At 36.0% G+C, this 144179-nt stretch overlaps 1 pseudogene; it reads right to left on the bottom strand.

Moving 5' to 3' along the window:
* Positions 1 to 37822: 37822 nt before the first annotated feature.
* Positions 37823 to 115022, bottom strand: LOC131810540 (bifunctional 3'-phosphoadenosine 5'-phosphosulfate synthase 1-like; annotated as a pseudogene).
* Positions 115023 to 144179: the final 29157 nt, after the last annotated feature.

The raw sequence follows: 144179 nt of genomic DNA, 5'->3' as shown, positions 1-144179 counted from the left end.
GCCTAGCCTAGTGACAAGTGTACAGTAACCTTCCATAAAGGTTGGTTCAATGCAACAAAGAGTGTTAACAATTGGGAGTATACATTGGTGTTAAATACATGTACAGAAGTCTAACAAATCCACTTGTATATTTGTGTGTGCTCAGTGCAATTTAAATGCTCTCTATCTAGAACTTAAATGCTATTTGGCTTTTAGACAGGCATTATCATCAATCCCCAAAACTCAAAGTGGAAGGGTAGTATTGTCTATTATTATTAATATTATTCTAATACCTCTTTAGTATTATGGCCTTTTGATATTTATAGGGTACTTTTTATAACATACTTTAGGATCATGGTTACAACTAATTTAATTGGATGAGAGATTTAGGTTAGGAAAACCCCATTTCTGATATAAATCCTGGTATTGAATTTTTGTAGAGTAACTTAGAAGTTAATTTTTCTCCATTTTTAAAGATTTCCACCATCAAAAGCACATTGGAAATGCTGGGTAAATATTTGGTCCTTATTGTGCTGCTTACGAAGTTTTAAATGGTTTGGATTTTTTTTTTAAGAGTGAGAGATATGGGGCGGGGAGGGGCAGAAGGAGAGTGAGAGAGAGAATCTTCAGCCGGTTCTGACTTCAGGCTCGGTGTCACAACCCTGAGATCATGACCTGAGCCAAAATCAAGGGTTTGATACTTAGTTGACTAAGCCACCCAGGCACTCCTAAATGGTTTGCATTTTTATTTTATTTTATCATTTTTTAAAGATTTTATTTATTTATTTGACAGAGAGAGACACAGCAAGAGAGGGAACAAAGCAGGGGTAGTAGGAAAGGGTGGAGCTGACTTCCCACTGAGCAGGGAGCCCAATGCAGGGCTTGATCCCAGGACGCTGATGACTCGAGCAGAAGGCATATGCTCAACAACTGAGCCACACAGGTGCCCCTGGTGTGGATTATTAAGTGTTAAAATTCAAAGGAGCATTTGTTAAGGGTGTGTTTGTAGCATCTCAGGTAAAAAAAAATACATATATGGATTTTTTATAATTATCTCTCTTCCAGGTATTCTCCCCTTTTTTCAAAGAGAAAAATCAGTAAAAGAACACATCTAACAGCTAACTAATCCTCAGTTGTGTGCACTTACAAGGGCCTATACTTATAATAGATCATCTTGTCATAAAATGGCTCCTCCAAAACATACTGCAAAAACATTAAGCCCCTTTATTGGATTACATAGATCCAAACTGTGTGGAAAGCTCGGCTTTAACATATTTCTTCTCTGCTTAAATTCCACCTTCCTGGGGTACCTGGGTGGGTCAGTGGGTTAAGCCTCTGTGTTCGGCTCAGGTCATGATCTCAGGGTCCTGGGATGGAGACCCAGGGTGGGTTCTCTGCTCAGTGGGGAGCCTGCTTCCCCCATCTCTCTGCCTGCCTCTCTGCTACTTGTGATGTCTCTCCTTCTCTCTGTCAAATAAATAAAATCTTTAAAAAAAAAGAAATCCCACCTTCTTCTTTTAGTAGTAGAAATTGTGCTTATGACATTGGTCAAAACATTTGATTTTCTTTGGGAAACTTTCCCCTCAATTATAATTTCTCATCATCAAGGTTGGCTCTGATGAGGCCTTTGCTACTCTGCTGCAGCCTTAAAGTCACTGGAAAGTCTTATCCATACCTGACAGACACAGGCCTGAAATGTTCCAAGTCTGTACCCTGACCCTGTCCCACCCCCTGCTACCAGACATCATCCACCTCAGCTCACCTCAGGAAGATGGTCATGGCCTGTCATGGCCACAACAGAACATAGGACTCCACACCATGATTGTGACCTTCTCATGTACAACTTGACTCATCTGATATTTTTTTCTCAATGACTTTAAATTGGCACACAAAGCTTCATAAATTCAACCCATCTAAAATAGTAATAGCAATATTTATTGAGTGCTGACTATATACCAGACATCATATCTAGCACTTTACATAGATAATCACATTTGGTCTTCCCAATATTTTTAATACCAACTTTTTAAAAATTGAGTTTTAATTAACATACATTATATTAGTTGCAGGTATACAACAGAATGACTTGATACATGTATATATCATGAAAAGATCACCTCAATCAGTTTAATGAATAGCTAGCACCACACAATACAATTTTTTCTTCCGATGAGAACTTTTAAGATCAACTCTCTCAGTAACAACATTTTTAAGTAACAGCTTTATTATTATATTATTATTTCTAATTCACACATGACAAAATTCACCCTTTTAAACATAGAGGGATGCCTGGGTGGTACAGATGGTTAAGTGTCTGAGTCCTTTTCTCGGTTTAGGACTTGATCTTAGAATTGAGAGATCAATCTCATGTTTGAGATTGGGCCCTATTGGGCCCTATTTTCAGTGTGGAGTCCGCTTGAGATTCTCTCCTTTTCCTTTCCCTCCACTTCTGCTTCTCTCCCCAATCATGCTCTCTCTCTCTAAAATAAACAAATAAAATCTTAAAAAAAAAAAAAAAAGACACCCCAAAACCCAGCACCTTTAACTCCTTAGTTCCAGTTCCATAAACGAGTGGCCACATGTCACTTTCCTGGTCAGAAATAAATGAAGGTTGGATATTGTTAGATGGAGCTTTGAGTAAAGTTTCCTAAAATGTAGACAGTTTAGTTAAGATATGCCATTTTGCATCCACTATGACTTTCCTGGAATGTGATATAATAGCTGGAGCTGCAGCTACCATCTTTTTACCATGAAGGAAAGTCCAAGAGAATTGCTATTTTAAGGCTCTTAATCCTTGAACCACTCAACTCCAATGCCAGAAACTGTCTACTTGCAAACTTAATAGGAAGCATCTATCTTTATTTAGGTAAGTAATTTTTTTTTTAATTTTTTTATTTATTTATTTTTTTTACATGCAGCTGAATGAAAAAATCCTAATTTGGGTTATATGATGGTTTGGCTCAGTGCTATCCCTTATTTGTCATTACATGAATTTCCATAGTCAAAAATCATACTCATGTTGTAAGGTCCAACTCAAGTGATCTTTTTTAGAGAATTTCTCAGAATCCCAACTGAGAATGACCTCTTCTTACCATATTTGCTCTAATACCCAATTAGCATCTCTTACTCAGAATTCATATGTATCTTTATACAATTCTTTTTTTTCCATTTTGACTATAATAGCTTGAGTTCTCTAGAAAAGAGAATTTGGGGAATTTTTTAAGGTGTTGATAATTTATCTGGGTGGTACAGGCCTAAGGCAGTAAAAAATGAGGAAAAAGAAAAGAGAAGCAAGGAAAGATATGTTAATGTGAATCTACAACTTCATAATGAGAGACGGCAGATTTCTCAGCTCACATGTGTACTTGGCATTTGAGACTTCACCAGACAGATTTCAAAGAGGAATCAAGCCTCAGAGTGATGTATGGATGGGAGGAAGAAAAGAGAATTAATTTGTCAGACTTTCTCTCATCTCTTATTTATTATTGGGCAAAGCCAATGGGCCCATATCCTGTGAGAAATAACTAATTCTTCATTTGGATCCTCAGTAGCTTCTGAGGAAGCTAAATCTCACGTTCCACTATATGGCGTTTCATTCAAATGTAAAAGTGGAGGGAAATTTGATGAAGGTGGGTAGTCAACTGAGAGAGAAAAAGGCAGTCAGTGGAATCTGAGAAAACATATAAGGTTTGGGTCCGAACCTTAGATAGATAAAAGTTTATTTAAAAATTAATTTTTAGGGATGCCTGGGTGGCTCAGTTGGTTAAGCAGCTGCCTTCGGCTCAGGTGATGATCCCAGCGTCCTGGGATGGAGTCCCACATCGGGCTCCTTGCTCGGCTGGGAGCCTGCTTCTCCCTCTGTCTCTGCCTGCCATTTTGCCTGCCTGTGCTCGCTCTCTCCCCCTCTCTCTCTCTGATAAATAAATAAAATCTTAAAAAAAAATTAATTTTTAACAGAAGAAGATTATGTGTTCAGTATAAAAAATCAGTACCTTCAAAGAAACAAAAACAAGAAAATAAAAATTGCTATAATCATTTTTCATGTTAAAACTAATCTTTTTGGTGTGTATCCCACCACTTGTGTCTATGTCTTTTTAAAATATATACATATTCATTATGTGCAATGGCGTCATGCCATATCCAGATTTTGTGTTGAGCACAAGCCGGAGGGGTGAGGGAGAGGGAGAGAGAAAATCATAAGCAGGTTCCAAGCTAAGTGTGGAGCCCGACATGGCGCTCAGTCTTGCAACCCTGAGATCATGACCTGAGCCAAAACCAAGAACTGGACGCTTAACAGTCTCTACCACCCAGGTGCCCCTGTTTAATTTTTAATATCAGTATAGTATTATATGATGAGAAGGTGCCCTATTTTTTGACAAATCTTCCATTTCATGGTATATTGACTGTTAATGTTTTTTGGGGGGAGGTGTTTGTTTTTGTTTTAGCTATCAAAAGCTAGTAAGAATTGTATGATAAACATTCTCATTTCCATTTATGAAAACTTCAGTAATCCTTTCTCTCAGTTGAAATTCCTGGCTGTATTTGTCATACAATATGAATACTTTTAATTCTTTCAATACATGATGCCAGATTATATTCCAGAAAGAGTTTCAAATCTACAGTCAACTATTAATTAATTAGCAGGCCTATTTTTATGCACTGATATTGTGTATTATTGTTAGAAAGTCTTTTCTAAGTTGGTTGATGAAAAACAGAATTTCATTTTTATTTTAAAGTTGCATTTCTTGATTACTAGTGGAGATGAATATTTTATATATGTTTCTAGACAATTAGTTTTTCTTCTTTTGTGAATTGCCTATTCATGCCCTTTTCATGATTTTAATTTGTGAAGATTATAAGGTTCTTTGAGGGAAGAGACTAAATTTTATTCCTCCTGGAGTCCATTTCCATCACTACTGTGCCTTGGGTCTAGCCCAGGCTTGGATTTGTAAGATTTACAGAATGAATGAATGATAACCCACTATTATGTTTTTACTTAGTTACCAATAAAAGAGAATCAAATTAATTTTGCACATTTGTATGTAGTGAGCTACAAATGCCATTTTTCTCCACAAAAAGTTTTTTTCTCCGAAGAAAATTTCTTAACTTCTTTTCAACAATAACACCATTTTTAGCCTGAATGGATAAATACAAGATTGGACAGATTCAGCTATTTTCATGTTTTTTTTTCTTTTTTCTCAGCAACTGTCAGATTTTTTCTATTCTTACAAGCTATTTTGGAATACTCAGACACAAATAGGGATTTATTATCTCATTTCATTATAGAAAATGAAAGCACTAAAATAAAACATCTCAAAATCTCATCTTTGAGAATAATCTACAAACTTGTGCTTTTTCTCAACAACTGAGCCCACCAAGAAGATAATACTCAAACTTTTTTTGAGCCTAATTGTTCTTAAGCTGACCTGCTTCTTCTTTTTCAGAACATTTTATTTTCAGCAGGACTTCTATTTTCATTGAATCTGGGAATTTGAAAGTGACATGTAATAGATGTGAAGATTTTTTTTTTTTTTTTACATTCTTATAGATGCTGGCACTTGAATATGCACACATAAATGTATGTTTATAGGGACCCACAAACATACATAAATTCTTCTCAGGAAAATTATTTTTCTCATTAACTTTTCTCAAAGGTTTCATATTATGCAGAGGAAATGGAAGCTGCCATTTTCTGAGGGAGTGACTGGGTCTCATGTGTATGTACTCACAACGATATATAAAACCGTAAGATTTTATGGAATCACAATTGTTTTAGTCCTTTGTTTTCTAAATAAAGTTACAAATATGAAAGCCACATATTAATTGTGTAATTTGAAAAATAAGAAAATTATAGAGGAAGAAAATATAGTTCCATCATTTAGAAACAAGAGTTATAACATTGTATTACAGTTTTACTATTTATTTTTTTATAGAATTCCACTATTTTCTATACATAACATGTACTTATAAGCCTGTAATAATAGTTGAAAATAATATGTATTGACATTTTTAATTATAAAAATAATAAATTCTCACTATGGAAAGTTTGTCAACAAATATTTGTATGCAATTTTTAGTCATTTAATATTTAGGGTTTTTTTCCTTTTTCCTTTTTTACTATTATTACAAGCAACTCTTCAAGGTCATTGTTTAAATTCAAGAGAACAGGCAATTCTGTCTGTAAATATTTAACCTTAGTATTTCCTCCAATTATATTGGATCCATCATTTATTCATTGACTTGAAATACCACCTTTATCATGTGCTAAATTCATATTTGTGTCTGGGGTTTTTATCATATTAGTGTTGCCATAAATTCATAGTCACTGACTTCAGCCAGGTTCTTATTACTCATTTTTATATCTTTATGCTTGGCTTCCATTTCTATTCCCTTCAGGTATTAGAACTTCACTACAGCTCAATGCCCTCTTCGAAACCTTCATGCTACTCTCTTAACTCCATCTTTATCAATTAGATGAGGCCACAGCGGAATTTCTTCCCAGCATCCCTGTATTAATTTTGTATGGCTACTGAAATAAAGTACCACAAACTTGGTGGCTTATGACAATAGAAATTTATTGTCTCACAGTTCTGGAGACTAGAACTCTGCAATCAAGTCACCAGCAGGGCCATGCTCCCTCTGAAACCTAAAGACAAGAATCCTTCATTGCCTCTTCCTAGCTTTTGGAAGTTCTTGGCAATCCCTGGTGCTCCTTGATTTATAGATGCATTACACCAATCTCTGTCTTGGTCGTCAGGTGGCGATCTTCCTTCTGTGTGTATGTTTGTCTCCTAATTTCCCTATTTCCCTCCTTAAGGACTCCAATTATAATTGAATTAGCGGCCCATCCTACTTCAGTGTGGTCTCATCTTAACCAATTATATCTTCCAATGGCCCTATTTCTAGATAAGGTCACATTCTCATATAGTAGGTAGGTAAGGACTTTAACACATATTTGGGGGGAACACAGCTCAACTTATAACAATCCCTCTTTTTCTATAAACTTAACTATATTCACTCTCATCATACTCCCCTCTTTTTGTATCACAGGATAAGATTTTCTTTCTGTTCGAGTTAATACAATGTTCTTTATTCCAAACCCTCCTATCTCCTGTGAAACTCTGCTTCATTAACGAACCCCTCTTTATGGCTCCTTCCTCTGCTTTTCCAATAAAAATTCCCCTGCATTCTCAAAAAACATGCTTATATTTCTCATCCTACTAGTGATCTATCCCTTCAACCTAAACACCTCCTTTTAGTTATAATCACATCCTTCTCCTCTTCTTACCGTATCAGGTATTTGGACTTCTATCAGTGGCATTAACTGTTAGTTTACAGACTTCACAAAGAATTGACATTTTAGTCTTTTGACATGAATCATTGTGTGTCTGAGAACAATTAAAGAAAATCAAAGTTGAGTCAAAATGTCAGTGCTGTATAGTTGGTTCAGGTCCCTTCCTAATAAAGGAACTCAGTTTTCCCATCAGCCTGACAACATGTGAGTCAATACTCATGATTCAAAAGAATTATGACTATGTGTTCTGGATGTTTGCAATTGTCCATAAATTGTATTAACAGAATGTTATATATGTTACACTATAATTTTCTTGGTCACATTTATTAAATTTTAAGCTAACTAAGACTTAGGAACAAGATTAAATTATCTTTGTCTCTGCAGAACCTAGCAGAGATCTTGGAACCCATGAGGTGACCAGTAAATATTTTGGTGATGAATGGACTCATAGGTGAGCCAATAGCATTTTTTCTAAGAAGGCTAGTGTTACAAGGTGAAACTAGTTTGTCCATTAAAAGACCAGTTAGTTGTATGCCTTGACCCTATTAATTCAGTACTCTAAGCAATGAAACAGACGGATTATTATAAAAATATGTTTAAAATAGAACATGAAACTGTATTTCCCAAACAAGTATTCTATGGAACACTGTGTTGTGGAACGTTATATGAAATAAAAACATTTAAAAAAGGTGTTGTGTGGAAATAAGTTTGAGAAAGGTTGACACATGTATTTAAATGCATTCTCTCTCTCTCTCTCAAATAATTAAATAAATAAATAAGCAGGGTTTATTCTTCTCATGCAAGAAAAATAAATGCAGAGATAGGCATCCAGAATGGGATTGTAGTTTGGGCTGCCACTAGCAGTCAGACTTCTTCCCTCATTCTCCTCCATCCTTCATAGCACAGTGTGGGGCTTCCTTCCTCACACACGTTTGCATGGTGGCTCCTGTACTTCTAGGCATCTTATTTGCTTTCCCTGTAGGTAGAATAGGAACTAGTCAAGGGACAAAGTTGGATGAGAACAAAATATTTCCCTTTATTTCAGAGAAGAATGCTTTTTTTAGTTGTCCACCTAATTAACTCATGCTTATATCTCAGTGGCAGTCAGTAGGTCTTGGGGCTATACATATCTATACAGGAGGCTAGAATAATGAGTGTTTTTAACTGATGCATTGCTATTCCAAGCACCATCAGGAATTTATTAGTAAGAAAAAGAAGAGGGAATGGATGCTGAGTTGGCAACCACTGTCTAAAACTAATGTACATTGTGACTTCCCAAGAGAGGAATATGGTCATATGCAGGTTTTCACACCATCTTTTTCCACAGTTCTTTGGTTTGTCCTTCCTTGATGGTGGAGAGTCAATCGTCTGTCTACACATAGGGATAGGAAACATGGCGGGGAGAAAACGCTCTTATAAGCAGTTCCTTTGAAAAGGCTTTACAGGCATTCTGGCAAGATATAATGGTCATCATGGCCTGAAGGTGGCTTTTCACAAACTTTAATCTCTTTTGCATATCATTCTGTTCTTTCTTTGGCAGGTAATCAAAGATGTTAGCCGTATTTTTTCAGACTATTTCTGAAAAATCCGAGCCTTATGTTGTTTTAGGTTACAATACTCTGGGAAGGTATAGGCCAGCTGGCGAAGATATTGACATGTTAAGGTATAATCTCAAGCAGGAACACATAAGGACACATTTAAAAAAATAAAACAAAACAAAAAGCCTCACCAGAGCTAATCCCCACTCTGTCTAGCAACTCCTAAATTCTCATAGTGAATGAAGTCAACTGGAGAAACTATACATAGGATAGTTCTTAGTTAAGCATGGTAGAATGATCATAGTAGTGGACTTGATTTAAAAAATTTTTTTTTTACTCCTTCCATCAAAAAGGCTGAGTCTATACTTGCATTGGCAAATATAATGTGGGGGCTGAGGGTGCCAGTTCTCAGCCTAGGTGGTCTTAAGAGGCCTTGTGTGCTTCCTCTTCCTCTCTCTTGCTCCTCTATTCCCTCCTAAGAATAAGGTTGGGCCAGCTTGCTGGAGAAAAGCCATGAGCAACAGAGCTGAGATGGTATAGACATGTGAGAGAACACAGTCACCGTCCGCATTTAATTGACCTACAATTAGCCATAGAAACGTTAGTAAGTCTTGCTAAGCCCACCTCAGACCAACACAACTTGTAAGCAATAAGTGTTTATTGCTAAGCCATTGAGGTTTGTGTTTTCTGTTGTTGGTACGTATATTACTGTGGTGATAAATAGCTGATATCTTAACTCTGCTGAGAAGGGATGCTGAACAAGCCATGAATAAATAAGTCGAAGTGTCTGGCACACCATTACTTACCTAAAGACAACTGTCCATGTGTCCCTTCTCTGAATTTTTTGTCTTGTTTTATATATTCCATCCCAATTTGTGTACAAGCTTTCTGACTACTACCTTCGCTCCTTATTTAGTGTAATTTTAACAACTTTTTGCACGTTATATATAATTTTAATTTTTTAGAAGTAATTTTTATTTTCCAAAGCTCTAAAAATAAGAAAAATGATTTTAAAAAATCGTATAATAAACCACATAGGAGGGTTAGTTTTAAACATTTTGCTCTATTTGCTTCAAGTCTCTTAGTTTATGAAAGTGTGCTCTTCTTGTGAAGTTACGAACCTCTGATAACCCAACTCCCCCATCTCATTCTCTTCCTCAATTCCCAGAGGCAAAAAAATCATTTGATGGATTTAGTGTATATACTACCAAGATTGTAAAAAAAAATACTTCAACATACACATATATCCATACAAATTTTTAAAAAGTAGGTTTTATTATTACTCAGATGTGGTGAAGCCAACAGAGTAGGCAACAATGCCACTGAGAAGACAGTTCGTCAGAGTTCCCGAGAGGAAGAGGCACATCATCACACCACACAGGGCCACACAGGGAAGCACCCACTTTGGTCAGGAGTCGGAGGGAATGACGGGAAAACGTGGACAAGCACCTTTATTTTGATGGGAAAGGCAGGGTAAACAGGTTAAGATTGGCTACTTTGAATGCTTTCACCAGGCTTAAGAGTATAGAGATAGTCCTTAGTTCTCTCGTACCTGGCCCTGGGCCGATTAGAGCAGGGGAATAGTGGCTCTGGGTGTGAAAGCCCAAGAAAGGGGATAATTGAGATTTGGGTTCAGAATTGGTTGGTTTGCAATGAAAGGCAGCTCCTAGTCATCTACTATCCTTAGGAATTGCCTAACCCTGGGTGGAGCAGTGTCTCCAGAGTCAGGAAGGTCTCTGATATCACAGCATTAGAAATAGAGGAATAATAAAGCCTAATGTGTATCTATAAATGAGATAAAATATGTGTATTTTAAAACTTACAGATTAACTTTATTTTTCTACCCACCATCATATTCAGTGAAAGAAAGAACATACAGGTTAAGATGCATGTATTTTATTACCTACCTATTCATTTTTTATTGCTGAACTTTTATTACAATTTAATAGCATTCCTCACTTTATCTATACATTGTCTATTTTGGACATTTGGGTGATAGACAATAACTTCCCATGTTACCAACAATGCTGTGATGAGCAACCCCGTACTTGCACCTGTCTTTGGGTATGCTGGGTAATGTGGTAGACAGAATCCTAAGATGACTTCCAAGTCCCTTGTCCCCTAGGGTGCACAGCCTGTATAATCCTTTTCCTTGGGGTATAGACAACATTATAAATAGGATAGATTTCATTCTCATAATTAGGATACATCATATGACAAAGATGAAATAATTTTTCAAATGTAGTTAAATTCAGTTGAATTTGAGTTAATAAAAAGTAGACTATCTTGGGTGGACCTAACTTCATCACGTGAGTACTTAAAAGGGACTGGGCCCTCCTTGAAAAGAGATATGAAGTGTGAAGATATTCATTCCTTCTGGCTTTGAAGAAAAAATGCCCATGTGATGAAGTGCTTATGGATGAGGTTATGTAGAAAGGGCTTGCCCTCAGAAACTGATTGTAGTACTTGGCCAACAATCAGCCAACAATCAATCAGTAGTACAACCAGAAGTAGTTTGCTGCTTTCAACAACCAGTGATCCTGGAAGAGGATCCTGAACTGCAGCCCTGAACTGTAGTCCTGATTTCAACCAGTGAGACCTTGAGCAGGGGCCCAGGTAATCATACACACACTTCTGCTCCATAGAAACAGGAGATCGTACATTTCTGTTGTAAGGTGGTGGTAAATTGGTGGTAACTTGTTACATGAGAGTAGAAAAATTAATACATAAGGTATGCACATTTTTTATAACTCTTACAAGATAATTTTAAGAATGCTTATTCCAGGACACCTGGGTGGCTCAGCCAGTTAAGCAGCTGCTTTAGGTTCAAATCATGATCCTAAGGTCCTGGGATCAAGTCCCATATCAGGCTCCTTGCTCATCAGGGAGCCTGGTTCTCCCTCTGCCTGCCACTCCCCTGCTTGTGCTCAATCTCTCACTCTGATTAAAAAAAAAAAAAAAAAAGTTAAAAAAGATTATTTACTCTAACCAGAAGAAAATAAGAGAAATGAGAGTTCTTACTTCTCACACACTGTTATTAGCAACTATATTGTCTGACTTTTTATTTTTAAAATTTTTGTCATTTTATTTAAATTTCCCTAATGACTATATAGAAATAATACATTCACATTATTAAGTCCCAAAACTGTGAAAGAACAACTGTAATATGCTATTCTACTTGCAAGCTAAGAATTTAGCTTTTAAGAGGTGGCCTACCATAGTTTGATTTATATGTTGCATATGTATACCCATATTTCTCTATGTGTGTGCTCTCTGGTCCAGGATATATATTCATTCACAAAGGATATCATCCATGATTAAGTTGGTTATCCATGCCGCAATGTAACATAAGGCAAGTCAATGAAGTCCAGATGTTTGCTGGCATACTGACATGTATAGAGTTTTTGAACCATAGGAAAGGAACTCCCAAATTAGGAGACTTGAAAATTATATTGGGCAGATGCATACCTACTTTTCCTCTCCTGACAGAAAGACAGAACCTTATGCTTAATGTAAACAAATCCTCTCAGAGGAGAGGAGAAGAATATCCTTTATTGTAAGCAAATATCTTTGGATGACAGGGGAAAGTTGTCTCTGGGTTTTATCACTCTTAGAATATAAGCAAATGGCTCTAGGGAAGATAAATCTCTAAATCTTATCCAGAGCAATTTACTTTCTCTAACTTTCAAGGCATGTTTGCCATTCAACTATAAAGTCTAGGCTGTGCAGAAATATGAAAATATTCATGGAACATTGCCTGCCAACAATTGTTTAAGTCAAATGGTAAAATGGCACCATAAGTTATACATGTGTGTATAAAACCAGCAGTCTTCTGTTTTACCTTTTCCTATCCCCCAGTACTACTCCTAAGAAGTAAATTTTTTTTTTAATCTTCTAGTTGTTTTTTTCTTTTTTTTTCTTAGTCGTTTTTTTCCCCTGATATTTATCTCCATATCTCTGTATAATCTGCATATCCCACATTTCTTGATGTAATAGCTTTATCCATGACCTCTTGACTTCTTATTATAGCAGATCAAGACAATCAACACTCTTATATATTCCTCTACCCTGCCACTCACTTTGTATTTCCTTTTTCTTCTGGATAAAGTTACATCATAATTTGGGTAAAATAAATATTCCACGTTTTCATATCCATACTCTAGGAAAATTATTCACTGGTCAGTCAAATACAGATCGTCCCCAACTTAAAATAATTCTACTTATGATTTTTCAACTCTATGATGATGTGAAAGTGGTACACATTCAGTAGAAGCTGTACTTTGAATTTTGATTTCTTCAGCTAGCAATATGCAGTACAGTGCTCTCTTAGGAAGCTCGGCAGCTGGTTAGCCATGTGACCATGTAAAGGTACACAACTGATAACTGACAACTATCTGTATTTATACAACTGCTCTGTTTTTCATTTTTAGTACAGTATTCAATGAATTACATGAGATCTTCAACACTTTATTATAAAATAGGCTTCATGTCAAGTGATTTTGTCCAACTCTAGGCTAATGTATGTGTTCTCTGAGCACAGTTAAGGTAGACTAGACTAAGCTATGATGTTTGGTAAGTTGGGTGTATTAGATGCATTTTCAACTCATAATATTTTTGACTTATGATGGGTTTATCAGGATGCAACTCCACCACAAATTGAGGAAGATCTGCAGTGTACAGTGATTGTATTTTCTTTCTTGCATTATTTTTGAATTTTTTGAAGATTACTATTTCCTTAATTACTCCTTTTCCTGATCTTTCTAAATATTTACCTTTCACTTTTTAAAGTCTTACTAAGATATAATTGGTGTGCAGTAATTTGCACATTAAGTGTATAATTTGATGAGCATTGACATATATACCACAGACCTATGAAATGAGGTCACAAAAAAGATAATGAACATATCCATCAACTCCTTAGTATCGTTTACTACCCCCCCTTTAATCCTTCCTCCCTCCCATCATTCCCTTCCCTACTTCTCAAGAAATTACTAATCTACTTTCTGTCACTATAGATTGAATTTCATTTTCTAGAATTTATATAAATGGAATTTTACAATCTGTACTTTTTTTTGGTCCATTTTTTGTCAGTGTAATTGTGTTATGACTTATCTATGTTGCATGTACTAACACTTCATTCCTTTTAATGTGGAGTAGTATTCCAGTTTCTCCATAACCTCAAGAATATTTGATTTTTTCAGTAACCATTCCAGTAGGTATACTGTGGTTTCTTTATGATTAATAAAGGGCTTATTTGCTATCCATTTATATTTGCTGGTAAACTATCTATTTAAACCTTTTATCCATTTGAACATTTTAAAAAAATTATTCAGTTTTTGAAGTTATTTATATATTGTGGATACAAATTCCTTATCAGATTAGTAATTTGCAAATATCATTTGTTTTGATTTGGAAGTATTATCTTATGGCCTGAGGTTCATCTTTTCACTTTCTTAAAATATTTTTCAAAGAAGAGAATATCTTAGTTTTGGTAAAATCGATTGTACCAACTTTCACTTTTTGGATTGTGGTTTGGTTTTGCATCTAAGAATTCTTTGCTTAACACAAAATCACAAAGATTTTCTTCTATCATTTTTTCTAAAGTTTCTATAGCTTTCAGTTAACACTTAAGTTTATTATCCATCTCGAGTTTTTTAACCTGGTAGACAGAAGTACATTTTTTATATAAAGTTATCCAATTATTTAAGCACCATTTGTTGAAAAGATGTTCATCAATGAGTTCATTTCACTGTTGTTGAAAATCAGTTGCCTATATGTGTATGGATCTATTTCTTTACTCCATTTTTTTCCATTGATCTAGTAATGTATCTTTGTGAAAATGCCATGCTTTCTTGTTACTGTATCTATATAGTAAGTCTTAAAGTTAGACATTGTAATGCCCATTTGCACTTGGCAAGTCTTTGGAATTTTCTTATTTGGGTGTTGCTTGCTTCCATTTGACCCTGGTCCCAAAGGTAGGATGGTTGCAAGTCACAATTTTTGAAGATTCTGATATCAGAGTGACAGACCAGAGGATCTGCTGCCTGTATGTAGCAGTTCTCCTCCAAGTGTGTTGTGGACCACTCATATCAAAAACAAACTTGAAGTGTGATTGTGTGTGTGTATGTGAATTACTATTTATATTCCTATGCTCATGCCTGATCTATTGACTCAGAATTTCTAGTTGTGAGGAACTAAGAATCTGCATATTTGGTAAGTTTTCTGAGTGATACTCAAGGACATTAAAATTTGATAATAATTTAGAGAGTGGTGCCTGAAAAAAAAAAAAGGCTTTTCTTAGCTATTTTTCATATTTATTACACAGATGAGTGAAACAGATATAATTATTCAGGTGGAAAGGAAGAAACCACTTTAATTTACCTGGTCATTCATTCATTTATTTACTACAAACAGGTGGCAAAGACTAAAACATAATGAAACAGCTTGAAGAATTTGTGGAATCTATTTTCACAGACAGGATGGATATGTTCTTAGGTATTATTTGTGGCTGTCAGATGATGAATCCGCTGCTGATGCTTTCAGCAGTCAAGGAACAGAGAAACAATGGTCTGGCAGGGATGCCTCTAGGCATCTCTACCCCCAGGCTTTTTGCAGATTTCTTTTAAATAATCCCAGGCTAAAAGAAAGCTAACTTATTCTTAAACCTATTTAGGACAAGAGGTTTCATAGCCTCCTTAATATATTAGATCTAGTGCTTAGTGCTACTTTTTCTACTACAAGTTCCTGAGTGTCAACAATAGATACAGATTCTTATCATGGAAAAAGCTGGGCTAGCCTGGGGCAAATCTATGGTGCCCCCTTGAGAAATATTAAGAAGTTGATGATGCTGGTATCCCTGTTCTTACTCTAGTTCCTATCACTGCTATTTCCAAACCAACAGCATAATGTGTTTTCGTTTTTGTTTTGTTTGTTTCTTTGCCCCACCTCCACCCCAAGTCTGGGTTAAGGAAATGGTTTTGGAAACTCATTCATGTCAATGACAGATGATACACAGATGCATGGAGCCTTATACTATAGAAATGAAGTGTAGAATTTCAGACATTAGAGCTGATTAAGGTAGGTACTTTGGCAGATGCTCTCTGGTGTTCCTGAAATCACTTGATAGAGGCAGTTTGTTATTTGCCTTCTCACTGAGCAGTTTTGGAGACTGTATGATGAAAACTTCCAAGAGAGGGAGAGGCCATGATTGGGAGTACTCATACACACACATAAATGACTGTGTGTTGCAGAATAGACATCACATCTATTTGGTTTGTAAGACAGAGGACTTAGGGATCAAAAGAAACTTTATTTGCATGGAACAGACTATGTTCGAGTTGACAGGGGTCTTAATACATTGGCCTCATTTTACAGGCAGGGAGGCTGAGGTCCAGGGTAGTGAAATGACATGTGCTAAGTCACATAGATAACTAGTAAGTATCTGTAATGTGGAAATCAGGTATAGCAACCTCTGCATTATTCGGCTCAAATAATTATCATGGGCTTCCTAATAACCCAGAGCAAGTAAGGAGCATGCTAAGTACCTTCTTGTCTCATAATTATGGCAAGAGCTCTGCAGTACAAATGCAAACTAATGTCCTCTGAGCCCAGTTCTTTGCGGGAAGAGGCAGAGTATAAATAAGCAAGTAAGCAAGTAACCTCCAACTTACAGTGCTAATAATGAAGAGTTTTAATTTTTTTTTTAAATGAGTGCATCCCTAGGGGTATATATATATATAACCTTATACTGTATACTGACTGGAAAATGATCCATGGTCCCTCAGAAGAAGCATTTCCTTGATTAGTGGTAAGTTAGATTAGTTAATTAAGGTTACTTTAATACTAATTAGTCAAGGCTTTAATTATGCTTTCAGGGCAAGAACATAGGAATGCTGTATTCTTACTGACCCAGTTAACCAAAGTGATAGGATTTCTCATCTTCCATCTAACAGTGATTTGTGATAAAGAAAAGAGGGAGTAGAGGTGATCCTAATGGGATTATAGGAGCATTCTTAAACCAGAGTTAACCAGAGAACAGCAGTGGACCTAAGACAAAGAAGTATCTTCTATAGCTTCTGGAATAGCCCTGTGGGGAGAAAGGCCAATAGGCTGAGGCATGACTGACTTTGTCACTGAATGCTCCAAAGAAATTGCCCCACCAGATCAGTAGGTAAGTGGATCATAGAATCTAAGAAATAAGTGAGGGCCTTAAGATACAGGAGGGGATGTCATGAGAAATAAATAGGAAACTAAGTGGGAAAAGCCTTTTCCCAGTCATGTCAATGTATTTCACTTACTAAGTGTCACCTGTATGCCTGGCTGTTAGTCTCAGTTTACAGGAAGTTGTATTATAATCTGGTGGGACAGACAGGTTTGCAGACAGATCAAATATATGGCAACATACTACATGTCCTATCTGTAAATCTGTCTGTCCCACCAGACTGCATGCAGACTGGAATACATTCTGTTTTTCACCAAATTCAGCATGAAAATGGGCTTATTTCTGGCCAGCACCAGTTCTGAAGCCCCTCGTTTCCAGGGTAATATAGTGAGAACAAAGTCATTCTAACTTGCCTAGGCTTAGAAGAATTTTTGACTTGGGTGGTACTCTTTAGGAGTGGGGATAGGAAATTTGCCAATTCAAGCCTTACTCAAAGGACTAAATTTGCAGAAAGCTGTTGGATTTGTAAAGTTTGTAGTTTTAATAGATTATATCCATTGTCATTCTTTATAAAATACTTTGCAATCCCCATTTAGTAAAGCTGTTTCCCTCTACCATAAACATGGTAGTAGGATCATTTATGAATTTTCCTTCCTACATATCAAGGCTTTGTAATTCCCCGTCAGAGGTTGTTTTGTATTGTGGACACAAGAAAAGTTTCTTTGTTTTTTAAAAAATCCAACCTAAATGAAGACACTTTGCTAGGTCTTCCCTGGAGGGGACAGTAATATAGATGGAGTTGAGAGTGGAGCTTAAAAGTAGAAGCACCCCCAGGCACCTGGGTGACTCATTTGGTTGTGTCTGCCTTTGGCTCAGGTCATGATCTCAGGGACCTGGGACTGAATCCCACATTGTGCCGGCTCCCTGCTCAGTGGGGGGCCTGCGTCTCCCTCTCCCTCTGCAGCTCCCCCTGCTTGTGTGTGTTCCCTCTCTTTCTCTCAAATAAATAAATAAAATCTTAAAAAAAAAAAAAAAGTAGAGGTACCACTCCGGAGTAGGGAGGGGCTCAGGGGAGGTTAATCAGGTCTGGACTTTGCACTTTCTAGAATTGTACACAGTACCTGCCTAGGATGGTAGTAGAGAATGTGAGGAGAGTCATTGACTGGCACATTCAGGAACATGGATGCTTTGTGCTTGACAGACATGTATCGGAGCCCCAACTCTGAAGAGATTCTGCTCTCTTAAACAATAAACAAATGGGCAGCAAACCTTCTGAGCAGGAAACCAGAAGGTCCTCAGAGAGTTTAGCCACACAGAATCCCAGTCTTTGCATAGCACCCTCAGTGATAAGGAAGATCAAGTTTTTCTGCCGGTGGGAACTCAAAGTATAAAATTTGTTTTAGAAAATTATGAGCCAGCGTGACATGACTACTGTGTGTGGCTTACACATTCTCACACCTTACCACATCTGTGTTCCGTCTTAAGCAAGTTCAATCTTTGGTCCTGAGTCAGAGACAGGTTCTCAGCAGACTCATTTCTGGGTGCTCAGCACTCTTGACACTTTAGTGCATAAAGCTCCCCTCCATTATTACTGGAAATATCTCCTTTATAATTTGGATATCTGGCAATGGAGATGCTTAGACCAGTATTAGATATAACATGGAGACATTTCATATATCTTTTGAACATTCACAAATTCATCTCTACCTGCTACTATTTTTTGGTACAAACTATGCTTCATCTAGTTAGCACTCAACCTCAGAAGTAGCAGTCTCTTAAAACTAGAAGAAAAGCAGAGTGACTTCCTGAGGGATTTGTGTCTGTATAGGTTTGCATTATATATTTTTGCATTATATGGGCAATTTAAAAGATTTTCAAGAATAATTGAAATTTTGCCCTTATTTGACTGTAGAAACTAGTCTTTCAGGAAGACGTTTTGCCATTTTATATAGACAGATACATATCTTTCTCAATGACATAAATATTGTTCATTAAATTAAAAAACGTGAATTTTTCCATCTCTACCCAGATATTACTATAGTCACAAAAGAAGATGCCACAGGAGTTCAAAGACCAAAGGATGTTATGCATCTTCAAGGAAAGGCATGCAGGATATTTAGGAGCCATTTAAATGATAGGTTAGGGAAGCAAAAGAAAGAAAAAAGATCAATGCAGATTTGACAAGTGTTTTTCTGGCTTCAGACCTCTGTCTTTTTGGCTTGGTACCTCCTACAGTTCATTCCATTCTTTTTTTTTTTTTTTTTTTTAAATTTTATTTATTTATTTGACAGACAGATCACAAGTAGGCAGAGAGGCAGGCAGAGAGAGAGGAGGAAGCAGGGTCCCTGCTGAGCAGAGAGCCCAATGCGATGCGGGGCCTGATCCCAGGATCCCCGGGTCACAAGAGCTGAACGCAGAGGCTTTAACCCACTGAGCCACCCAGGCGCCCCAGTTCATTCCATTCTTGAGGAACATTCCCCTCTAAGGAGAACATTAATATTACCTAACAAATAAACACTTTCATAAGATTGTGGGACCTCAGTTTGCTTCCTCAAGTTTCCCCTACTGTTTTCCAGAGCTGCTCTCACTACTTTAAATACACACACTTTTCTGATGTCTCCTCAATTTAATTCTGTAACCATGACCTCTCCCCTGACCTCTAGAATTTTCATCCAATTGCCTGCCTGACAAATCCACTAGAATTTTAATAGGGCATGAAATTAATAGCCCATTGCTTCTCTGACCCCAACATACACCTGTTCTTAGTTCTCCCCTTTTCAACAGTCATTTCCCTAAAAGTTTTTCTAGCCAGAGACCACGCACTGTTTTCTAATTCTGCTCTCTTCTTCACCTTAATAACGTGTCAGAAAATCCTGTCCATTATACCTGCAAAAATACATTTCCAGTCAGCCACATTTTCCCTTTTCCACCGCTACTTTCCTTGTCTGAGCACCTACTATTACTTGCCTGAAATACTGCAATAGCCTCTACACCTGTCTTTCTGTTGCCCCTTCCCTCTACCTTCCACTCTCTGCAGAGCAGCTATGGGGAAACTTTAAAAACAAAATTCAGATCATGTCAATTCCTAGCTAAAATCTCCAGTAGCTTCCCATTACACACAGAATACGGTCCAAACTGTTGAGCAGATTCTAAAACTTCCTCTAGGACTCAATGCCTGTTTATCTCCATGAAATTATCTCCTACTGCTCTCACTGCTCACTGCAGTTTCCACAAAGACATTCTTTCAGGTCTTTGTAATGCCAAGTTTATTACTCTCTTAAGGCCTCTGCACCAGCTATTTGCTTTACCTGCAGTGTTCTCCTGGGATCTCACATGGCTGATTCTTTTATGTGTTTCAGGTCTCAGTGAAAGTGATATCTCCTCAACAAGACCTAACCTTATCCCCAACTTGATTACATCAGCTCATTTTTTTTTTTCATTATGGACTTGTTTTTATCTATCTTCACCTTCCTGTGCCTATCTTATTCTCTTCCATGTCTTCAGCATCTGGTTCCACGAGTGGACACAGTAGACTCTCATGAATAAAGGTTAAATTAATGCATGAAAGTCCCCACAGTGTATCTTATCTGGGTTCATTAACACATTTTAAAAAATTATCTTGTGACAATCATCACCTTTCTCTTGCTTCAATCACCCTCAGGGACTTGGCTGAAAACCCTTCTTGTCCTATAACTACATGGAGTGGGTTTTTGTGGCCCATCTCTTCTCTCCCTCTACCCTCTACTCCTTACCACAGGGAGGCAGGCAAAGGACACTTCCAACATTGTCATTTTCAAAGCTGCTTCTACCTTTCTAGAGTTAGGTCAACAGATCCATATAGGCCATGGAGCTATTTCCATACAACCTTAAGGAAAATTCCTTTGGTTTTTTTCATGGATATAATCAAACAATCTGCGAGTCATAATTTTAGTACTCCACAGAACTATCAATGAAATAAATTTTTGTATTTTTTCAATCTTCATTCCCAAGGATTTAGATAGGGCTTTAGGGTAGTAATTAACCGGCCAGGTGGGGTGTGTGTGTGTGTGTGTGTGTGTGTGGTAGGCGGAGGGGGTAATCTGAGAAATAGACCCAGTGCTCTGTATATACCATCACCTCCCACAAAAATTAATCTGGTCAGTGTTTGGGTCTGACACTTAGAAGGTACCTGGCTCCTCAAAGGGGAGCAAAGGGGTTCCACAGAGCTTTTCCCTCCAAGCTGCCAGCCTTGTCTGGATAAAGCTGGATCCCACCATAAACTACTTAAGCTCCAGCTGTAACCCCTAGTCCCATGCCAAAGTACTATTATAATACTGACACAGGACTGATTAACCATGCTTAAGGAGTTAGATGAGATTTCATGAGGGAGATGATACTTCAGCTTGTTTCAAAGGATAAGTTGAAGAATGTGAGGTAGGGAACTGAAGAATTTAAGAGAGGGAAGTAAAGGCAGAGGGAATGTCATATGCAAAGGCAGAGAATGATATAATTAGGACTTAAGGGAAATTTAGTAGGATGAAAATATAAACAGAAGAGGTAGAATGGGAAGAGAGGGGGCTGGTTAGGGAAGTTGACATCAGATTTTGAAGGTCTTGTGGGCCATTCTGAGGAACTTAGGTTTTAACACACAAGTGTTAATTTCTTAAGCAGGGGACTGAAGTGATTAAAAAAAAAGGTTTATTTGCTTTTAATGAAAACAACTTTAATAAAGTGGAGTGGGAGAAGGTATAAGACTGGACTAAGAGGGTGGTGGTGGGGAAAGAGTAAGACTTAACAGGCATTTCAGAAATAGAATAGAGTTTACAATGGCTCTGAAGAATCATGAAAAATAGTTTCAAGAATGATTACTTAAATTTGTTCTTGGGAAGCTGAGGGGATTATGATGGCTTCAATCAAGATCAATCAATTCAAGAAGAACAGAGATGGAGAGAAGGAATGATTTCTTGGGCTGAAATAATATGGCCCAGAAGAAAAATTTTATAACATAGATACAGTATTTAATGTTGGAGTTGTAGTCCTAGCAGGATTGGGAGACCTGCCTCCTGTTGATATTGTTGATGGAAGTGAGGAGTAATATGACAGATGTGGCATATTAACAGTTTGTACTAAGGATTTTGATCCATATTGAAAAGGTAAGTGATCCTCAAAGAGTCACTGATCCTTGTCTGACATTTACCTATGCTCTGCAACTTCCATTAGCAGTCTGTTGGCATTCCCACGCTGATACATACAGACCTCTTTGCCTTTTTGGTCTCGTTGCACAAACACTAAATCACTGTCTGTATTCTGGGAAGGAGAAACTAATGCTTTGTTTTTTGATTTTTATAATTTGTTGTATTTGAAGCAGAGAAGGGTTAGAATACAGAATCAAGAGTCCAAGAGTTTTGGTTCTTTTCCTGGTTCCTCAAAATAGGTAGCTTTTCTTCCTCCCTTCCTTCTTCCCTTCCTTTTTTTAAAACTTTGGTTTCCTCACCTATAAAATGGGGATGGGTGGTGGTGGCAGCAGTAACATTTCAGCTGCCTTGCAGGAACAAAATGTAATGATCAAGAGGGATGGTGGTTATAAAGATTCAGTGAAACTCTCTTGGATTGCTAGGTACTTAAAGCACAGTAGCAGTGACTATTTAACCAATGGAATTATCCGGTGTGTTGCGAAGAATGCTTCATGGTGCCTGGACAAGAGGGCCATGTTTCCATCCCAGTCAATCTGGTTTCAATCCCAGTGAAATAGGAGAGTCACTGACAGCAGAGACAGTAGAGAACATTGACCCAAGTACAAGCCCTAGGACAGTTACTTATTGGTGGTATGATCCTAGACAAGTTATTGGAACTCTTTAAACCTATTATCAATAAAAGGGAGATAGTTGTGCTTCCTTGCCAAAGTTGGTAAGATTTGAGGATATTGATTTACTCCACCATACTTGTATATAAGAAATGCTTTTAAAATGAAAATTAAATCTCTGAGTAGCCATTCACTAGGATGTTGAGGCAGTCATCATTCATATTTGTTCTTCCCTGCTTCTAGTCACAGATAAAGATTGCCTAAGAGTCTTAGTTGTATTTTGTGGAAAGAATAAAAGTCTTAACTCCTCAACCCATTGTAGTTGCTATTTGGGTGCTCCCTGTCCAGGTCCATATGATCCACACAAACATGAAAGGTTCTGCTATCTCTATTGGGTGTGGGGATTTTGCTAGGGCTAGGAGCTTAGGCTTTCAGTGCTCCTAGATAGAGGATAAACCATTCTTTTCCAGAGTTCTGAGAGAAAACTCATAAGTATATAATACATTTTCAGAGAAAGCTAAAACAGTTGGGTGAACCCGACATTTACTATTTGCAAAATCAGGTGAAACATCCATATCCTTCCCAGACTTAGGGGATCTCCCCCTTACCAGTTTTATAATTTTTTTTTAAAGATTTTATTTATTTATCTGACAGACAGAGATCACAGGTAGGCAGAGAAGCAGGCTCCCTGTTGACCAGAGAGCCCGATGTGGGACTTGATCCCAGGACCCTGAGATCATGACCTGAGCTGAAGGCAGAGGCTTTAACCCACTGAGCCACCCAGGTGCTCCGGGTTCACAATTTTTAACCTCTATTGCTCCATGCTTCTTCCACTCAACCTTCGGCGTTTGTCACATAATCTTCCCTCAGGGGGTCTTTATAAACAATGCTGCTATTTCTTTCCTGGGTGTATGGTAAAGAGGGTGTTTATTGAAGTTAATGTTGTCATACTGAATCCCTGTTTTATACATATAAATCATTTATCCTACTGCTTGGCACAGGATAAGTGCTTCATTAATGACAGGTATGATAGATATCTTCTGTCTCTCCTGAGCCATACTTTAGACCTCTTGCTCTACCATGCTGCTCTGTGTCCCAGGGGGCTGACACATGCACAAGTCATTGCTTCCCATACTCTCTGGCTACTGGGTAGGTTCTGTCAATAAAAGAGACTAAAGAAGGAGAAAAGAGTTAGATTGAGGTATTTATTCCCCTGCTTCTCCCAACAGGATTGCAGTGACCTGGATGCCTCGCCCTCTGGAAGGCCACAGCTCCTGCCAGGTGGCCTGTGCTTCATAGTCCTTTCTCTCCTGTCCTTGCTTCTTCATGCCTTGGGTGTGGTAAGAGCTTCAGAGTACAGCCCCATTACTTGATGCTTTTCCTCAACCATACCCTCTCCTTTAATAACTCCCATCCTCATTCTTCCTAACAGCATCCTGATTTTATTCAAGCACTGGGATCTCAACTTCCTCATGGGTCAGTTCCCAAACCTAGAGGGGTGAATGCTGAGGTCGGTCATAATTTCATTCTTATGTTGGCAAAAACAGACATATAAGGATGCACTGGTCAATGAAATAGAAGAGGAAGTCCCTTGGAGGCACCATGAAAAGTTTTTCTTGCCCATAAACAGGAATGTCTAATAAAAGCTTGTGTTTTTATTTTTAAATCTTGTGTAAGGATGTGATACTTGAAGCCATTGAAGCCATTTAGTGACCATGAGCAAAATTTAAGAGAATCACAGAGAAACCTGAGATTGTGGAGTCTAGAATTCTAGTCTAGACTAGAATTAAGTCTAGAAAAGTCTACTGCCAAACTTTTGTTTTGTGATATAATTACTTTTCAGTGGTTTAGTGATTTCAGTTGGAGTTTTATGTTATTTGTAGCCAGAAAATCTTGACTGGTTAGTCTCAATCACTACTCATACTTGCTTACTTTTAGTGCAGAGTATTGCTGATAGAAAAATAATTTTTCAAATGCTTAAGTAGCTGCTCTTTTCCCCCTATTTTGCTAAATATATTTTAAAGCTAAGAACACAAAATAATAAAAGAACACTTAAATCTGCTTAAGGTAAAGCAGTAGACATTTCTGTCTCATCTGGGAATGGCACACTTTTGAAATGAGCATTATTGAAAGCAGGAAAATCTACAATTTCAACATATATCAAGAACAACAAAATAACATCTATAAAACTAAAGAAAAAACATCACCATGCTTTTAAATTTTGTGTGGAAATTATGGAGTCTGAAAAGAAAAAGTATTTTCTTATAGGTTAAATGAAGAATGGACAACTTTGAAGACGCAGGAAATACTTAGTAAAGGTCCTTTCATCAACGACTAATTTATAATTTTCCATGTGCTTGGGAAAGTGGCTAGCCTATTGTTAGCATGACATAATTATTTAACATATCTGCTGCATGAAAAGAGAGGCAGAAGCCAGGATTAGTAAGTTTTCATTCTCAAATATAGGTAAGAGGTAAGGAAGTCACACAGTGGTATTTGCCTGCAAAGACTCTATTTCTAGTATGGATTGATTCATTCAGTTAACCTTAGTGATTCAAGTATCATAGAGTATAAAGACCGTATGTCACATGACTCATCCCATCCATGGTTTATTGCCAGAAACTCTATCAGCTTCCCAGAAATAACTACAGTTTTGTAAATCCCTCACCTTCTTTATGATTTCCTTCTTTCCAGTGCATTTTCCCTACGGAGAGAGAAAGCAAGGGACAGAGAACTGGGGATGGGGAAATTGTGCTATAGACATTTAAGTCCTGCTTTTTGTTTCCTTCCTCCTCACCTCTTTTTTCAATTTAGGTGTCAATTCAGGTGTTGTCCTCCCACAAATCTAGGCTGGGGTGGAGAGCTGGGTAGGAACAGATGTTGGGTCTAAGAAATAGCCACCCCCTTTTTTTATACCTCTGATAGAAGATACTTATTGATACCAAAGTAAAAGCAAAGTACTATACATCTTATCCAATTTTTCTGTGTAAATTCAAAAAGACATTATTATTGACTTGGTTCTATATCAAGTCAGGCAAGTTATCCACAAATAGGGTGAAGATAATAAGCTCTTTGGGGCATCCCTATACTGTACAACAATCATGCCATTCCCTAGAGCCATGGAGGAATTCATTTACCTCACATAGGTGAGGCTTTCTCTTCCCCAGAGAGCATTTTGTTCATCTTAGCTCAGTATAAGATCAGAGCCATTGTCAGCAGTAACAATTTGTACCATGCTTTTTTCCACTGGGCTCAGACTTAAAGCATCTCTGAGTGGAAAATAAATGGCAATAGCTGTATCTCAATTTTTACAAGGGAGCAGGTGGAGAGGAAAAGAGAGGGAGAAGCTGAGAAAGATTAAGACCTTTACCTGAAGTCATGGGTCCATCCATTCAGTGATAACACAAGAGACTGAAACCAGGACTTGGAAAAACGAGTCCACTGATTTCCTAAAATCTTCTGTTTTCTTATTTGTTGCAGGTAAATGACAATCCTTGCCTTACTATAACTCACACAAAGACAGTGAAGAGTCCCTTGGCATTTGAAAAGAATTTTGTTTTTGCTGAATTTGGGAGACTGGCCTTGGCTGGCTCTCTATTAATGTTAGAGAAAAAGTCAAAGAACATTATTTTTCTATTAAAGTAAAGGTTTCTACATTAACTTTGAACTTTAGGACACCACATAGATCTGAAGATAGAAGTTGGAGTGACAGTGACACAGAAATGAATTGAAATTGCCACTGACAATAAAGCGGGAAGCAGTGGTAGGCAGTAAAGTCTTGTCCCTGAAATTTTTACAGCATTGCCGATGCTGGAGGGGACAGTAATTTAAGACAGTTATGGACTTAAAAAAAAAAAAAAGGCAAAAAGAAAGCAATAATGTTGAAGTCAGACACAGTCTGTATGGGATGGTTATTATTTGGTTTAAAGCTGTGCAGGATGCATTTACGACTTTGGTAAAAGAGGAAGGCTGACCTTGATGCAGTGAAAATTTGAAATGGGATTGGAGGTCCTTGTTCTTGGATTGCTACTAAAGACAGGGGATCCACATTAAAAGAATGTCCTGGCACTAAGCAGACTTATGTGTATGCAATTCCATCCACTCAGGGTTTAGAACCAGCATTTTAGGGATAGGTTTAAAAAAGCTCTAAGAAGGCAGACGTGGTACTCTAAGGGCACATATGCATACATTACTAGTCCACCAGGGAAGCAGGCATTACACAGGAAGTTGGTTGTAGAATAAAGAATCAGGATATCAAAACACCACATGTATATCCAGGTTCTGGCTCTCTCTCTTATTATCTGTGTTATCCTGGGCAAGTTATAGTCCTGTGATTCTCAATTGTGCCATCTATAATATGGGATTTTAATTATATTTGGTTTATAATATTAGGGTGTAAATTAAACAAAGTGAGGTTGCACTATGTATCAAGCACTATATAAATGTTAAAAATTGCTCCCACTAGATTGGACTTATTTAAGAAAGAGAATGTAGGTTTTCCCTCTTCTAAATATAATTGGCTATTTGTATGTAGGCATTTATTTATTTAAAAGATTTTATTTATTTATTTGATAGACGGAGATCACAAGCAGGCAGAGAAGCAGGCAGAGAGAAAGGAGGAAGCAGGCTCCCTGCTGAGCAGAGAGCCCAGTTAGGGCCCTGATCCCAGAACCCTGGGATCATGACCTGAGCTGAAGGCAGAGGCTTTAACCCACTGAGCCACCCAGGTGCCTCTGTATGTAGGCGTTTGATATCAGTTTCTATCAGGGACTTGGACAAAATTGCAAAGGAGGCAAAATTTGAATATCACTAATTTCTCTGTGAGTACCTTGTCTCCTCAGATCTTCTTTCTCATGTTGTCCAGAGAGCCAGGTCAGAATAGGACTGAGAGGATGATAAAGTGAGTAAGGCAAGGATAATGACATGTAGACTCAGTGTCTCGGGTGTGCAAAAATCCAAGAACTATTATAGAGTTCAAGACTTGAAAAAATAATTTTGACTCCAACTGAAGCTCATCCCAATTTATGTAGAGTAACTATATTATACATTTATTGTGTGATGTGGCGTATTTTAATATGTGCCTAGAATCTTACAAGATCTTAAAAGGGCCTGATGGAGATAGTAAGGAAAGGCTTCTTCACTCCAACGAAACCAGCATTTGGGAGCTGAGTTAGCAGAGAATGGGAGAAAATATTCAGCTGGATCAATAATCTCTGATGGTGTGTGTGTGTGTGTGTGTGATAAGGGATAAAGTGAGCAGGCATCACTCAACAGTAACTAGGGGACATATTAAAAAATTCACATAATTCTGTCTTTTATTATAGGACATAAGGTAAGATATGTTAAGTGACATGTCAGGCTGTGACAATTTTTGTTCCTCAGTGTATCCTCAGTTCTAGCAAAGGTACTAGCACATATTAGGCACTCAATAAATACTGGGTGAATAAATGAATGAGTGGTCTGAGTCAGGGAGTATCCAGTGGTGCCAGAACAGGCAGGGGGATAATGGTTTTAAGAGTGTCTTAAAGCAGGTAGTATGTAGTGACTGGCTTGGAAGTCCCCCTGATTGAGATAAGGCAGCAGGAGAAACTGAGTTTTTGAAGGAGTCCCTAAATAATAATAATAATAATCACCAATGATGATATTATTGTTTGCCAGGTGTTACAGCAGAACATCTTACTACATTTGTTATTACATTTCATTATCATATTAGCTCTGTAATGTAGGCACTTTTACCATAGGCATTTTATGGACAAAAACTTAAAGAAGTCAAGTTAGTTGCCTAGGGTCATGGCATGCAATAGAACTGAGACTTAAGCTCAGGTTAGTATGACTTCAGAACTGAGAGCTCTTAACACCTACAAAGTAGGAACCTTCAAGGGATTCAGCAAGAGGAAAAGAGCCCCTGTTGGAGAGAGCTAGGATGGAATTGTGGTTATTAAGGTAGGAAACTGATCTGAAGGGCTGGTAACAGCAATCTATTTCCTTGAATAGGAGGTTAAAGTGGAGATTGAGTTGTAGGAGCAAGAAAGGAGCTGGTTTCTTGAACGGGGACACAGGACCTAGGTCGTGCTTGCTTCCAAAGCTCAGACTGGTGGTGCTAGGTTGAAAACAGAGCCACCAGCTGTAGAGATAGAGGAGCACTGGATCTCACAGTCAACAGGAGCATGCTCATTCACACTGTAAACATTCTCCACTGTACTTGAATCTGTCCTTTCCAAGTCTAGTCCCCTCTCTCTCCTTACAGAGAAGTCTTTCTCTAAACAGGTCTAGATCAGTGGTTCTCAGCTGTAACTGCTTAGAAGTGCCTGAGGAGCACATGACGCTATCCATGTGTGGACTTTACCTCACACCAATGAAATCACCCCCTGGAGATGAAATCCTGACATCACCGTTTCTTAAAACTTCCCCCAGTAGATTCTAATTTGCAGCTAAGGCTGAAAACCACTGATATAGATTAACATTTCAGAGTAAATGAACCATTATTATGTAAATTGGCTTAAAGTTCTTAGGTGACATATATGTATGTTATTTGTACATTTATTTATACTTTTAAATATTTTTGAATTATAGATAAAGATATATTCTTCTTTAAAGAAATTTTATTTATTTATTTGAGAGAAAGAGAGAGTGAGAGAGAGAGGGAGCACAGCAGGCAGAGATGTAGAGGGAGAGGGAAAAGCAGGGAGCAGAATGCAGGGCTCAGTCCCAGGACCCCGGGATCATGACCTGAACTGAAGGCAGATGCTTAACCAACTGAGCCACCCAGGTGCCCTGGTAAGAATATATTCATAATAGGAAATTTCAAAGTGTAAAAATATGAGAAAATTAGAATAATCAATGATAATGTTCATTTTAATAACATGTAATGAACTGAATTTTAATTCAGTTTAACAGAAGGAAAACAAGTGAAGCCCAAAGATTTGCTGAACTGCAAACAAATGTTTCTTCAAAAGAAAAATACTTATCATTTCTCAGCAGTCTGATGGAAATCTGAAAGATCAAGTACAACAGCTAGAAGCACAAGCTAAAAGCTCTTTGGAATGCATAGAAGAGTGTCCAAAAAAGTGACAGAAATTGCCAGGAATAAAAAATTGGAGGGAGCTGAAAGACACTTTTTAGGCTAGTGTTAATTCTAAGGCTGTAGCTGGGCCAGGGTTGGGTGGTAATGGCCCAACTTCTCATGGAGAAAAGGTGCCAGATCTGTGCAAGATGAAGTCTTGGAACTGAGACCCCTAATAAAGAAAGGTACAAGAAAGCACTTACCATCAATGAAAAAGGTAAGTTAGGAAGGAAAAAAAAAATAAGTTGTCTATACTAGCCTGGGCTCAAGGTAAAAGAAAGTTTTTTTTCTGTCAATTTATACCACAGACCCAGTGCATTAAACACAGTTTATATGCCTTTTCAAATTTGGTTGGCCTCTCACATCTTTGGAGCCCTCAGCTGCTTCATCATGGAGACCCTCAGCTGTGGCATTTGTTGGATCAGCTGCAATTGCCACTAATCTTATCTGTTAGCATCTGTAATAGTTTCTTGCTTTCCATGAAAGGTGTAGAAGTTCTGCAGACCAGGCCAAACTCCACTGTACTCAAGAAGACACTATCTCCTCCAACCACTTATGGATTCAAATAAAGTACCATGCTGCATTGTTTGGGAAATTCCAGTTTAAAAATGATCATAATTTGAGTATTGGTTTTGAACACTCTGGCAATGCTAGTAAAGGCAAGAACAAATCTCTTAAAAGAAGAGACCATGACTCAAATCTTACAAGATTCCCACAGATAAACCATGCAAGATATAAGTTCACAATTCAAAAAATAACAAGCAACACACACACAAATAACCATAATAGGAAAATTTTTGTATAGTTTTTTTGCATAATTCATTTTTTTCTCATGAGTCATGAGAAAAAGAATGGAAAAGAAAACCCAGCAGATGTATCCTTTAAGAGCTCCACATAATGAGAATATCAAGTGGTAAATATAAATTTTTGAGACCCCTCCACCTCCACCCAAAGCAGATACTACAGGAAGAATTCAAATGCAGTGGTTTATGTAGTAGATGGTCCCAGGATATACCAGTAGGAGATTGGGAAAATGAGATAGAAAAGGGAAAAAAGTTGGTAGATAAAATGTTACTAAACTAGTCCTTATCTTGGGCAACAGGATCCCAGTGTCACTAGGAACTTTGCTAGAAAGGATAAACCATACCTCACTGTTATCCCAAATGGGAGACAAGGAAGGTGATTTAGACATTGACTTCTCATCCATCATTGGATGAAGGATGCTTCTGGGAACATTAACTCTCCCAGCCTTTGGATTTGCCTTGTGCCATGGGGCTGAGTATGCTCATAGGGTCAGGAAAAATTAATCAGACAGAGAGCTGCAGGCATCCAGTAATAGACTTTGGCTTATAGAGGTGAATGTCAAAGAATTATGAACAGGAATATCAAAATTTGACTGCTCAGAATATTTAAAAAAATATTTTTAAAAAAGCATGGTACTATTAGGAAAATAGATGACCAACAGAATTTTATAATAAGCTAAATAGAAATTTGAGGGAAAAAAAATCCAGATATCAAAGTTTGAGTGGATGAGTTAAATTAGAGACAGCTAAAAAGAGATTGAGTGAAATCAAATAAATATAAAAAAATCCAAAATAAATGAACAGAGAAAATGGAATAGAGGAAACATTCTAAGAGATAATGGTTGAGAATTTTCCAGAATTATTAAAAGATATATAACTGCAGAGTTGAGAATCTTCCCCAAATCTCACACAGAAATAACCAAAAAGTCTGCTGAACACACAATTAGGCATATTCTAGAAAATGCATAACACTGGAGACAAACAGGAATTGTTAAAAGTAATTGGAGAAAAAACTAGAACGGATTTTCAAGAACGAAAAAGGACAGATGTATACTACCTTTAAGATGTTTGGAGAACTTGCTGTTTACCTAAAACAAAATTTCCTGCTAAACTGTTATTCAAAAAAAGAATAAAATCAAGATGTTTTCACACAAATGAAAATGAGATTTTACCACCAATGGAGTTTGTCCTATCTCACAAGAGACTTTTCTAAAAGACTCCAAGAAGATGGGGATAGATTCCAGAAAGAAGATTTTTTAGATGAAAGTTAAAGAGACTAGTGCTTACAGGCCAAATCTGGCCTTCAGCCAGAATTTGTAAGACCTGAGAGCTAAGAGCATTGATTTTTTAAAATAGACTTTATATTTTATAAGTTTTAGATTTATAGAAAAATTGAGCAATAGTACAAAGAGTTCCCATATATACTCTTTCTCACTCTAGTTTCCCCTATAATTAACATCTTACATTAGTATGTTACATTTAAGACTGATAAATCAAATTTGATACACTATGTACACACACACATATAAATGAACATGCACATAACCATGTGAGTATATGTATGTACACATACACATTAGTAGATGCACACATACACATATATGTGTGTGTGTGTGTATACCCATATGTGTATAAATGCACACACACATTGTATTGGTAGGTCTTCTCGGAAAACTGACCCCTTTATCATTTTATTATATCCCTGTTTATGCTTGCTATAGGCTTTTTTATGAAGAACAGAATGATCTGGGTACATTTCAAAAGGGTTACTTTTCCCTTTTGCCTTTCCAAAATAGGAGAGGGGTTTTCTCTTATCGGGGCTACTGGAAGTAGAACTCATGGAAGTGTAGGGGGCTGACTTAAGACTGGCCTTCTAGGAGTTTTAACTAGTCCATACTCAGTCTTCTGCAACTTAACAATTACCATCTCTGTTCTCACCAGTTATTTGCTCCAGCTCTGGATAAGCTATTCAATATTGTACAAAGCCACTAATACATGGGATTTATTACAAAAGCTAGTTTTACCCTACATAGTACATATATAAGTTTCTAGCCATTGGTAGAGGGAAAATTAATGTAAAAAAACCTGATCAATTCAAATGCAAGCAGGAAAGGAGAAAAGAAAAAGAAGCAAAAAAAAAAAGCAGAATAAATATAAAATAAAGTTGTAGAACTAACTCAAAATGTACTAGTAAGCACAACAAACATCAACAGAGTAAACAAACAAGTCAAAATACGCATATTCTCAAGTTTGCATAAATAACAAAACACACCTTAAATAGTTATCACATAAAAATGTAAAATTAAAGGATAAATACCTCAGGCAAACACTAAAAAATAATTTGGTAATATATCTCCGTAAATATGTAAATATAACTTTGTAAGTTAATCTCTCTTTATTGGACAAAATTGACTTTAAAGTAAAAATATTTTTGGGGGGGTGAAAAATATTCAATTTAATTAAATATTATAATATTCAATGATAGAAGATCCAATTCTCACAGAAGACTAAAAAAAAAAAATCTAAATTTATAAGCACCAAATCATAGTCTTTATATATTTATATATGTAATATATTTTTAATACATATATAGCAAAACTGACAGAATTGTAAAGTAAAATTATAAATTAGCATGCATAATAGGCAATTTTTAACTCATTCATAGTGCTTGATAAAGCAAGCAGACAAAACACTAGTAAAGATATGGAGAATTTAAACAACAAAATTAGCAAGTCTGATGTAATGGGCCATATACAGCTCTATATCCAACAATTAGAGAGTGTATACATGGAAATTTATTAGAACTCACCACATTTTATACTATTAAGCAGCTATTAAAGTCAAAGAACTGTTGTTAAGCAAGTGATTTTTTTTTTTCTGTTAAAATGTACCTAGTTTAGAAATCATTAAAAACACTAATTTAAAAGTTGATTTGGAAATTGTAATAAAAGACACTTCCAAATAATCTTTGGGTCTACATACAAATAGCTGTGGACACCAGAAAATGTTTAGGACCGAACATTGATGAAAACATTACATTTTAAAATTTAGGGGATGTAGGTAGAGCATTACTTAAAATAATTTTTTAACATCCTGTGATTTACAAAGTTTGAAAACTGATAATCTAAGTTTCCAAATTAAAGGAGTCATAAAAAGAACAACAGAATAAACTCAAAGTAAATTTAAATAGTGAAAACAGTAAGAGGAGAAATTAATTAGAAAACAATATAAAAGAGATGATCCACAAAGCCAAACACTTTTAAAAAGTCTAACAAAATAGAAACCTCCTGGCAAGATTGAGCAGGAAAAAGATACAGAGAGAGAGAGAGAAAACGAGAGAAAGAATCTGTTAAAGAAAAATATTGGCAGTGAAAAGAGTCATGTCATAACCCCAGAAACATACTTTATTTTTTAAAGAAGATATTATAAACAATTTTAAGTCATTAAATTTGAAAACTTAAGACGAATGTTCAATTTTTTAGAGAAATTAACTAGCCAGTAGTAATTCCAGAAGAAAGTAAAAACCTCAATAGTTCTTAATTATTAAAGAAAATGAATTTATGGTTAACATCTAAGCCTCACTCTCCCAGCCCCATCAAACCTGGCTATGTGAGCCCTTGAAATAAGACAAAATTCCAAACAAAATCTCAAAAGGTTTTTCTTTCTTTTTTTGTTTTACCTCTACAGAACTTGACAAGACAATTACATAATATATGGAAGTGCAAAGAGCTTAAATAGCCAAGATAATTTTGAACAAATATAATATAATGACATCTCTTTACCATATACAAATACTTATTATAAACTATAGATAATATAAAGCTATGAACAACAAAAGCACTGTGCATTGTTCTAGGAAAGATGAATAGTCCAATGGAACTGAACAAAGAATTGAAATAGATCAATGCACAGATGGAAGCCTGATATATGGCAGAGGCAGCACTGCCTACCAGTGAAGGATGGGCTATTGATTAGTGTTCAGACCTTTGGTTATCAATATGGAGAAAAAAAATTGAGAAGCTCTGTCTCTAACCAAACACCATAAGTAATTCTGTGTGGATTAAAGATCTAATTGTGATAGCAATAACTTAAAATGTTTTAGAGGAAATTATGAGACTAGATTTACAACTTCAGAGTAAGGAAAGGTGTAAATTTTAGTCAATTGTTTGTTTACTTGGTAATATGAACTCAAAAATTAGGATTGTCTAATAATTTTTATTAACGTAATAATTTTGTTATCAGTTTTTTCCTGAACTGGTTTTTCTATGTTCTGTATGCAGAGCCTTGGTGGATCACATTTATTCTTCCCTTGAGTAAAATACTATTGTTCAAAGAATCAATAACATTTCATAGCTCAAGCCAAGTAATTTTAAAACTGAATTTAAATAGGCAGAATTCTTCAAACCTCAGGTTATTATATTTTTTTCCTCTAAAGCATGGGGAAAATGAGTTTGAAATGTGCATTCAACTCATAGGGGAAGGAGGATTGTAGCATTTAGTTTTACCTTTTAAAAGAGTAATAAAATTTGTGTTTTAAATGAGCCTATTTTTAAAAATAAAACTCGTTGAAAAACTCATATAAATGATGAATTAAAATATACTTACATCAATTCTAGATTTGAAAGAAAATATTATAGAATATTTATAGCAATGTATATTACTCTTAATCCTCTTGATTTAGGACCTCACTTATAAATACAAGATTGAAGACTAGCATATAATGTTTTTCATATCATACTTTAGTCAACAAAAATGCCATGATTGTATATTTTAATGTAATTGTTAATGACAAACTTGACTATAATATGATTGAAAAGTCAAACCTATTTTTATATAGTCTGTGGTTTTACAAACATGGGATTTTCTGCTCATTTGATTGCATACTGGAGGCAAGTATAAATACTTTGTGTATTTGAAGAGAGAAAATGAAGATAAGGGTGTAATTCATAATTGTATTCCTTTTCCCTTTGAAGTAACAAAGCAATTTCATTAATGTACTTGTTTGGAGGTAGCTTTAAATATTCTACTAATTTGAAAATGCAAAAACTATCTTTTCATAGACTAATAAGATACATCACCATATTTTCATTAATATTTTTCTGTAGCTGTTTTAGGAACACTATTTCCTTAAAATACCTGCAGGATATTGGCTATATAAAGGAAGGCAAGCAACTTTAAGTTTTATTTATTCATCCAGGAATAGAGGCTGTTTGCAGCATGCAACACCAGTTTTTCTTTTTTGATTAACGTAGGTGCTTCTGAGTGACCCTTACTATATATGCAAGGAATTTGAATGAAAGATGGGAATAGACGATATATTCAGTGCACTGACTTTGCATGGTAACATTCATCACCACAATTTCAAGACTTTGCTCCATCATGCAATATAGGAAAATATAAAATACTATTTTTCTTTCTTTCTTTTTTGTTTTAGCCTGGAAGACTTTATTCTGATAATAACTTTTTTATTGATTCAAAGGTGAAAAGTAATTGGAAATAATTTTTGAAATTTCTGGTCTGCATAGATTTTGATACCATTTTGAAGAGTATTTTTTATTGTCTTTCTGGCTTCTATTTTCTCTCTCTCCCATTTGGGTTTTTTGTTTGTTTAATGCAACCAAGAATATTTTTATACTTAAGGAAGAAATTTGCTCCCTCCATTTTCTCAGCCTTGCAATTTGGGGAGAATGAATGCAAGCCCTGCTTTGTTGTGGATCTTTCCTATCTAAAATCAGTGATCCAGTGACTGGATCAGGGAAGGACATGAGTTCCAATTATCAGTGAAAGGAACTGATTGCCAGGACATGGACAGCAGCTACCGTAAGAAACTCTTACTTTTCTGAGTGTTTTCCTTTTTTAAAAGATTTTTATTTATTTGTTTATTTGAGAGAGAGACAGTGAGAGAGAACATGAGCGAGGAGGTCAGAGAGAGAAGCAGACTCCCTGTGGAGTTGGGAGCCCGATGCGGGACTTGATCCCGGGAGTCCGGGATCATGACCTGAGCCGAAGGCAGTCGTCCAACCAACTGAGCCACCCAGGTGTCCCACCTGAGTGTTTTCCTATGAGGATACGACATCTGGAATTGCTGCAAACATTTTGCTGAAATTCCCATAAGAACCTGGAGCTCAGAGGGCCACTGGGGCAGGATGGGGGAAATAGCAAACAGAGGAGCAGAATAGAGAGAATATAAGAAGGTCCTTGGAGATCTCATCTGAGGTCCAAGCCTCATTAGGACTTTGCTATTACATAAGTCAATATTCCCTTTATTGTTTAAGTTACTTTGCATTTAGAGCTTTGTATTTTATTTCATTTTTTGTCACTTGTTACTGAAACATTTCTATCACAGGGATATTTTGAGTTTGAGTGACTAAAGAGGGACAAATATCTTGATTCTTATTCAAAGATTCTTTGGTTTCAAGGAACAGAAAGATACAAATTAGAGAATGGGAATTATTGGAAAGATTTGTGGAGATGGAATCAAATAGGAAAAGGAAAACCTTTTCAACATAATGGGACCTCAACTCTCAGTCTTTATGATATTAATGTGATGGATTACATTAATTGATGCTTTTCATTCTTAGGATACATTCTACTTGGTAATGGTATATAATTCTTCTCATTTATTGCTGTATTTAGTTTGCTAGTATTTTGTGGAGGATTTGCATCTATATTCATAGGGGATATTGATCTTTCTTTTCTTCCTTCTTCCTTCCCTCCCTTCTGTCTTTTCTTTTTTAAGAAGCCAAAAGTTTAAGAAGCCAAAAAGTTTAATTTTATTGACTAAAAAATTTCATTTGGGGCTTACCTCAGATCATATGAATACTTTAGATTATAACAGCTGAAGATCAATAGTTGATTAGAAAGAAGGAAGAAAAAAAACCATTTTATTTTTAATGTAGAAAAATAATCTAATTGTTAGAGGTGTCTTATAAAATTCAATGGACAAAGTTCTAGCCAAATTTACTGTTTAGTGGACTTTTCTTTCTGTTTTCAGGGGATGAAAAGTGAGATTCAATATATTTATAATTGGTTATAACTAATATAACAGCTTGAAAAAAATCACAAGATAGAAGCATAATATAAAAAGATAGGATTTTAAAATTTTGTTATAGAAATGTTACCTATAAGCAGTGTTGAAGATACTTGTAATCCCCTCTTGTTATTCAGTGAAGTGTCAAAGGTGATTTGACTGGGCTAACAGCTTAAGTTTTCTCTAAGGATTTGTAGTATTACTTCATCACAGTCCAGGTCTTGGGAGGCATGAAACCTTCAGGAGGTTTTTGGCCTTCTTCGGCAAGTTTGCACATTCAAGTTCCTGAAATAAATTCAAAGTCTTATTGGTGTTCAGGGTCATAGTAGTCTGTACACTTCTTTTTCTTATAACCTGCAACTCAGAAGGGTACTATTTTCAAGAAGATTAGGTCAGAGGCCACTGTCAGCACGTTGGCGCCATAAGTTGGCTCATAAAGATCTGTCCCTGTTTCTGAATAAGGCATGCCAGTAGGCTCTTGTCCAGCAATGTTAACATTGTCTCCTGCAATCATCCATGGTCTCTAATACCACTGGACTCCAGTTGGTCCTACATACATAGTGGGAGGTGGGAAGTTGGCCACTACTATTGTGTTAGGATATAGAACTCCTTCTTCTAGTGCTGAAGAATCCCGCTCATACACCCCATCAAAGTAACACCACTGTTCTTTGTCTAGGTACCAAGAGGGGGAAGAAGAAGGACAGGATGCCTATAACCACCCTCCAGAAGTTGCTTATAGGTATCCTGCATTAATAGAGCCTGTCTAGAACATAGGTTGCACCCAACCTAGCACGCACTGGGTTGCATAATTGAAATGCAATGACAGCCTCAGCATTCATATTTTCATATTTTAGCTGTAGCTCAATAGGAGTAAAACGATGCTCATCAAAACCATGATTCCAATAAATTCAGTTCAAGGCTTAAAGATCTCCAGTCAGCCAATCTCCTTGTTCCATAACCATCTTAATGTAAGAGTGGTTCTTGCATGTTGTTCCCACTGTCTGGCACCACAACCCTCTTTTCTGTGCTCAACAAACTTTAGCTTGTGAAGAATAGCTATACAGTGGCCCTCCTACATCAGAACAAATACAGACCAGTCATCCAGCCTCTTACCTTCCTGACTAGTCAGAACCATAGGCAATGCCCAGTTAATGATACCTCCATCCATAAGACAAAGAAAATGAAGGCACTGCAAGGACCCCCATTACAAGGACCCCCTCTCTCTCATAAAGCCATTCAGTGGGGTTTCCCAGCCTTCTGCTAAAACTTGCACCCACTGTATTTCCATTTTATTAATTTTCAATATTGGTAATATTTCTGCATCTGTTTTTGCCAGTTTAAGGTTTCTTTTCTAGCATCTACAGTTCTTTTGCTTAATAAGTGGCATCCACAGGTACAATATCCCATTCCTGTAGAAGTTCCATAACTTGTTGGACACAGTCATTTACATCACAGGAGTCTGTTTTCAGCAACAATTAAGGGGCCTCTGTTTCTTTCTTTCTTTCTTTTCTTCCTTCCTCCTTCCTTCCTTCCTTTCTTTCTTTTATTCAGAATCAATTCCAGTGAAACCTTTAATTTCCCCTGCCCTGTGCTTTTTTTGTTGCGCCCTTTGACGTCTCTGCATAACAAACATGCAGAGGAGCATGAATGAATACTTCAAAAAAATAAAAACAAAAACAAAACGTAAACCACGAAATTCTACTCCTGAAACCAATATTGCACATGTAAACTAACTAGAATTTAAATAAAAAGTTTTAAAAAAGGTAACATGTGTTATTGCACACAAGCCTGTAGTTGTATTGATTTATACATAGGAATGACCTGCCAGGATATAGGGTTTGTGTCTGCTCAGCTTTTGTTAGTAAAGCTGAAGAATATTCAGTGTGGTTAAGTCAGCTGAGACTCCCATTAGCAGAATTTTCCATTGCCCTCTCCTTGTCAAAACTTAGTATTGTCATTAAAAAAAAAATCTTTAGTCATACTAGTTTGAGTACAGTGGTATCACTTAATGATTTTAATTTGCATTTATCACAGCAAAGTTGAGCTCCTTTTTATATCATTTGTCATTTAGATTGCTGCTTTTGAAAAGTGCCTCCTTGGCCCTCCTTCTTATTTTCCTATTGGGTTATCTATTTGTTTCTTGGATTTGTAGGAGTTTTAATATGTTCCAGATAAGAGTTAAAAACATAAAATACAACATATGTCACAACACAAAACATAGTTGCTATCGACTCTACTTCTGTAGATAATCATGGAGCTTAAGTTGGGTTGCTGCCTTCCACAATGCATTTTTTGTTCCCATTATTATCCATGTTGGTGGATAGTGTTTTTTATTTGGTGGGGTGACCCAAACCTTTATTCCTGTAGGATTTGAGTCCTTAATGATCCCATTTTTATTGGATTATCATAGTTTTCTGTAGTTCAGAATTACTGAGCTCACAGAATACTAAAATGCCATAGTGAATTTTCTGCCTCCAGTAAGTTTGTACCAATTGGATAGCAGCAACCCAATTTCCACTTGTAATCATGATCTGTCATCAGACTATTCAGTGATGTCTTTTTTGTCTGTTACATGGTGCAAGGATCCAAAAATTTCAGAAGGCAATCTCAGCTTTTAATTTAAGATGACTATGACTTTGTATCCTAGTGGATACAGTTTCATTATTGGATACCAGCATTCCTCTGTTGGACACTAACATTCCCCAAAGCAAATTTGAAGGGAAGAAAAACCTCCTCTGGTAGGTTATTGGCATAATATTGAGAAGGACCATCCTCACCTGTATAATTTGATCCCTGGATCTGTTAGTTCTGGCCATAGGAGAGAAGTGCTAAATATTGGCTTCTGTTTTAAGAATATACTTCATGTTCTATGCCAGAACCCTATCCTCTCATGGTGTTTACTAGCTAACTCTATAACCATGCTAAAAGGCCATCAATCACACTGTTTTGTTTAGCTACCTGCTCTGGATGGGAGGGTGGGGGAACATGGTAAGGCCAGTGAATTATGTGGGCATAAATCCATTGCCACACATCTTTTGCTATAAATGTGTCACTCATTGTAAGGTTATATTGCATTGAATGCCTGGCTGTGATAAGGTATTTGGAAGGATAGTATTAGCAAAAGTACTGTGGAAGTTTCTGTATTTGAAATATGTCTGTGAGGACAATCACTGTCTCTTCTATGATAGAAATGTTTATTGCAATCAACTGCCACCAGGAAGTAGACCAGTCTCCTAGGGAATGGGTGTCATATCAACCTGCTTTTGGCAGATTGGCCACTTGGTGTGGTGGTAGCAAGACCAGCCTTTATGAGGAGAAATTCATGTTACTGAACACATGAATAGCTGTCAGGATCCTGGCCTTCACAAATACTGTAGATATGGCTCATTTGAGCAAGCACTGACATGGCTGGATAAAGAGGCTGACTGATAGCCACTGGAAAGGACAGCTTATTGAAAGGACACCTGATTATTGAAAGCATTCTCCACAGAGGATTTATTCTGGTGGAATAAAAATTTACATTTTGTACTCTTTCTAAGAAGTTCTATATAAACCTCCCTCATAAACCATCACTCATATAGCTTTATTCTTTCCATGTCCCTAACCACTTAGATAATCTATTGGCCACTGCTCATGAATCAATATAGATCTGCACTTAAGGCTAGCTTTCCTTCCATGCAAAATAGATAGTCAGATGTACTATCTTGATTTCTGCCCACAGGAAATATTTACCTTTTCTACTTACTTTATTATTTATATATGAATTAGTGGCTCTGTAGGTTAATTTACACAATGGCACACTTTTTCTTATTTCATTTTTTCACATTTGTATTGCAGAGGCTACCTGTTGCCTTACACACATTCTTTCAGGGGTTACCCCTGAGTTGGACTATACTAAAGTGATGATCAACTCTAGCTTAAATGACCATACTAAGCAGTTCTATCTGTAAACCATGGTCTTGATTTTTCTTCACCCACTGATTGATCATAAGAAAGTCCTATCTGATTCCATGTGTGGGTTATAACATAGTCAGTGAAACTGTATCAGCAAATTCTTGGAACTCTGAACCACCAGCCAATGAAGTTAACTTGTGCCTTACAAATCTGTTTGGGCACCAAGCTGAGTATATCATTTCTTTTTTACAATGTAATATTATAGTGTACATCTAATTGATAGTTTAGTGAATCAGATAACTTCTGATTTATTAGATTACAAATCACTTGGGTTTCATAGATAAAAGTTCAGGAACATCAAGGCCAATAAGCTAGTCAAGAACTCTTTTTCAAAACAACTATAGCTAGCTAAGGTCATTGCTTCCTTCCCAACTCTTAGTGGTCTTAGTTATAATCCATCTGTTGGGATTGGTCAAAGTTTCATATGGTATCGCTGTTTGCCTCAGACACTTTCAAAGCCTTTGGGCCCAGAAGATTACAATGCCAATAAAAAGGGTCACTTTGCACAGAAAAACCTGGGAAGTCTAAGGTTACCAAGCCTTTGGGAGGGAACATAAATCATGTCCCCTCCCAAAGAACATGGTTTATGTTCCCTCCCAAACACAAAGAAAATCAGCAAGTTATACTTCTTCATGGTGGTCAATAAAATTTACAACGTTTTTTTTTTTTTTTTAATTAGGGAGAGGATATGCTGACAGCCCCCAGATGATTGGACTCCTAGAATATGGTATATTCCTGAAGTGTTGTAGGCCTTATTTCCTAGTCTCTGGCATGCATATGTCTTACTAAGGCATCTGAAGTGCTTGCTGCTTCCTGTTCATTAGATCCAGTTAGCATAATGTCATAAATGTAATGAACCAGTGTCATGTTCTATGGGATATCAGATCAGGGGCTCAAGACTATATTATGACAGCACAGGAGTTGACATAACCCTGAGGCAAGACCATAAAAGTATATTGTTGTACCTGTGAAGGCAAACTATGTCTGATTATCTTTGCTGAAGGGTATAAGAAAAAAAAAAAAAAGCCAGGTCAATCAGGTCAATTGCTGCATGCTAGCTGCCAGGGGCTGGGTTGATTTGCTCCATTTAAGATATCACATCTAGAAATGCACCTGTGATTGGTATCTCCACCTGATTAAGTCTGTGATAATCTACTTTCATTTTCTACGACCCATTTGGTTTGTGAACTACACATACAGCTGTAAGAAATTGGGATATTATAGGAATATTTAAAGTCTTTGATGGTTTTACTAACCTCTAATGACTCTGAGAATGCAGAATTGCTTTTGGTTTACTTTTCTTGACTGATGTGGAGGAAGGCGGGGAGTTCCATGGGTTTTCATTTGTCATTTTCTACCATAATAGATTACACTCAAAATTTCTACTCCTTCCCACTAGGACCCTGATTTTAGCACAGGACATTTAAGCACTCAATCTGTACTGCCATTCCACAACCTTTATAACCGGGCTTTGGGTTTAGTTTATATCTATTCTCCCCTGAGACTACGGAAGATGAAAGATCCTTCAGAGCTATCATTAGGGCTTTATGATTTTCAGTCCTGATTCTGAATTAGAAATTCATGACCGTCAATTTTTTTTTTTTCCTGGGGTAATCTCTATGGGGTCATCTGAAGCATCCAGCTGATCTCATAATCATTATAATCATTATTGATGTCACAGCAATCAACCAACACAGCCATTTGTTCTCCCAATGTCTAATCTCCTTTTGTATTTCCTCCCATGCCACCATATTAAGTAAGCACCTGGAGGCTACTAAAAGTGGAAGGCTATTAGTACTGCTAAGCCTGAAAAGGTAAAGGAAGGGAATGGTTACTAGAACTAGAAAGGACTATATAGAGAAGGATAACTGGCAAGAGCTGTAGTCTTTGGCAGGGGGACACAGTCACCCACTGTAATACAACAGAGGAAAAAAGTAAGAAAATAAATACCTAAACTCATTCTCTCCCATTTTATAATATCCTTTCTCCCAATGCCCAAACCAAACCAGAAGCCAGTGGTTAAGGGAGCCCACTAATGCAGTCCAATGGCTCAGCCTTCTGCCCAGAATGGAGAGGAGAAGGGTGGAGGGGGCCAGCAAAAGTATCTCACACCACCTAACTCTTCAATTGGGAACTCATCTTTTGTTTCATGACTCCCAATGTTATTTCCCCAAAGAAGTTTTCCTAAAGCTCTAAATGCAAAATTATAAAAAGCCTCAACTATCTTCACTCTTAGTATACTGTTGTATTTTCTCAATTGGATTTGTTACAGTATGTATTTATATATTAATTAGTGGCTCTGTAGGTTAATTTACATGATGGCACACTTTTTCTTATTTCATTTTTTTCACATTTGTATTGCAGAGGCTACCTGTTGCCTTACACATAGTAGGTACTTATTAAATATTTGTTGAAAAAATGGATGAAATAATTAGGGCCATGCAAATTGGTGTGTGGCCTTAACTGCCATACATAATATTTCTTTTAGAAAATGTGTTCTCAAATATAAATCATTGATATTGCCATGAAATTTATGAAACACAGAATGCTTGTAAATCATGACCAATCTGTGTGCATAGTTTATACCCAATCTCACGTGGTAGCTAAAAATATTTTTTATCAACTTCTATGTCTTCTAAGTTCTTATAAAAATTATAATGTTTCACTTACTGTTGAATCTAGACAAGTATTGGTATAGTGGTTTCATCCTTGGAGAACTAATGGACATTTCTGGAGGAATGAATAAATGTTTTTGGAATTTTGAAAGACTTTACACCACTAATTGCCTGCTTATGGGGAACCCAGAGATAAATGCAGAATAGGAAGGAAACTAACAAACACTACAGTATGTGCCAGAGAGGATGCTAGATGCTTTATATACATTACTTGATTAAATTTAGGATCGTAACACAGTAAATAGATACTTTCATTTTACATATTAGAAAATGGAGGCTCAGAGAGGTTAAATGGTGGAAAAACTTCAGAGGACTGTTTCTGTAGGAACAATTTTTTTTTTCCTGTCTCGGAGCATGGATTCACAGAGGTATATGCCAACCATCAATATACATTTGTATGCCAAGTATAGACACTGGCATATTTCCTTAATAAATATCTTTAAGTTTTTATATTTTATTTAACAGCACATGGAGAAAATTGCATCTTTTAGGCGATGCTTTATTTTATCAATCAGTAAAATATATTTTTAAGAAGAATGATTCACAAGAATTTGCTCATTAGTATCAAACTTCCAAGTCAAATAATTTAGCAGGTATGAAATCCAAAACTTTCCTGGTAGATTTTATTAATTTTTTATTTTTGTAGCATGTCAGCATTAATTGATACCAGGACTGAATGCTGTTTCTCTGATGGCAGTTATCCATTGTGTGAGGCTGTATTATGGAATGATGTCAGTATTTTTTGTCCTATCAGTTTCATGAGGAACTAACTTGAAATGGTTTTCTTTGGTGGTTCTAACATATTTCAAAAAGATTAACAGTTTGTTATTGTCCTGCTATGGAACCATGGGAAATTATCTAGTCAGCCTTTGGCAATGTTGAAACATTTCACATGGGTAATTTAATGGTGACTCAACTCCATATATACGATTAGTATCTGCAGACAACATCCAGTGTATTATAATTCAATAAGGGAATTAGATCTAGCAATAAAAGTGCTTTGTGCACAATGCAACAATTAAGCATTATTTTAATGGTTCAAAACATTGAAAAGATGAGTTCTAGCTAAATTTGTTGATTGAATTAGTTAATTCTGAGTCTTACTTTTTTTATGCTACAGGGTACTTTTACTTGTAGAAAAATTTGCATAAAGCTATGATATCTGTGTTCTTTAACTTATAACAGTATTGTGAATTATGTGGGCAAGATCTTATTTATTTTTCGTGACTGTGGAAGCTGATACTCAAATAAATTGAGTGCTGTGGCCAAGGTCAACAATTATCTACTAGTAGAGCTCAGAGCAGAGCTCTGATCTCCTGATCATTGTTCACTTTTAATTGTTTCAAATTTTGTGCTAAGCTAGTTGGGTACAAACCATAAAGATAAAATGAGCATGATCTGCATTCAATATTAACAGTAAACTAAATGTCTAATAAAATTAATCTGACATGCTTAAAGATATGCATAAATGTTATTGTCTTGCATAGTGATTAGGTATAGATTCTAAGACATTTGGATAAATTACAATAATTAGTATTACTTTTCCTAAGATACAATTGTCTCCTGGGACACTTGGGTATTCCATCAAATACATAAATGTAGTCAAGTGACCAGACCTGCTATCTAAGACTCCTCAGGAGACAAAGATTAACAGATAGCTTCCCTTTAATAAGACAAGTGACAAGATGAAAATATCTGTAGGTGGGGCTTTTAACTTAGAAGCTACTGGAACATTTAAGAGGAGTGAAGACAGGGATGGATTATGTGAGAGATTTGTAATAGAAGGGGCATAAAGAAGGGCAGTGTTTGGATAGAGAGGTTTGAGTCTATGGTTGAAATGTGTGGATGCTTAGGAATTACTAGCTTTCTCATTTGAACAGGTCATGTCTTTGGGGCGAAGGACAATTTAAGATATTCAATTGCAAGGACAGACTATTCCCCACCAAATGAGCCTAATTAGATGACCTAAAATTCTAAAATCTAAGGTTTAGTGAAAACTATGCTTATGGTTGCTTGTTCTTTACTGTTTAGTATTTAACATGCATTATTTTATGATTTTGATTCACATAATAAGTAGTTACAAGATGTATCAATCATTTTAGCATTTCCTTCTCCCTTTTTTCTTTTTTACTACAATAAAAATGCAGTGTGATTATTACCTGTCACATATGTTCCAATGTATGACTTTAGGAATTCAGAGTGCGAAATAAGAGATATTGATCTAATAAAAATAAGTAAAAGGCATATGGTCACTTACTAAGAACTAACCCAAGAACAACAACGGAGCTAAGATACACATAATGTATACACAATGTAGAAAACCCACTATCTCTATCCTCTGTGTCAAGAAATTTACAACTTTTCGTAGTAAAACATTGGCACCTGAATGCTAAGTTTCATTTTTCTGGATTTCTCTGTACAACAGATAAAATTAGTAGAATATATGAGGGAAATTACTGCTCCTTTCATTTTTCTACTTATTGCCCAGTGATAATGTGTATATATGTCAGTGTCCTTTAGCATTTTTTTTTTTTTTTAAAGATTTTATTTATTTATTTGACAGAGAGAAATCACAAGTAGGCAGAGAGGCAGGCAGAGAGAGAGAGAGGAGGAAGCAGGCTCCCTGCAGAGCAGAGAGCCCGATGCGGGACTCGATCCCAGGACCCTGAGATCATGACCTGAGCCGAAGGCAGCGGCTTAACCACTGAGCCACCCAGGCACCCTGTCCTTTAGCATTTTTAACAAGTATTTGGATGAAGCTAGAGTCAATGAGAAAATAAACAAATTCAAAATATTATTTTTAATATTATTGCAAATATATATGTATGTATATATATTATGTATACATGTTTTAGATTTTTTACCTAACATAAATATTTTAAAAATTAATTATTAAAAATTGTTATAAAGTGCTCTAAAATGTCAACAAAATATTAATGAAGTAAATACAGATAATATCAAAATGAAGTAAAATTCAGCTACAAATAAATCTTAATCCCAAAGGCTAGTTTCATACTGTCTCAAGATTCAGTACTTAGTTTTTAGTAGTTGCACGTTTCTGAGCCCTAAGTGGTAATACTTAGACATGATTATAATTTCATTTATAGATGTGAACTGGATCACTCACTTATCCATCATTGAGTTACTCAGCTTTAACACAGCATGACAACATATTAGATATTTAATCAGGAAAGTCAGGAATTGAGTTTACAAAAAAAGACAGAAAGTCTTATTTTTTGAGAAATTTTTACAAGTTGGACATTCATTAAACATCACAGACAGTTACAAGGTAATATAAGAAGTAATAAAACACACACACATGTGCTAACCCATAACAACAATAGCCATTGAATAAAGACTAGTTATATCCCAGGAAATTTGTGAAATGCTTTACATGCATCTAATCTTCAGAGACACCCTGTGAGGTAAGTGTTAATCCCATTTTAGTTATAGGGAAACCAAGGCACTAAGAGATGAAGTACCTAGCTCAAGGTTATACAGGTTTGCTAATCCTGGATCCAGTCTTAAATCTTCCAGTGTTCAAAGACCTTATAGGTCCTCATTGGGTCATGCTGTCTTCCCAAAGCAATGCAGCCTATCAGATTAAAACTTGAGAATGGAGCACCGTCCAGATGACAATTTAGGATTAAATTTCTCCTTGTTTCTAAGATCAGAATACCCTTTCTGGAAAAGGAGTTATTTGAACAACACTTTGAGGAAAGTTATGGGTGTGGAATGGAGTTGATGGTGAAGAAACACATTTCCAGAGAGGACTATGATGTTAGATAAGGCACTAAGCAGTGTGAAAAATGGAAGTTAAAGCCAGGACCTGGAGTTAATGTCAGTACCCAGAGGGTTAGGTCAATACTGTAGAGGAGTGTGGGGCAAGTGATAATAGAGTGGTGTAAGAACTCCAGGAGTGAGTGGTTCAGGAAATGAGCCACCTGATGGTGGGGGCTTGGGGCAGTGGATCATGTGTGTACAGGAAGTATGTGAGACAACCAGATTAGTCAGGGCCAGGAGTCAGAAACCAAGAATTAGTAACAGAGAACTGTCTTGGGCCAGAATCAGAAGAGAACTATTAATGAAAGTTTCTGAGTTTTCAGAGGAAATTAATAATTGAGTATAAAAAGGAATCATAAAGGGGGAAAAAGTAGAACTAAAGTTTATTCAGCATAATGAATCTTAAATATTCTGCCAAGAGATGCTAAGGCATATCACAATTGTTATATTATTTGCTGCTTATGACAGACTTTCAATGTATATATTGTTATTTGGAAATGAAATAAATTGACCTCAGAATGCTGAAGGAACTTGCTAATACTCACATGACTAGTGTTTAGTGAGGTCAAGATAGACACTGTTCAAGTTTGTATGCTTAAAATGCATACATTTTTCCAAATAACAAACATTTATTAAGCATGGAATATTAGCAAGGAACTTTCTGAGCACTTCAGAGTTGCAAGAATGAGTTAGTTTCTGCCCTCAGAGGATATACAACTCAACAGAAAGATGCCAGAAGTTCAGTTTTATATCTGTAATTGCATTCAGCTTTGTATTTGTGTCTTTACCAAGCATTTGGTTACAGTCTTTATCCTTGAGTAGGAGGCTATTGACAAATCTTTCTTTGATCCAGTCATTCAAATATTCCTACATAAAATGTTTTATTTTACACACACATTCTGTAAGATATAGATACATCGATTTTGGTAGTTTCCTTTAATTTATTTGCAACTTCTTCAGTGTGATCTCATTTGGGGAGAAAATCAGCTTCTACTCTGTGAAACTGTTTCAGAGGCTTCCCACTGTGCTGATTCTTGGCATATAATAATAGGATTGATACCCATATCATTTCATTACTCCTCCTTTAGGCAGTACCTTTTTCACTGGAGATAATTCATAGTTGTTCATCTATAAAGAGATTGTGAGTGCTTTTTAAATTTATTCAAGAAACACTTAAGTAATTGGGGTCTATTAATATTGTGATAATAAAGCTTTGTAAGATGGTGAGTGAAACAGTATGTTTGCCTCACAGTTAAAACTTTCCCTTAAAGAAATAGTCCAAATATCAAATCCAACATCACCTCTTTTCAATTAAAATGATTCACAGAACTCAAAGGAAATACAATGATTCTAATATGTCGTAAAATAGAATCAATCTCCATATTGAGTTCTGTTTCCACAGAGGTATGTCTTATAGAAAATTTTTTTTAAAGATTTTATTTATTTATGACAGAGAGAGATAGCGAGAGGAGGAACATAAACATGGAGGGGAGAGGCTGGAGAAGGAGAAGCAGGCTCCCTGCTCAGCAATATAGGGCTCGATCTCAGGATACTGGGATCATGTCTCAGGTTGAACACAGACACTTAACGACTGAGCCACCCAGGCACCCCGAGATATGTTTCTAAAATTAAAAAGATTATATGTAAAAGGAATTGTTTTCATGTGATACTTTGATACTACCTTTAAGAATAAGGAATCTGGGATCTTCATGTGTCTTTGAAGTGTGGTATATGATCTTTAACACTTTATAAATATTCTTCAAACACTAATTTTTTTTCTTTCACTTCCATGCATTCATTTTGAAAAAAAAGGATTATTCACTATCTGTTTAGAAATGTGAATGTTTGGCATATTAATATATAATTATCAAATTTTTAAAACTATCTCCAAAACACCATGATGAAGGAAAGGTACTTGAAGATATTGTAAGACGATAGCAATTTCTTGCCAAAATTTGTTTGATCCTAGTCTGTTGGGAATTAAATAAAAAGGAAAACTTCAGTTTTCTCTGATGCACAGTTAGCTTTAAAATGAAAATATAAATTTCCTTTGTTTTTACTTGGTAATATTTGTCATATCTTAAGTATTTTCCAACTCCGTTTTGACTTGTATGAGTCATTTGACTTGAATAATTTTATGACCCAAGAGATTAAGTTTTATAAGCCCATTGAACAAAGTCCTCAAAATATATATACCTCAGACATGTATGTGGATGTACACACACATGCACATATGGCATACTTATTCAGAAGTGGTTCAATTCAAAATAAGTGGCCAGGGAAAATTAAGGTCATTAAGGCCCATATCCATTACCTTTATTTTCCATTGAAAACCCTCTACCTTTATGTTCTTCCCTGTATATAATTTTCTTTCTTTCCCTTAATCACCAGATTTTTAAAGGTGTGTACATACTTGCTATATCCACTTACCGATTCTAATGAAACTGTTGTGCCTTAGGTCCCTTTCCCAAGCCATATGACACCTTTTTTCCTCGAACTGTCAGGTTATTTAACACTTTTAACCAACACTTCCTTTCTGAAACTCTTTCTCTCTAAGTGTTAACACTTTCTGAGGTTTACTATTGCCTCTGGCTTCTTAGTCTTCCTTTAATCTCAACATGACTACTTGTCCTATAAAATGTTAGAGTTCTCAAGGGTTATGCCCTGAACCTTCTGCTATTCTTTATATATTATTCCTGCCTGGGCTCATTCCTGCTCATGGATTTGATCACAATTTATATATAAAAGATCTCTAATGAATATTCTTGTGCCATGACCACTCTGTTGAGACCTAAAGCCATGTTACACAATTAACTTACTACTACGTATCTCCACCTAGCTGCTGTTATGACCATTTGAAAGTCACCATGACCAGAACTATCCCCAGTAATTTTTTATTCTATATTTTTAATTATTGCTAAACATACCATATTTTAGCTTGGTGGCAACTATATGACCTTGAGAAAGTAATTATTATTATTTTTTTATCTCTAAGTCGTAGTTTCCCTATATGTAAAGTGAAAATAATATAATTTCAATCTTTTTAAAAAAGATTTATTTATTTATTCATTTATTTATTAGAGACACAGAGTGTGCAGGGTGGGGAGGGGAGAGGAAGAAGGAGAAGTTCAAGCTCAGCTTGGAATCTGACATGGGGTTCAATCCCACAACCGTGAGATCACGACCTGAGCCAAAAACAAGAGTTGGATGCTTAAGTGACTGTGCCATTAGGGTGCCCGTCCATAGGTTTTTATAAGGATTTAAAATCAGTTATTATGTAATCCACAATAATGAATGCTAACTACACAGAAGGTACAATCGAATGAAGCAAGTACTAATACTGTCCTCATTTCATAGCAGAAGAACGGCACAATGAGGTTAAGTAAATTGCCGAAAGTTATCTAGTCAATTTGTGATTAAGCAGGATTTGAATGAAATCTTGGTCTACAGTCTGGCTGCTTAATTGCTGAACTACCCTGTCTGATGATATATATGAAGTATATAATGCAGTCCTTAGCACATACTTACTAGATATATCAAAATCAAAGGTTTGTGGAGGAGGGCTTTGAATGTTCTGGAAATCTGCATTAAAAAAAAAAACTCCTTGGTGAAGCTAATATTCAATCCAGGTTAAGAACCAAAATAGTAGACTCTCAAAAATGTTTGTTCCTTTCATTCAAATGAAAATAATTGAATCAGTTTGACCCCGTGAACAGTTTCACAAATGCTATAGCCATTAAGCCTAAAGTAGCTTTTAGGAAGGCTCTATCAGAAATCCTCTTTTGGAAGAGCAATAATAAAGACACACATATATTAAAAAGTCCTCAGTTATTCATATAGCCAGAAGCATTTAATTCATGCATTGTGTTTTCATTTATATTGCATGATTTTATCCTTAGGAACAAGAGTCTTAAAAATACTAGGCTTGTGTATAACCTAGAGAAATCACTTTCTTGAGATCATTAAGATGATAGGTAGATATTCCATCTGGCCTAAAAATGCTTCATTTTACCTTTCCCCATCCACCAAAGCATATGCTTTCTCTTCTAGCTATCAGTGCTTCCTCCAGTTGTTTCTCATATGATTAGAGTAGGGGATCTCATCTTTCAGCATATATGTCCAGAAATAAAAAATAGACCAACAACACATATAAAAGAAAGTAATTATAGTAAATTCTGGCCCTTTTTTCAGGAGTCCTATAGTGTGTGTGTGTGTGAGAGATAGAGATAGAGAGAGAGGGAGAGATACACACCTCCAGTACAGACTTTATTGTTCAGACATAACTAGATTTTTGCTGTTGTTTGTAAGTAGCAGGATATAATGCTTTCTAGCACAAGCAGAAAGGAAATTACTTGGAATGATTTGGGGTGGCTTAATGAAATTGGCATATAGATGTAAGATCCAAATAGAAAGGAACTGGGGAAGCTATGAGGTCAATAGATCATCAGAAGTTCACAGGGCTGAACCAATCCACCCTCTTTTCCTAGTCTGGTGTTATTTTAATTGGGTTTCAGTGTCCCAAAGAGAACAATAGGCTTAACTGAGTTCCCACCTCCATCAACTGGGCAAAGCACCTCTAGGTGGTTACACCAAGACCATACACAGTGGAATAGAAGTGAGTCTCTTCCAAAGGAAACTGGGCATGCTGCTAACAAGACAAAAAGAGAATGGAGGGGACACTCCAAAGCTACAACTATTCCTTCTCTTCTTAATGCTAAAAATATCACAAATGGTCCTCATGTAAAAATATATCATGTGATTTTATTTTCTATTTATTGTCTTCTAATTAAGGTTCTTAAGTCTTTACTGAATATTTGCAAATAGCTTTTAATGAGATGTTTATTCTTATTGTGCCAGAAGTTCCTCTAGGTTTTCCTCTTTATAGATAATCCCATCTTTTTTATTATAAAACATTAGTTTTTAAAATGTTTTTAATTTTTTTTTAAAGATTGTATTTATTTATTTGACAGAGAAAGACACAGCAACAGAGGGAATATAAGCAGGGGGAGTGGGAGAGGGAGAAGCAGGCTCCCCACAGAGCAGGGAGCCCAATGTGGACTCCCTCCTAGGACTCTGAGATCATGACCTGAGGTGAAGGCAGATGCCTAATGACTGAGCCACCCAGGTGCCCCAGTTTTTAATTATTTTAAATTAAATTGATATACATGTTATAGTAGTTTCAGATGTACAATATAGTGATTCAACAACTCTGTACATTACTCACTGCTCATCATGTGGTAAATATACCCTTAATTCCCTTCATCCACTTTACCATAATTACATTAGTTTTAAATGTCCCTAAATGGTCTTAAAACTTTCTGATCACAGTTGGCTTGTTTCCTGATATCTCTTCTTGAACACATCATTTTCATGTCTATCCGAACTCACTCTGTAGCTAGTTTTGGCCTTAATATTTAGGTTTTGGCCTCAGGGATATGGGAGACTATGATACATGCTGTTTCTGGAATTTCTTCTTCATGAAAAGGATATGGGCTTTCTTCTATCCTTGTGAAGAGAAGCCACATCTTAGACCATGAGATTGAGGGACCCATCCAGAGGATAAAGAGCAGGACCTAGATAATATCTACGTCCTAGGGATCTATGGAACTGCCATTATCAGTCATGAAACTAATTATATCGGACTTTTATGTGAGAACAAAATAAATGCCTATCTTCTTTAAACCATTGTTATTTTGGGTGTCTATTACATATAACTATGTATCCCCATTAATACAGTCATTTAGTATTCCTAATTCTAATGTAATATGGCATACCTATGTATATATACATATTAGATATAATACTAAACAAATGATACTGATACCAAGAATCATAATACAAAATTCAATCTAATCTCTTTATTGTCACAATATATGAGGTCTCTCTCTCTCTCTCTGTGCATGTGTGTTTTCTTAGTCTGCCTCTGTGTCCGTGTCTGACTATATTTTCCAAGCCTGGACTTGAGACTATTTTCAAATGTTGGAGAACAGGGTCTAGAGGTTAGGCATTGACATTTAAACCACAGTGTTTTGTTTTTTAAGAGTTGTATTTTGGTCACCTTAATGTACTTTTTTATTGCTGAAAAGGAAATAAAAATTTTAGATTTTGTTAGAGAGATTTAAATCAATGGGAGGAAAACCATTCTGCATGATAATTTTGAAGGGTCTTCAGTTTGAGTGGAATTGCAATGAGGAAGGTTATATTTCACTAGAAAAATGACTTTGAAATATAAATATACATATGTTTCTTTGTTTAATTTGTTACTCTCTGAAGACCAAGGCAGAAAGCTGATGATAGGAAGAGAAACTACAGGCCAGTATTCCCCCCTTGGTGGCTGAGGATCCTAAAAAGGCCAAGAATAAGAGTGTTTAACCTGGATATCCTGATAAAGACATTCGCCTAGACCAGGAACTGGTGAACCATAGTCTGCTGGCCAAATCTAACCCAAGGCCTGTTTTTGTGAAATTTATACACTGAAAGTGATTTTTACATTTTTGAAAGGTTGAGGACATGGGGAAAGAGGTAGGGGTTGGGGAAGGTGGTGCTAAAGAACAACAACAAAAAGGTATATATAGCAGTACCTGCAGGAGAGATGTATGTGAACTGCAACATCCAGATATTTACTTTCTGCTCTTTTACAGAAAAAGCACTAATCTCTGTCTTAGATCCACTAACTTCAACAACATAGAGTATGCTGAAGTGGAGTGTGTGACTCACAAAGGTTGTCCTTGCATATAGTAGAATTACAATGTTTGCTGATTAAATGAATCCGTTACTGAATGGATACTGTGTTTTCAATGACAATTAAAACAATGGATGACATATCATTTATTCACCAGTAGACACCGTCATTTGAGTGTATAGTATGGTGAAAGCAATGCAAGTGAGGAATACTTGAGAATGGAGTTGTAATATAGGGTTTGTATAATCTCACCCAGTAGCATTGTTTTATGGTTTGGATGTTGATTAGAGCTTGGTATGTGACTCCAGAGACTTGGCATCATGGCAAGTATAAATTCAATTACCATTCTTGGTGTCTGGCACATAGCATGTTTTAATTAATGTTTGTTGTTAGTTAAATGGTTAACATTGTTATTATAAACTTATTCAAAAGCTATTGGTTCTCCTTTCTAGTAAAATAATAACATAGGCAATGAATCATTTTATGCCAGCTATTTCCTTTGCCTTGTCTTCATATAAGAAATATCTTTCTCTTGTATTTTCTTCATTTAAAAAACCTGTGAGAAAAAAACAAAAATCAATTATAGCTGACTAAAAAAATATTTTTTCTGTTGTGTGAGCCGCCAATGCCTGTGTGACTTAAAGGAAAAATGTCAAAAGGTGATCAAGAGGTTAAAAAAGACCATTGGTGGTGGCTTTTCACAGGGTGATAATGAGGTATGTACTGAATTTTTCTTTTTTGGTATAATTGTCTGGTGCACATTCGGTTTTATTTATTTATTTTTTTTTAAGATTTTATTTATTTATTTGACAGCGAGAGATCACAAGTAGGCAGAGAGGCAGGCAGAGAGAGAGAGAGAGAGAGAGAGAGAGGGAAGCAGGCTTCCTGCGGAGCAGAGAGCCCGATGTGGGACTCGATCCCAGGACCCTGAGATCATGACCCGAGCCGAAGGCAGCAGCCCAAACCACTGAGCCACCCAGGCGCCCCTGCACATTCGTTTTTGCAGATTGATTTCATGAGATGATGTAACGCAAACCCCAGTCTCCGGGACAGGCTTTGTTCACAGACTTCTCATTTGTGATAAACTTTAAATACTCATGTTCCCCTTTCTCTTCCCAGGGGTACCTTTCACTTTAATCTCTAAAATAAAGAGAGGTTGTACCTGGGATGGAATTCAAATAAGTTTATTTCTGTGACCGAAGTATACCTGAGAGACGCTTCAGTCAATTTCAGGAGTTTGAGCCTAGAGGAGTACTTTTTTCAGGGTAAGGTCAAGGCAGAGGGGGAAAAGAAAAAAAAAAGTACAGCTGTGTGGTGCTCTATTGTCCACATTGACTCTTTGGACATTTTCTTCTCTTCATCACAGGATATCTGGGAAAACAACATATAGAAAATAAAATCCACGAGACTTTGGCTAATGTTATGAAAATAAATATCAGGATCAAAAGTTTAAAAGGACAATCTCAGGTTAAAAGAAAAATACAGAAAATCTTTCATTGCCTCCCATAGCATGTGAGGTGTTTAAACTATTTGGTGTGCTGCTTTATGGACTTCTGCACCATGCTTGCATTTTGAGCATTCAGCATAGTAGAAACATCCCTGTCAGATGTGATCATTTATAAGCAGATTTATAAATAAAGTCAGTGGAAAACACAACTCACTGAAAAGGAAAAATAAAATGGAATCTGTTAAAAGAAAAATTAAAAGTTTTTTTTAAATTTTGGAGAAGATATGATAAATTGAAACTTAAACAAGTATTTGTAAAGATGATTTTAGATAATCAGTAGTAACAAATATGACAAAATGATCATTTTTTTGTCATTCAATAAACACTGGTTATCTCATTAACCAAGATTGAACTAAGTATTGAGATGGAGACATGAAATAAAAACAATTTTATTCTTTCAAGGAGCTAAAAAAAATATTAAAATGGGTATAGGAAATCTATAGGTCCAGTTCTCATTTACAGTAACTAAATTTCTTTTCCCTGCCATGGGTCTTTCAAAACAAATTATCATTTCATTTCATTGAATTAGCCAATCTCAGTGTATTTAATTAATTTTACATTCATTCATTAATGCAATGAATATATTTTTTGGGGGGAATATCTTTAGCCTGGGAAATAAATGAACATGAAGAAGACATTGTCCTCTATTAGGAAATGTGCAATCTAGTCAAGTATAGACACATCCAAGTGACAAGTATTTAAGAAAGGTGCTGTCATATTACTAATAATATTCTTAACAATATTACTTACGTAATGCTTGCTATGTGTTTTACATATATTATCTTATTTAATCTTTATAATAACACTGTGACATAAATACATATTTTATCTTCATCTTATAAATGAGAAAACTAAGGCCAAAAGAAATAGATAAGTTGTCCAGAGTCATGGTGCAGGTTGATTCAAATGACCCCAAATTTTGTCCTACTACCTACTACATTCATAGGAATTTAGTGGAGGGAGAGACTATCTCTGATGAGATGATAAGAAAAAAGTTTGATGGAGGAGTAATCATTTAACATGGACTTATAAAAATATCTAGAACTTCATACTCCAACTAGGAAGAACTAGTTCATTGCAGACTACCCTCCCACTGAGAGTAAAGTTAAAAGCTGGATAAAATTTTAAAATTGTTGGAACACACCAGAAAGCAATCACAGCACCTAAAACTTGGAGACCTTGGATTCCAGAGAGACAGAAAACTAGTTAAGTGTGTTATTCTTGGCAGCCTTTTACTTTGAGTCATTAGTTAATGCATATGCAATGTGGGTGGAAAGGCTCTGAAGCTAAAAGCAGACAGATGCAAAAAGAAAGAGAATTATAGAGTATTTGGAGATTCAAAAATGGAGTTAAAGTCAAGCAAGGGAGAATATTACATTAAACTTTCTAGGCATTTATTAAGTCCCCTAAAGGATTGTGTACTAGGAATAATAGCAAATTAGAAGACCAAGCCTAAAAACATTTACAAATAGCTCAGTCCCTAATTGCATTAAGGGGATCAGCTTCTACACTACCTGGCTACAAAGAAGTGCAGAAGAGAGGATTATTGATTATGAAAGTTAAGTCGGTTCACAATATCCCAAAGGACTGAAGATATAGAAAAGATAAGAGATACCTAATATACAGAGTCTATATTTGTGACAAATAGACTCTTAAGACTGGAAGAAAAACTGGAGAAAGGCTAAAAATGACCTAAAAAAGATGAAAGATATTAAACCACAGACTCAAGAAACAGTATGAAACCTAAACATCAAGTGCTCAGTTAGTTACATGTGACTAGCAGTGAGTGCACTGAATGACGAAGTTATAGAACATATTCATCTCTGAACAAAGTTTTCTTAGACAGAGTTGGTAGAAGATTTTATGAAACTATCTTTATGACATAAGGTTGCAAAAATAAAATACCAACCATAAAGGGAAAATTGACTTAATGCATAAAGAACTCTTAAAATGAGTAAATGAGTAAAAACAAAAAGAAAGAAGAAATAGACAATATCATGAACAGTGTCACAAAATGATATACAAATGACTATTTAATATATGGAAAAAAATGCTGTATCATTCCTACTAAGAGAAAAAATATACACTGATGTATCAATTTTTACTTATCAAATTGCTGGCCAAAATATTGACCACAGACCATTCAAGATAAGTAGGGAAAAAGGGCACTCCCATACAATACTAGCAGGAGTGCAAAATGGTATAACCACAGTGAAGAGGAATTTGGGAATATTTTACAAAATTATAGATTCATTTACTTTTTGATTCAGCAATCAAATTTCTGCGAATTCAGTTTGAAGATACAATCCCAGGAGTACAAGTAAACATACACACAAGATTATTCATTGTGACATTAGCAAAAAATTGGAAACTTAAATGCCATTGTAGAAAGTTAAATATGCTCTGGCACATTCACATTATAGTATTATGTAACTGTCCAAAAAATTAATAAAAATAATGATAAAGATCTCTTTAAAGTGATATGGAATGATTTCTAGGTTATATTATTTTAAGGAAAAAACAAGGTGCAAATGAACATGTATAATACGCTACCTTTCTTTTAAGAACTAAGGAGAATTTAGAATTTCATATATATGTGTGTGTGTATAAAGCAAATTATATATATAATGTGTATACATTTATGCTTAAATGCAAGTAAACATATCTAAATATATTTATTAATATTTTATATATCAAATATAAATATGCAAGTGTATTTGCTTTTATATATACATATACATATATACATATATGTATATATACACACATATACATACTCATATATAACAATATATGTGTATATACATACACGTGTGTGTATATAAGCTTAGTTTTGCTAAGCAAATACACAGGAATAATGAACCAGAAAGTAATGAAATTATCATATGAATTAGGTGAAAGGAATAGGGATCTGTGATTTCTCTGAGTATATATTTTATATAGTTTTGATTTTGAGCCATGTGTTTTTGCAAACTCAAAAAAAATTAACAGAGTTGGTGAAGAGAAGAAACCTGGTACTGAAGACAAGCAGGACCAAATAAACTTAACTTTGTATCTCAATAACCACGAAGAAGGAAAAATAATCCACGTAACTTTAGAATGCTGTATTCTGACTATATGTCACAGAGGGACATATTCTAAGGCTAAAGAGAATTGCAGAGAAATTATGAACTTTGCTTACATGGTTTTTGGTAATGCTCTGGGTATAGCAATTCTGAAATTATTTTTTATGTATTATAGGATTGAACAAATGAGTAAATATGTTAATGTTGCAGGCAAAAAAGGAAGCTGTACAAGTGGCATGAGAGTCAAAAACATAGAGATGGAATACAAAACCAAGAACTAGATGAGGTTTCCCAGCGTGTAGTGATAGGAAAATACATTTAAGGAAGATGTGAGTAGTAACCACAATCATACTTTAAAATCTTGTGTTTGTCTTTGGACTGCAAATCTCAAGAATCAGAAAGTATCTGTCGAATCATTATGACTTAGTTTCAAGTGAAACGTATTTTGTTGAAAATTTAAAATGCCCAATAAAAAGTATGGAATAGTATTATATAAATATGTATCTATTTCTTAGAATTATTCTAAAACTTTGGACTGTGTGTTTAAACTCTGGGCAATTGTACATCTTATGGGCTTTTGAAAAATACATTTTTTTTTCATATAAATTGGTAAACTTGACACTGAACATTAGATGTAATGCAAGAGTCAGAATTGAGATGTTCCAGGACCAAATTTATCTTGTGGACCATAAGAATGTTGAAGTAGTCACATAGAGTAGCAACTTAAAATAATAAACCTTCCAATAATATGAATTTGGATATACAGTAGCATAATCAGAGATTAGCCCCTGTTCTTGGTAGCAGGCTCACCTGTGTCATTTCATTAGCCTTATGAAAATATGATTGTGCATTTTACATAATTAATTTTTTTCTCCTTTTAACCCCCATGGTAAAATTTTATTGTGTATGTTTATTGAAGTTATTTATTGACCAGTGTTACACCCATAACTGCATCTTTTATGGCTAAAAATATTTCTTGAAAATATTAAATAAGCTCTGTTTATCTGTACTGTAATGTTCACATCCATTATTTTCTGAATGAGCAAATCATTAGTGAAAATATGTTTCACTGCAGAATGGTGACTGGTGATGACATGGATTGAGCATGGTATCTGTGTCTGTCTGATTACAGCTCACATTAACAGAAAACTAAGCCTACTTAAAGAAAAAAAAAAATCTCCATTTGGCCTCTAAAGTAGAGCCTGAGATGGGAATTCTTATGCAAGAGATTATTGAAGGAGTGGATCTCAGGGATTTATTGGAGGGAGAGAAAATAAGGATATGCTTCTAGGATGGGTCTAGACTCAGGTCTGATCCAATGGAAGTTCTGGAGAGTATATCACATTAGAGTTTTGCCCACCTGGAGGCAAGGCACTAGGCTTTTAAATTCCCTGCCAGTTGTTGGCCATGGTCTAGGGTAAATCCTAGGCATCTCTAAGCAGGTGCTATCAATTAAGGGCAGTCTTCTGGAGAAAGTGCACATATGAGCATCAGTAGCTAATGCCTGCAGCAGTTAGGGTGTGGACTTACTAGACCACTAAAGGAAGTCTTCGTGAGCACTAACAGTGTTAACTGTAGAAAAAAATGGGGAGTTTGTAATTATCAGTTTTCTTGCCTATATTATACTGTATAGTTAGAACTCAGCTAACCTCCCTCATCCTGTGATTTGCATTTTAGAGCTTTGCTCCTGCTCAAGACTTGTCTAGAAATACCTAGACTTCCTTTTTTGCATCATGCTCATTGGGCACAAAATAGAAGCTGTTTCACCCACAAATAAGGACTGGCACAGCAATTATATTTTAAAGGTAAAGATACCCTCCCCCCCCCCCCCCCCGCCTTTTTAGGTAAAGATAACATTGGAAGATAAAAATTGAGTTTTGAATCCACCTGGATTGTTCTTCCACTGATAGAAAACTTGTTTTCTCTGTTTACCCTTATGTTGGAAATCTGGGAGGTGTGTGACTGACAAATGGCATCTTCGTATAAATGGAAAGCTTATTATTGAATCATCTGTAAATAAAATGTTAGGATTTTTTAAAAAAGATTTATTTATTTATTTGACAGTCAGAGATCACAAGTAGGCAGAGAGGCAGGCAGAGAGAGAGGAGGAAGCAGGCTCCCTGCTGAGTGGAGAGCCTGATGTGGGGCTTGATCCCAGGACCCTGGGACCATGACCCGAGCTGAAGGCAGAGGCTTTAACCCACTGAGCCACCCAGGCGCCCCTAGAGTTATTTTCACATATCTTTAATTGTTATGCATGCTAAATAGGGAATATAAATAGAAATTAAGCTGCAGTGTATAGAGAATATGGATGCTTACTTCCCAATATCCATTCTTCCCTTTTTCTATCTTAATAGAGTGCTTGAATTTTAGCTGGGTAGATGACTACATAGGATAAAGTTTATCTTTGAGTTATGTGTAGCCACATGACTAAATTTTGTCAAAGGGATTTGATTAGATATATTCAGCCTGAATCGTGATCTTCAAAAGAAGCTGCATGCCTTTTCCCTCTGCCTCCTCTTTTCCTCCTTCTGCCATTGGAATGCAGATATCATGGTGCCTACTCTTGGATTACTTTTATCCAAAAGCAGGATCTTAGGGATGGCAGAGCAGCAAGGTAAAAATCTGGTCTCTGACACTGTTGAGCTTTCATACCAGCACTAGGATGCTTCAGTCTAGTTTGTTACATGAGAGAGAAGTAAAGTTCAGTCATATTTAAACAGCTTTTATTTTGGGCTTCGAGTCCAGCAACTGAATCTATACTCAAATTCAGTGATCTATCTAACCTTTTTCAATATCATTATATACTCTGACATACCTAAGGCAATGGCAACAAGGTTAGAGATGATTCTCTTCTTTATATGGGAAAGGAAAAACTTGAATAGTTTCAAAGCATTTTTGATCTCTTGGTTTTATTGAAATGATTATTTATCATTTTTAAGCTGGGGATAAAGCTATGATCAACAAAAATATTATTTTACCAACAGAGAATTAATCAGGTAGTTTGAATAAGATCCAGCTATTAATCACAAAAGATATAGATTAGTTTGTATTTATGAAAAACTCTAAAAGTACCACATACATAAAAGCACAAGATATCATAATGCATTTACTTTGTGACAAAGATTGTGAACTTGAAGATGACTATAGCAATTGTTCAGAAAAAAATTCATCTAGAAAAAAAGTAAAAGCACATATCTTAAAGGAAATAGAAGTGAATGGTAAATTGCTCTTTCTACAAATTATCTTTACCTATCTCAATCACACATCATTGTTAAGAGCATTATGGTCTGAAACTTTATAAAATGGGGTATTTGAATACAGAACATCTTATTAATCATCAATTCACAATAGCAACAATATCCTTGAAACAGTGATGTGTATGTTTATTGCTCTAAACCTGGGATATGTTGTACAACCTAGAGAGGGGAAAACATTAGCTCTCCCAGTTTAGGCTACAAGTTTTCCAGAGTATGGTTTTTCAAGAAATGCTGTCAAGATTAGAGGTTACATTGTTAATAAGTTGAATTTAAAATATCTCTTCTTACATAACACAATTTCAACCTCAATACACCTGATTCCAGGGAAGAAAACAAAGTTCTTTGAAGAACTAAGTCATCATAATGAAACATAAAGATTAGTAGGAGGCATGGATAGGTTGAAAACTGAGCTGAATTATTGACTTAAGACTATTTTTTAACTGGATATAATATGAAAAAGACTTTTGTTGTGTCAGTAATTCATCCATCGTAGAAATATCGTAGAAATATTCGTATCGTAGAAATACGATAGAGGAAAGGAAGCAATAGTGATAGTAATTTTCCTACATTAGAATGTGAGCTAAAACAAAATTATTAAGCTTAAAAAGAAACAAAACTGCAATAATGCTCATACTATGTTCTTATTTTATGAAAAGTGCTTAGTATTAGTCTTAAATATTGGCTTGAGTAGTAAACATTTAGAAACAATTTTTTTCGTATTTCTATGGGCTAAGTTTCTGGTTGAAATGTATAAATTGTACTAAAACTCTATGACAGGTGCTGAGCAAATTATAAGAGATAGAAAGATGAATAAGACAAGATGCTTCCCTCAAATCTTTGAAGGTGTAAAGGTACACATTCTGGGAGTGTAGACTTGCACAGGCATTCTAAAGAGCAATCTGTTAGTAGTTAGCTAAATTGGAAATATAAATAAATGTGACCCAGCAGTGTCCCTCCTAAATATATGTTTCAGGGAAATTCTCACATGAGTCCATTAAAAAACAAGCATTAAAGTAGTCACTACAATATTGTTTGTGGTAACAGGGAGTTGGAGGCAATCTAGGTAAATGCTACTAAGAGTGCTCACTGTAAAATCCTATTCAGCAATTGGAGGCAAAGGAACAGATGGAAGTATACTGACATGATAGACCATAAAAACAGCTTGGGTTGACAGAGTAAAAATCAAGTCAGTTGAGTGTAATAGCATTAATGTCGTTTGAAAACATATGCATGTAAAATAATGTAGCCTGTTTTACTAGTACACCTAAAAATGAAAGATTATACTTTAAGCACTTTAAAATGAGTGGCCATTAGGAAAGAAGGAAATTGAAGTGCAGATAGAGAATGAAAAGAGATAAGTAAATAACTAAGTAAATGAAAGAAAAATAAATAAGAACTCAAAAAAGGGTGCTTTGGGGGCACCTGGGTGGCTCAGTGGGTTGGGCCGCTGCCTTCGGCTCAGGTCATGATCTCAGGGTCCTGGGATCGAGTCCCGCATCGGGCTCTTTGCTCAGCAGGGAGCCTGCTTCCCTCTCTCTCTCTCTCTCTCTGCCTGCCTCTCCGTCTACTTGTGATTTCTCTCTGTCAAATTAATAAATAAAATCTTAAAAAAAAAAAAAAAAGCAGAAGGTGGTTACAGTTAAGGAGTTGCTGGAAGATGGTGGGTGGGGAATCTTTCTTAAAAAAATAAAAGAAAAAAAAAAAGGGTGCTTTGTTGGAAAATGATGGTATTGAATCATTGCAATAGATTGGATGTTTGTATCTCCTGCAGTTCTCCTTCTCCCAAATTTATATGTTGAAGCCCTAATCCACTGTAATGGTATTTGGAGGTGAGGCTTTGGGAAGTAATTTAATTTTGAGGGTAAAACTCTCATAAATGGGATTATGCACTTACAAATGAGAAGAGACATGAGAAGATCTTTCTCTTCATAGCCAGAACGAGAGCCTTCATCAAGAACCCAATCATTAAAAAAAAAAAAAAAAAAAAAAAAGATCCCAACCATATTGACACCCAGATCTCAGACTTCCAGCCTCCAGAACCATGAGAAATAAATATTATTTGTTGTTTGAGCCACCCAGTCTATGGTAATTTGTTGTAGTATCCCCAACTGACTAAGACTGCCATGAATCTGTCGAAGAGAACAAAGTCTCTGCACCTAATATAAATAGAACTGTAATTAAAACAATTCTGAGGGCGCCTGGGTGGCTCAGTGGGTTAAGCCGCTGCCTTCGGCTCAGGTCATGATCTCAGGGTCCTGGGATCGAGTCCCACATCGGGCTCTCTGCTCAGCAGGGAGCCTGTTTCCTCCTCTCTCTCTCTGCCTGCCTCTCTGCCTACTTGTGATCTCTCTCTGTCAAATAAATAAATAAAATCTTAAAAAAAAAAAAAAAACAATTCTGAGTTGCACTTCTAATAATAAGGTGGTTTAGATTTTGAAAAAATTGTATTACCAAAGAGCTAAAAAAGTACTAGAATGAAAAATCATATATTCTGGCTGAGTTTGCAAAGAAAGGACAACAGGCAAATTCTGTGGAGAGAAATGGCCCCCAGAGTGATGAGCATAAACTAATGCTAGGCTTGCCTTGAGAAGCATCTTAAGCTTTTTAAAAAATGTAAAGGAGAGGTGCCTGGGTGGCTCAGTCAGTTAAGCATCTACCTCTGGCTCAGGTCATGATTCTGAGGTCCTGAAATAGAGTACCACATTGAGCTCCATGCTCAGTGAGGAGCCTGCTTCTCCCTCTCTCTCTGCTCCTCCAGTCCTGCTGTCTCTATCTCAAATAAATAAATAAATAAAATCTTAAGGAAAGAAAGAAAGAAATGTAAAGGAGGCAAGGCCTTGGATCCACAAAAGTACAGTGTAGGAACTCTTGAAATCCAAATCCTTGAAAGTCAAAAACTCTGATGAAAATGAGAGCTGCAAAAATCCATTCACTTGCAAATAGAGAATCTGTAGCCGTAGTCCTATATTTAAGAAGGTGTGGCATTTGAACTTACACTGCCTGGGTGATACAAGAAATTTCAAATAAAAATATAATTTTAAAGTGTTCTTAGGTTTTTCATGCCCGAATGCCTGGCAGGAAGAGCAAATACCCTCCTAAAGAGGGTATGTGCTCGAGGTTGCACCTCAATTCACACTCCTCTGGATACTTGCAGATTAAAGTCACTTATACAAAACAAAATTAAAATTACGTGGGGAAACCAGGTAAGAGAAAGAGTACAAGAAAAACATATAAAAGATAACTAAATCTCCAAAGTTCAGATTTTTGAATAATTAAATTAAGAACACAAAGTGATTATATTAAAAATTATTCAGGAGGCCAAATGTGGGTCAAAATATGAGTAATGATTAAAAGACTATAAAAATGATTAGGCAGTATCTTTGTAAAAGGTATCAAATAGAACTCCTAGAAATGAAAAAGTATATATAATAATTGAAACTGAAGATGAAATCAGTGGTTTAGACAGCAATTAGAGATAGTTGAAGAACAAATTAGTTAAATGACAGATTAACCAGAAAAAAGTTGTCAAATAAGGTAGAGAAATAAAGGAGGTGGAAAATATGAGAAAGATGTAAGAGGCATGGAGATAAGAGTAGTCATTCAAAGATACAGCTATTTGGATTTCCAAAAGAAAAGAGTAGGGAGAATGGAGGCAAAATAGTAATGAAGACATAGGGGCTGATTTTACATTGAATGATCAGAATCAAGATTCAAAAATGAAGCCCCCCAAACAATGAAACCCAAAGAAGATAAATAAAAGGAGATTCACATTTAGATACATGAGAGTGAAACTGTAGAGGACCAACAACATTAGAAAATGTTAGAATTAGCCACAGAGAGAAGAAGAGAAATTAACAAGGAAGAACAATTATAGTAGAATCTGACTTTCTTATAGTTATCAAAAGTCATAAGAAAGGGAAATAATATCCATGAGCCAAGTACTGTCAATAAAATTCTGCATTGTGCAAAATTATCATTACAGAATGTGGTTGAGATGAAGATGTTTTCAGACAAGAATTTGCCATATACTGATTAGAGGAAATTCTCAAGGTGGTAGTTAAGGCAAAAAGGAAAATGATCCTGGAAAAATGATGTAGGGTAAAAGAAAGAATGGTGAATAAATGTGTAAAAATGAATAGGTCATTCTAAACAAATAATTGTATAAACAGTAGTAGTAATCTCTACTTTTTGGGCTAAAAATGGCTAACAGTGATAGACAATATGGAATTGGAATTACAGGAGTTTCAGGTTTCTGACATATGTGTATCATTCAGAAGTGTAGAAATGTTAAATTTTAAAGAAAAAAAACTGGTAACTAGATTTTAAGTATAATATACATATTAAATTTTACTGTTTGAGAGGAACTTAGTAACCAAAAGCTTTACCACTATGTAAGTCAGTGTGTATTTCCTAAAAACAAGAACACTGTTTTATATAACTATAGTACAGATACAAAATCTAGACATTAATGATGGTACAGTATTATTATCAAATCTATAGCTCTTCAACTATTGTGAATTGTTCTATTGGTGCTTTCTAAAAATAAAAGCAAAAAACAAACAAAATGAAGCAAAACTAACAAAACATTTTTCTGATCCAGAATCTATTCCATGTCTTTGTCATTTTTTTTTTAAAGATTCACTTATTTGAAAGAAAGAGAAAGAGTAAAGAGAGGAGTAGGGGAGGGAGAGGAAGAGAGAATCTCAAGTAGATTCCTGCTGAGTGTGGAGGCTGACATAGGGCCACCCTGATATCATGACGTAGCCAAAATCAGGTTACTTAACTGACTGAGCCACTCCGGAACCGCTGTCATGTTTAATTTCCCTAAATCTGGAATAGATATTTCTTTGTTTTTCATAACCTATATATTTTTTTAAGATTTTATTTATTTATTCGACAGAGAGATCACAAGTAGGCAGAGAGGCAGGCAGAGAGAGAGGAGGAAGCAGGCTCCCTGCTGAGCACAGAGCCCGACGCAGGACTCGATCCCAGGACCCTGAGATCATGACCCGAGCTGAAGGCAGCGGCTTAACCCACTGAGCCACCCAGGCGCCCCCATAACCTATATTTTTGAAGAGGACAAGTCAAGTTTTTGTTAGGATGTCATTTAATTTGGGATTGCCTGATGTTTCATGATGATTAGATTAATCAATAATTAGGCCAGTTAGTCTTCACAACGATTCTGTGAGGGATATTTAAATTTCTTTTATAGATGAAGGGGCAGATATATGAGAATGATACATGTCTCTGTGTATATAGGTATCATATGTGATACATGTATCACAGAGAAGGTAAGTCATACACCTACTTGTAAATAGCGGAGTTAAGATTCAAATCCATATGGATGTCACTAGATAATCTTAACCGGAGTGTATGCAGGAGGCCCTTAAATATTTGCTGAATGAACAGTCCTTTATCACCTAGGTATAGAGTTGTTGGGGTGCTTAGTATAGCTGACATGATGATATGTCTTCCAGAGTAATTCTGGAAATACCTATAGTCCATTTTCTTAGTACTTCAAGTACAAGTCTGTCCTGGTGGGCTCCTCAAAGCCTCACTACCTTTCCTATCCTTTTGTCTGATGTCTGTACCCCAGTCCAGTTTGGCAGGTGCCATTGTATCTAGCAGTGAAAAGGTCATATTTGGAGTGGCTTTGAAGTATGCTCTGGAGCATTTTTGTGTTTCTTGTATGCCCATCTCCCTTGCTGCTTACCTCATAATATTTTGCCAAATCCTTCTTATCTATGGCCTATCCTGGTGCTGCAGAGAGGTGCATAATTTTTCCTCCAACCATCTCTGCTCTTGGTCTGGGTCGTTTCACATGGAATCTGTACCCTTTACCTACAGAAAAGTTGTTCAAGTTTTCTGTCTAATATTGTCTCCTGTCCCATTACTGTGTGTCTGTGAATAACAGGCCTATTCCTTCATCCGGTTGTACAGAGAATAGGTACCTGTTCCCAAGTATGGTATTTGGAATTTAGTTCATCAAGACTTTCTTGGGGGCGCCTGGGTGGCTCAGTGGGTTAAAGCCTCTGCCTTCGGTTCGGGTCATGATCCCAGGGTCCTGGGATTGAGCCCCGCATCGGGCTCTCTGCTGAGCGGGGAGCCTGCTTCCTCCTCTCTCTCTCTGCCTGCTTCTCTGCCTCCTTGTGATCTCTGTTTGTCAAATAAATAAATAAAAAATCTTTAAAAAAAAAAAAAGAAGAAGACTTTCTTGAACTTACCATTGCTTGCAAACCCCATAGGAAAGCATGCTTTTTATTTTATTTATATTTTCATTGTACCACGACAATGAAGGTATTTTATATACCTTATACTCTAACCTGATACTTAAATGTCCTTCTTGCTCTAACGAAAAGACTGATGAAGTGTAATCTGTTTAATAATCTTTTTAAAGATTTTATTTATTTATTGGAAAGACAGAGATCATAAATAGGCAGAGGCAGGCAGACAGAGAGAAGGGGAAGCAGGCTCCCTGCTGAGCAGAGAGCCCGATGTGGGGCTCGATCCCAGGACCCTGGGACCATCATCTTGAGCCAAAGGCAGAGACTTTAGCCCATGGAGCCATCCAGGCGCCCCTGTTTAATAATTATAGCCTGATAATTTTTGTTTATAATGTGTTATAATTCATATTTTATTTATTTCTTCTCTCTATAGTCTCTCAAAAGTTTTTTTGTTATAAGTTTAATATTATGAAAAGTAGAGAAAATGTTTATGTTATACCTAAATCAATAAAATAGTCTTACTGACAATAAGACAGATGTTTAGATTTGAATTTTAAAATATCTTGCCCATTTTTGTGGAATTTTTGTCATCATTTATTGTAATTATATAGTTTGGTAGATATATGTTGTGTCTGTGTTCTCCCAGTTCTGTTGCAAATATCTGTTGAGACTTTTAATAAAATTGCCAAATCAATTTAATTTTATTTACTAATTTTGAAATAAGTTATTGAGAAAGAAAGGAAGTGGTAGGCATATGATACATATTTAGGAAATGAAATCGGTAGATGTTATTGACATTAAATGTTTTTACAAGAGAGAGAGGTTTCTGGATCTGACAATTAGAGGGCTATAGTCTTTTTAAGTATATAAGGGAATATAGAAACTGAAGTAGATTTTAAAGGAGAAATAAGTTATTTTTAAGAAAGGTAAACAAGATGATAAAACCAGTAAGTGGAAGGATATGAAATACAATCCATATTAAACCATAGACTACTGTGTATCATTCTTTCTACATACGATTAAGGAGCCCAACTATTAGAACAAATTTTGGACAGGAGATACAGATTTTGTGAGTCATTGGCTTATAGAAGCTAATTGAATTTGTGTTTGTGGATATGCTAATTAAAATAATTTCAATTTCAAATGAGGTATTAAAGACATGGCATAATTGCATTAACATGATTCTCATACACAAACCCTAAAATTTTTAATAATTTCCAGATGACATATCAATTTCCCTTGATATGATATATTTAACTCCTGACTCTCATCATTGGATATGAAAAGCCCTCTTTTTCCTCCTCTTTTTCCCTTTCTCTCTCCTTCCCTAATATTCTAATAAACACCTATAAAACAAATTCCCAAACTAAAAACTAGAAAATTGACTATAACTTACAATTATATATATAGTTCTCCCTCATTCTGTCCTCTTGTCTTCCCTCATCTATACTAACCACTCTCTTGAATCCCATGTTTTATTCCTTCCTGTCCCTTTTCTTCTTGATGGATATTTCAGTTGTTTCCACTTTTAGTCAAATGTGAATAGTTTTACTATGAATATTTGTTGTACAAGTATAACGCTCATTTGCAAAAAATCTCAAAGGAGTGTACATGTGATGGTTAATTTTCTATGTCAAGTTGTGTGAATGACAGATACCCAAATTAAGCACTGTTTCTGGGTGTGCCTGTGAAGTTGTTTTCAGATGAGATTAGTATTTGAATCAGTGACTCAGTAAAGTAGATTGCCTTTCCTAACATGGGCAAGCATCGTCCATTCTTCGTTGGGCCTGAATAGAATGAAAGATGGAGGAAGGAGGATTTTATACCTTTTTTTGCTTGTTTCACTGACTGAGCTAGACATCTTATCCCATCTTATTCTGCCCTTGAACTGGGGTTTGCATTGCTGGCCTCTTGGCTCTCAAGCCTTTGGACTCTGGCTGAACTATACCACTGGGTTGTCTAGTTCTCCAGTTTGCAGATCGCAGATCGTGAGATTTCCAGCCTCCATATTGTATGAGCCAATTCCTCATATAAATCAGTCCCTCTATCTCTCTCTCTCCCCTTCTCTCTTTTACTCTCTCACTCATTCTCTAAATACCTGTGTATTAATACAGGGGTGAAATTTTTAGATAGTAGGGTAAGCTTATGTTTTCCCAAGGTAGTTGTATTGATTTACATTCTTACCAGTAGTATGTGAGAATTCCAGTTGTTCCATTACTTCATAAACACATAGTGTTATTTGGCTTCTAAATTTTCATTTAGCTAACTGTTTAATGATACCATATTGTGGTTTTTATTTGCATTTTTCTGATGATTGATGAAGTTGAACACTTTTTTCTTTGACTTATTGGCCTTCTTGATATACTTTTTTGGTGAAGTATCTGTTGAAGTCTCTTAATCTTTTACCTGTGATTTTTTTGCCTTCTTGTTTTACAGATTTTAAGAGTTCCTTATAATTTCTAGATGAATCCTTCATTTTTCTCTAAGATTTTAATTATGTAGCTACAAGTACCATTCTTTTCCAGTATAGTTTGTGTTGTATGGGACATAATTTTCTTCTTCCAAGATTGTGAACATATTTCTCATATTTTGTTACAAACTTTGATCCAAGGAGATTTCCTTTTCATTTTTCCAGTCATCCTTTATGTTAATTAATTGACTTTTTAAAAATTTTTTCTGGGTTTGGTTTGGTTGCAGTATGGTTAGTGTGAAATGGGTGATACCAAAAAATTCGCACTGAATCACTTTGAATTCAGAAGTTGCATTTTTCTTCCCTAGTTGCCTAATTGATCTCATTGAGTCTCATAGCTCTTAAAACCGTTTATATGATGATGATTCCTAAATTCATTATATTCTACCCAGACTTACCAGGTGAGTTTCCAACTCATGTATTTAAGTGTGTTATGACATCTCTTATTGACCAAAGTAGGTCTGAAGGTTGTCTAAGACCTGCCATGAACAGTTTATATAATTTCCATCAGCAGAGATGTGATCATTTGGAAGCTGTTCACATTACTTCTATTTATTAAAGAATTAGTTCTCACAATAAAATATTTCAAATACAAACTTATCTAATGTAAAAAATCTATTAGTAGATTATAGATTAATAGAAAGCAAACCTTTCTATTAATATACACAATTATAGTGCCTCTGGGTGGGCATCTGCCCTTTGTTGGTGTGGGTATGGGTGCTCTTTCTCTCCCTGATGTGTTGGGTTCCTAATCCATTCCAGATTAGGATAGATATGAGGTTCTCAGCAGACTCAGGTCCAGAGCCTCAAAGAAGAGACTAGAGCCTTGATCTTCTAGCACTAGTTGAGTAAAGGGATCCCATGTGTTTCTTTGGTAAGAGCAGGTATCACTGAGCTGTGAAAACTCAAGGTTTCAATGAATAGTGAACCCATTTATGTCAGTCTTATATTTGATTAGTAAACATGTTAATTCTGCTATTTCCACCCAACTGTTTGAAGACTTATATGTATATAAGTCAAACAATGCTAGTATGTCTATCAGAAGAGACTGGTGCATGTGACTCTGCCGCCCCTACTCATCTAGCTATAAGTTTTATGTGTTTTCACAATTAGCAGCCTAATAAGTTGAACCCTGTATGATATTGTGCCCTTCCTGACATAGAAAGATTTTATGGATTTGTACTGACAAGCTGCCAGGGCCAGAGTGCAACTTGGAATCAGTTCATATATACAAACATTCTTGTGCTTCCTCTGAATTTTTAAACCTGACATAGCTTCTCATTGCAGAGATTTTTATTCTCCTCCAGTCCTATCTCTCCTCTGGTCTTCCCCATTTCAGTAACTGGCACCAGTGTTCACCCTGCTCATAAGAAACCAGGAGAGATATCCATAAATCCCCTAGATATTTTACATCCACCATTCCCTGTCCAACCCACTAGTAAATACTGTCGATTCTTTCACCTCCATCGGGCTCTCTGCTCAGCAGGGAGCCTGCTTCCTCCTCTCTCTCTCTCTGCCTGCCTCTCTGCCTACTCGTGATCTCTGTCTGTCAGATAAATAAATAAAATCTTAAAAAAAAAAAAAAAAGAGTTGGTCACTTAACCAACTGAATCACCCGATTCTTTAACCTCCATATATTTCAAATATATCCCTTCCACTGCTATCTTCTTAGTCTAGGCTATCTTCATTTCTCCTCTGGACTGTTGCTCTTATCTGTCTCTCTTCATACTTGTCAACCATATATTAATTCAGTTTCATACAACAGTCAGAATGGTAGTTCTCAAAGGAAAACTAGATAAAATTAATCTCATAAATAAAATACTCCCATGGCTTGCCTTTGCATTCAGAGTAAAATCCAAATTCCTTGACATAATCTAGAAAGCCCTGCATAGATTGGTCTTTGCCTTTTCACCTCTTGCCACTCTCTCCTTAACTCACTATGTCTTGGCCACACTGGTCTTTTTTCAGATGCTTAAATGTGCCCAGCTCTTTTTTCTTTGATGGCTCTGTGCCTACTCTTTCTCTACCTCCAGCTCTTTATATAGCTGACTCATTGTATCCTTCAGGCCTAGGGTTAAAAATGTTCTCAGAGAGGCCTATTCTGACCACTTACTTTCTATCATAATACCGTATTTATTTTATTTAGAGTATTTAAAGAATTATTCATTTTGTTATAAGAACTCAACATGCCTGAACTATATACATATTTTAATTTTAAGGTGTTGTCTTCCTAGGATGGAGAGAAATTTAAACTCAGTCAGTCTTGGGGCCTTGTCCCCTCAGGTTAGTGAAAAGATCCAAGGTACTCTGGAGGCCCTCCCATCATGGCAAACCACTTGCTCCATTTCTTATTCAGAGGTAGGAAGACTAAATGGCCTCTTCTCTCTGAGGACTGACTTCCTTCCCAAGGTGCTGCCAGGGGCAGATTCCTGTCTCCACTCCTTCTGGAGCCTACAGTCTTCTCTGCCTTGAACCTTTAGGTATTCCTTTTATTTTCAAGCAAAATAACCTTTCTAGAACACCTACTATAATTTTCTCAATTACTTTTGGCATTTGAAAACAAAAGCTAGAAAGTAGCCTAGTTTTAGCTTTTTTTTTTTTTTTTTTTTTTTTGCCACAAACTTCCCCTGAACACTAATGAGGAAGAAAAAGGTTCAAACAGACCAGTATCTTAAAATACTATCGTACAAAGTAGGCCCGTGTTGGGCCAATTTGTTTATCGCCCATCTTCCTCAATAGGTTTGGACCATAATGAGGTAAGGACCATATCTGTCTTGTTCATCATTTATCTTTAGTGCCTGGCACATGTAATATGTAATCAGTAAGCATTTGTTGAATGCATGAATAATGTAGATAGTTTGCTTTATTCATTCTGTCAATGGACTGTTAGATCTATGGTGCTCTTTTGGATGTGCCGAGGAAGACCTTGCCAAAATTAAGCCACCTGGAATCCTAACAGATTATGATAAGTGTTTTGAATCATGAAAGATTCAGTGGTCTTTTATTAAAATGAGAATATTTCTAGAAGAATTAAAACCCGAATCTGTTTCTAACATTTTAACAGAATCAGTGTATGTTACCCAAGGCAATGCCTTACAGAAAAGTGGCATAGTTTAAGCTGAAGGAGAAGCTTAAGGAGAAGATAAAGGCCTTGCAGAGAGGAGAGGATCCTGAAGAAAATCAATTGTTTAGAGGAAAGTGTTCTCCCTATGCTTGTAGCCTTGGACAGTCATCTGGGAAACATGTGCATATGTGAATACACACACACACACACAACTATCATCAGTGAAAGCAGGGGAGCTCATAAAATATACCCTGTTTGTTGGTTTACCATTTTGTAAAGGACAGCATAATCGAAGGTAGTTATAATGTCAGTGTAAGATAATAAGAAAGTACATGTAATAATATAATTAAATGGACCCATAGATGATTGTAAAGTCATCCCTGAAGAGTATTAATGGTTGACTGATGTCTGTTTCATTTTATTCCTGAGAAGTAGTCTATGTTGGTCCTATCCTGGAATATTTAAGGTTCTGATTATCAAATTTGAGTATCACATAAAGGGAAAGTATATTATATTAAGTGTTTACTATGTTCTACTTAATATGATTGAATTTTATATATGCTATGTCATTTAATCCCTTCTACAACCCAGATCAGAATTTTATTTTCTTTATTTTATATTTTAGTCTCTCAACAAAAGCACAAAACTATTGCTAATGTTATGCTGAATTTGTACTTTGAGGAGATTAACAAAGAGTTAAATCTAAGAAGAAATGTAAGTGGATTAAAATTAAAATTTGATACATTTGTTCAAAATGACCAACTGTACAAGATCAGAGTGGTAGAGACCTAGATTAGAGCATTTCATTCACAAGTGGCTGAGGAGTTTTAGTCAACTGTAAACTCAATATAAATCAATAGTGTTAATGGAGCTGCCAAAAAGCTAATGTAAATGTTGCTCCCGTGGAAGAATAGTGTCTCATCAAGGATTGAAATAATCCCACTGGAGTCTGTGCTGGTCCATCCACATTTGTTATAATGTGTACTATTGTGGACACTATTACCAGAGGGACTTTTACAAACATGAATGCATCAAGAAGAGGGCAGTCAGGATGCTGGAGGAAGTTTTATATGATTAATGGTTGAAAGAACCAGAAGCTGTTTAACTAGAAAAAGAGAAGGGGGATGTAATAGGAATATTCAAATAATAACAACAAAATCATAATAACAAAATATCTGCATTCAGTGTTTCATTGCCTCATTTCATTTGATCCTCACTATAATGCTTTAAGGTGATACTATAATGCTTCTATTGAAAGATGTAAAAAAGAAACAAAAAACCCGAGTCTCGGGGAATATAGAAAACTTCCTCAAATCTCAGACTTCAAATATTTCATGTTTGTTTTGTATATGGAATTATGTTAACTTTTTTCTTTGTGTCTATCGATGCAAATTCTAACTCCTAAGAGGGAGAAAAGACCTAGATTAACAGAAAAAAGATTTTGGTTTGATATTTAAAACAAGCAAGCACCCAAAAACTTTCTAACAATTAGAAGCGTTCAAGAATTAAATGACCTTCCTTGAGAAACAGTGAATTCTTCCTTTCTGGAGGTCACATGTCAAGTGTGTTGGAAAAATGAACTCTGGGCTGGATAATTGTATAAATGTTCTCTCTGGCCTCCATGAGTCTAGGGGTGAGGAGACATGCGCATATGAAATGTTAATTATGAATACATTCTGGGGAAATTTTGTACTTGTGTGGATTATCTCCTGTAAAAGACAAATCCCCAAGTAACTTTCTTCCTGCAGTTTTCTGATCTACTTTTTCTTTTATAAGTCAGTCCCTTGGTCATTTACCATTCATCATATTTCTATTTGGGATCCCTGGGAATTCTGACTGGTTCCTGGTCTTAAGAATCTCAGTCTTTTGTCTACATAAGTAGATAATTATTCTGTGGTGCCATGATTTCTGAGGTGGTGACCAGATTCCTAGAGAATGGAGAATAGAGCTCATTAGTAACTTCCAGTGAATTGAGCCAGAAGGAGGAAAAGTATTCAGAGGAGAGTCTGAGTTTTTTATGGTAAGGTGAGTAAAAAAATTGCCATGTGGAAAAAGAGTAGGGAATTTCAGCTACACTGTAGCCCATAGATGCAAAAACTACAGAGATGAAAGGAACTGCAAATAATTTGGTGTGATCGGAGAACAGAGACTGATGGAAGCATAGGTCACAGATCACAAAGGCCATGCTAGGGATTTTGGACTGTATCTAGTAAGTTATAGGAATAATTGAAGGGCTTTTAAGGAGGGAAACTATGCAAAATTATAGAAGTATATGTTCTGGAGGATATCACAGAAAGCATTTCTGTGGTTTAGATTGTTTGTTCCCTTTCTCTCTGTAAGTGTTTATAATCAAGAATCAAACCTGAGTATGTTCTTAGCTTCACAATAATCAACTCTCTGAGGAACATCCATAATAACAGATATTTCAGAAAATTTCTTGTGAACTTATTTTGTTTCAATGCTAGTTATAAATGCCCGGTGACAGCAAGGAAAGGAAAGAAGCATGTTTAACCAGGCTAAAATTTCACCTTCCATAAATGTTAGAAACATGATTTCTCCAATGGAAAAAAATTACAAGCAAACTTTGGAAGTTTTGATGTATACCTTTCTTATAAAAAGGCTCCTCTTGTCCTTGTTTGTAGCACTAATTTTGCCTACCCTGCAGCTTGCTCAACTTTGTGGTTCAACAGAGGTCTGTTTTTCTGTATTTTTGATCCTGTTCCTCAGAGACTGCTCAACACAGTGGTCATAGTAACCCTTTGAGTTCGTTCTGCAACTTAGTGAGTTTCGCCATGACTTGCTAGCCTTCCTTGCATTAAGCAGGGGAAGCTTCTGTAGCTCCTGCTTTCCATGTAAAACTCAGAAATGACATTAACCTCACAGGTGAGTAATGATAAGGATAAGAATAATAATACAGACCTCCCAAAAGAAATTCTACAAATAGACCTCCTAATTAAAAAAAAAAAATTACTGTCATCTAATGCTACATTCTCCCAGGCCTACCCTCCATTAGAGATATTAGAGGGGTGCCTTGAAGTTTTTGTCAGTTAAGCGTCTCACTCTTGGTTTTGGCACAGGTCATGATCTCAGAGTCATGGAATTGGTCCTCACATTGGGCTCCACATTGGCTGTGAAGCCTGCTTAAGATTCTCTTTCCCTTTCCCTCTGTCCCTAACCACCCTTCCCCCGAATCATGCTCTCTCTCTTAAAAAAAAAAAAAAAAAAGGAAGGAAGGAAGGAAGGAAGGAAGGAAGAAAGAAGAAAGGAAATATTAGAGAAATTGCCCCATTTTATTTCCTTATTTCTAATTTATTTCCACATTTTGTGCCATCAGTCTGCTTAGACAGACCTCTATATTTCCAGCACAAAATTCTGCTAACAATACTGCCCATGCTGTCCTGATTAAAATCTTTCCATGGTACTTGAAAACACCTGGTCACAATGTAGGCTTATTTATATAATATTGTAATAGTAGTGTTTTTAAATATAATTTTTAGCTTAGATGTCCTCCTCTCTTAAATTTACAATGTAATTCACATAAAATGATGGTTAAAAAATTCTGTGGGACTCGATGTGCATTCTTTTATTTAAATGCTTACTTGATAAACGTAATTTTACGTGCTCAATTTTGTTTTAGGACTGCCTCCTATTTGCTTTACTTTCCCTCAAATCTCAGAAATATTATTTAGATGCTAAACAACTATAATTAAAGAAAAATTTTCACTTTCCTCCAAATAAGTAGTTTCCTGATTTTGTCCTCGGAAATGTGTGTGACGAGTTTCCAGAATCAGCAATAGTGAAACCAGTCTTAGAGTTGGACTTGTCAGGCCATAGCTGGTTGGTAGAAGGAAGATACTTTGGTTGTATATTTGCACTTAACATGGAGAGCAGTCATGAACACTAACCAACATCATCTCTAATTACTGCTGTGATTAGTATCAAAGAATTGGGTCCCAGGAGGCTTGCTTTCCTAAAGAAAATACAGTGCCATATGTTGTAACATTTTTTTGCATAGTTCTCATAGGTTATTAAGGATTTTTGTGTCCTGACAATTGTCCTATCAAAATTCCCTTTATTTGAAAAATATTTTTAAAGAAACAAGTTTTCCCCATTCTCAGGATTAATCTTTCTGAAAAAAGTCAGCCATTTCAATTTGTAAAAAAATATATTCTGTTCATATTCTAGAAGTGTACAAATAAAATGTAATTCATTTAAAGACCAAATAGAAGAAAAAAGAGGGATTTATAGAAGCCTCAAGGCCTTTTCTCAACATGGCATCTGCTTGTCAAGCAGTGTTTCAGTAATTAATATAGTTTAAGACTGCTGAACAAAATATTTTTTACTGAATAAAATGTTTTCCCTAATTCTTATCATTTAAATGTGAGTAACCAAGGTTTCTGAAACACAAGGCAACATAAATTTGTGGAAAGCGTACAGTACTGGAAACTAGATCTCCTGAAAATTGTCTTATAGATTTTTTTGTGTCTTTTAAATATTAGACCATATATAAAGGACATAATACATTTCTCAGTGCATGTCAATTGTAGGGATTTATCATGTTGTTTAAGAACATTGCTTTTTGGGGTGCCTGGGTGGCTCAGTGGGTTATGCCTCTGCCCTTAGTCAGGTCATGATCTCAAGGTCCTGGGATCAAGCCCCTCTGCCTAGCAGAGAGCCTGCTTCCCCCTCTCTCTCTGCCTGCTGCTGCCTATCTGTGATCTCTCTCTGTCAAATAAATAAATAAAATCTTAAAAAAAAAAGAACATTGTTTCTTAAAATATTACCTTATATAGACATCTGGATTCTGCTCCAACATAAAAAAAGCTTGGAAGTCATCATTCCCATTCTTAAAACAAGAACAAGTTGAACAGACTGAAAATGAACAACTTTTCTTGATTCACCAGAGATCTGAGGTCACAGGGCAATCTGTACTCTGAAATCTGATTCAGCTAGAAGTCAGAGATGAGATTTGCTTATTGGGAGCAGAAGACACAGGAGCCATATTTTGATGAATTGTTGGAAGCTAAGTATGGACAAGTGTGACTGTGAGAAACTCCAGAGACCAGAGTGTTAGGGGACCTGCACAGTTTCATGGGTTTTACTTCCAGAAACCACACCAAGTTCTCCCTGTGAAGATCTGAAGATCTCCTCCTTATAACTCTGGCAAGGTTGGAATAACCATTAAAACAACATATGACCAGCATGTTCTCCATAACAAGGGTCTATTCTCCAGGGGGAATACTACCAGAACCTCTTTCCACTTGAGGGAAGGGCATTTTTCTCATTTCTGTCCCCTCTAGCCCTCCTGTCTCACCTAAGTAGTGAGAAAAAATAACCTAAGAAACATTTTTAATGGTAATGGCCCAGATATGTGAGCCAACTGAGTTTTGATCATAAAATTATAAAATGCTTTCCCTCCCCCACACCTACCATCACACCAATGGGACTCTGATTTAATATATATTGGATTATAAACGGAAGAGCTGCGAAACACAGATGCTCTCTGAGCAGTGTTTAGAGAAGACCTCAGTCAAGGGAGGAGACAAAACAAAAACACTGGATGCATTTAAAGCCTCTGGAACCTATAGCTACAGTCAGAGGAACCTAAAATTTCCCATCAAAGGCCTATTTACCTCAGTTCCTATTACCCTATACCACCTGTCTGCCTTTTTAAAGAAGTTACAAGGAACGGGAGGTTAAGATGGTGGAGTACTAGGAGGACCCTATGTTTGCCTCATCCCTGAAACATAGCTAGATAAATATAAAATCATTCTGAATGCCCAGGAAATCAGTCTGAGGACTGAGAGAACAAACTACACAGCTAGAGGGAAAGAAGAGGCTGCATTATGGAAGGGAGGAGGTATGGAGATGTGATTTAGGGGAGAAAGGATTGTGGGTGCTGTGGTGGGAAGGGAGCCCTGATCATGTTGGAGGGGAGAGAGAGAGAGAGAGGAGAGAGAGAGAACAGTGCACAGGGGATCACACAAGAAAAACAATTTCCCAAAACTACTGACTAGGAAAACAAGAGGAGCCGATGACTGTGAGTTTTTAAAACCAACAGAGCTCAAAAACTGGCGTTTTGAAAGTCTGTGCTATGGTTGGTGTGGAGCATGGTAGGCAATACAGTGCTCTTCTGGAGAAGGAAGGCAGAGACTGGGAGGCAAGTGCGCTATCTGAGGATCACTGGGGATGCACTGGGAGAGTCATTGCTCTTTTCATGGAGTACATCTTGGAAAGGTGGCATTGCCTTTAAGGGGACAAAGAGTCGTGGGCACTATTGTACTGCCCCATTCCCTAGTAGAGGGACACAGACACCTGTGAAGGGCAGCTAACCCAGACTCCATCTTTTTGCTGTGCTTTACCCTAAACCAACTCCTGCACATTGATGTGACTAACCTGGGACAAACTGACACCAGCTCCAGCTCAGTGAGACCCTTCCCCAGAGGACCAACGTAAGTCTATGCGGTGCTGGGTCCCTAAAGTTTAGAGTTTTGAAACTCAGTCAGCATGCCTGAGATAAAACAGGTGCACTGCACTGCTGGTTGGGCAGATGGCCTGGACACAGACAAGATGTGTCTCACAGGGATTTGTGGGACACATGGAGGGAAATTGTAAACTCTTCTGAGGACTCCCCAGACAGTGGTTGGTGCGAACTCCCCAATCTGGGGCAGAGGGAAAGAGCTCCATTTCTCCCCCGTCCTTCAGCCCAGTCCAATTTCACTGAGTAGCACAATGCTTCCAGTGGAGGCCTTAGCCACTTACATAAGCCCTGTCCCCCTCTGCTTGGCAGATGCTTCTTTACTAGGTAAGTATGCCTGAGAACCAGAGCAGCAGGTCTCTCCCCCAGAAGAGAGCACAGACCTCCTGCACACAGCAAGTCAACTGACTGTAGAGTGCTGCAAAACCTCAGCTATAGTGAAAATAGGATCTGGCCCCTTTTAACAGGAAGACCAGAGCACATCTAGTTAAAACTCGCGGACATTGGGGAGGGTACATGCTTTGGTGAGTGCTGTGAAGTGTGTAAACCTGGTGATTCACAGACCTGTACCCCTGGGGATAAAAATATATGTTTATAAAAAATAAAAAATTAATTAAAAAAAAAAAAAAAACTCGCCACACTCTGAACAAGATCCAAACACTACAGACAAGAAGAAACAAGATCCCCACTGCAGAAACTCACTGGAGAAACTGCATAGGACTGACCTGAGGGAAAGATCAGACAAAACATAGCAGCATTTACCAGAAACACTTCCTGAAGCATCAGGCCCTATACAGTATATAACATGTTCTTCATAAAGCCATTATTCAAGAGCAGGAAACATAACAAGCTTTCCTAACACAGAGAAGAAGACAGAAACCTAGACAAAATGTCAAGACAGAGGAAATCATCCTAAAAGAAAGAACAAGAAAAGGTTACAACCAGAGATCTAATTGAAACAGTTATAAGTAATATGCTGATCCAGAATTTAAAGCAACAATTATACGGACACTAGCTCAGCTTGACCAAAGCATAAAGACACCAGGGAGACCCTTACTGTAGAGATAAATGACCTAAAAACCAGTCAGGTCGAAATAAAAAATGCTATAACCCAAGATGCAAAACCAACTGGATGTAATGATCACAAGGATGGAAGAAACACAAGAACAAATAACTGTTACAGAAGATAAAATTATGGAAAATAATGAAGTTGAAAAGAAGATGAAAGGATAATATTTGAGCATGAATGTAGACGTAGGGAACTCAGCAACTCCATAAAGCATAATACCATTTGTATCTTAAGAGCCCCAGAAGAGGAAGAGTGGGAAAAGAAACAGAAGATTTATTTGAGCAAATTATGGCTGAAAAATTCCCTAATCCAGGGGAAGGAAACAGATGTCCAGATCCAGGAGGCACAGGAATTCTCATTAAAATCAACAAATGCAGGCCAACACCAAGACATATCATAGTAAAATCTGCAAAATATAGAGAAAAGGAAAAAATCCTAAAAACAGCAAGAGAAAAGAAATCCCTAACTTAAAGGGAAGACTGATAAGGTTAGCAGCAGACCTATCCACAGAAACCTGGCAGGCCAGAAGACATTGCAGGATATAGTCAATACACTGAATGGGAAGAATATACAACCAAGAAAACTTTATCCAGCAGGGCTGTCATTTAAAATAGAAGTGGAGATAAAGTGCATCCCAGACAAAAAAAAAAAAAAAAAAAAACTGAAGGAGTTCGTGAACTCTAAACCAGACCTGCAAAAAATATTAAAGGGAAATCTTTGAGTGGGAAAGGAAGACCAAAAGTGACAAAAACTGGAAAGGAGCAGAGAAAATCCCAGAAACAACAATTTAACAGGGAATGCAATAGCATTAAATTCATATCTATCAATGACCACTCAATGTAAATGGACTAAATGCTCCAATCAAAAGACAAAGTTATCAGAATGGATAAAAACAAGACCCATCCATATGCTGCCTACAAGAGATTCCTTTTAGACCCAAAGACACTTGCAGACTGAAAGTGCAGGGATGGAGAACTAACTATTATGCTAATAGATGTCAAAGAAAGCCAGGGTTATAACCTTTGGGATGCAGCAAAACTGGCTTATACTTATATCAGACAAACTAGATTTTAAAGCCTGTAATAAGAGATGCAGAAGGGCACTATATTGTAACATAGGGGTCTATCCATAAAGAAGATCTAACAGTTTTTAAGTATTTATATATTTGGAAGCACCCAAATATATAAATCAATTACAAACATGAAGAAACTCATTGATAATAGTATAATAATAGTAAGGGACTTTAATGACCCACTTACAGCAATGGAAAGACCATCTAAGCAGAAAATCAACAAAGAAATAATGGTTTTGAATGACACACTGAACCAGATGGACTTAACATATATTCAGAACATTTCATCCTAAAGCAGAATATGTGTTCTTTTTGAGTACACATGCGACAGTCTCCAGAATAAATCACACTGGATCAAGCCTCAACAAATACAAAAAGATTATCAAACCATGCATATTTTCCAACCATAATGCTATGAAACTTGAAGTTAACCACAAGAAAAAATGTGGAAAAACTACAAATAAATGGAGGTTAAAGAACATCCTACTAATGAATGAATAGGTTAATCAGAAATTAAAGAAGAATAAAAAAAATATGGAATTAAATGAAAATGAAACCATAGTGGTCCAAAATCTTTGGGATGCAGCAAAAGCAGTCAATGAGAGAGAAGAGTATAGCAGCAATATAGGCCTACCTCAAGAAGCAAGAAAAATCTCAAATACACAACCTAACTTTACGTCTAAAGGAACTGGAAAAAGAACAAGTAAGGCTTAAAGCCAGCAGAAGAATGGAACTAATAAAGATTAGAGCAGAAATAATGATATAGAAACAAACAAACAAAAAAACAGAACAGATCAATGAAACCAGGAGCTAGTTCTTTGAAAGAATAAAATTAATAACCCCCTAGCCAGACTTATCTAAAAGAAATGATAAAGGACCCAAATAAATAAAATCGTGAGTTAAAGAGGAGAGATCACAACCAATACCACAGAAATACAATTATCAGAGAATATTATGAAAATTATATGCCAACAAATTGGGCAATCTGGAAGAAATGGACAAATTCCTAGAAACATACAAAATACCAGTACTGAAGCAGGAAGAAATAGAAACTTTGAACAGACTGATAACTAGCAAAGAAATGGAACCAGTAGTCAGAAATCTCCCAACAAACAAAAGTCGGGGGCCAGATGGCTTCCCAGGGGAATTCTACCAAACATTTAAAGAAGAGTTAATATTAAACTTTTCCAAAGAATATAATTGGAAGGAAAAATTCCAAACTCATTCTATGAGACCAGCATGACCTTGATTTCAAACCCAAACAAAGACCTCACTAGAAAGGAGAATTGCAGACCAAAATCTCTGTATCCTAAATGCATATGGAAAGTGAAAGAAGCCAACCGGGAATGTCAACTACTGTAGTACTCCAATGAACATGGATGCGAAATTCTCATCAAGATACTAGCAAATCAAATCCAACAGTGGATTAAAAAAGTTATTTACCAAACCATAAATCTGGGAAGCTCAGATAACACAAAGAGCTTGATAAATGTCAAAAATCCACACCCAGACATATAATATTCAACTACAGAAAACCAAAGACAGAAAAAATCTTGAAGAAGTCAGAAAAAAATAACTACAAAAAACAAAACCCAAACCAACTTTACCTGTAGAGGAACAAAGAAAATTAGAGCAGACTTGTATTCAGAAACCGTGGATGCTGGAAGAGTAGAATGAAACAAAGTGTTGAAAGGAATCAACCTAGAATTTGATATTTAATGAAATTACCTTTAAAAAAAGAAGGAAAATTAAGACTTTTTCAGACAAACAAACCTTAGGGAATGCATCACCAGCAGATTTACCCTGAAAGAACTATTAAAAGAAGTTCTCCAGGTTGAGAGAGAGGATATAGGTAAGAAACCCAGATCTACACAAAGAAAGGAGGAGTGTTTGAGATGAAATAAATGAAGGCAAAATATAATTTTTTGTTTTTCTTGTTATTGATCAAACTAAAAGATAACTGTTTAGAATGGTAATATTAACAATATAATGTCTAGTTATAGCATATACATAAATGAAATGAATCATGACAATGTTAAAAGAGGTAAGTAAGGATTGGTATAACTTTGGAAATTCTCTGATATAAGGTACCTGCACTATGATGAAATAGTGTAGTTCTATTTTAAGGTAGACTTAAATTAATTAAAAATGCATATTGCAAAAAGTGCATATTATCGACTCTAGGGTATCCACAAAAATTTTTTTTTAAAGATGCTCTAAGGAGATAAAATAGAATCATACCGAATGCTCAAATAAAACCAATAAAGGCAGACCAAGATTAGAAAAAAAAACAAGGAACAAATGCAGCCAATAGAAGACAGTTGTAAATATGGTAGATATTGATCCAGCTATATCAATAACCATGGCCTAGATAGACTAATTGAAGATGCAGATGGCCTGAGTGGACAAAAAGAGAACCCAACTATGTGTTGTCCACAACTATATGTCATTTACAAGAAGTCCACTTCTTGAAATATAGAGACACAGATAGGTTACAAGTAAATGAATAGAAAAAGATAAACTGTGCTCACACTGATCAAAAGAAAGCTGAGTAGCTATATTAATCTGAGATAAAGCAGACTTCAAAACAGACAATTATCAGGGATAAAGAGGAACTTTACATAATGATAAAGAAGTCAGTTCTCTGAAAAGACAAAACAATCCTAAATGAAAATGCACCTAACAATAAAATGTCAAAATATGTAAGGGAAGACTTGATAGACTTGAAAGGAGCAAAAGTAAAATCCACTATTAGAGCTGGTGGTTTCAACATTACTTTTAAGTAATTGATAGGTTATGCATTCAGAAAATGAGTGAGGATGGATTTGACCTGAATAGCACTATTGATAAATTTGATCTAATTGACATTTATGGAGTATTCCATTTGATAACCATAGAATACACATTCTTCTCAAGCTCATATGACACATTCATCAAGATAGACCACACTCTAGATATGAAAATACATTTTCACAAATTTAGAAGAATAAAAGTCATACCATGTATGTTCTCAGACCACAATGGAATTAAACAGAAACTGACAATGTTAATCAATGATGAGGATGAAGAGTGACAGGAACTCTCATTAATTGCTGGTAGAAATGGAAAATGATATAGGCACATTGGAAGACCATTTATCAGGTGTTTTGTTTTTTTATTTTTTTTACAAAACTGAACATATTCTAATAATTTGAATAAAGCAATCACACTCTTAGTTATATTCATAAATTGCCAGAAACTGCAAGCAGCCAAGATGTCCTTCAATAGGTAAATGAATAAACAAACTGTGGTATATGTTTATGATAGACTATTATTCAGCAGTAAAAAGAAATGAAGTATTAAGTTGTGAAAACACATGGGTGAATCCTAAATGCATACAGAAAGTGAAAGGAGCCAACCTGGAATGTCAACTACTCTAGTACTCCAATTAAATGATATTCTGGAGAAGGCAAAACAAAAGATCAGTATTGCAAGGGATTCACTGGGAAGGAATGAAGGGTAAATAGATGAAGCACAGGGGATTTTTAGGTCAGTGAAATGATCCTGTATTATCCTGTAACAGTACATACATGACACTACACCTTTGGCATAGGGCTTTGTAACACAAAGTGTGAATCTTTATGCAACTGTTTTAAAGATTTTATTTATTTATTTATTTAAGAGAGACAGTGCCAGGAAGGTGGCAGAAGGGGAAAGAGAGGGATGAACAGACTCTGCTGAGTGGAGCCCATCATGGGCTGAGATCATGGCCTGAGCCCAAATCAAGAGTAGAATGCTTTACTGACTGAGCCATCCAGACACCCCTGTATGCAACTATTAAAAAATAATTTTAGGAGGTTTGGGGATCCCAGGATGGAATGTAGAATGTAGTAATGCAGTCTAACTATTAGGAAGATATGAAACAACCTCATTGAAGGGGTTGGGAGGAACAGGTATTGATCTGAGTAACTTTGGAAATAAGAGAAGCTTGTGGTAAAACTAAGCATAAGCACTGTGCTCTAAAGTTGTTAACGTTATTTCCTACAGGTTAGCAATTCTGATGTTACTATACATGCATCTGCCAGTAAACAGTCAAGTAAATGGATGATAGATAATAGGAGCCAGGTTTTTCCAGTTTTGGTGTGAAAGTTTGCCAAGAAGCAAGGGTAGGAGGCTAGAATGATAAATATCTCCAGAGTTGGAGATATCAATATGAACTCATGTGTAGCTTAATATAATACAGATAGTTACATACAGAATGATTTATAGATATGTACATGTGTATCTGCATGTATTAGTATACACACATGTAGTTCTTTGCTCTGTCAGCTGATAGAACCTAGAATCAATGACATTCTAGTCAAGCATGCTTAGCTCCATGATCCCTTGGTTTCTAATATTCTCTAATAAAAGGAACTTTTTTTTTTTTTTTTTTAAGAAATGTCTGGTTCTAGAATGGAATGAAAAATATACAAGATGATTTTGGAGCATCTTATACTAATAGAAAGTCAGATAATTTTTAAAAAGATTTTATTTATTACAGTGAGTGAGAGAGAAAGAGAGAGAGGACACGAGCATGGGGAGGGGTGGGGGGAGAAGGAGAAGCAGACTCCCCACTGAACAGGGAGCCCGTATGGAGCTTGATCCTAGGACTCTGGGATCATGATGTGAGCCAACTGAGACGCCAACTAACTGAGCCACCTGGTGCCCTGAAAGTCAAATAATGTTAAGAAGAAGCAAACCAACCCATAATTATGGGAGTATGTCAAAGTGATACAGCAGGGGCCTATTGAAAGAGCTCCTTATGGACAAACCTGAAAAAATTTGAGCAAGAAAATAAAAAAATAAACATGAAGTACCACTTGTCTATAATCTAGGTTGTAAAATGTATATGGGCCTATAACTGATATGAATTAATGATTGAAAAAAATAAATGGAGCCAGGAGATAATCCTCTCACCAGAAGAATTCAAAATGAGTTTTGTAATATTCTGCTTTGAAGGAGATGAAGCATAGCTCCCCACTCATTAGGTTCATCATAACTGAGTTCCCTTCCTTCAAGTATGAGAAGTGGGAAGAAAACAGTAACTCTAAAGTTGAGAAATCCAATAGGTATTACCTTTGCCAAGGGGATCAAAGTGAACATCAACAGTGATAAGTCATAACACTGTCCATGATATGATGTAATAAGAAGGGTACTTTTTCTCTGGGTCATCCTCCAAAAAGCTGTAATATAGTCTCATTATCAGAAAAATCAAACAAATCCCAATGGAAGGCCATTTATAATATTACCCCCCCCAAAAGGGTCTGAGAACATGTGATAGCCAAACAGCCTAATAGAATAATGATTTTTTTTCCCCTTTGGAAAAGTTCAGTAAACAAAGTAGCCTGTTTCCAACCCAGAGAATAATATTGTTCTGATTGCTCTGTTGACTTTCTTTTTTGCTCAGTTGATAGAATCTCGGGTAAAGGTGTTCTCATTCCTCATTCAGGAAGCACTTTTGCATCTCTTGGTAGAAAAGTCAAACAGTTATCCAGTTTCTCTTTTCTTTTGGAGAAATCAAAGAAAACAGACTGTCAAAGAAAAGGGTAGGAAAAAAATTAGGTCTGATGAAAAAGTATGGAACCAGGAGAGAGTTAGGCCAAATGGTCACTGTACCAATCAGGCGGGCCAGGGAAATAGAAACAATCCTGCTCCATTTAGGGGCCCCAAGGGGGCTGCTAGATGGCTAAATGTAATATAGAATCATAGATGGGATCCTAGAATAGGAAAAAAGACATCAAGTAAAACAAAGGATATCTGAATAAAGTATGCACATTAGTTAATAATACATCAGTGTTGGTTCATGAAGTGTAACAAATGTACCATATTAATAATATAAGATGTTAGTAATAGGAGAAACTGGGTACTGGGGTATAGGAAAACTTTCTATGTTTTCAGTTTGCCTGTATATATAACACTAAAGAAATTAAATACTAAACTGAATAAAACTAAAGTAAACTAGTTATAAGCCCCAAAGAGTAAATAACTAAAATAAGGTTTATTAAAAAAAAAAAAAAAAAGCATTACCCTGTAGGGCGCTCAGTGAATGCAAGGAATGGATTCTTATTGTGAAGCAGCAGTGGGAGAGTTCATATCTGTATGGTGATGACCATGTCAGAATATATTTACGGAGATGTTGCAGTCCTCAGCATTTGCCACTCAACCATGCGGGAAGTAATTCATGAAGTCCCTTTATAAAAATAAGTTCTAAATTATGGAGTCTTTGATTTCTTCCATCAATGTGAGGGGTGCCATAGTTCAGCAAAATGCTCTGGATAATGTCTTTTGCAATGCCCGAGCATATCTCAGTCTATCTCTTTGCCATTAACATTTCAGGGGGTGTATAAAAGGAAGGAAAACAAGTATGTTACAATTAATACCCACAATAGTAGATTAAATATTGACACTTTTTTCAAATATATATATTTCATATATATTAGGACTGTTTTTGTTTTTAATATTTTATATTAAAATATCTTTGTATTATATACAAGAAAAAACAAAGGTTATAAAGATATATACAAAATTTTAGGTCCTTTTCCATCTGCTGAGTTAGAAATTGTGGCTTGTGAGTTGCCCATTTTGAACTGGCCCCATTGTCTAAGAATCACACTGCTGCTAATTGATGTAAATTGTGTTTGCACAATTTAAGTAAAACGTCTTCTTTTAAAGGGACCAAAATCAATTTATTACCCTGCAAAGGGCAGTAAATGGCTCTTACATTGTGGATAGAGTGTTGAAATTTCTCAGACTACTTTGGTGACTCAAATTAAACTATTGGCCTTTGCTATACTGGCAGGTGTTACCCTGAGGTATTGCCATGTATTCTTTAAAAAAAAATCCAGTATGATAAAGCCAAGAGCTATTCATACTTTCTAAAAAATTTTTCTTTTGAAAAATAAAAACTGTGGAATTCAGTGGAATTTCTGCTTATAGCACAGAAAAATTTGCTGTAAGTGTATGTTTTTTTACTTATTCTACTTAGAATTGGGTAACAAGCAAATGGCACTGAGTTGTTCTGTCTCTGTCCCTTCACATGGAATCAGTAACCAACAATTTGCTAGTTTTATCTATCTACCTTTCCCTCTTTCTGTTTCTTCTTTTCCCCCTCTGCCCCGCAGAGCAAAAATAGATCAAGTACTGTGCACATAAAGGAAAATTTAAGTTGATCCTTTTTAAAAAAGATTTTATTTATTTGAGAGAAAGAGAAAGAACAAGAACATGAGGAGAGTAAGGGGTGGAGGGAGAGGGAGAAGCAGGCTCCCTGCTGAGCAAGAAGTCCTATGTGATATGGGGCTTGATCCCAGGAGCCTGACATCATGACCAAAGCCAGTCACTTAACCTACTGAGCCACCCGGGTGCCCCCAAGTTGATTCTTAATTGATCTAATTTTAGAGTTATTGTATAACAACAGAAAAATTAAAAACAATTATTTGAATTTTTGTTTTGAAGTCTATAATATATTGTTGAAAACATTAACTCTGTATCAAGATTTTGTGTATAATCTGCAACTGTAACCCCGCAGTCTATTTTCCTTGCCCAAGCTGCCAGGTTAAGTGATCAGTGTAGTCATTTAAACAGAAATGAGCCAAATATAGTGAAATCTGTTATTTAGTAATGTTACTGTATTTGTTTCACATTCTATTTATTTGCTACTCTTTTTAAGTGTGGGGGAGGGGCTTCAGTGAAACCCAAGTATCTAAGAGTTAATCATTTCATAGCTTATTATTTAGACCAAGCATTGGTTCATATTTGTCCTTAGAAAGTTTCTTTGACTTCATGCCTTAGTTACCTCAGATGAATGATTGAGTATATTTTGATCCACAAGGCCTGAGACCCAAAAGATACCACTGAAGTGGCCTATGGGGAAAAATTAAATTACTAAATGACTTTAAGGGGTTCTCTCTTTCTGGGCCACACATTCCACTGGGATTTTACGGGCCAGGTTATAAATTTAGAATCATCATTACTGATTTGAGCCCCAAATCAGTGAATCAGGGTTTTCAGTTTCATTAGATTTCCTGAAAGGAAACTCATTCTTACTTCTCTGAGTAGTAGAGTGAAGTTTAAGTCATCAGACTTAGGACTCATGAGTAAGTCAGACTGAGTGATTAATGCCAGTTTAAAAGGAGAATGGACCTTCCCCCCAAACAGTTCTATTTACCCAGTTAGTCACCTGGTCTGTTGCTCCCATAGTCTGGGCTCCAGAGGATGCTCGGCCACTGTGTTTAATGGCGGAAAGTGATGGCAGTTCCCATGAGCTATGCCTTCTATATGACAAATACTTCCATTTGTCTCTCAACTTTTAAGACTCTGTAATCTCATAAAATGGACATTTCTCTTAGGATACCAACATATCTCCTGAGACCTCTCATATTGGCTCTGATGCTTCATCAATATTTAAGAATAGTTTCTTTAAACAACTTTTTCAGTTTTTTAGAAATCCTTTAGGGGAACAAGCATGTGGTACCTTCCACTATGTCATATTCCTGCATGTATCAGTTAGCTCTCTTAAGTTCTTCCAGGATTTCACATTACTTTCATGATTCTTCTCCTGGAGTCAGTGATCAAATGGGAGTAGACCACCAATGTAGAAGTTTCAGGTGACCAGGAAGCCTTGGTCTAAGGGGGTTTATGGAAATGGAGTTGAGATAAAGATCCATTCCTTTTGATAAAGATTCATTTTTTTTTTTAATCCATTCACCTACTGAAGGACATCTTGGTTGCTTTCAGTTTGGGCAATTACAAATAAAGCTACTATAAACATTTCTGTACAGTTTGTGTGTGGACATACATCTTGAACTCCTTTGGATAAATATTAAGGAACATGATTAGAGATGATATGGTAAGAGTATGTTTTGTTTTATGAGTAACAACCAAACTATCTTCCAAAGTGGTTGTGCCATTTTGTATTCCCACAAGTAATATATGGGAATTTCGACTGTCTCACATCTTTGTCAGCATTTGTTATTGTCAGTATTCTGGTTTTAACCATTCTAAAAGGTGTCTGGTGGTATCTCTTTGTTATTCTATCTGGCATTCCTCTGATCATATATGATGGAGAGTATTTTTTTCATGTGCCTATTTGCCATTTGTATATCTTCTTTGGTGAGGTGCCTGGTAAGGTTCTGACTCATTTTTTAATAGGGTTGTTTTCAAATTAGTGATGAGCTTATCTTTTCATCCAGTTAGCAGTGTCTTTCAGTAATAGAAGTTCTAAATTTGGATTAAGTCTAATTTATCAGTTTTCAATTTTTGTTTTTATGGAATGTTCTTATGGTGTTATATCTAAGAAATCTTTTAGTAACCCAAGGTCACAAGGATTTTCTCTTATGTGTTCTTTTAAAACGTTTTACAGTTTTAGGTCTTATGCTTACAGCTAGGGGATCCATTTTGAATTAATTTTTGTATAAAGTTTGGATTGGTCTTCATTTTTTATATATGAATAATCAGCACCATTTGTTGAAAAGACTGCCCTTTCTCTGATGAATTTCCTTTGCACTTTTGTCAAAAATAAGCTGTTCATTTATGTGTGGGTTTATTTCTGGGCTCTCAATTGTGTTCTTTTTATCTGTTTATTTCTTGGGACACTAATAAGCACACTATCTTGATTACTGCAACTTTATATTAAGTCATAAAATTGATAGTTTTAATCCTCAAATGTTGTTCTTCTTTTTCAAAGTTGTTTAAGTTATTACAACTCATTTCTGTTTCAGTATGAGTTCTAGAATCAGTTTGTCAAATTCTACAAAAATCCTCTTATGATTCAAAGGGACATTTTGAATATAGAGATCAAGTTGAGAATTCATATCATGACAATACTGAGTCTTCTGACCCATGGATGTTTAAGTCTTTAATTTCTTTTGACAGTTTATAGTTTCCACTGTAAAAATCTTACAATTATTTATTGTATGTATCCCTTAGTATTTCTATAATATTACAAGTAATATTTTAATCTTTAATTTCTGATAGTTCATTGCTAATATTTAGAAATACAGTTGATATTTTATTTTGATTTTGTATCCTCCCAAATTGCCATTCATTTATTAGTTCTAGTAGCTTATATATAGATTTCATTATATTTTCCAACTATATGATCATATTGTTTGGTAACAAAGTTTTCACCCTCCTTTGTTTCTTTTTCTTGCCTCATTCCACTAACTAAAACTTCCAACACAGTTCTGAATAGAAATCCCAAGAAGATTCAGTCATTAGAAAGGATGAATACCCACCATTTGCATTGACATGGATGGAACTAGAGGGGATTATGCTAAGTGAAATAAATCAGTCAGAAAAAGACAATTATCATATGGTTTCAGTCATATGTGGAACATAAGGAATAGAGTGGAGGACCACAGGGGAAGGGAGGGAAAACTGAATGGGAGGAAATCAGACAGGGAGATAAACCATGAGAGACTCTGGACTCCAGGAAACAAACTGAGGGTCACAGAAGGGAGGAGGGTGAGGAAATGGGGTAACTGGGTGATGGGTACTAAGGAGGGCATGTGTGGTGATGAGCACTGGGTGTTATGTGCAACTAGAATCATTGAAATAAATATATATAGAGAGTCCTAAGAGTGGATAACCTTACCTTGTTCCTGATTTTAGGGAAAAAACATTCCATCTTTCACCATTAAAAATGAAATTAACTGGGGTGCCTCTGTGGCACAGTCAGTTAAGCATCTAACTCTTGGTTTCAGCTCAGGTCAATAACTGTAGGTTTTTGCCTTTTATAAGTTAAGGACATGTACTTTTCTCCTTCGTTTTCTGAGAGTATTTATTAGCTGGGTTTTGCAAATGCTTTTTCTGCATCTATTGAATTATCACACGGTTTTCCTTTTTAAATTGATTAATATGGAAAATTACATTGACCAATAGATGGTAGATAAACTTTGCTTGCATGGCATAAACTCTATAATTCCTTTTTATGTATATGTTAGGATTTGGTTTATATAAATTTTGTTTATGTGAAATACTGGTTTGTAATTGTTTTTCATAAAGTCTATGTCTGGATTTGTGATCTGGATAATGCTGTCCTCATAGAATGCAGTAGGCAGTTTTTCCTTCTCTTCAGTTTTTCAATCTGACAGTCTCTGCCTTTTAAGACCATTTAACTTTTTAAATTAAGACCATTTAAACTTAATGTGATTATGTATATGGTTGGTTTAAACCTATCATCTTGTTGTTTGATTTCTATTTATTCTATTCTTTCTTTATTCATTCATTTTCAGCTTCCTTTTGCATTAATTGAATGTTTTCATTTCATTTTATCTCCTTTGTTAGATTATTTACTATAACCCTTTTAAATTTATCACAGTGTACCTTCAAAGAGATTATACCACTTTATATATAATAAGTTTATAATAATATACTTCCATTTTCCCTATGCTGTTGTTGTGGTACATTCTATTAACATTTTAGAAAGTATAGGGATGCCTGGGTGGCTCAGTTGGTTGGACGACTCCCTTCGGCTCAGGTCAGGATCCCCGAGTCTCGGGATCGAGTCCCGCTTCGGGCTCCCAGCCGCATGGGGAGTTTGCTTCTCTCTCTGACCTTCTTCTTGCTCATGCTCTCTCTCACTGTCTCTCTCTCAAATAAATAAATAAAATCTTTAAAAAAAAAGTATAACTTATTATAAACTCTTAATACAATGTTATTATTTTTGTTTATGTAGTCAGTTCTATTATTTAAACAGATTTAAATATTAGGAAAAGATCTTTTGACAATTATATGGTCAGTTAATCTTCGACTTAGCAGAAAACAATATCCAATGGGAAAAAGACAATGTCTTCAACAAATGGTGTTGGGAGCAAAACTGGTAAACTACATGCAAAAGAATCTTACACCATACACAAATAAATTCAAAATGGATTAAAGAACTAAATGTGAGACCTGAAACCATAAAAATCCTAGAGGAGAGCACAGGCAGTAATTGCTCTGACATCAGCCATAGCAGCATTTTTCTAGAAATGTCTCCTGAGACAAGGGGAATAAAAGCAAAAGTTAACTGATAGGATTATATCAAAAATAAAAAGCTTCTGTACAGTGAAGGAAATAATCAACAAAACTAAAAAGCAACCTACTGAGTAGGAAAAGATATTTGCAAATGACATATCTAGTAAAGGGTTAATATCCAAAATATACAAAGAACTTATACAACTCAACACCAAAAAACAAAAACCAACCCCATTAAAAAATGGGCAAAAGATGTGAACAGACATTTCTTCAAAGAAGATATCCAGGTGGCCTGCAGACACATGAAAATATGTTCAGCATTACTGATCATCAAGAAAATGCATATCAGAAGTATAATAAGATATCATGTCACACCTGTAAGATTGGCTAAAATAAAAAATACAAGAAACAATAGGTGTTGGCAAGGATGTGCACTGTTGGTAGGAATGTAAACTGGTGCAGCTACTATGGAAAACAGTATGGTGGGTCCTCAAAAAGTTAAAAATAGTACTACCCTATCATCTAGTAATTGCACTACTGCATATTTACTCATAAAATAAAAAACACAAATTCAAAGGGATACATGCAATATTATGCTTATAACAGCATTATTTACAATAGCCAAATTATGAAAGCAGCCTGAATGTACATGGATAGATGAATGGAGAAAGAAGATGTATATATTTTCATATACAATGGAATATTATTCAACAATAAAAAAGAATGAAATTTTGCTATTTGCAACAACATTGATGGAGCTAAAGAGTAGAATTCTAAGTAAAATAAGTCCATCAAAGTCAAATACCATATGATTTCACTCATATGTGAAATTTAAGAAACCTAGCAAATGTGGAGAGAGAGAGAAGGAGAAACAGATACTTAACTACAGAGAACAAATTTATGGTTACCAGAAGGGAGGAGGGCAGGGGGATGGATTAAATAGGTGATGGGAATTAAGGAGTGCATTTGTCATGATGAGCACTGAGTGATGTATGGAATTATTGAATCACTGTATTGTATACCTGAAATAATATACCACTGCATGTTAGTGATACTGGAATTAAAGTAAGATAAAAAATAAAAATGAAATTAAAAAAGAAAAAAAAACTTTCATATTTACCTATGTCATCACTATTTCTGGTTTTCCTCATTCTTTTATGTAAATAGGTATTTTAAATTGATGTTATTTTCTTTCTGCCTAGAGTACTTTCTTCAATGTATCTTTTGGTGTGAATCCACTAGTAATAATTTCTTTCAGCTTTTGTATGCCTTAAAACAAATTATTTATTTCATGTTTGGTCTTTTTTCACATTCGTTTTGGAAGATATTTTTTCTAGGTATAGAGTTCTTGAGTAAACAGGTTTTCTTTTTTTTCTTTGTAACTACTTTAATGATGTTTCTCTACTCTTCTCTTACCTTTTCTTTTTTAAGATTTTTTTTCAATTTATTTGTCAGAGAGAAAGAGAGAGAGAGAGATGGAGCATGTGCACATCAGAGGCAGAGGGAAAGCCAGGCTCCCTGCTGAGTTAGGAGCCTGATACAGGACTTGATCCCAGGACCCCAGGATCCCAGGATCATGACATGAGCTGAAGGCAGATGCTTAACCAACTAAGCCACCCAGGCATTCCATTTGCCTTGTTTTTTTTTTTTTTTATGAGAATTCTACCTTTATTCTTATCTTTGGTCCTCTGTATTTAATGCTTTTTTTTTTTTCTCTAGTCACTTTCTAGGTGTTTTTCTTTATTTATTTTTTACAATTTGTGAAGTGCCTTGATATTGTTTTCTTCGTGTGTCTTAACGCTTAGGATGGATGCATTGAACTTCTTGAATTTACGAGTTTACATATATATATATAAGTAAATTTATATATAATATTTGTAGTTTGTATGTAATATATGTTTTTAAGTCAATTTGGAATACTTTCAGCCATTATTCCTTCAAATACTTTTACTGTGTTCTGGAAACTCTAATAACATTCATATTAGGCTGTTGGAAGTTGTGACATAGATCTCTGATGCTCTTTTATATATTATTCTCTTAGTTTCATTTCAGATAATTTCTCTTGCTATGTCTTTAGGTTCACTAATATTTTCTTCTGTGATATTTAATCTGCTATTAATCCCATCCAGAATATTGTATATATCAGGTCTTACAGTTTTCATCTTTAGGTGTTCAATTTGTGTCATTTTAACATTTTTAATATGGTTATCATTACTGTTTTAATGTCATTGTTGGCTAATTCTGATATCTATGTTAGTTCTGAATTGGTTTCAATAAGATTGATTTTCCTCCTCATTATGAATTATATTTTCCTGCCTCTGCATGCCTGATATGACTAGTCCTTTGTTCAGTGCTAGATATTTTTATATTCCAACAGCTATTCATGAGCTTTATTCTGAAACAGTTTGGTTACTAAGAAGTAGTTTTATCAAATTTGGTCTTTCTTTCAAGATTTTTAAAAGATTTGTATCTTAAATATAGGAACATAGCAGCATTTAGTCTAGGGCTAATTATTCCACACTGCTGAGGCAAGACACTTTTGAACATTCTACCCAATGTGCCATGAATTGTTAGGTTTCCTGGTCTGGGTGATGGAAGAGGCACTGTTCCTATTCACTGAGCATAGTTCCTTATATTCCTTTGAGATGATTCTATCCAGCCTTGGGGAGTTTCTCCACACATCAGTAGCACTGATCAATAGCTGAGGAGATTGCTCTAAGTCTTTAAGACTTTCTGTATGTGTAAGCTGTCTCTTCTCCAGAATTCTGTCTGGCAAAACTAGCTACTTTGTTCTCCCCAAATTTCCACCTCTGGCTACTCTACTCAAAGAAATTGTAGGCTTTACTTGAGAGTCCTCTTTGTGAACTATAGTCCCAGGACCCTTCTGGGGGTAAGCTGGGGAAATCACAGTGTACTCCTTGCTTGTTTTACATTTCTCAAAATTTATTGTCTTTCACTGCCTAATATCATGAAAACTGTCGTATTATATATTTTGTTTTATTTTCATTATTTAAGGTAAGAGTAGACTACATCTGTTCCCTACCCTATATCCTTTGATAGCAAAACAGTTATCCCTTCTAAAGCATGCAAATTGATAACCTTATACCACTTTCTATCAGTTTATCCGCAGTGGCAAGTCAAGCCTATGGCTTGTACACTTTGGGTACACTGCAGATTTGGAGCTCCCTACAAGTTTTTCTGTTACTGGTTGAGTTTCTCTATCTCACAAAAGAAAGTCTAGCCCTTAACTTGCATGAGGCCAAGAACTCTTATTTTAATACATATCAAGTGTTCACAATGGGAACTTAATGAAGGTTAAAAGTTATGTTGGATTACAGTATGTTTTCCAATTTTCTGATAGGGAAATTACATCCATTAATTTCCTTTAACAAATTCTATCAGGCAATCAGGCTACAAAATTTAAAGAAAAAAGCCAAACGGAATGAAAAATTAGGTCATGCCACAGTGGCTGTAAATTGTGGGAGAAAAATATCCTGATTGCTCAGCTCAAGTTTGAGCTTTAAATCTTTTACCAGCTTCTTAGCTTGCCTGTGATGTGCTGAGTCCTGGCAGGTGGCTCACCACAGGGACTAATCTGGGAACATTCAATTGCACAGAGAGCTACTAATCCCTGTAGGTTAATGGTGCAGACTGAACTGATTGTCTGGCATTATCCACAGTCCTAGTGAACAGTTTTTGGGACCCAGGACCATCTAAACAGGATGGAGATAGGGTTGAAAGTATTGTCACCAGTCTCCAGCTCCAGAGGCTTTGTAAAAAGAACTAAAGGACCTTGCTAATAGTAGACTGGACTACTGTACTTGTCTTTGAAACCTGGAAAGCAACCTTACTTGCCAAGCATCTTTCTAATCTTCTAATAATATTAAGTAAAAAGTAGGATACATATGTCTGGAATTTTGAAATAAGGAATCTATTAGAGTAATAATACTGTAAAAATTTCTCCCAAAGTACTTCTAAAGAGAATGAACGTGCCTTAAACCCCTCTAAGTAGCTTCTCTGCTCCGCCTGCCATTTGGGGAAATAGCTTATGCAACCGAACATGGAAGAAATTTATTTGATACCTCATATTTTTTTCATGAAATTTCAGGAGCATTTTGCATTCTGCACTATAATTTTTTCTATATGTGCTTTAATATAAAAACTATGTTTTGTGTTACTTACTATTAAATTACTTTGCCCTCCCTACCTCTAAATCTTATCAGATAAAATTGTTACTCTAGGAAGATGCACTGCATTTTTCTCATGGTATTGTGCACCCAGAACATGACCATATACCCTGAAGTGTGTACATAATCCAATCTGAGAAGACCTCTATGAGAATAAAGTACATCAGCCCAGGTAATAGTCTTCTTTATGCTCTATAACAGCAGTCTCATGCCTAATCATTAATGAAGATGCACAAACAATATTTTTCAACTTTCTTACTGATTAAATTTTGCTTCTTGATTTTTAAACTCTAAAGTTCTATTCACAGATCTCAGTCTTTTTCTTATAAAGAAGCAAATAAGACACAAGCAATATGATCTTTATTTGTATTTAACTTTGACATATATGCATTGTGTGTACATCTGTGTTTTTTCAAAGAAATATATATATATTATCTTGAAGAAATTATATCTACAGATATACTATGGAGAAATACACTTTATTTTGATTTTTTGTTAGGTAACTTTCCCATTAAATGATTTATTGGCTTAGAAACTATCTGTGAACATAAAAGTGACTAGGATATTTGTTGGAAGTCATTAAGAGTGCTTTAGTTAAATACCTGTTTCATTCTCTGAATAAAACAAAGAAGTTAGAATACTTGTACCTCTGTAACTACTTCACTTGTTGTTAAGGTTTTTTCTCCTTTATTGAGGTCAGATAGGTTTCTTTCTTGCTGTTGAAACTCCTTTGTCTCAACACATTGCTCTATTATTTTTTCCTCCCCTGAATAAGGTAGGAATGATTTTGCTTTTGTCATCATTCATATTATCCATCCTGTAGTTATGTACCTATGTGCAGTACTCCAACTTTTTACTTCTTTGATACCTACAAACTCTTCCAAAGTAAGCTTAGCCTCCACCTTGTGTGGAACCTTTTGTGCCATCCATGTCAATGAATATTTCCTTTATCTGGATCTAAGAATTTTTTTCATAATTTTGAAATTTTTACATTTATCAGCTTATACATTGTATTTTAAATTATCTTTTTGTGTATGTATCTTCTCTCTCCAACTAGGCTACTGAGTCCCTTGAGGGAAGGTACTCATGTCTTGTAGGGATCTCTTCTCTATAATGCCCATAATGGGTATTGATAAAAATTGATTAAATAACAAATTTCGTATATTTACTATACATTTTATCTTGACAGAGGCTGTGATGCCTGAGATTCATCACCTGCTTTTATATGTTCATACCAAAATGGGAGCTATCACCTAGACAACATGCTATTAGTTGCTATGTATTACTATTATTATATTATTATGCTGTCAATTGTTATATATTAGCATATTACATATTACTAATATGTAATAATTTTTTTAAAATTAAAGTAATTTTTATATGATTTAGGAAGCACTTTTTTCACATTTATTGAGCTATAATTGACAAATAAAATTATAACATATATAAGTATGCAGTGTGATGATTTGGTGTACATATACATTGTCGAAGGATTTCTCCTGCCCTCAGGCTAATGAACATATCCATCTCTTCACATCTCTACTTCCTCCCCTACCCTTTTTTGGTGAGAACTTTAAGTTATAGTCTCTGAGCAAATTCAAGTATACAATACAGTGTTATCAACTAGTTGCCATGTTATACATTAGATCCTAAGACCATACAGTTATTTTATGACTGAAAGTTTATACTTTTTTAACAACCTCTTCCTATTTCCCCAACCCTCCATACTATGGCAACCACTTTTCTACTATCTGTTTCTATGAGTTTGAATTTCTTTTGATTCTACATATAAAAGTGAAATCATGCAATATTTGTCTGGCTTATTTCATTTAGTATAATGCCCTCCAGGTTCATCCATGTTGTAGCAAATAACAGGATATTCTTCTTTTTTAGGATAGTATCTCATTGTATCCATGTATCTATATCTATGTATACCATATTTTCTTTATCCATCCCCATCCCCCTATTGATGGACACTTAGGGTGTTTCCATATTTTGGCTATTATGATTAATGATGAATTAACATGGGAGTACAGATATCTCATTTCTTTAAGATAATGGCTTTGTTTCCTTTGAGTGCCTGTATGGAAGTGGGATTGCTGGATCATTTGAGAGTTAATTTTTTAATTTCTTGTGGAACCTCCATACTGTTTTCCATAGTAGTTGCATCAGCTTGAATTCCACCAGCAGTACACAAGAGTTCCCTTTTCTCCATATCCTCACCAGTATTTATCTCTTGTCTTTTTGATAATTGCTATCCTAATAGGTGTGAGATGATATCTCATTGTGGTTTTGATTTGCATTTCGCTGATGATAGTGATGTTGAGCATCTTTTCACGTACTTGTTGCACATTTGTATGTCTTCTGTGGAAAAATGTCTTTTTAGGTCCTTTGCCCATTAGGATATTTGTTTTTATGCTCTTGAGTTATAAGTTCCTTATATATTTTGGATGTTAACAGCTTAATGGATATGTGTTTGCAAATATCTCCCATTCCATAGGTTGCCTTTTCATCTTGTTGATTGTTTCCTTTGCTGAAGTTTAATTTGATGTAGCCCCACTTGTTTATTTTTGCTTTTGTTTAGGAAGCTGTGTTTTAAATATATACAAGGTGATTTTTTTTTCCCCCTGGCCTTCAGAAAGCATGAATATATATGAAACTATAACTAACTGGGGTATTTTATTGTTGAGTTAAAGTAATCTCTCTAAGGCCAAAAGTAGATTTAACTTTAGTAATTCTTCGGTTGTTGTTTTAGGGAAAAGTCATTTAAGAGAAGTTATTCAATTCTGTGTTGCATTTTTTTACATTAACTTAATATAAGAAATTTAGTCAGACAAGGGTTCTAACTTGAGGAAAATTTGCAAGCGTCCAATTCTCCTAGATGTCTGGCTGCTCAGTTATTCAGCATGTATGGATTTCTTCAGGAGACTTTTGGGATGATTTTCCTAGGTCTTTATACTTTCTTAATACAAAACTCTAAAAAAAAAAAAAAACAAAACTCTAAACATGCCATAAATTTAGGTTGCTGCATCTCAGCACACAGAGAGAATACCAGCATGAGCACTTAGAAACATTAAAAAATATGTCTCTTTCCCTCTCTCTTTGTTATATATACTTTCTTTAGCACTGTCACTTAGAAATCAAGTCTTTAAAAGGAAGCCATCCAGACAGTGTGGGAAAAAATGGAAAAAAAAAAAAGAAAGAAAGAAAGAAAGCTAAAGAAAATACAAGGCCAAAGTATGATGAGAAAAAAGAAGCTGGTCATCTGAGAAAATTAGAGAGTAGTGGGAAAGCAAGAGGCAGAAACATCAAGATTTCTGTGGGGGTGGGGAGTCAAGGTCTGAATACTGAAATTATTTTGGAGAAAATGGATAGAAGACTGTGCCCAATACATATATAAATTAATTTTCTCTTGAAGAGGAAAATTTACTGCCATTTTTGGGAGGAGATCACTCAGCACTTTTCAGACTTGAAGAAATTTCCAAGCTAATGCAGTTATAAAAACCATAAGACAAGAGTGAGAGTCTATGTTGGGATTTGTTTTTGTTTCAGCTGTTTTTATGAGATATGGGATGAGAGCGGCTCTTCTGTTTGGACACTATGGACACTAATAGTATGTTTTACCTTAACTTTTATGGTAGTAATTACCAAATTGATGAAATTAAGGGATTAACAAAAATTGAGGCATACGATGACTATTTGGGAGAACTGTTTCAAGCTTGCAAAAGTGATAGCATCATCTCTTTTTCTCTTGATGGTTCATTTATTTGTGAAGTTCATGAAGGATAAACTATTCACAGAAAATTCTACCCCTGTTGGGTTGTTCTGGCTTTGCAGACAAACAGTGAAAAATTAAAACAAAAACACAACAAAAACTAATAACAAGATTTTAAATTTCATTGACCTTCCTTTTTAGGTTTCATCTAGAAACTTTTCTTTCATTTTTCAGTTGTTTACTAAAGGTCTGGAAGTTCACTGGTGTTTTGACTTACACTGATATTTAGAGTTTTTAATACCTTTGTCAATACTGAAGTTTTCTCATATTTCTTATTTACAGAATAAAAGGAATGTATGTTATGACTTGAACTTGTCTTTATTTTATTCTCTTACCCATATATTACTCAAGAAACTTTGGTTGTGAATAACAGAAAGTAGCCTAAGTTTTTGTAAGTGAAAAAAGGGAATTTATTATAAAAGGATAGAGGTGACTCATATAACCCGAGAACAAAAATTCAGGTGTATCTTGATAGAGAAAAGAGCCAGGAATAGGAAAAACATGCAAAAATCTCTGTTTATTTCCTGTTATTTTCTCTGCATGCTTTTTTTAACTTCTCTCCATTTTAAAGCTGGGTTTCTGTTTGTATATCATGTTCATAACAACAGATTTACAATAGAAAAAAGGTAGAGAAACCAAGTGTCCATCAATGGGTGAGAGAATAAAGAAAATATGGTACATATAATATATAGTGGCATATTATTCAGTCTTAAAAGGAAGGAAATTCAGACATGTAATACAACTAGGATGAACTTTGAGAACATTATGCTGAGTGAAATAAGTCAAAAAGAGAAAGACTTTATGATTTCACCTATATGAGGTACCTGGAGTAGTCAAATTCATAAGGACAGAAAGTAAACTGTTTTTGCAAGGGCTGAGAGGAGAAGGAAAATGGCGAATTGTTATTTAATGGGTACAGAGTTTTAGTTTTGCAACATGAAGAATTCTGAAGATTAGTCACACACCATTGTGAAGTGTGTACATTTCAATATATATTAAATGTATATACATGTACATTTTTAGATGTACATTTCAACACAACTGAAATGTACATCTAAAAATGGTTAAGGTGATAAATTTTATATTATGTGTATTTTACTACAATTCTTAAAAGGATAATGATCACAAGTAATTTAATTTGTCTGGTAATAGTGCACATGGATTTACTAAGCAGGGAAATGATGCTAAGTAGTAGACACATACAATTGAATGAGAGCCAGCTTCTTGTGGGTAGCAATAAATGTAAAATTGTCCAACATTGATTTTTGGTGAAGGAATATTGCTTAATAAAGAATGAAATACCTTCCTGAGGTTAAAAACAAAAACAAAAAAACCCTGCTTTCTCTGATTTGCTTGTTGACATAATGCCAAATTATGTCCCATCCTTAGCATCTGACTTTATGTATTTTAATCCCTTAAAAAGATTCTAATAATCTTCCAAATTCTAAAATGTAAGCCAGTTTTTTTAAGTGCTCACTTCTGGTCCAATAAGGTATGATCAAGAAGGGCAGTTCATCTAATACAAAAGTGGCTGCTGGTTGGCTTACCCTTGTGTCTCTGGAGGAAGAGGTAAGAATATCAGGCCCACTGGAAGCTGACAGAAAGATCTTGGAGATCAGTGTGCTGTGGACTAGGTTTGTTTATATGAGCCAGAGGAAATTGAGGGAACTCCTGAGAGAGTAATCTTATTATAGACAAGGTGACGACTAGAAATAATCCAAAGGAGAAGTCTTGGTGAGCATTTGGTCCATTTTAATTTCCCCCAAAAGAAAAGGAGTCAATAAACAAAACTAGGGATAAAAGCAGAGAGCTAAGAACATGAATTAGTTCTAATTAGATGTAAATTAAGGAGCAGGCCAGGTACTAGAATCCCAAGATCGGACATGTATAGGGAGGTCAGAACTCAAAACTTGAACCAGAAGGCAGGAAGTTGAGGACTTAGAAACTATGCTAACAAATTCGGACCAAAATGGGCCTTGTTGGAAGCAGCACTATGAACTAGCCCTAGCCGCGTTTGAAGGTTCTTGGTTTTGATCACTAATTCTATTGTTATCAGCCATCTTGGTGAAAACAATTTGCCTAAAACCACACTGGTAAAAATCAATAAACATGATTCTTTTTTGTAATTGGTTATTCATATATTATTAATGTTAAAACATTGGAAAAGGTATCTAGAATTTGAATGCAATAAGACATTTTTCAGAATTTGGGGGATTTTTCTCCAAACTTTAAACTTTTATTTTTAATTCATGGTGCATTTTCATCCAGTCATATTTGCTTTTCCTAGCAAACCTTTAATGATTTTGTACCAAATTGTGCAAATCAAGCCAGTCTAAAATACATTTCAATTACCATTTGTTCTTTTATTCTATACACCAGGGAATCTGCAGAATTAAAGACATGATGTAGTAAAGGTTGGGTGTAGAAAATAAAGTTATTGAATGTCATTGAGGTTTCTATTCACTGTACTCATCTAGAATATTCTGAGTTATTTTATTTCAATCTTAGTCTTTCTGCTATCAGAATAATGTAAGGATTAACTGGGTTAGAAAAGCTAGCATGTATTTCTCTTCTCCCCTTTCTGTAATGAAGGTATCGATGGCTCAGAGTCATCTGCTATCAAGAATTTTATTCATATATCATTTTATACATTGTTAGGTTGATAAATTTAAACCTAACCTTAAAGTTGTCTGAGAAGCCACATTGAGACTGCATATTTTTCATTATAGCTTCAATTCTGACAGCAACATTGAGTAGCAAAAATACTTTTCTGTAAAATTTGCTTAAATACAGAAGTTGTATGACCAAAATGGAATACAAAATAAGGTTAAGTAAGTGAAGTTAACATCACTGGCTAAAAAATGAAACTAAACGTTTTAAAAAAAGCAAAATTACATAGAAAAAGTAAGATTTTTAATCAAAAATATGGGTAAAAGTTGTAAAAATCATACCAAAGTTCAAAAGTTATAAAATAATGTTAACTGGTAGTTGGAAACATTGATTTTTGAACAATTACATTTCAGACAAATAAGCAGAACAGGCATAATTGACTATGTGAATTAGGAGTGAGGAAGAAAAGGAACTTTTGTTCCCCCCAAAAAAATTCTGGAAAGAAAAATGACAAAAAGGCTTAATGACTCATGAAAACTCACAAGCTTCTTCAAGTGCATCAAAATTACTAAGATGAAAAATCCATATCAGATAATACTTTTTGACCAATTTATCCTTTCCAACAATTTGACTTTGAGAAAATTGTTTTAGGTCAATTTGTTTTTGACAATTCACTTTGAGCTCTTGGTTACTCTCAGCAGCCCAGTTCCCTCTGGCATTTTCTCTTGTTAAAAGCCGATGATGCAATAGGAAGACTCATCCTTTCCTGTTAGTTGTTGGAATAAAATTGGGAGAATATCCTTAGAAGAATTCATCAACACTTAACAGAGATACTTAAGGTTATCAGCCCCTCACTTTACAACTGAAACCCATGGAAGCCTGGGCATTTGTGGTATCCTGCCCTAAGTCACAGTAAAACAATGGCAAAAATGGAAGTGGAGATTAGACCTCTTGCCTCCTACAGTTTTAAACACTGGGAGAAAATTACTCTGCGTAATAATGGATACATACTTTGACTTGAATTTAAAAATCTGATTTAAAATCATAGCGTTGTTGTCCTATGCTAAGAAGGTGGCATATGTGTTGTTCTGCCTGGTTCCTTTCAGGTATTAAGATAAAAATAAAAGCAGTGATCATTAGCCAAGTACTGTGCTAAATTCATTTAATCCTTACAGTAACACTGTCTAGCAGATGCTATTATCTCCACTGTGTTAGACTGAATGCAAAATACCCTCTAATTTGAATATTCCCTCTTCGTAAACACCCTTTATAATATGGCATTGCAGACTCTTCTGTCAAGTGATAGTCTTTATTTTTACCCTCTGAATTTTGTGTAGATTCTGTGATTTGTTTTGGTCAGTAGAGTGCACTGGGAGTGACGTTATGGCATTTCTTAGTGCAGAACTCAGTGGCCTTGCGCACTTCTCTTCTCTCTCTCTCAGAACCCTGCCAGCATCATGTGCACAAGCCTGAGCTAGCCCACATAAGGGTGGGAAACTACAAGCAGGAGATCTGTGCCAGCCAATGGCATCCTAGATTAACTTTCATCCAAAATACGTGAGAGAACCAAGCCAAGATCAGCAGATTATATGGTTTATGGTTGTGAAGCCACATAGCATATAGTTTAAGAACATGGACCCTGGAGTCAGATTCATAAATCGTCCAACTGAGATCTGAAGCAGCACTGAGTTTGAGACCATAAACAAATCCAACTGAACCATATAACTATGGGCAAAAATGAATGCTGTCTGTGTTAGACCAGTGAGTTTGTTATATTACATAGCCATGACTAACTTACACACTCGTTTTATAAATGAGGAACTGAGGTACTGAGTGTTCTAATAACTAGCCAGTGGTTCCAGAGCTAAAAACAACACACCTGGGATTTAAACCTAGGCAGTGGGATTCTGTTCTCCATGCTCTTAACCATTATGACATATGGTTTCAAAATTGTGAACTACACAACGCAGTGATGAAGAGCTACCAGCCTGCCATTATTCATACATGCTGTTAGCCCTGAACTATTTAGAGTAACAAACTGCATAAGGAGTTCCCATCTCTTCCCACTTGCATGTTTAGGTATGTGGTCTTTTTATTTATTGCCTCACTTCATCTCCATTACACTTAATGGAATAACTTTCTCAACCGTAGTTCAAATTCTGTCTACACCTAGGAAACGGGAAAAATTCTTTCCTCTACCCATTTTAGGTTCTCTGCTTGGGGTGCTATAGATTAGACTGATAAAAGATTGGCAAGAGAAAAATAAACAGAAGTTTATTAACATACGCAATGCTCATAAATGTGGGAGCACTGGATGATGAGTAAGAGGTGGTTGGAAATTGGGCTTTGTATTATCTTAAAAGAAAAATGTATTTTTAGACAAATGGCAAAACACAATGGAAAAGGACTTTGAATTTCTAGGATGGCAAATTATGAGAAGGCAGACACATATGGGGGAACTAATGGAAGATAAGGGCTAGTTAGTAAAGTTTGATATATAGATTTATTTGGTGCTTTCTCTGGGAGGATAAGAATCTAGAGTTGTCTCTCTGGTGTTTAATTTCTGTCCTTCCTAGTGGAGACGAGAGTGGGGGAAAGCTGTACAAAATTATGTGCTGCTTAGAGGGGCAATTATGGAGAGGACAGAGAGATTTGCTTACATGTACTTTTTTTCAGTTCATAATAATTCTTATGCCAAAGTTGAATATTTTGCAATGGCATATTCTGCTACCCTTTATCATTTATGTTGTCACTGGCTGTCACAGTAAATATCTCACCTATTCCAACTCCTTCTCAACCCAAGGGAGACCCCTGTGAACACATAACAATCTGCTATTGATCAGTTCAGAACCACATTTTCTGACAACTCTATCTGCCAGGAAATCTGTTACCATATCAGGTGTAGTATAAAAGGACACTCACTCCATGTTTGGGCCATAACTTCCTAAGCCATGTTTTACTTTTTCAGTATCTCCCTTTTTATCCTATTTACTAAACTCCTCTGCTTTTCTGCCAATTTTCTTGGCATTGCATCTTTAGATCACCACCAAAATCCACCTGAGGTCTTGAATCAAACTATTATTATTGCAAGTGACTGAAATCTACCTGGTTGGCTTAAGCAGAATGGGGGAATTCATAATTATCAAAGGTGTCTAATGAAGTGGGTGTCTTATTGAGTCCAGGGTAGGGGCATAGCTGGGCCTTCCAAGTGCACTGAATCTGTTCCTTTCTAGTATGTATTTTCTCTCTGCAGATAGGCTTTGATTGAATAATTGGTACACATTACAGAACATGTAGAGCTGATAGTTTCCAGTTACATGGTAAAGGACTCAGTTTGCCTGAGTTTCCATTTCTTACTCAGTTTGGCTAAGAGGCTGATCATATCTGAAAAAATCAAGTAAGGTCAAAGAATAAGATAGGAAGATCACTGATTGTCCCAGCTATGTCCAGTAACCCATTTCTAGCCCAGGAACCTCAGCCAGAGAAGAGGGTCACCTAGGGAAAAATGGTTACCAGGGGCAAACTACTATTAACTCTGTAGATGTGAGAATCCTTTGAGCTATTTTTGAAGACATGAAGGTTCAAGTGAGACAACTTGGTAGATATCTACCGGTCTTTTCCAACTGCCATTTTAGCCATTTCCTGACAGTGGCTGAGAAAGCTGAGTAACATGGAGAGAAACAGAACCAAGGAAGACAGTTTCAGGGTTCTGATGGCTTGTATTTTAATTTCAGTGTATTTAATTGTATAACAAGTGACAAATTAGTTTACATCCTTGGGATTCAGTTTTATGTATAAAATGGGTTTTGTGAACTTCTTCGGATAAGGCATACCCAGGCTTATCTTCTCACCCTCTAGAATTCCTTTCTGTGTTCATTCCCAAGCCAGTGCACTTCTCTCACATCTTCTCACCCTCAAAGCCCTGAATATCGAGGGAGAGTCAATATTCTAATATGTGTGGCAAATTTTACAAATTGAAGTTTCTCTGTCCATGTTGGCAAAACTTGGTTTACAGTTTTGAATTTGCTTTTGTAGTCTGTTTTTACAGGGCATGTCCCCTTAGTCTTTTATAATTTCTCTTTTTATTCCTTTGTCTTTCTGCAGCCCAAATTTTATTTTTGTGTTGTTCCATGCTAAATCTACGTAATTACAGGGTTTACTATCCTAAATTGGAAAAAAGAAATACAAGCTTATGCCGATATAGCAGGTACAATTGTAGCTATTTTTCTGCATCTGATCTACATTTGCCAAACTGGCAGTTGCTTATCAGCTCTATGAACGTGCTTAGGTTGCTTAACCTCTCTCAGCCTCAATTTTCTTGTCTATAAAATGGAGATAACAATACCTACCACATAAGCATAATATGAAAAATAAAATAATTCTATAAATGTGTTGTTACAGTTTCTGTTATAAGTGCTAAAAAAGTTTAGTTATTGTCATTGTCATTGTTATTGTTATTATTGATAATTGTATCATGACTTAGCTCTTGGCATAATTTCATTCAGTGAACACTCTTTGAGTTTAGTATGATTGTAAAATCCTGGGCTAAGTCCTGTAGGAGATATTAAGATCTCTTGTTTCCAGATTTAGAGGAGAGTCCAATCTGATGGGGATGAGATACATATACAACCTAACCATATTATAGGAAGAGGATAGTAAATGCTAGAAATGAGGTATAATCCAAAATGAGTGGGAGTGAGGATTTAACAAAAATGTGGAATCTGGTCAGTTTTTATTGAGAAGTGCCATCTGAACTAAACTATGAAGAATAAGATGGAGTGAAGGAAACTATGAAGGAGGAAAAGCATTGCAGTTTGAGTAAACAGTAGAAGACATAAAAGTTGGCCTATGGGAAAAAACTGGATAATCATTTTCCATTCATATAATATTTCAGTCCAAATTTTTTATTTAGTTATTTAGTTATTTTGGCAATAATTCACATGCAAAGAGAAAAGGAAGGATTGCCCTGAACACTTCTGTGGTCATATACATTTTGATATTGCAAAACACTATGCTAACCTTTTGGATTCTGCTAACAGTTTTCTTAATATTTGCCACCTAACTACTAACACATTTCATATATTTTAGGGTTTTCTTACAGCAACACCTAACTTTTTTCCCCCAAAAGTCCTGTTTGACATGAGATCAACCAACTTACACTGCAGTAACAAACAGCCTCAAAATTTAGCTTAGAGCAACAAAAACTTGATTTCTCAGCCATGTGTACCGTGTCCAAAGCAGATCAGCAGAGACGGTTGCACTGCTCATTGTCATCACTCAGCAACAGACTGATTGAAGTTCCATCTAACTCATGTTTCTGCAGTGTCCATGGAAAAATGGGAATGGCTTTGATCGGTCCACCCAGAAATGTTACGTGTCACTCCTTTGACACTTTTTTGTCCAAAGCAAATCATAGGACCACATCTAATTTCAAAGAGTGTGGAAGTAAAACTTACCATGCTTCTAGGAAAGTAGAGGGAAACTTGGGTATTTGTAAACATGGCTAATGACTACTGTAATTAGATTACACTAAGTTAAATGAGACTGAAGAATTTCTCAGTCTTTAATATACTAATGTAAAATGTGTATCTCCCAAAGGGTGTTATAGTATGCAGACTGTGCTCTTATTTGAATCTGGGACCCTTTTCCTTCAAAAATTTCATGACACTCTTGTTTTATGGAATCCAAATTAGGACATTTTTATATATACGGAAGACTATCTTTAATTGAAGTAGGGACTGAGATAGGATTAGTATTCATAGACCTGAATAGCTGGTAAAGCAGTCAGAATGTTTTTTCAGTATATTAGATAAACTAGATAAGCCAGTTTTGCCATTTGTGATCACCTGCTAAATGCCAGATCTTGTTTTGTCTATTTTCATATATATATATTTTCTCACTTAATTCTTATATGAGCAATACCAGGAAGATAAGGAACATTACTGATATTTTATAGTTGGGATTAAAGACATTGAGTAACCTGAAGATTTTACATATTTATTTATTTATTTATTTATTTATTTATTTAAAGCGATCCCTATATGCACTGTGCAGCTCAAACTTACAACCATAAGACCAAGATTTGCATGCTCCACTGACTGGGCCAGCCAGGTGCTCCAAGACTGAGAGTAACTTATATAGAACTTTGCTAGTGATTGGCAGAGTTTGGATTTGAATTTGGGCTATGTGACCCCTGAAGTAATGCCCTATCTCTTAGTATACAAGGTTAGAGTGTGATCAGAACCTCAGAAGGATGACTGATATGTTAAGGGCTCTCCAGAGAAACAGAACAAATAGGATACGTTTATTTGTGTGTGTCTATGTATTTATAATGGGCCTGGCAGCTCTGAAATTTGTCGGGCAGGCTCATAGGCTGGAAACCTAGGCAGGATTTCTGTTATTGAGGCAGAATTTCTTCTGAAAACTTCAGTTTTTTGCTAATGGGTCCTTCAACTAATTGGATGAGACTCCTCTATGTTATGGGGGCTCATTTACTTTACTTAAGGTCAACTGATCGCAAATGTTAATTTTATCTACAAAATACCTAGTATCTACAAAATATCTAGTAATATCTAGATTAGCATTTGACCAAACATCTGGACATTATGGCCTAGCTAAGTTAACACATAAAATTAGCCATGTCAACTGAAATAAATTGAAAGTTTCTGCTAAGAAAAAAAAATAGATGAAATAGATAATCTAAATTCTTAGCTTCATATATCTAGGATTAGAAGTTCCATTCAGAAGACATTTTGTTTTGTTAAATTTTTTGTTTTTTCTATTCCTGCTCTTCATCATCCAAATTAATTCTGTCCTTGAGCCCAGCAAAGCTGTTAGGACATTCTGACCTCGCTTCTATACCCCACCTTCATCTACTTCTCAGGAATGATGAGAAGAACTCAAGAACTCAGTGTGAAATATGCCTCTTGTTTTGACTTAATTTCATTCTCCCTTCAACTCCCTTTCTGTTTGCCTAGCATTAACCCTTTCTATAAATCAGTTGAAAAACAGAACAAAACAAAAACAATTTAAAAAATAATCAGTAACCCTTTAAACATTGTCTGGCTCAGAAGTCCAGTATGTAAAACAGATGTTCAAATCAGCTATTCTAAAGTTTGGGTAGAGATCCTGGAACTTCACTTCGGCCCCCCAGTTTCACCGCCCCATTCATTACCTCTCCAAACTGCCATTCCATGTAGAGTGAACACCATGTCATTAAGGTCCCATGTCAGCAGTTCCCTGGGCTGATGTGGGGGCCCCAGCACCTGTTGGGTGCTGTCTCACCTGTCGGGGAGATCCCCCAGTATACCTTCACATTGGTCCCATGATGTCCCTGTGGATGGAGCTCCTATATAATAATATTTCTCCTTTTGCCCTGTGAATGTTTTCAGGTTATAACCAGTGACTGTTTCAAGGTTGTCATAAACTACCCAATATGATTCTGTTATGGAAGAATTTACAATAGCTGCCCTGAAAATACTGTGCTTTGGATCAATGACTTTTCAAGTAGCTTAGTTCTGCCACAACTCCATAACCTTGTGTCAGATAAATACAACAAAAACTAGTAGTTATTGTTTGTTTACAATAGTCATAATTTTCCTGTACTAATAACACATTTACTTCAAAAGTGCCTCACAAAAAGATAATGTCAAAAGGGCTTGCAGCCTGTAGCATAAAATCTGACAGTTTGGAAATTTTTGTATTAGAAAACAAAAGCCCCCTTCTCCCTTGAATGAGTAGAAAATTAGCACTTCTAAAGCAACAAAACTGAGTTAATTGCTATATCCTTAAAACATACTATTCATGTTTAAGTTCTAAGCTAGCCCCCTCCCACATTTAAGGTTCTACCAGTATTTGAGAAATCCTCATTTTGCATTAAATATACTTATTGTCACCAACTGCATTCTGAGAATAAATCAGTAAAACAGGATTCATGTCAAGTGGCCTATGACATGGCATGAATACTCTTTGTTCCTCTTCTGAAAGAGAGCCAGGCTCCTCTGAACTAGATGCAAACTGTAAGAGCAAAACTCTCATTCTTCACCTCCTCTATGTTAATACATGCTTTATGTAAACTGAAAGATCCCTGGTCAGGCACCTCACCTGTATTATGCACTCTCTTGAATGCAAATTATTGGCACTGCTTGTAATGCCAGTTAAAGCAAATAACAATGCTTTTTTAATAAAAAGGCACCTTGAAACCCTGTGACTTGTCAGAGCTTGATTCTGCCAACTGGTTCCTTGCCCAGTATCCTCTGAATACTCACTAATGACAGTCAGGGATGCCATGTAATCCTCTACCAGTTAGTGTGTAGTAGTCATTCTAAACTGATCTGGGCAAGCTGACATATCAGACCCTGTAGAATGGTCATCACCTAGGAAGTCCTGTGGTGGTGTTTGGGTCCAAGAGGTCTGGTGTTCCCAGAAGCACTAAATACAGCGAAAAGCCTATTTTAAAAGAGTAGCTGGTCTCAAAACCCATTGGAGTGAGCACTAAGCTAGGCAGGTGACTAGGGCTTGAAAGGAGATCTGCACTGTGGTGTGATTGGGAAATCAAGTCCTACCCCTTGGGACTTCTGTATTTTTTCACAGTCTTTCTCCCATACTATGCCCACTACTAAGTTTGATTCATCATAGTTTTCACTATCAGGTCAAGAAGTTAGTTTATAAAGTTGTTAATAAATATTGCTTCCTCACCTTATCCCACCTATAGGTACATTTCTAATGTATCTCTAGAATAAACTAGGCATAGTAAGGCCAAGGAGAAGGCCATAGGGGAGATCATAATGATGATGATGATGATGACAGCAAACATTTTTATTTTTTAAATTGTTTTACTAGAGAGAAAGCGCAAGCTGGGGGAGAGGGAGAGAATCTCCAGCAGACTCCATGATGAGCACAGAATCTCACATGGGACTCAGTCCCATGACCCTGACCTCATGACCTGAGCCAAAACCAAGGGTCAGATGCTTAACCGACTGAACCACAAGAGTGCTCCAAAAGCAAACATTTTTTAGAGGGTTTACATTAGTTGGGCGAACCCATGTATTAAGTGCTTTACATGTAGAATCTAGACATGACAGTTGTACAAGATGTTTCCTGAGCAAGAGTGGCCAGGTAAGGGGGTGAGTAGGCTGAAATCTAGTAGATTTTCTGCTGTGCTGTGCACCCTAGGGAGGGTATGTGTTCACCCTGAAGGGCACCTTTATCTAATTTTCATGATGTGCTGCTGGCTAGCAGCTCTGTTTATATGAATTCATCCATTTCATCCCCACAGCAGTGTTTTGGAGTACGTTTTCAAATATTTTCAAATCTGAGACAATTATTGCACAGAGTTTAATGAAATCCCCCCAAATACAAGTGAATGTGCCAGGATTTGAGAACACCAGTTGGAACAGAACCCATGCCCCTGTGAGCAGTAGCAGCAGGATAAATGGCCGTGACTGCATCCAGGTGCTGCCCTGTTTTCCTCCTGCGATGGTGCTTAAGACATTTTCTCTAATATCTGCATCCTTGTTCATGCTCACCCTCTATCTAGGGTATAATGCACTTTACAGAAGTTTTATGATATGCTCTAAATATATTCTAAAATCTTTCTATTCCTAATCTTTAAATTACATTTTTCAAGGGATGCTATATCACATGAAATCAATTACATCCAGAAAGAAATGGTCATCAAATGTGGAGAAAGCGCAGGTTCTCTTTTTATTCAGCAGCCTCAACCTTACCTATTTATACACTATCCAGTATACAGATAGTTGTCTGGATGCACTGAAATGCTTTGTAAATCTTAGTGATAAGTGGTTTTTATTTAAATGTAAAAATGATACCTTTGTCCTCAGATAGTTGACATTAAAAGGTTTCTGTGGGGAAATCAGAACAGTAAGAAGGACATCAATGTGATTACGCCACCTTGTGGCTGCTGGTTAATTTTCAGCCTCTTTGGATCTCTTGGTGGAGAATTTCAAGGACTTTCTTGCTGTTGATTATCCCCAACTCTTTCCTGAGGCAAGGACTCCTATGTAAATTTAGCCCTGAGAATCATCTCTTTTTGTGTCTAGGGGAATTCTCCCTTCACAAGTTTAAGAGAGCACATTAAGTACATTGTAACTGGTGGCCATTTTACCCCATTCTTCAGATATGTTTTTCCAACCTTAGTAGCTATGAGCACAATGTAAAGAATTGAAGCAAAAAGGAATGCTGTATAAACCTCAGTTCAATGCAACTTAAAACCCATTTTAGGACACAGCACAATTGTCACTTACTCAAATGTTACTTTGAGAAATGTGTTACTACTAGAAAGTCTGGCTCAAGATTTCATGTTCTACCAGGGCATCATGTGGGACTTAGTGCCTTGTGGGCTCCAAGTCATGTCAAAGCATGGTAGAAACTCTCAGAAAGAATTAGAAAATATGTTAGTAATATCTGCAGTTATAAATCTATAATAGTTTCTGAAGGAATGAGATGGGGGAGGAAAATGCATATGAAGATATCCATACTTCTATACAGGTCTTTGTCAAACACAGTCAATCTCAAGAAAAGAAAGGGGATTGGAGTTTAAACATGTAATAATAAAAGGAACTGAAAAGCAATAAAACTTCAAGATCTGCACTACACTGTGTTAATGCCACAAATGTTTCTAAGATATTTCAAAGTGGAATGAATACTTTTAGTAATTTATTGGAGTCAAGGAGATAAGAGCTTTAAACATTCTCATTCTTAGCAAGAACAGTCTGTGGAAGATGTTGATTTTTCTGATCAAGAAGGAGTATATTTAAATGAAGAGAGTACATTTTTGAAGCCTCACAGATTTATAATTGTGAAGCTTTTAATATAATGTGGGGATGTACCTCTAAATTTACTGAAAGGAAAAGATCTCCAAGAAAAGAAAAAAGAAATACTGAGGAAAAGGATCTGAAAAAGAAAGCAGATTATTTGAGGTGATTGTTAATGCTTTCTCAAAAGTGAGAAGAGAATATAAATCTGACCAACATCTGAAGATACATGCAAACCACTCCAAGCCATGGGGCAAAGGGACAGAGGCCTGGATGTTTGGCAGTTCAAACCAGGCCCTCTGGATTGAGGCATCTGTGAATAACTTATCTGAGGAGGAAAGAATTTGCTCTGACTTAGCGATAAGCATGTCACAACAAGGAGCTTCCAGAACACAACTTTCCCAAGGCATCACTTGCACAATTTGCAGGCCTAGGAGGGGTTTCCACAGGAGGCACACGACTTCTTAGGAATGAGAAAAAACTAGAGGGGAAAGGATAGAAGCTATCATATGAGATGAATAGAAATTTGGACTCACAGGCAGACGCTGAAGACCATAGAAAAAAAGCCCTAAGGATGCGAAAACCTATTACTGTATAATAAAAGGCTTCTGGCCAGTGAGTCTTAGAATAGATAAATATGAGGCAATAATTAGCAGGATTTTAAATATCTCTCTAAAATATTGTAAAAGATTTTCCTCCCCCAGGAGGTCTATAACTAAAAAGGACATAAAACTGGAGGAAAACTCTAAGTTTTTTAGTGTCTGAGTGGCAGTCTGAGTAATTCACCAGGTCTCTGGAAAGAAAAAGAGGAACTGTCCAAATTTTCAGTCAATATTTATCTCTTAGGTTAATAAATCTTGTTCCTGACCTCAGCAGAAGTCAATACTTCCTGATTATTATGTGCAGGTGTTTCCTCGGCCTTTCTATTTGCCAAAACTCGTCATGGAATGAGTCACCAGTTTCCCATGAGCCCTTCTCTTAGGTGATGAGTGTAGACTGAATAATTGCTCACATTTCAAAGGTGTGGGCAGGTTGCCAATAATCAGGGTTATAGCTCAATGTTTATTAGAATCACTAATTCTGATGTGTTGGCTTTTCCATTTTAGGCTTTTGGGGTGGTACTTAGAAGCAACGTAGGGCTGAGGTATTCTTGTAAAGCTTTCAAAGCCTGCAATGGAGGCCATAGCATGGAAGGCACATGCAGACAAGGAAAAGTATATAGCATTTAGAGAGTGAGAGAGGACCTAATTTTGAGTCCTGTCAATGGTATGGAATGCCTATGAATTAATCACTAGTTTCTTTGCACTTGATCTGCTGCCTTTGTTAAAGAGGGCTGATAACTGATTTAAAACTGTTATGGTGAGAATTAGATCACAATTATAGAAGTGATTTGTCATCTAAAGCATTAAAGGCTTTTCAGTTGAAGCCTAAGTTCAAACATGAGTTTGGAGCAATCTCTGCAATGAGCCCATTTAAAAGGAAAAATAAAGAAGATTTCTTTTTTTTTTTTTTTTAAGACTTTTAAAATTTATTTATTTGAAAGACAGAGATCACAAGCAGGCAGAAAGGCAGGCAGAGAGAGAGGAAGGGACGCTGAGCAGAGAGCCCGATGCAGGGCTCGATCCCAGGACCCTGGGATCGTGACCTGAGCTGAAGGCAGAGGCTTTACCCACTGAGCCACCCAGGCGCCCCAAAGCAGATTTATTTTTATTAGAAAAAAAGATTATAAGATTTCATTAAAGGTATATTTATTTGTTAGGGACATCATATTTCAAGAACATTTTTACAGTGAGATTGGGATGTATGCATTTCCTTCTTATTCATATTCTTCCCCTAACTTAAGGGGCTGCTGCTGTGAATTAAACATCTTAGCTCAGAAGAAATAGTCAAGGTTGAGATTCTGGCCTCTCACCTTCTTCAAAACAAATTTTTCATATAAGAAATGCAAGTATATGGGGCTCTTGGGTGGCTTAGTTGGTTAAGTGACCCAGGGTCCTGGGTTTGAGTCCCGGGTCAGGCTCGCTGCTCAGCAGGGCATCTGCTTCTCCCTTTGCTCCTTTCCGCATTCATGCTCTCTCCCTTTCTCTCAAATAAAAAAAAATATTTTAAAAGTATTTAAAAAAAAAAGAAATGCAAATATACCTATATCTTTAAAGTTCAGTTTGGCACATTAAGTTGACTAGAAGAAATCCAATTTTGCCAAGACAGAAAATAGAAACATGAGACAACTAAGTCCTGTCATGTGGTTTGCTAGGTAAAAGCTATAGTTTGCCATGGAAAGAGCAGAATTCTGGCTCGTCAGCCTGTTGTGAAAGTGATGGCTGCTGGACCTTGTGCATGTTGTCTGCCAAACTACAAAAAACTTACTGATGTAAAGTGACCAAATATAAGGTTTTGTGTTTGTTAGTTTTATCCCAGATCTGTTTAAGTGTATACACATTTCTTTCAATTGTACCAATTTGTGTTGGTAGGAATAAGATGTCAGCTAATGGCACAGACATGGAGAGATGTGCCCTATTCCCAGTTTATTGGAGAGCTCTGATCCTTTTCAATTTTATTTCCAAGGGATATTACTTGGCTGTCTTCCCCATCAAGCCCACTTCAGAAATAACAATGCTTTAAATATTAGTCATTTCATAGGCTAGAAACACTCTGCACTCTTCTAATGAAAAGCGTCTGATGAGTTTCCCATTTTAAACAGAACTGTGAGCAAACTTTACAACAAGGTTGGCAAGTGAAGCTACACTAAGAGCAATGGTTTCTTGTTTACATTTAAAAGTTCTTTTATAGTGGACTAGCAATTTTTAAAATTTATTTAAAACATTTAAAATTGAATTTATTTAATTTGTTTATGGTTGTCGCAAAAGTTAGACACAAAAGAAAAGAAAAAGTAATTTAAAAAAATTCAAAATCCTGTTACCCAGATACAGCTATTGATATTTTGCCCCACTTTTCTTTAGTTTATTATGGCTTTAAAAATTGTAAAAGCAACATATCATCTTTATACAATGCAAATAGTAGTAATATAGATTAAGAAAAAAACTTATACTCTCTTTCATACATTAATGAGATAACCAATATTAGTTTGGTATGAATCATTTGGTACTTTCCTTTGTACTCAAATATAGACAAAAAAGTAGATAACTTGAGATTTTTTTAAACAAATATTGAATCATACTATATGCATTATTGTATAATCATGTTTTTGATATTATTATGTCCAATTTAAACAAGTTAATATAAACACATATGCATATATCTAAATCATTCTTTTTCAATTAACAGTATAATCTATATATCTAAATCATTCTTTTTCAATTACAAACTATACTGTGTGTATGACCATGCACAAATCTTATAGAGGCTTAAAAATAACAATTCTTATCTTGTGATTTCTGAGTGTCAGGAATCTAGGAGTAGCTTAGCTGGGTCATTCTGGCTCAGGATTTCTCATGAGGCTACAGTCAAGGTGTTGGTTGGGGCTGCAGTCATCTGGAGGCTTGACTGGAGTGGGAGGTTCTGTTTCTGAAGCAGCTGGCTATTGGCTAGAGACCTCAGCTCCTCGCTAGCTATTGGAAGGAGGCCTCTATTTTTTTACATGCTGACTTCTGCTTATGGTTTTTTTGAGTATCTTTATGACTTGGCAATTGGCTTTCCCATGGGTAAGTAATCCAACAGAGAACAAAGCAAAGGATTCAATGTCTTTTACGACATAGCCATGGATGGTTCACAGTATCATTTCTATGGTATCACTAATGAGCATCTAAATTGTTCCCCTTTTAGTCAACAGATAAAGAGGCCAAAAATATATATCTCTATATATGCTAGTACTTTTATGTATTTAGAGTCTCAAGAATAGGATTCCTCATTTAACAGTTCAGTGGAAACTGTTCTATTACTTTTCTATATGGTTGTAGTGATTCCTTTATTAGCAAATAATGTAGGGGAGACATTTTTTACAACCTCAGACGTGGATATTAAAATCTTGGCCAACAATGCATGTAATCATATAGAACTAGATTTTTTCTATGTATGTATGTATTTTACAAATATTTATAGTATACATAAGTAGAACAGAGATTGTTCTCCCTCTTTTTTTTTTAACAAAAAATGAACTATTTTATATATAGTGCTTTGCAACTTCCTTATAAAATTCATTCATCAGTATATTCTAAATACATTTCCCTGAAAACATAAATACAGTTTCATAATTAATCTTAAAAGCTGAATAGCATACCATTTATAGGGGTATTGTAATTTATTTAGTAACTTAATTATTCTTATAAAGGTGAGTTGGTTCTCATTCTTTCCTATAATTATAAACAGTACATTAAATACTTTAAAATGTACAATTTTTAGTACTGATATGATTCTTCAATCAGTTCATTTTATAATTGTACACTTGGGCAGGGGCTAAACTAAATAGGTCATAAACTTTTGGGTGCACTTATAAAGCTATAAGAATATGTAAGTTTGTATTAGAAGACAAGAGTTGCTTATTGTTGATAAAAAATATCCTTTTTAATTCTCAATTATTGTGGTTTCTCTTCAACAGAAGAAATAAATAAATAAAAGTTGTTCTTTCCTCTTTCTATCAACTACCAGCCACATAACTTTCTACAAAGGGTTTCACTGAATTTGCAATTATCATGAATTGTTTCTAAGGTCATCTGTTTAAAAACTAGAGTGAAAGTAGTTCCTATAGGAGAAGATTCCTTCTCCTCCTAGAACTAATTAACATTTATTTAGCCTTTATTTTGATGCCAGGTGCTCTGCTGAATACTCGTTAACCATTACCTCATTCAAGTCTCTCAATAATTTATAACTATTCACTATTGGTATTTTCAGTTTTCAAATAAGGAAAGTGAATCTTAGCACTCACCCAGAATTTTACAGCCAGTATAGAGAGCAGCTTGAGTACAAACCACATAGATCTGAGTCCACGGCCCGAGTTTGTGACCACTGCTCTGTTCTGCTTCTCAGTATTAATACCATCAAAATTGCTGTAAGTGGAGAGTATCGGAAGACATTTGTGGTAGGCAGTAGTTGTAGGAGGTCTTTACTAGTGCAATAATTTAATGCTTCTTATCTTCTTACATGCTACCTTTATCAGTGTCAATTTTTTGCTTCTTACATGCCTATTTTGCTTTGTTAGTATCGGTATTTTCAAGGGTAAATTTTGTGCACAGGAAAGATTATTCAAAGGTTGAGTTTAGTTGAAAATATATTTGAATTATTAGTTGTAAAAATTTAAAATCTTAGCTCTTCTTTAATCTTGTATTTGTAAGACTAGCAAATTTAGCAATCACTTTTATGAAGCCTTTGATTAATGTTAAGGCCCATGTATAAACTAAGTTAATTAAACTCCTTCAAACACTTTAAACTAAATTTATAAATTAAATATATGTGACTTCTTGTTTAGATACTTCAAATGTGTGATTAAAACAAACTTTCCAGAATACTTTAAATACCTCTAATGGCGCTAATAAATTAGACCTTGAAATACTATGAACCTCAAGTTCTCTTAAATGTTTTAATACTTTATATACTTACTGTAATTACTATATAAACTAAATTAAATTTCTACTTAAATTCACAGGCCTAAATCAATTGCTTAATTATGCATTTTAAGTTGAATCACAAATTTCACTTGTTCTCTAATAAACTAAAATATCTAAACATTATAAATACTCAAAAGTTAATCATGTTTCTTTAACACATAAATATTAACACTGTGTGTTTGGTTCTCTTAAGTATTTCTGCAGTTAATTCTAAACTTCCAAGTTAAAAAAAAATGCTTATCTACCAATGAAACAATTTTATCATCTTAAGCAGTCATGGGGGATAATTTCTTAATCAAAATTGAGTATCAGCAGGTATGGGTTAGCCAATTGAATGAATCATTTCTAGTGAACAAATGGGATATATAGAGTCCTAATCATAGTCATTATGTCATGAGCATCAAAACTTAAAAAAAAAAAGATGGTCTCATAATCTGAATATCCTTGACCTTCATCTACTCAAGGAGGTCTGTTACCTCACCTAAGTTACTGAAGAGTAGGACAAATGAGAAAGTTCTGGTGGGTCTTATAAACCTATCACTAAAAGAAGACAAAGGGCTAAGGTTATGTCATTTTCTCATCTTTGTGTACAGAATATGTGTGAGGCACAGGGCAAGATAATATACAATTATCACAATTAAAATTAGTAAAGAGTCAAAATGGAATTTCATAGTTTTTGTGGAAAAATCACATATATATGGAGATACATAGAATCTGTATAACAGGGTTTATTAGATTAAAAAATAATTAAAAAAATTTTTTTTGATAGAAAGAGAGCACATGTGCATGAGAGGTGTGAGGCAGAGGGAGAGAATATTCAAGCAAAATCCCCACTGAGCCGGGAGCCTGACATGGGGCTCCATCCCACAACCCATGAGATCATGACCTGAGCCAAAACGAAGAGTTGGATGCTTAACTGACTAAATCACCCAGGTGCCCTGAAAAACGTAATTTTTTGTGGGGTGGTAACTCAGAGCCATGCCCTAACTACACGCTTGTCTCATGCTGTGCTTTCTCATATTTATGGTGAAATGCAGACATTTTGGTGTATGAATGTGGATGTGTTTCTATAGTATTATCAATATACTATTATATATTAGATGACTCTTCAGTACCATTTGGATGTATTCTCATTGTAGAACTATTTCCTTCTCACTAAAGACCACGAGTTCTAAGACTTAATTTAATTGATCATTATCTCTGGCTAACCAACATTTTGCCACATTTCCAGTGGCTCTGGAATCATTTCAGTATAATTACTGATTAGTCTTGAGCTATGACTCATTTTAAAGTTCTTAAAACCAATAGATAGCTAGGAAGATCTGCCATTTAATATAGAGAGTGTCACAGAGCTTCCTAGGAGTTAAGAACTCTTACGTGAATTTGTATAGATAAACTAAATGAGGCCGTTTATGAGAAACTTGTTCTCAAAGTTAGTAAAGGCTTTAGGCAGGAACTTGGCTGCTGATGGCAAATGCACAAGTAGATGTAAATGTAATTCAACCATTAAAATCTAAACCCATAGAAGCGAAGAAATTCACAGTTAAAGGAGGAAATGGGTTGTGCAGAGCTTTCTCCAGCCGTGAGGCACAATGGGGTGTATTGAGGAATTGGAGGCATCCTGTAGTGTGAGACATTGAAGGCATCTCTCATGTTTCATTCCTAACTTGCAGATTACAGAGCATTTATGGATTTGAATATTCCTTATGAAGTACCATCTTTTGGGAACTGGTTAGAAAGGAAAGAAACTTCATGGGTTTTTACTTTGTTACTACCTTGAGGCTGCAGACAGAGGTATGAGGATGGATTCATTCGCATGAGAGAATTTTGGGTTAGTAGTCTGAAACATCAATGTCCTGGCCGAATATTCCTCCAGGATTTCATGCATTCATGATCCATGTGTACAGACCTCAGTTCAGGCAAAGCTACAAGACAAACAGAGACTTAGTGTAACCCAGCACGCTCTGTTCAGCTTGGATGTGCAGAGTTTGATTTCTTATCAACATGAGAGCTATTTGGAACAATGGAAAATTGTTTTCCATTTCCACTTCTCTCAACTATGGTAAAATAAACTCTCTTTTTAGCTTATGTGTTATTGGGTGGTTAGTGTGAATAAAAAACTCAAAATGACCTGGTAACACCCTGCTTGCATATATCTTGTGGTTTCAGAAAACTTAATTTTAAATATACTTTTTAAAAAGTGTCCTTATCTTGACATGCTTTTAAGATTATCTGGAAAATATAATATCTCATTTGAAGAGCAGAGTCATCTTAGCAACAAGCACCTTGGAAGGAAATATACCTGAAAATATAAGAATGTTAAATGGGCACACAGAACATGTGCAGGTGTCCACAAAAACACATGTGTGTGTGCATGTGTGCGCGCAGACACACACACTAGAAGCAGCAATCAGAGATCAGGAGAACACCTGAACTACACTCTAGAGAAAAAAAAAAAAATGAAGTGAGTGTTTTTTCCTGCTTTTTTCCCTTCACACAAAGTTTCATCAGACAACTGGGCCTTCCACATTTTAATTTGAAGTTAATCAGGATGAAAGTAACTGAAGTACAGGGAGAAGAATGGTTGACACCACAAACAATGATCTAAGAATGTTACTGATGTCATATGAGTAGACACATTTTTAGTAAGCCAAGGAGCCTATGTGGGCCACCACTACGGTATAAACAACCTGTGGCTATATGCATTTGAGGTCTTAAAAATGACTCCACCCCTATCATCTACAGTAAAAGAAAAATGTTTATAATAATACATATATTGGCTTCTGCTTTCTAGTCAATAACAAGATTTATTGTCCCACTCTTCAGTCAATTTTAACCTCTTTGGGTCAACAAATCTTGATATTGATCTCAACAGAAGTCAATACCTGCTTATTACTTACCTCCACGTTTAGATGCCTACGAACAATTCTTATGGGCATTTCCTTGACAGGCAAAAGTGAATCCTTGCTCTCTACTTTCTATACAAGATACATTTCTGTGGGCTTCATATATATTGTCACTTTTACAAGCCTAAGTTCACATCTAGTTATAAAACTAAATGAGGAAAGAAGATAGATGAGTTCAAATATCTGTAATTATAAGCCAGAGAGCTTTAGTATTCCCTTATCATTTCCTAAATGATAAAAATCATGATATTTTGTATTAATTATTCTCTAGTAATTTCCTACTTCAAAGATAATTAGGCAACATGATATTTTTTATTCACCAAAGAAAGAAACACAAAAATATTTTTAAGAGTGAAAACTGTTGTATGATGGTATTCTATAAAGGTTAAAATTCTAGACTACTTTAAATGCTTTCCAAATCAAGAAAAGCAGACTAATCATGCATTCCAACAAATGTCTGCCAAGTTCCAACATCTAAACGTGGAGATATTTGAGATTTGTAACTTCTACCCTCGTCAAAGATATTCTAGGTTAGATAGCTAAACAGCTTTCAGGAAAGAATTTTTGTTTGTTTGCTTGGCAACTGAAAAGAAATGAAGATCAAAGAAGCAGCCTCACCTAGACTTTTTAATGAATGTGAGACAAGTCCTACCAAAGGCAATTATTAAACTATCCCCCAAAGTTGTTTGTTCCGCTTATGGATGCAGTCCTGGTTCCATAAGACCTCTAGGTGTAAAACAGCATCATCAGCCGTCTTGCTAACCTCACCTGTTGAAATATTAAAAAGGAAAAAAGAAAACACCAATATGTACAAACCCAGGGGCAGACAAAGCAAAATACACTCAAGGCTGTAAGGAATTAATTTTTCAAATTCAATAAATAAACCTCCATTGCACATGTATGCTAAAATGCTTAAAATTAAAATTCAGAAATACTTATCTTTTGTGTTGCCCTTGAAATACTATGCCTTCTCTAGATTGGCTCACAACATTATGAAGTCCACATTAAAACCTATGTCTTGCCACAGGCAAAATGCCAATAAATAATAACAAAAAGGAGAAAATGGAGCCATGTAACACAGATTGCTTTAACTTCAGCTGAAGTTTGTTGTTGCACACTTTTTTTCTGTTTTCCAGGTAATATAATTGTGAATTAAATGGGAAGAAACTGAAAGTGGAACATTAGGAGAAAAAAGAACACTGAAATACTTAAATGTATATTAATGCAGAATATGTGTAAGCTTTCATAATAATTTAAAGCAGTTTTCTTAAAGATGTGGAAGCATGTTCTTTAAGTAGTCACTACTACTAGCTTGTTAATCAATTTTTATAAGCTTCGTCTAAGAGAGTTAATTTTTTAAAACTCTGCCACTTAATTTGCATTGTGCTTCCTGAATAAATTCATTAGCTTCCTCTACAAGTCTTAGTTTCTGTTTTCCAAAATAACCTGATCAAAAGTGAAAAATGCAGTATAGAATAAAAAAAATAAAAGCCTATTGTGTTATTGACACCAAACTTCTTTTGCAAATATAATTTAATCATCTTGCAGGTCCATTTCTTAATTCCTTCTCTCCTGACAGAGATTAGGAAAAACAGGATTGTGTGCCTTCAACTTTGTAAGGTCGGAAATGTAAGAAGTCCGTGAGCAAGATGTCCATGAAATGGCTATATTATAAGAGGTTTCTGCTAATTTAATGGACTTAAAAAAGATGAAAAAGAAATGATTTCTTAAGCTCAGCCTTTTGGGGTGGATAATTCTTTGTCACAGGTGGGGAGGAGTTGTTCTTCTGTGTATTGTAGGATATTTAGCAGAATCCCTGGCCTCTGCCCTACAAGATGCTAGTGGCACCCCTTCTCAGTTGTGACAACCAAAACTATCTTCAGACATTGCCAAATGTCCTATAGGGCATAGAATTGTCATACCAGAATAGACTATTGTAGGTAAAATGTCAAGATATATTGCAAAATCATCTATTGCTCTACTCATGATGGGCTAGGTCTAATTGATAGCCATTTTGGATTACTGTAGGCAAAAAGATAATTATTAAACCATCCCTGACAAAGTTGTTTATTCTGCTTAAGAATTGAGTCCTAGTTCTGTAATACCTCTATGTGTTGACTGAATCAATAACCTTCTATTAAGTGAAAACAGAATGGCAGACCTTAAAAGCCAGGTGCACAAGTCCAGATAGAGAATAGAATCTTAGAATTTTAGGACTGGAAGGAAATCTGAGGAGCATCTATGCAAACATCCTCTTTTTTACAGATAGACAATGAATCTAGCAAGGATGTACAACTTAACCAATATCATGTAGCTATTTAGTGGCAGAGATAAGAATCCAAACCTTGAACTCCAATTCTAGACTTTTTCCCCTAGACCCTCTGTAGGCCTATTTCCTGTGGTAGATTATGAGTTACACATAGAAGTCTTTCCAATACCATTTGTATGTGTAAATTTAAAGGATATTGACAGTGTAAATAAAATTTGCTTCGGATTTTTTAAACGTAAGACTTTTGGCTTTGCTTGTCATCTCAGATGATAATTTGCCTGGATTTGATCCTCTATTCAGGACAAGGCATGTTCAATGTGTTGCTTTCTTTTGGAAGATGTTATGACCATAAGCAATAAAATATTATTAGATATTTTCATTTAAATATTTCTTTATTCCCTAAAACTTACCCTTTTCCCAAGTTCCCCCCAGATTCAACTAGATGGTTTTCCTAGTTTAAAAACTCACATTGGCCTTTACTTACTTCCTTTTATTTCTTATGTTGTTTTCCAATTTTGAAGTGCTATCAATTCCTTTTTTTCATAATATTTTTGAAAAAAGTGATTTCTTGGGGTACCTGGGTGGCTCAGTGGTTTAAAGCCTCTGCCTTTGGCTCAGATCATGATCCCAGGGTCCTTGGATCAAACCCCACATTGGGCTCTCTGTTCCATGGGGAGCCTGCTTCCTCCTCTCTCTCTGCCTGCCTCTCTGCCTACTTGTAATCTCTGTCTGTCAAGTAAATAAATAAAATCTTAAAAAAAAAAAAAGAAAAAAGTGATTTCTTTTCATATTCATTGCCCTTACACTATAGAGTATGTATGTAGACTAATAAGCCATGCCAAATCGATTTTGCCCCATCTAGTCTTTTTTCCCATATACTACCCAACCTACCTTGCACACAACCATCTGGGGATTCCACAGTGTTTTATGTCATGAATCAACCAATAAATATTAATTGAACAATTCCCGGGTCAAGGCAATATTCTAGGCATAATTGCTACATAGAAGTGGTGAGGTGGGGTGGGGGGAAGGGGATTTGTAGCTAAAGAAGTTTTAGATAAGGCCCTTACTTTTAGAGTTTATGTTTTGGTTGAAATGTATATTGCACTAAACTAAAAAGCTTAAAGAGTACATACACATGCAAATTGGTATATATAGAACTTGACATTTTGCACTTCAGTTTCGTGAGATGATATATCCTCTCAAAATTCTAGTTTAATGATGAATCTTAATGATAGTTTGAAAAGATCTTAAAATTCCATTTGTGATCATCTCAATACTGTTCTTTCCCATGTGTGTTTATTACAGCAACAAATTTTGCAATGGCAGCAAACCTTGTGCAGTAGTAGCTGGTGTTACCATCTGCTCTTTGCCAATTAGAAGGATGTTTATGGTACATGCTCAGACTGACCAGTGAACATGTGGCTAGAGCCATTTTGAGGGGACCCTTCTCATTTTTCAGAAACTATTGGCCATACCAATATTTATTCAGAGATTTTTTATTCACAAGTCACTTCTCTGGCAGTGTCCTATCTTCAGGCTTTCCTTTTTCGTCTTCATATTAGAGATGGTGCCCAGACCCTTAAATGTAGTAGTGTAGCAGGACTGAGACTCTAGTGATCTATAGAATTACCTCAGTTTGGTTTAAGTTTTGGGTAGTGATTTAGCATTCCTGTGTAATAGGTGTTCTTTTAGTTAAAAGTTATGTAAGAAGATGGTTGTAATTGTCAGTTTTGCAATTAGACACTTCTTTTGTGTGTGTGGCCTGTTTCCAATCTTCCTAGGGACATCCCCTCTTGCCATCCACAATTTTTACGAGAATGGCCATTTTATTTTATTTATTTATTAATTTATTTATTTTTTTAAAGATTCTATTTATTTATTTGACAGACAGAGATCTCAGGTAGGCAGAGAGGCAGGCAGAGAGAGAGGAAGGAAAGCAGGCTCGCCGCCGAGCAGAGAGCCTGATGCGGGGCTCGATCCCAGGACCCTGGGATCACAATCTGAGCAGAAGGCAGAGGCTTTAACCCACTGAGCCACCCAGGCACACCGAGAGTAACCATTTATTACAATATGACTTTGCCCTTGGGTGCCACAGTCGATTAACTCAATAGGTTAGAATCCTGTCCTAACTGGGTCACTGAACCTGTTCCCTGAAAATTAGAATTTTAAATTTTTTAATGATTTTTAAAATTTATTTAACACAGAGAAAGAGATCACAAATAGGCAGAGAGGCAGGCAGAGAGAGATAAGGAAACAGGCTCCCCGCTGAGCAGAGAGCCCAATGTGGGGCTTGATCCCAGGACCCTGAGATCATGACCTAAGCTGAAGGCAGAGGCTTAACTCAGTGAGCCAGCCACCCAGGTGCCCCAGAATTTTTAAATTTTTAATTATTTTGTTATTGAGATACAGGTGATGCACAATGTTACATTGGTTTCAGGAGAACAGTATATTCAAGTCTCTTTGTTATGCCTCTACCATCTTTCACCATAGGATGCTATTACAGTACTATTGACTATATTCCCTGTACTCTAACTGTTATCCCCATGATATTCCATAACTGCTCCATATCCATACCTACCACTCCTCTTCATCCATTTTGCCCATCCCTCCACCCACTTCCCCTCTGGCAACTATCAATTTGTTGTCTGTATTTATAGGTCTGTTTTGGCTTTTTGTTTGCTTGTTCATTTGTTTTGTTTTTTAGATTCTACATATCAATGAAATCATACAGTATTTGTCTTTTTCTGACTTTTGTTACTTAGTGAAATTTTGAATTTAGGGTGAGAGTTTTGGCAATCTCTCTTGTAATTACAGATGTTAAATGTAAATTAACCTGGGAGTTGCTTCAGTGGCCAGTATTAGGCCATGCCATGGAACCAGCTGGTTTACACGAGGAGAAAGAGAAATGGAAAGATGAATAAAAAGGTATAGTTACTGGAGATAGTCTTCTATTCCTTGGTAATTCTGGTAGTGCCTGAACCCTGCTATATTATTGACCTTTCCATGTGAGATTTTTCTTGATTTCCATGGGTTATGTCATTATTCTCCAAATAAATCCTCCTATTTCTGTACTCCTTTCAAGTTTTTTTTTGTCACTTGCAATTAAAATATGTATCATAAATACCTTCTGCCTTTGCAGATCCATGGGAGGAAAATGTAGTTTTAAATAAAAACCAGTATGAGGGCCATGAATGGTTAAACAGTCACATAGCTCTGTGCATACACCCTCACACTCCCACACAGATGCTAAAATATGTGGTATAGACTCTATCTTATATAAAAAAATAAAGCCCACAAATAACATAATTGTTAAGAGACAAATTAAAATTTGCTATATCATTATTTGTTTTAAAATGTTTATTTGCATCCTATTGTTAGTAGAATGTAAAGTCTTGAGTCTGGTGTTCTAGATCTGTTCCTAAGTTCTTTTGCCATGTTCCCTGCCTACAAGGCCCTGCCCTCTTCCTCGCAGCCCAGTGAAACTCTGACTTAGCCTTCATGGTCACATATAATTCCCACTTCTCAAGTTCTTGAGCCCACAGAGGGCTCTTTATTCTCTGAAATCTTGTAGCTGTTATAATTTTAATCATTATTCTTAACATTTTCTATTTGTGCCATATATAGTTAATTAACTATTTTAGAGGTATTGGTTTTAATTCTTTCTGGGAGTGTAAGCTCTTTGAAGGTAGAAACTGTGTTTTCTCGGTTTTGTTTTGTTTTGTTTTGTTTCTTACTGTACCCTCTTCCTGCCCTGCATCCACTGAAAATGAGCATTTGGTAGAATGCTTTTTTTGAATTAACATACAAAAGAGTAAAATGTGGTATATTCCCTAGGGGAACCAATTATAAATTTTACTGAAATGGGCATTAAAATTAAATTAAACAGCTCATATTAGCAGAAGGTAAGAAAGTTTAATCCGGAAGTTACTATAGATACAGGGACATTTTGAGATGTCAGATATAAATCTGACAGTATATAAGTAAATTGGGAGGCATGATGGTTAAAGAGGAGAAAATAGCCAAATCTTACTTAAAATATTTATTTATTTTTCCTAAATCAAGGAAAGTCTGTGCATTCTCTAACCCTTTAGACTGTGAACTCCATGAGGCCAATTATCATATCTGCTCTGTTCAACATAGTAAAGCCCGTCTCTGGCTCTCTGTCTAGTGGAATCAACCACTAGTGGGAACCACCAATGCTTAACCAGGATACATTTTGTAGTGAGTATTTCTACAGAGACTGCATGAACTTCTAGCATTTCCAGAATTTGTACCCTAGTTTTTGTAGTAGCAAGTAGGGACTGATCAACCTTAGTGAAGTATTAGAAATGCAATTGATGAAATGCATATGACCAGGGGAATAAAACCTCTGTGCCATGGAAACTAAATTCACCAGTAGTTGCAGTTAGGAGAACTGAGAGCTTCCGTTAACAAGGGGTTCTGATAACAAGAAGTGAGCAAACGACAAGGAAGAGCATTGGCCTGGACCAGAGCAGATAAGCAGAGGACATAAAAGCTGATGTGAAGAATGGCATAGAAGGGGTTCAAACCAGAGCCAAAGGGGCATTCCCTAGCTTCTCCTAGTTAAGGGCTTCATTACTATCCTAGTGAGGAATGTATGATGATTTTATCAGTCATATTTCTCTAAGCTGTACTTCAGCAACAGCGACCTCCAACTCTAGGTGGCTTGAGATCACAAAACTTGACTGCAGTTTTGGTTGGATGCAAGTCCACTGAGGTCTTAGTGCACCTCCTCTTCATTCTAGAACACAGGCCAATAGAGCACCTGCCATCTGGGATCCTCCAGAATAAGGATTGTTAAATACAGCAAATGATAATATAAAATACCCAGTTAAAATAAAATTTCAGATAAACAACAATTATTTATTTATTTATTTATTTATTTTTTATTATTTTAGTGCAAGTGTGTTCTGTACAATATACATATACAAAAAAACTATTTGGTGTTTATGTAATTGAAATTTAACTGCATGTCCTTTTTTTTTTTTTTCTGACAACGCTTTGCCAGGCCCATAAATGGGGAAAAAGAGAAATGAATTGACCTCTTAAAGGCTTTTAAGCCTTCTACTCAGAAATGACACTTGACACTTCCACTTCTCACTCACTGGCCAATGAAGATGTGATTAAATCTGACATCACTGGGATAAGAGGTATAATCCTCCTTTAGAGGTAGGCCTAGCAAGGAAGGAGCAGCATTATGATGATGATTACAGTATCTTCTACTACAGTACTAAGAATGGAAAGTTTGTTTCATAGTATGTGTGGGTTTGTACTTTTCAGTCATCTTTTTTTCATCTCTGAAAAGGAGCTAGAACAGCTTCTTCAGTTAGTGTGAAGTAACTGAGGCAGGAAAGCCTACCTACCATTTGCTGTCTCTCATTCTCTGAGCTTCCAGAGGAAAGCAGTTCTTTGCACTTCTGCTCCTAGGTAAGGGGAATACTTGAGTTTGACAATGAGGAGTCGTTTCTGTTGGGTTGATTGTTGTAAGCCCCATTATCACTCCTGATGCTAGTGAGTGAGCAGTGAACTGAGAATGGAAATCTGAGAGGGTGAAGAAAGTGGTTTTGTCCATGGAGGCTAATATATGTTTGAAGTGTTCATGTTTGCCTGTGGCCCATGGACCCTTCCATACCTCATTTTGGGGATTACCTTCTATCTTTGGACACATAGTGCAGGCTCTTCTTTATAACTATTTTTCCTGTTAAAGGTATTCCTTGTTCATATTTCCTTACATTTCAAAAGATATTTTGCTGGGGGGAGGGCAGTGATGGATGAAGATATGGGCTGGTGCCCAGGATTTTCCCGATCCCTGAAGCCCTTCTAGTTTGGTCCAAGATCTTACATATATACAAAATCTTTACTGAAAACTAATTTCTAACTTTTCTTACTTTTCCTGTCCCAGAATTCATTGTTAACTTAGTACAACATGTGGAAATTTCTCCCAGTTGATTTTCAAGGTTGACCATAATAGAGCTGGATCCCTGAAATAGCCTGGAATGTAATGAATACATATCATCTGCACTGACTTCTGTTTTGCTGGGTTTTTCTTTTTAGTTAAAGGCTGTTTCTAAATATTATTTTCCTACTACATTATAATGTACTTTATATTCAGAGTTTGCCTAAACAGGACATTTGGCTAATGAAGTGAGATAATGGGGAATTAAATGGTTTTCAGTGTGAAGGGAACAACATTATTTACAGGGTATATTGCCGATTAAGGAAGAGACGGCTTTTTTTCCTTTAAAAAAAAAAAAAAAAGACAATATAATAATTAAGTTCCCTTAAACATAAAGTCATTCCCAACTTGTGATATGGTGTGATCGCATGGGATTTCCTAATTTAATATCAACCACGAGATGATAATCTTTTCATATTGAATATGCTGGTATAAAACGAGACTTCTACATTGTCTGTCACAATTTCTGAAAATTATCATGTACTTTTAGGTGAAAAGTATGGTTCATCTGAAAAAACATGAGGCTATCTAAAATCTCACAAATATATATATTTTTGGATGCTTCACCACAGTGCCATCAGCACTAAGAAAGAGAAATGAAATCTATGACTTTTTTTATTTTAAGCACTGGGGATTGACAAAATAGTTTAAAATAATGGGGCAGAATTTGCAGATAGTAAGACAAATTTTTATATAAATACACTATGGCCCCAGGCAATGATAAAGCTTATCTGACCCTATTAACAGCTAGTTTTACTTTTAAATATGTAATTTATTAATAATTTTTAGTTTTATTTAAAATACAACTTGATAATACTCAGTTTTATACATGTATATAGTTTTGTTTTGTTTTAAACAACAGAAGTAAATTATTCTGTAGTTGAGAACAGAAATTCCAAAACTAAGGAGCATTTTAAGATCATCTAGTTCCAGGGTAGTATAATCTGGGCCAAGCCCTGCTACCCTCTACTACTTTGCTTCTGGCAGATCTTGCGGATCAATGGAAGAGCTAGGACTGGGAATCAGTCCTTCTTAACACAGCAGTTCAGATGGTCAGCTAGCAAACCGGTCTGAGTCGGAGGACAAGATGGAACAATTTTGCTGGTGCTAATGGGTCCAGCCCTCTTATCTTAGAGAAGAGGACACTGGGACCTAGATAGGCTGTGAGACTTGCCAAGCGAGGGCAGAAGTGGGACTGGGTCCACCTTGATTTACAGATCTAGTGCTTATCCTCTTTACCAGACTCTTCAGGCAATTTAATTTAATGCAGTTACTTTGAAATGGCATTTTATTTTTTGTAAGGCATTTTTGATATTAAATATTACATAACCATTTTCTCAGTGTCAGAAGAGAAATAAAGAAGAAAATAGTCCTCTTATTTTCATGCACAATTAAGAAAAAAAAATGGAGTTGTAAAAAGCATTAAAATAGTATAGAAAAATAATGTTATGTGAATAATTCAAATTATTTGCAGCATTGTTCTAAGAACGTTATATTCTGAGTTGTTTAAAATGATTGGGGGAAGGGAGAGAGCAAATGAAACCCAGAGCCCTTCAAATGCCAGATTCTGTCTCTAGAGGACTCAGACCTAAACTGATTCTAAGACTGGTTTAATCAGTAATCTGTCATCTGATGATAAAGTGATCTGCTGTAGAAAATAGGAGGGGACTAAGAACAAAGAGTCAGGGGGAGCCCAGCATTCCTCGTAAACACCACAAGATAGGAAATCTGCATTTTCACCCAGTGCTCCAAACCTCTAGGTATAACAGTAATTAGTGCCTGTTTTCAGTTTTGAGTCAAATAGAGAATATGCACAGAGAACTGTTTATTTTAGTCATACTTGTTTATTGTGTTAGAAATACCTGTTCCTACACTTGCAGCTTCAGGTAGGGACAGCTCAAGGCATAACGCTGAGCAAGGAAATGAGTTCTCAGTGTCACTAGCTTTCTGTTGTTAGAACTTCCCCACTCTCCTCTGCTGCCCCTAACTTCCCTCCCCAGTTTGGTGACACATTCTTCACCTCTCTGAGTTATTCTCTGCCGTGGACTTCTAAGACTTGTGTATTAATACTTGTTATTAGGTAAAGATCTGATAATATCATTAATAATGAAATATAAGTGATTAACAATATGTTATCTTCCGTAGGGGTATTTGCATTTTAACAGAAAAACAAAGCCCTAAGCCAAAGAAATCAGGATTTTTCTGTTTGGTTTGGTGACAGATATTTCAGTGGGATCTTCCTTCTGGAACTTCTGTCACATGTAGGATCCAATCTTATTAACTGGGCAAGATTGTGAAGTGTAAGCTTCGAGGTTGTTATTATATAAATCAAACAGCTTTGATGGACTCGCAGAAGAAATGGCCACCATGGAGATTGAGTTAAAATGTAGAAATGTGGGGCACCCGGGTGGCTCAGTGGGTTAAAGCCTCTGCCCTGGGCTCAGGTCGTGGTCCCAGGGTTCTGGGATTGAGCCCCACATCAGGCTCTCTGCTCAGCAGGGAGCCTGCTTCCTCCTCTCTCTCCCTCAACTGCCTCTCTGCTTGCTTGTGATCTCTGTCTGGCAAATAAATAAATAAAATCTTTTAAAAAAATGTATAAATGAACTTTGTCTCCTGAAAAAGAATTTTATTTATGATTGATCTTGATGTGAAGAACTCAATGATTTTGTTTTCTCTTTGAAATGGTTACTGTCCTTTCACTTTTTTGAGATCTCTTCCTTCTGATTAACATGATGCTCAACCCCTCTTAAAGACCTTTCATCCTTCATCTTCAGGCTGACATCTTAAACATTGACTCATGAGAAAAATCATGCATAAATGCTGTTTAATTCCTTTTTCTCCTTTTCATCCCCAACTGGGACTACTATTTCTTATGTACCCAAATGCACTTTGTTAACTATAAAATATTAAACAAAAGTGAATACACCTTATCTCTGTGATCATATCATCATCTCAAATTTCTCCAGAGCCAGGAGAAACTGGCATTGGGTAATCAGATCATTGTGGAGTGGATTATAAAAAGTGAGTCAAATTGTTAGTATTTGCAGGGATATTGTCTTTATAGAATTTGTTTATTTATTTTTTTAAGATTTTATTTATTTATTTGAAAGACAGAGATCACGAGTAGGCAGAAAGGCAGGCAGGGAGAGAGAGGAAAGGAAGCAGGTTCCCTGCTGAGCAGAGAGCCCGATGTGGGACTCCATCCCAGGACCCTGGGATCATGACCTGAGCTAAAGGCAGAGGTTTTAACCCACTGAGCCACCCAGATGCCTCTGCAGGAACATACTCTTAAGCATATATTTTGGTGGTAGCTATCATAAAATGTTTAAATGTCAAACTAGGGAATTAAAGTGGTCCTGAGAATAAGACAAAAAAAGACAGCAAAAGGAACATGATGGTTTAAGTTTTGATTATTGTATGACTAAGAATTCAAATCCAGTTGTGTTTTGAGCTGTAGGCAGACTGACAAAGAAAAAAGGACAAGGACTCATATACTCTTCACTTGACAGAAAGATTGCTAAAGTTAAAAAGAAAATAGTGGGACAAAATAAGGGCTATAAAAGAAATATTAGGATAGAATTTTCTAGTTTTCCTCAGTATAAAAGGGAGAGTGACTGTGTCCTGCGTCTTGAGTGAATGTTATTTTCTAAGGTGCTCTTGAAGCTCTCCCTGGCAATTCTCTGCACTGTGCAAAATTGAGTGACCACTGGGTGTGTGTAAATGGGGAAAGAACCAAGGAATATGGAAAACTATGGACTGATCTCCGCTCTTGCTGAGCTTTTAAACTTTCTCACAAAATGTGTGTCCAGTACTAGTAATGTAGATAAAAGGGCTTTTCACCCAGAAGGAAGTAGGTCAAAAGCAGATATATTATGTTCTGTGTGCATTCTTATTTCTCCTTTAAAAATAATTTTTAGAAGACAGTAAAATATCTAGAAACACAAATTTAAAAATTAATGTAATAAAGGGATGAATCACTAAAGCTGCAAGAAGAGACTTCTGCAAATGAGATGCTATAATGTACTCTCCTTCCGATCCGTAGGGACAGTCTGAGACAAAAAAAAAAAAAATTCTTTTTCTAAGTCTAGGCCTTCATGTAACCAAATTATACATTATGCCTTGAGATATTTTGCCAAGGAAGTGGCGTTTCACTCTTTACTAAAGAAAACCACATTCTTCCTCACACTCAAAAAAAAAAAAAAAGAAAAAGAAAAAAGAAAGAAAGAAAGGAAAAAAATCACACCTCTATTCAGAGCCCAAGTTGTCATCAGAAAGGAAAAGGTTGGAGTTCATTTATCATGTGCATTTCTATGGCTACAGAGATAATTGGGTTGATTCCATCTAGCCTTCACTTCTCTTGCATTTTAATTGAAAAACCTCCAGAGTGTTAGAAGCACGGAGCTGGCCTGAGACTTGAAGGGACTTCACTTAGGCAGCAGTGGACCAAAATGACAACCAGAGGACAGACTAAGCAGTGTGTGAGACCAGGGGCCTGTTGTGTTACTGCTTGAAACTTATGGCCAAGGGGCTGGGGGCAGTCTATGCATTCTGTACTTGTATTTGGCTTGGAAATACAGTTTTCATTTCTGGCTATATTTGATTTAACATTTTATCACAGAATTTCTGTCAAGGCGAGTGTGTGACATCAGGTTCGTCATCAGCCTGCAGAATTTAAATTGAGTCTAGTTGATTAAAATACAGGACTCAACTCAGGAAGCAAACTGAGGGTTGCTGGGGCCAAGGGGGAGAGGGATAGGGTGACTGGGTTATGGACACTGGGGACGGTATGTGCTATGGTGAGTGCTATGTATTGTGTAAGACTGATGATTCACAAACCTGTACCCCTGAAGCAAATCATACCTTACATGTTAATTTTTTAAAAAAATTAAGCAATAAATAAAGTGCTTTTAAAAATTCAAAAAAAAAAATATACAGGACTCAAGAGGAAATAGCATTGAAAGCAGCAGAGAGTGTAACCAGCCTATAACTTTCAGAAAGTATTAAAATGGGTATACATTTAATTTTGTTTCCATTTTTTCATCATCAAACCCATCCCTATTAAAGCTTTGCAGGTTCAGTTGGTCAAGTTTTATGATTGAGTGGACTCTGAGCATGCTCAAGGTATGTGTAGGAGATTAATTTATAAGCTCTTCTAACTCTGAATCTCTAAGGTTTATTCTGTCTATGTGTTGTTTGCATAATGCACTTTTCTACAGCTAAAGCAGTACCTAAAAGGGATTATTTTCATATTCAGCACATTAAAAATCTAGCTCAATTCACAGATCCCATTCTGTGTTTATGCCTGAGATAACAGGTGAAAAGTATCTCATTACAAGTGTCCATGAAGCAAACATAAGAATGAGAATGTTTGGGGAGAGAATGTACCCCTACTGAAATTAATTCCCCAGTGGTTTTATTAAAGTCTGCAAATTGCATTATTTTCCCATCATATTTGAAATATTGCCCTCCCTTAATGCCTGCTCTAACCCATGCCATGCCATCTTCCCTGGAGTGTCTAGACATGGTATCTTAGATTTATGTGTATGATCTCAGTGTGTTACAACATCACTCCTGACTAATGCATTATTACAATACTTACAGATATTCCCAAGTGCCACTGTATTGATTAGAAAATCACCAATCTGCATATGCACACCATCTGTGCTGTGGAGAAGCAAAAAATGCAGGATGACATTTGCCTTATTCGAGGGAAGATTCGGAAACCACTAATAGAACGAAGAGGGAATTCTCTTTTGCGAGGAAGGAGTTTGGCTTTTTAGAATTTAAAAAAAAAAAAAAGTACATAAGAGTTTTTATAGAGCTTATACAGTATAAACCTAAAGTGTTTGAAAACTACCCGTTTCTCTCCCCTTTCACCAGTAGTTGGAAAGGCCAGGTCTCAGCATGCAAGCAGCATGCTTAACCATTTAGATCCTGAAAATGATACCATATCAGGACCACTGGTGCCATGAAATTGATAAATCTCAGCTCAACTGCAGCAGCCCTTTGGTAGAAAAGCTGCCTGTAGTGAGCAGTCGGTTGTGTCTCAGTGGAAAGGCCAAAAGCGTGCCTGCAAAAGATGAATGAGGCACTCACCTACTGGGCTGAAATGCTTTTAAAGGACAGGAATCTGTTTATCTTTGATTGATTGTTCAGTCTGATACTTTCCTTTATAAAGTTTATTGACTACAAGAACATAAATCAAAGAAAAACAAATCACAGGTTCAATTTTGGGGGCATTGACATCCTGCCATCTCTGCAGCAACTGCTCAGACAAGTCAAGGGGCAGGAAGAAGGATGCAAGTAACTAGGGGGGGAAAAATCACATGATGGAAATGGCCACTAGGAAAGCTCTACTCCTAGGATTCTCCTAACAGCTCTTTAGGTGGTAAATGTCTTGATACATACTACAGTGCCAGTTTAGGCAGCTGCTAGAATGTGAATGGTCCAAAAGAAAAAAAAAAAAAAAAGAAAGAAAGATAGATAGAAAAGTGTTTTTAAAAAATAACCAATTATAAAAAAGTGACACTTCCAGATCTGCCATTTTTTAAAATATTCTCTATTATTGATCAATCTGTCTCCAGTCTTAAACATTTGAGTGTATTTATTTCACTGCCTCCTATTCTTAAGAAAAAAAATGGAAAATATTAAAACAAGAACTCTAATGACATTTTAGTGAACAGGGGATAGCAGCAACAGGCTCTAATCACATGCCCACCCAGTCCTGCCCTCTCCCAATGCAGGGAATTATTGTCTTACCATCATTACCTTTAAGGAAATCTTGTCTGCAAGGTTTGTGGGGTAAACTCAACAACGGTTATAACCCAGATGGATTTATGCCAGTGACCCTCATGAAGGATTACGCTGTATCTCCTTTTATTTTATTTTTATTTTTTATTTTTAAAGATTTTATTTATTTATTTGACAGACGGAGATCACAGAGAAGCAGGCAGAGAGAGAGGAGGAAGCAGGCTCCCTGCTGAGCAGAAAGCCCAATGGGAGGCTCAATCCCAGGACCCTGGGATCATGACCTGAGGTGACGGCAGAGGCTTAACCCACTGAGCCACCCAGACGCCCCACTGTATCTCCTTTTAAACTAAACTTACAAGCACTAAAATGTCTATAGTCCTCTGTTAGTGTGGACATGTGCCTTTCTATATAGTTTGGTTAGATAAACAACCAGTTTCCCATTGTGGAAAGTTAACAGCATCATTCTCAAAATTTGTCCTTTTGAAATATCTCTGACTTAAAAAAAAGTGTATTCTTCATTCCCTATGCATTTTTCAAGATGGTTGTCCTCTGGTTTTTGCCTTTTAGACAGCGGAAAATTATTTAGGGGCTACTTTGGGGTTCGGGGAGGTGTTGTCTTTGGTTTCAGAAGCCTGTCTCTGAACAAATTTTCTATATTTCATGGAAAATCAGTGAGGGTTGGGGGCAAAGGAGTAAGCATAAACCAGTTCTCTCCAAGTGGGTGTCTGTCAGAATTTCCACCTATCACCCCAGGCAGCAGTAGTCATGGGCTTATAACTGAACCACAGAAAGTAATGCTCGCCAAACTGACAGTGGCTGTAGAAGAAAAAGGGAAGGAGTTTGCTGCTGGAAAGAGCGTAAAACATGTCTTTACTGCTTCTCTGCATGAACCCGGAGCACCTCACAAAACCTTCCCAAGAGCAAATATCACTTTGCAGTGGTCACCACTGGCAGAGCCACTAATGAGGCCTAATTGGAGCGACAGGGTCTGCCTGTGCACATTAGCATCTCTAAGTTATCCCAATTAAGGAACAACATACAGCAGGGTGGGCATTGTTTGGATACTGGTGCCCTGCTTGGTGTGCTGCAAGGAACAAGGCCAAAGGCTGAGTGCCTCGAACCACCCAATGTGTGACCTAATTGCTAATTGATGCACAACCTTGGGTGGCCTGCTGCTTCTTAATGATGTTTGAGACAGTTTGGGGTCCTAAAACAACAAGGTTGTTTTGGAACAAAGCCAACAATTTATCTTCATTTATTGGTATTTTACCCTTTTAGGAAAAAAAAATACACACTGGAAAATGGTAATAAGAAAGACAGATACCAAGCTGTAAGGAACACAGTTCCATTGTAGCTAATAAGTAGAAAGTCTAATAGGTAGAAAGCGAGGTAGTGTTAGAGCAGATATTTCTGGAGCATCAAGAGGTAAGGAGAAGATAGAAAAATGTATTGCACATTATAGTTCAAAGATGAGATCGCAACAGAAACTTTTAAAATTTAGAGAATTTCAGAACCCACTGCCTATGAGAATGCCTTCATTATCACATTCTCCACAGTTCGCTTCTGGCCTTCACATTTCCAGGGAACTGTAGAAGAAGTAGACAATTTCCAGATGAGTTACAAAGATTGAGAAAGGTGGGCTATTTTTGACAAGATGGAAATGGAGACAAGTGCAAATTTTTCATTCATTATTTTATTCATTCATTTAACATCATTTAACCCCCTTCTGTGCTCTAGATACTCATGTAGGTGCTAGGCTTTATAGGATGTACAGAAATGACTTGACAGAATTTATACATTAGCAGAAAAAAGTCATTAAATGAGAAAAAAAAACAGCTGAATTTTATTAAGTTCCTCAGTACATACTAGGCAGGGAAAGGGTGTTAACTTAATCTAGAGGTCAAGAATTTTCCTGAAGACGAAGATGTGGCCTTGACACTGAGGAGGCCATTCCTCTGGTTCTTGGGATACAACTAATTTATAATTGCCCTTAAAATTGTATACATTAATATTTGGTCTGCTTTTAGAATCAAGAAGTAGCATAAACTTTACTTAAATATATAAATATAGTATAATTTTTAAAAATCCTCTTGATTTCTACACAGTGACCTCTGTAAGTGCGAAAAGATGTAGACTGTGAAAAAAAGATAAAGTAGAAAGAGACAGTAGAAAGAAAGAAAAGAGAGGAAGAGAGATACAAAGGAAATGAGAGCAAATAGCAAAGGACGAAATACACCTGCAGTAACAGGAGTACTCATCAACAGACATAAAAATAAGAAAGTACTTGGCGGATACAGATGGGAAAGAAGAAGAAATAGAAGTAAAAGAAGAGATATGGACATAGAAAAAGGGAGTGGGAAGTGAAAAATGTACTGTGGCTCATGGGACAATTTCTAGTCTGACACAGACTGGTCAAATCTTTCTTGTTTTTGCATTGTAGTTTCAGGAAGTAGTTATAGCTCCTTACTAACTCTAAATGCTAAAGAGCTGGCCAGTCCCTAAACATACTCTTATCATATGATCCAGCAATCATGCTTTTTCATATGTACCTAAAGGATTTCATATGTACCTAAAGGATTTGAAATATGTCCACAAAAAACCTATGCATGGATGTTTATAGGAGCTTTTCATAATTATCAAAACTTGGAAGCAACCTGCATATCCTTTAATAGGTGAATAGATAAAGAAGCTGTGGTACATCCGACAATGGGAGATTATTCAGCAGTAAAAAGAAATGATCTTTCAAGCCATGAAAAGACATGGAGGAACCTTAAAATTCATGTTACTAATAAGTGAAAGAAGTCATTTTGAAAGGACTACATACTATATGATTCCAGTTAATTCTAGAGAAGGTCAAACTATGGTGACAATACAAAGATCAATGTTTGCCAGAGATGAGGGATAAGGGAAGTATAAATAGATGGAACACTGATTTTTAGGCAGTGAAAATATTGTGTATGATATCACAATATGATGGATATATGTCCTTAGACATTTTTCCAAACCCATAGAATGTAGAACCCCAAGAGTGAATCCTGATGCAAGTCTGCTTCTCCCTCTACCTCTGATCCCCCCCCCACCAACTCATGCTTGCTCTCTGTCTTTCTCAAATAAAAAAAAAAAAATTTTTTTTATTCAAAAGGGAGAGAGAGATAGAGAGTATTAGCAGGGGTGGGGGGTGTAGGGGAAGAGCAGAGGGACAAGCAGATTCCCCACTGACCTACTGGGTAGGGAGCCTGATGCAGGACAGGACTGGTTCCCAGTACCCTGAGATCATGACCTGAGCCAAAGTTAGACACTTAACCAACTGAGCCACCCCAGCACCCCTCCTCTGACTTGTCTTACCAGACTTCTTTCTTCCTAGTGAATTTTATCCTTGGGGTTCTTTTACTAATTTTTTAAAAATTTGTTTAAAATTTTTATTTTTATTAAAGTTTTAACTTAAAAATAGAACATAGTTCACTTTTAAGTATTTCCCACCCCTGTTTCCTCAAGTACATGTTTGTGTGTTTTGTATTGTTTCTTGCAATTATACCGAAGATTTACATACCTATGGAAAGTTCAGAGATCACAAATGTGTAGTTTGTAAGTTTACACACCAAAATAACAAGCATCTAGATTCAGAAACAGACCATAATCAGGGCCTCAGAAGCTTTCTTGAGGCCTAATTAGTCACTGTCTTTTTTCCTGAGACTAACCATTATCTCATTTCTAATGCCATAGGTTAGATTTGTCTAGTTTTGAACTTTATATAAATGGAATCATACAGTATGTACTTCTATGTGTAGTTTTTAAGATGAACATTATGTTGGTAAGATTTACATAATACATTTGGTTATAGTTCATTATTCTCATTGGAATATAGTATTCCATTTTATGTATGTATCATAATTCATTCTACTGGTGACAGATTTCAGGATTATTTTCAATTTATGACTATTCTTTTTAAAAGATTCATTAATTTGAGAGACAATGTGCATGTGTGAGTTTGGGGAGGAGCAGAGGGAGAGAACCTTCAAACAGACTTCCTGTTGAGGATAGAGCTGGCTTTTGGACTGGATCCCAGTACCCAGGAGATCATGACCGATGAGATCATAACCTGAGGCAAAACCAAGAGTCGGCCACTTAACTGACTGAGTCACCATGTCCCCCTCCCCCTCAGTTTTTAACTATTATGAATGGTGGTCCTGTGAAAATTATGCAAATTGATAGGTCATTAAGTACACTTTTATGTTTTCATTGATGCTGCTAAACAGTTTTTCGAAGAATTTTACCAATACACATTTATACCAGCATTGTATGAGAGTTTTAGCTGATCCAAATTCTGCCAATACTTGGTTTTGATAGTCATTTTTATTTTAGCCATTATGGTGTTGTACAGTTGTATTAATCGAGGTTTTAATTTGCATTTCCCTGAAAACTAATCCAAGATGAACA

This window comes from Mustela lutreola, chromosome 10 (genome assembly GCF_030435805.1).
Source record: "Mustela lutreola isolate mMusLut2 chromosome 10, mMusLut2.pri, whole genome shotgun sequence".
In the NCBI taxonomy this organism is placed as follows: domain Eukaryota; kingdom Metazoa; phylum Chordata; class Mammalia; order Carnivora; family Mustelidae; genus Mustela; species Mustela lutreola.
The sequence above is the reverse complement of the archived record's forward strand: the minus strand, read 5'-3'. Positions and strand labels throughout refer to the sequence as shown.